The sequence below is a fragment of the Hemiscyllium ocellatum genome, chromosome 6, assembly GCF_020745735.1.
Source record: "Hemiscyllium ocellatum isolate sHemOce1 chromosome 6, sHemOce1.pat.X.cur, whole genome shotgun sequence".
NCBI lineage: Eukaryota > Metazoa > Chordata > Chondrichthyes > Orectolobiformes > Hemiscylliidae > Hemiscyllium > Hemiscyllium ocellatum.
This window is the reverse complement of record NC_083406.1, coordinates 13,605,249-13,749,427: the sequence shown is the minus strand read 5'-3', so window position 1 is coordinate 13,749,427 and position 144,179 is coordinate 13,605,249. Positions and strand designations below refer to the sequence as shown.

General features: G+C 40.5%; 1 protein-coding gene across 1 annotated transcript; it reads right to left on the bottom strand.

The window, feature by feature from the left end:
* Positions 1–27,146: 27,146 nt before the first annotated feature.
* Positions 27,147–132,861, bottom strand: si:ch1073-15f19.2 (T-cell surface protein tactile). The gene is made up of 12 exons (XM_060826468.1): positions 132,690–132,861; positions 90,067–90,417; positions 71,798–71,916; positions 63,192–63,405; positions 60,465–60,529; positions 59,542–59,629; positions 58,612–58,788; positions 52,218–52,333; positions 44,686–44,824; positions 31,284–31,676; positions 29,408–29,519; positions 27,147–27,447 (listed from the first exon to the last, which is right to left on the bottom strand). The coding sequence occupies exons 1-12, from the start codon at positions 132,763–132,765 to the stop codon at positions 27,360–27,362; spliced, it is 1,938 nt and encodes a 645-aa protein (XP_060682451.1). The 5' UTR covers positions 132,766–132,861; the 3' UTR covers positions 27,147–27,359.
* Between the last annotated feature and the right edge of the window lie 11,318 nt (positions 132,862–144,179).

Genomic DNA, 144,179 nt, shown 5'->3' with positions numbered 1-144,179 from the left:
TGACTGGTTAGCCAATGACGGGTAAGATCCCTCGGGCGAGGGACAACCTAAGACAGGCACAGTTGCGCATTGACATCGGAACGCGTGGCCTCCGTTCGTCTCCATTTGATGAGATTTCTGCCTACTTGCATCCGTGTCGGACGGTTGAACAGCACTGCTGCTCTCTAGAGCATACTGATCTACGGGACCACCGGGGCACAGTACAGTTTCACACTGGGTTTCAGATCTCTGGCGGGTACCTAACTGCTGGTACCAGGCTGTTCCTACTCCCTTTTCCAAACTTACAACGCCTATTTACATTTGCCGGCTCTTTGGACTACAGACTTGCGTTTAATGAATGGCTTACTCATTCTAACGCACTCGCGTACATATCGCCAGCTCTGAATGACTTATTGCAATGCTTGTCTAATCCTGTGCTTTTCGTTATTCCTGCAGACACTGCCTCAATTACTTCAACTATTAGTTTAGCTTTGACTATCTATTGCTTAATTGTGTAGCGGCGCGTTTTTTCAGGGCACCCTTCATCCCCACATGACTGTCTCCCTAGAACCGGTGAGTCTGGGCGATACAACACCGGACACCGGTCGCCTCGTGGGATTGCGTTCCTTACGGGATAAGGGGGTGTGGCCTCTTTCGAGGCCAAGGGAGGGAATGTTGGGGAGAATCTGCTATCGGGGTACCTACATTGGGGCTAGGGAGGGGAGCACCATTATTAAAGCAGACACTGTCAGATACCAGCTAAAACACAGCCATGTAAAGTAAACCCAGCCACTGCAGGACTGTCTGCCTGGGGCCACATTCCTGGGGGATTAGAACATGTCCGTCAGTTTCAGATCATCCTATTACACCCTCATTGTTAATAAAGGAAACCGGTAACTATCGGATAGTGTAAATCGCACCGATACCACACTTGATTGATAAAGTACTTGCTAATGCCTCCGCTGACGTCAAACTCATTCGGGACCTATGTTAAATGATAATATCTGTATATTCAACTATGGAGAACTATTGTGAACGCCCAGACAGCCAGACGCATGGCAATGAGGAAACCCTTCCAACAATGAACTTTTAATTTACAAGATCGGAAACTGCCGAACCCAGGATGTCTACCCATTGTTCGGCACAGCAGGAGTGGGACAGGTATCTCGGGGCAGCCAATAGAGACACTAATCCCTTCACAGACAGGTGAACCGACCAATGAAAGAGCCGAACAAGGGGAACCTGACCGGGAACTCGAGGAAGCGCGAAGTATAACTGCACCAGATCCGAAGGGAGAGGGAGAACGCCTTCTCCAACGAATTTGCATGCTTTTGAATTCGTTGTATAGTTTGCCAGTCTTGATTCTGTAATAAACGGTGTTTTTGCTCCAAACTCTAGCCGGTTTGTTCTCTCCTTCCAACGAACACGTAGAGACGAGACCATTCGGTTTCCGTCTCAACACTTTGCCTACCACAGAAGTAAGACTAACTGGCCTGTAATTCCCGGGGTTATCCCTATTCCCTTTTTTGAACAGGAGCACAACATTCGCTACTCTCCAGTCCCCTGGTACCACCCCCGTTGACAGTGAAGACGAAAAGATCATTGCCAACGGTACTGCAATTTCCTCTCTTGCTTCCCACATAATCCTAGGATATATCCCGTCAGGCCCGGAGGACTTGTCTATCCTCAAGTTGTTCAAAATGTCCAACACATCTTCCTTCCTAACAAGTATCTCTTCTAGCTTACCAGTCCGTTTCACACTCTCCTCTTCAACAATACGGTCCCTCTCATTCATAAATACTGAAGAAAAGCACTCATTCAAGACCTCTCCTATCTCTTCCGACTCAATACACAATTTCCCACTACTACCCTTGATCGGACCTACCCTCATTCTCGTCATTCTCATGTTTCTCACATACGCATAAAATGCATTGGGGTTATCCTTGATCCTATCTGCCAAGGATTTTTCATGCCCTCTCTTAGCTCTCCTAATCCCTTTCTTCAGGTCCCTACTGACTATCCTGTATCCCTCCACTGCTCTGTCTGAACCCTGTTTCCTCAACCTTATGTAAGCCGCCTCCTTCCTCTTTACTAGACATTCAACCTCCCTCGTCAACCAAGGCTCCCTCACACGACCATTTCTTTCCTGCCTGATAGGTACATACATATCAAGGACACGTCGTATCTGCTCCTTGAAAAAGTTCCACATTTCCACCACATCCTTCCCTGACAGCCTATGCTCCCAACTTATGCTCCTCAAATCCTGTCTTACAGCATCGTAATTTCCCTTCCCCCAATTGTAAAATCTACCCTGTTGTGCGCACCTATCTCTCTCCATAACCAAGGTGAAAGTCACAGAATTGTGGTCACCATCACCAAAATGTTCACCCACTAACAAGCCCATCACTTGTCCCGGTTCATTACCGAGTACCAAATCCAATATGGCCTCCCCTCTGGTTGGACAATCTACATACTGAGTTAGAAAAGCTTCCTGGACACACTGCACAAACACCGCCCCATCCAATCTACTTGATCTAAAGAGCTTCCAATCAATATTTGGGAAGTTGAAGTCGCCTATGACTAGGACCCTGTGGCTTCTGCACCTTTCCAAAATCTGTTTCCCAATCTGTTTCTCCACATCTCTGCTGCTATTGGGGGGCCTATAGTAAACACCCAACAAAGTGACTGCACCTTTCCTATTTCTGACTTCAGCCCATACTACCTCCAAAGGCAGATCACCCTCAAACTTCCTTTCTGCAGCCGTTATACCATTTCTAATTAGCAATGCCACCCCCCCCTCCTTTTTTACCACCCTCCCTAATCTTACTGAAACATCTGTAACCAGGAACCTCCAACAACCATTCCTGTCCCTCATCTATCCATGTTTCCGTGATGGCCACAACATCATAGTCCCAGGTACCGATCCACGCCTTATGTTCACCCACCTTATTTCTGATACTCCTTGCGTTGAAGTATACGCACTTGAGCCCATCTCTGTGTCCGCAAATATTCCCTGTCAGTGCTACCTTCTCCACAGCCTCCCTACATTCTTGGACATCCTGACAAACAGCTAGCTTACTTACTGGACTACAAGTCCGGATCCCATCCCCCTGCCAAATTAGTTTAAACCCCCCCGAAGAGTGCTAGCAAACCTACCCCCCAGGATATTGGTGCCCTTCTAGTTCAGGTGCAACCCGTCCTGTTTGTACAGGTCCCACCTTCCCCAGAATGCAGTCCAATTGTCCAAATACGGTGACACAGTGATTAGCACTGCTGCCTCACAAGCGCCAGAGACCCAGGTTCATTTCCCGACTCAGGCGACTGACTGTGTGGAGTTTGCACGTTCTCCCCGTGTTTGCGTGGGTTTCCTCTGGGTGCTCCGGTTTCCTCCCACAGTCCAAAGATGTGCAGGTCAGGTGAATTGGCCATGCTAAATTGCCCATAGTGTTAGGTAAGGGGTAAATGTAGGGGTATGGGTGGGTTTCGCTTCGGCGGGTCGGTGTGGACTTGTTGGGCTGAAGGGCCTGTTTCCACACTGTAAGTCTAATCTGTAAGTCTAATCTAATCTAATACCTGAAGCCCTCCCTCCTACACCATCCTTGCAGCCACGTGTTCAACTGCACTCTCTCCCTATTCCTTGCCTCACTGTCACGTGGCACCGGCAACAACCCAGAGATGACGACTCTGTCTGTCCTAGCTTTTAGCTTCCAGCCTAACTCCCTGAGCTCTTGAATGACCGCCCCACCCCTCTTCCTACCTATGTCGTTGGTGCCAATGTGTACCACGACTTCTGGCTGCACACCCTCCCCCTTAAGGATTCTGAAGACACGGTCCGAGACGTCTCGGACCCTGGCACCCGGGAGGCAACAAACCATCCGAGAGTCTCGCCCATGTCCACAGAACCGCCTGTCCGTCCCTCTAACTAGAGAGTCTCCTATAACTAGCGCTCTCCTCCTCTCCCCCTTTCCCTTCTGAGTCTCAGAGTCAGACCTCACGCCACAGACCCCGTCACTGCAGCTTACACCTGCAAGGCTGTCCCCCCCAACAGTTTCCAAAGCTGTATACTTATTGTTTAGGGGAACGACCACAGGGGAATCCTGCACTGCCTGCTTCTTCCCCTTCCCACCTCTAACTGTTACCCAGCTACCTCAGTTCTCCGGCGTAACTATGTCCCTGTAGCTTCTATCAATCACCCTCTCAGCCTCTCGAATAATCCTCAGTTCATCCAACTCCAGTTCCAGTTCCCTAACTCGTTCGGTGAGGAGCAGGATCTGACTGCATTTCCTGCAGATGAAGTCAGCAGGAGTATCGATGGTCACCCCTACCTCAAACATCCTGCAGGAGGAACATTCCACTGCCTGCGCTGCCGTGACTGTACACTTTGTCTCCAAAACAAGAACACTGAGTCAATAACACTGAGTCGCTTACCTGTGGACTTTAAAGTTAGGTTAGAGGAGGAGGATGGGAGGGAGGCCCTACAAAGTAGGGCCTGAGGTCTAGAACACACCCACTCAAATACTAATCACTTACCTTCCCGCCCAGCTCTGCGCTCCAACCTCACTTCCGCCCAGCTCGCGCCGCTCTCTGCGGTGAAAAGACCGTTGGCTTCGAGGTAAGTTCTTTAAATACCAATCACTCACCTTCCCGATGGATGGTTCGGCTCTCATCCATCAGCGGAAACATGTTTCCTGCCTCCAGAGTGTCCAATGCTTTAATAATCTTACATGTCTCAATCAGATCCCCTGTTAGTCTTCTAAACTCAAGGGTATACAAGCCCAGTCACTCCATTCTTTCAGCATAAGGTAGCCCCGCCATTCCAGGAATTGACCTCGTGAACCTACGCTGCACTCCCTCAATAGCCAGAATGTCTTTCCTCAAATTTGGAGACCAGAACTGTACACAATACTCCAGGTGTGGTCTCACCAGGGCCCTGTACAGCTGCAGAAGAACCTCTTTGCTTCTATTCTCAATCCCTCTGGATATGAAGGCCAGCATGCTATTAGCCTTCTTCACTACCTGCTGTACCTGCATGCTTACCTTCATTGACTGATGTACGAAAACACCCAGATCTCTTTGTACTGCGCCTTTACCTAAATTGAGTCCATTTAGGTAGTAATCTGCCTTCCTGTTCTTGCCACCAAAGTGGATAACCATACATTTATCCACATTAAACTGCATTTGCCATACATCTACCCACTCACCTAACCTGTCTAGGTCACCCTGTAATCTCCTAACATCCTCCTCACATTTCACCCTGCCACCCAGCTTAGTATCATCAGCAAATTTGCTAATGTTATTACTGATACCATCTTCTATATCATTAATATATATTGTAAGAAGCTGCGGTCCTAGCACTGATCCCTGCGGTACCCCACTGGTCACTGCCTGCCATTCTGAAATGGGGCCGTTTATCACTACTCTTTGTTTCCTATCAGCCAACCAACTTTCAATCCAAGTTAGTACTTTGCCCCCAATACCATGCGCCCTAATTGTGCTCACTAACCTCCTATGTGGGATTTTATCAAAAGCTTTCTGAAAGTCCAGGTGCACTACATCTACTGGATCTCCCTCGTCCATCTTCAGAGTTACATCCTCAAAAAATTCCAGAAGATAAGTCAAGCATGATTTCCCCTTCATAAATTCATGCTGACTCTGACCTATCCTGTTACTACTATCCAGATGTGTCATAATTTCATCCTTTATAATAGACTCCAGCATCTTTCCCACCACTGAGGTCAGACTAACTGGTCTATAATTTCCTGCTTTCTCTCTCCCACGTTTCTTAAAAAGTGGTCTAACATTAGCCACCCTCCAATCTGCAGGAACTGATCCCGAATCTATTGAACTCTGGAAAATAATCACCAACGCATCCATGATTTCTCGAGCCACCTCCTTCAGTACCTTGGGATGTAAACCATCAGGCCCTGGGGACTTATCAACCTTCAGACCTAACAGTCTCTCCAACACCAATTCCTAGCAAATATAAAGTCCCTTAAGTTCAGGTCCTTCAGCCACTGTTACCTCAGAGAGGTTGCTTGTGTCTTCCCCAGTGAACACAGATCTGAAGTACCAATTCAATTCTTCAGTCATTTCTTTGTTCCCCGTAATATATTCTCCTGTTTCTGTCTTCAAGGGCCCAATTTTAGTCTTACTTCGAGATGAAGCAAAAGGAGAAAGAGATATGTTACTTTAAAAAATTAATCCTTGACTTGACAGAGGGAAAAAATGACTTAGTTTCAATTCTATTTTCCAATGGCCCTATTGTTTAGAAAGTGCTCTTCCAAAATTAGAAGGAAAGGAAACAAGTGCAGGGAGATTTCCCAAGGGTAGAGTACAAGGAAACTCATAGATAATTGCCAACAAATAACAAAAGACTAAAGGAACTGTTGGAGGTATTAGATCAGCAGCCATATGTGTAATTGCCAATAATGGTAAATTGAAAGTTAATCTAAACTAAAGCCAGAAAGACTGTTAATTGACTGAGTAATTACTTATTCTGTGTCAAAATGCAGCATGTTTTATTCTGATTTTAAAGGTTTTATCTGCTCAAGCATCCTTTTCTCTTAAGAATTCTTAATAATAGAGCAAATGAATGAGAAAAGGAAATCTTTACCTTATTTCTACATAGAAACAAGAAGTAGCATGAATTTCAAAACACACTGAGGGTTAGTAAAAGATGCATTTACAGAATTATAGACAAAGCACAGAGTGCCACAAGTCAGAATTATTGAAAGTGGGGTAAATGCTAAGAAATCAGCATTCTAATCTTGTGGGCAGATGTAGCTTAAAGTAACCAAATCGCAGAAATATTTTTTATATGTACTGTTAGATAAACATTTCCTGGCCCACACAAAACAAAATTGCATTGATCCTGAAAGCCAGGTAGGACTATTTGCATATCATCGTAAGTTAATATCATAGAACAGTTATATAAAATATGCTACATGCTATTCATTAATGTGAAATATTGTAATTAGAATAATTACACATTTGTAAATCACAGAACTAACAAGGCATTATATTGCCAGAGCCTCATTGTGTCTTAGTGGAACTGTTTCAGTACTGAAATTACATAACACTATTACTGACAATTTCACTCTGGATGGCTAATAAGGAGAATGGAAAGAATCGAATTCTTTTTAAGTTGGGGCAGAATGGATAGTGATTTACCAACTGCCTTTGAAATGACCTGGGTTAGTGCTGATGCTTGGCAGCCAAAAAGGAAAGTGTTACATTTCCTAGCTCTGGGGTAATTTATTGTAACCATCACAAGCTTAACATGGAAAATGTAAGTAAAGAGGTTCGCTTAAAGTCATACGTTTATTTTCCATGTCTTTTTTTCAGTAAATTTGCTGCAGATATGTACGATCCAGTTTGGGAAAACAGAAGTCAAAACTCAGGAGAAACTTGCATGAAAATGGTCAAACAATTCTTAGTTCCATTGAAGGATTATTTTAAAAGTTACCTTTAAGATCACATGCACGATTACTTTTATGGTTGGCTGATTTTGCTTGTAAAATCACATTTCAACTTGTTTCACACTGTGTGTACCTTTGCAGAATATATTTCTTGATCAGCATCATTCAGGATTGAATGTTTAACGTACATAGACTGGAATTCTGTGTTTGTTTCTTTGTGTAGAATTCAATCCTTTTGGAGTGGTCAGATTAATATCTGGATTAATAAAGCACACAGAGAAATAGTGGATTAAGGGTTCATCCCAAACTTTGCTGTTCAGAAGATGGACCACAATTTTATAAGACTGTCATTCAAAATAGCTATAAAGTATTGATAATTTTACTTTATTGGAATGTTCTTGTAGAACAAAGGCTCCATTGTGCCATACATTTTTGTTCTTGTTGATTGAGCACATTTTTATTTTACTTAACTTTTTAAAACTTTTCTTGTTTGTTGCATGTCAACCTTACACATAAATATCAGTAAATTTATAATAGTACAGAGTTGATTCTTTTCCAGCCAAAGTGAATGGGCTAAAGTTTCCATTGGAGACACAATTCACCCAAAATTGGTGAAATCAGTGCAAGTGCTGAAGGAATTCCAAATGGCTCATATGACCAATGCAGATGATGTTTTTCAAATGGTTTAAAAAGGGACCCTGCCCAGCCCAGCCCAGAAGTCTGGCTGCACTCTTAATCACAATGACAACCTTCTTTTAACTGCTCTTGTTTGAAACTCTACAACTCTAAACTTACAGTCACTAATAGACAACTTTTAAGTTTTAAATATTAAAAATATTGGACTTAACATGGAACCGAATACTGAACATAAAAGTAAATAATGGTTCTGTACAGCTAAAGTTACTTATAGTTGGGCAAAATTGTGCTGCAAATAGTGAACTACAAACATTAAAATTGTGATTAAACACATTTTAGCTGTATTAATAAAACTGCACTTTTAATGCACAGATATGAGCAATTGCTTTCTGAAGTTGAACTGTCTGATTTTAATGTTCATTTGAGTTTTTATGTATGAGATTGTGCAAATAGGTTTGAGCAAAAACTTGAAATTCAACTACGCTTTGAAAATTAAGCATTTCTGAGCACAATTTGTGTCTGAATTACTGGTTATGCCCCAAATAGACACTAATGTATAAATTAACTGCAAATTCATCAATGACCTTAACTCCATCATAAAGTCAGATGAGGGAATATTCACTTATGAATACCTAATTGTCAGCACAATTTACAACCACTAAAATACTGAAATAGCCCATATCCTCACACAGCAAGACTTGGACAATATCCAGGTTCAGCTGATAAGGGACAAGTTATTTTGTGTCACACAAGTGCCTGGCAATGAGTATCTGCACCAACAGGGAATCGAACTTCTCCACTTGGTGCTGAATGACATAGCCATCACTGAATTGCTCACCAATACCCTGGGTGTATGTCATTGATTGGAAAATATAATTAACCACTCTTAAAAATACTGCAGCTGCAAAAGCAGATCAGAAGCTTGCAGTTTTGCGCTAATTAACTCACCTCTGATTCTCCAGTTCCTATCTGTCTATAAGGCACAGGTCAGGATTGTTGTGGAATACTATTCACTTGCTTTGATGAATGCAGCTCCAAGACTCAATCCTAGAGAAGGCAAAGATTGATGGGTGCTCAACCCACCACCTTCAACATTCACTCTCTTCATCACTGTCTAACAGTGTGCAGTATCTGCAAGGTGAACTGCAATAACTCACTGAGACTCCTTTCACCTTCCAAGCCCATGATCTCTACCATCTTAGAAGGACAAGGATGAACAGGAACACTATCACCTGCAAGTGCCTGCCAATGTCACACACCTTCCCTGACTTGGAACAATATTGCTGTTCCTTCACCGTTGCTGGGTCAAAATCCTGGAACTCATTTCTTTACGGCACTATGGCTGCCTCTATATCTCAAGGACTGCAGCAGTTCAAGAAGGAAGCTCACCAGCACCTTCTCAATGTGATTAAGTATGGACAACAAATGCTGTCCTGCTAATGACATCCACAGACAATGAATATATAGAAATTGAAGTGGGATTAACTACAGTTCCACTGTGGTGATCGTACCTTGGAAGACTACACATATGCCAACCATCCAATTGGATGGCAGCTCTACATATCAGAGCATTCTTCTGCAATCGGGACGGGGGTCTTGCTTTAAAGGAATTTATGTTTTCAGTATTTAATTGTTGCAGGGCAGCCATCTGGATCATGGTTGGGCCATCCCTAATCTTTCACCAGAAGGTTTGGACTCACAGCACCCTATAAAAACTGGCCAGTAAATTCCATATCAGCTTCCAGCAAACTATTAGCTTGCTGAAGATGGGATACAGTTCCAGCAGACTGGAATTTAACACATACAACACTGCTACTCCAGAAAGGTGAGAGAGAACAATCAGGGATCTAAGGCCATTCAGCCTGATTTCAACCATTAGTTGGAAGCTATTGTTTTGGAAGACTTACCAATGTACTTGGAAGACGATAGCATGATCAGATAATTCGAGATAGGAAAAAAACATTGTTTGACAAATCTCTTGTTTTGAGGATGTCTAATTTTATTGCTAGGCGATTGGAATGCAGAAATAAAGAAATTTTGCTGCAAGACTTTGGTGAAACAATGCCTTAAAAAGGTCATCGAGAAAGGATATATTTGCATTAGAGGCAAATCGGCAGGGATTTTAGTTGATTGATTTGAGGAATGAGAAGGTTGACCTGAGATAACAGGGTTTTTGTTGAGTCTTTCATGGGATATGGGCATCACTAGCTAAACTATTATTTGTTGTCAATCCTAACATTCCCCTTAGAAGCTGGTGATGAACTGCTTTATTGCCCTGTGGTAGTCAGTCTCACGCAGTTACGTTCATAATGTGACTGGCATGGAATTTCATGACAGAAAACAACAAATGCTAGACATCACAGTGATGCAGAGAAAGCAAGCTAATGTTTTGAGTCGACATGACTCAGTCAGCTCTGATAAAGAGTCAGCTAGACCCAAAACATTAGCTTGCTTTCTGTCCACGGATGCTGTCTGACTCGCTGTGATCTCCAGCATTTGTTGCTTTCAGCATAGATTCCAGCATCTGCAGTAATTTGTTCCTGTAGGGAGTTTCATGTGTTTGATTCCGTAACAGTGAAGGAGCAGTGATATACTTTATTGTTAGGATTGAGAGTCTGTTTAATATGACAGGGATCTTAACCGCAGTGGCTTAATAATTTTACAGTTCAAAACGAAATTAAGCAGAGGCAATGAAATAACTGCAGAGCTTTATAATCACATTGATTTACGAGTGGTTGACCTGGAAAGCTGAAGTTAAATGCCATAAACACGAAGGTTTTATCTGTTTATTTATTAAAACCAATTGAATGAAATATAGGTGCTGGAAGTCTAGAGGCTTGCTTTAAATGGTGATATGGTTCTGTTTTTTAAAATACAGACCAAGCAAAAGATAAGACAGGAGGTTACTTTTCTTAATTTACACTGATGATATGAAAAGAGTGATGGAGGCATTTGAACTTGAAATTTTAAAGTTATTCATTTAAACAGCATTAGAGGGAAAGCATTCGGAATATTAAGTGCACACTTGCAATGCAGAATTTCTTCTGTGTACATAAATTACACTTTGCTAATAATTAGCATTGACTTTTTGCACTTAGTTCCATCACTGTTACTGTTGGTTTGACAGGCATGCCTTATGGTAAGGGTTTGGGATAATTGGTCAAGCACTTTCATGGTCAGTGAATTGAACAGCGTAGTCCATCAATGTTCCTTGCATTTAGAACCAACTGTACTCAGTCAATCTGGAGTGGAAACTGGCAAACGTACTTGGAAACTACAGAAAAGGGAAGGAAATGTTTGATATTTCCTGTACATCAGAGCTATGCACAAATGACATTGGTTTCTATGGTTTTCCTCAGTCCAGAAAAAAGTTTACTCCGTGATTCTAGAAATTACTTCCAACAACTTTCATAATTTCTTATTTTCCTGTGATTCCACTTCAGCATGAATTAATTAATCACAATGAGTAGCGTTAATAAACAGAATGACTTGATCAAATGTGGATCAATAGAACAATTGAATCTATCAGGAGTGGTAGCCAGTGCGGGATGGGGATAATATTAAGCAACACTTAAGCACATTTAAAGAAATGTGATGTGCAGGATGCCTGAATTAGGTGGAATGCAAAAGTCTAAATGTCCAACTGTGCATTGATGAAAAACATGAAGTCAGCAGAGTATCAGCCACATCAACCCTCATGTCTGCTGATGATAGACTTCTGCTTATAATACATTTGCATCCATGAATACTCATTAGACTAAAATCTCTTTGAAAAATTAAAATCATGTAAAAGTAAATTCAATAGACAAGACGTTCAGGGCAATGAAAACAAAAATTGTTGGAGAAACTCAGCCAGGCCTGGCAGCTTCAGTGGAGAGAAAACAGAGTTAACATTTCAGTGATCCTTCTTTGTATTTTCACAGTGTCCAGTTCAACTGCACCTATCAATGTTGTCTAGATACCAGCCAGATCAGCTTCATTCACCCATACTGTACGACAGAGGGAAACAAGAGACTGAAAGTGAGCAAGCAGCAAGGATGAATCAATATGGTGATGGAGTGTGGTGAGAAATGGGTCCAGATATTAAGGAAGTATAGCAGGATCCAAGGGAGGACAAAGGATCAAGTTCAGAACATGGAGAAGTGAACTGGAAAGCATCTTGTCTCCTGCATCTGGTGGTAGTGGTGGAGATGGTGTTTGGAACTGTCAGTCAAGGGAAGAGAATGGTGTCAGAGCTATCCCTATGTGGTTTCAGCTCAGGGTACTTCCAGGACTTTGTGTTCACCCACAGTACTCCTGTTACTGGTTTTGAGCAATCTTGGACAATGTCTTTGTAATCCATAGAAGGGAGGACCACTGGCCTTCATCAGTCAGAGCATTCGCTGGCCTTCATCATTCAGAGCATTGGGTATAGAAGTTGGAAAGTTATGTTGCAGTTATACAGAATGTTGGTGAGGCTGCACTTGGAGTATTGTGTTCAGTTTTAGTCACCTTGCTATAGGAAGGATGTCATTAAACTGGGAAGAGTGCAGAAGAAATTTACAAGGATGTTGCCAGGACTTAAGGTTCTGAGTTATAGGAGGAGGTTGGACAAGCTGGAACTTTTTGTCTTTAGAGCGTAGGAGACTGAGGGGAGATCTTATAAATGTATATAAGATTATGAGAGGTTAGAGAGGAAAGAATAAAAGGGACCCTGAGGGGCAATGTTTTTACACAGATAGTGGTACGCATTTGAATGAGCTGCCAGCAGAAGGGGTAGAGGCAGGTACATTAACAACATTTAAAAGGTATTTGGATAATTACATGGATAGGAAAGGTTTAGAAGAATATGGGCCAAGGGCAGGGCAATGGGGTTAGTGTGAAATGACATTTTGGTTGGCATGGACCAGTTTTGACTGAAGGGCCTGTCTCTGTGCTGTAGGACTCTATGGCTCTGTGACTCTATGAGCAGCTGAGCCTGCATGTTCTAAAGAGCAGTGAGTATGACCACATTCATCAATAAATATGTTCAATGAAGAGTAAATGAAAGCACAATGTTATTTCTTCTACAACAAAGGAAATATCCCTAAATCCCAGTATCCATCAATGCATGCCAGCTGTAAGGCATGTCAGTACATTAAGCTCTCTTACCAAGTCATTCTCAAACAAATAATGATTCGCACATGAATAAAGTGAAACTAGTGTACATTATTTACAAGTAAAATTTATTTTTGGAAAACCATTCCCACCTTTGTCCTCCTAGGTCTTATTTTAATGCCAATGGTGTTGGGCAGGAACGTTTTGAACATAATTCAGAATGTTCCTAGTTCACCAGTCAGCTCTTTTATAGTCTCTTGCAGTGGTTACATTGTCACTAGGCAGCAGATTTGCCAGTGAAAATGTTCCCACAATGGAATTACACATGATTTTAATGCACACCACCAACAGTTTACATTTTCATTGTAATCACATGGCTCATAGGAAAGGCAAGACAATGGAAATGGCACACAATTCCAGTTCCACCACAGAGTTTAATTGAAAATATTATCTTTATTAATTCAAGGGAAAGAGGCCAAGAACTATTTAAAGTAAAAATTAACAACTTTACTTCTTAATTATAACAGAGAATAATTAACTAACAATTATTTACAACTCCATCCTCTAACCTATCTTTATCTTCCCTTCTACAATACTAGTCAGGCAAAACTCTTCAATTAAGATTTGCCAAAAATTCAAATTTTCAAACCAGCCAGTGGTTAAATCCTCTTCTTATATCTTCCTCGTTCTTCTCTTCCTCTTTTTAGGGATTTCGGTTTCACAGCTTACTGATCAATACAGGTAACTTTAAGAGAACTCTTTTTTTCAGGCAGTCTGTACATACTGGTGGCATGGCAGCTCTCCTTAATTATCCAATTTTCCCCAGTCTTATACCCCACTAAGCATCAGATTGTGTCATTGGCTTTTAATATTGTCAACATACTAATTTCAAACTTGATTGGAGTTTGGTATTTTTCAGGGTATAATTTAAACTGATTGGCCTAATTCAAATTTGGTTTTGTTTCCAGGTAACCAGCTACCCTAGCTGCTGGACCACATGTTACATTGTATCTTATTCAGAACACTTGATGCTGCCAGATAGTGATCTTTCCAGGACTTACTAATGATCCAAATAGACTGCGCAGTTTGTTAATCCAGTCACAACTCTGTTCATGAGTCTTTGGAATGTGTCGGGTGTGTTCTTCATTCCAAAGGACACCACTTTAAACAGATATAGCCCATTTGGAGTTACAAATGCAGAAATTTCTTTCACCGTCTCTGATAAAGGTGCCCGCCAGTTACCATGCATTAAGTCCAACTTGGTGATGTAACTAGCTTTTTCGACTTTCTCGATACAATCCTCCAATCTAGGAATTGGATATGAGTCTGATTTGTAACGGCGCTGACCTTCCGATAATCCATGCAGAATCGTTGAGTCCCGTCCGGTTTGGACACTAAGATGATCAGCGAACTCCACTCACTCTGGCTTGGTTTGATAATGTCCTTGTCGAGCATGGCCTCCACCTCCATCTGGACCTGTCTGGCTTTGAAAGGATTAAGCTGATAGGGATGTGGTTTTATCAGAGCAGTATTTCCTATGTCTACTTCATGTACAGTAGCATTAGTCCTCCCCATCTGAATCTTACATATGTCCTGGTACTGCAGTAACAAATCTTTCAACTGTGTTCTATGCTCCTGAGACAGATAGCTTACCAACCCATCCCATTCCTCAAGGACTTCTTCATTTTTTAATCTATTTTGAGACATATCAAAATCCACATCATCTGGATTTGACTCCTCACTCTGAAGGGGCAGTAACCAGCACCTGTTTCTCCAGTTCTTTCTCTCTAATATAATACGGTTTGAACATGTTCACATGACATGCCCGACACCACTTTTCTTGATCTGGCATTTTTACCAGATAGTTTACCTGACTCAACTTCTTCTCAATTTGATCGGGACCACTAAACCTAGCTTTGAAGGGATCTCCTATCACGGTAATAGCACTAACACATTATCCCTTCAGGAAAATATCTGTGTCTCAGAGATGTTATTTGCCACCTACTTTATTCTACGCTGTGTCCTCTTCAGATGCTGTTTAGCTAACTCACCTACTCGATTTAATCTCTCCCTCACCTCTGAAACATAATCTAAGTGTGAGACCTCCAATTTTAGTCCTGTAAATATTTCTTTAATTAATTTCAAAGGGCCTCTCACTTCATGATCAAATATTAACTCAAAGGGAGTAAACTGAATAGATTCATTTGGGGCATCTGTAATGGCAAACAATATGAATGGGATACCTTTATCCCAATCATTCGGGTAATCCTGGCAGAATGCTCTCAATGTAGTCTTCAAAGTCTGATGCCACCTTTCTAAGGCTCCCTGGGATTCAGGATGATACGCACTGGATTTAAAGTGCTGTATACCTAAGCTATCCATAACCTCCTTAAACAGCCTAGCAGTAAAATTTGACCCTTGGACCGACTGAATCTCTCTGGGTAGCCCATTCTGTGTGAAGAAAGCTGCAACCTCCTCGACCACCTTTTTGCCTTGATGGTCTGTAATAGAATTGCCTCTGGAAATCTGGGAGACACACCCATTCTGGTTAACAAGTACTGGTTCCTATGTTTAGTTGTCAGGAAAGCACTTACACAGTGAAGTATAACCCGTGTGAAAGGCTCTTCAAATGTGGGAACTGGCAACAAAGGGGCTGGTTTTATTACCACCTGTGGCTTACCTACCATTTGGCATGTATGACATGTACGGCAAAAGGTAACCACATCCTTGTGCATTCCAGGCCAATAAAATTTTTTTTGTACCTTAGCCTGAGTCTTTCATAGCCCTAGGTGACCTCCTACAGGTAGTTCGTGTGCTACCCATAACATCTCCTGTCTATGTGCTTCTGGCAACACAATCTTCTTCATAATCTCTTGACACCTCATCTGAGAGCGCAACAAACTCCTCACTAGCTCTGCCTACCAGCTTAGTCTGAACTAACATTACCCATAAATCCTTGGACCACTCCATCTGTCAAGCCAATTTTTCAAATGAAATAAAGGCTCCAACATGTTCCGAATCAAAATGTGACAGAGTTTTGACATATTTGTATATGTCGCTACCTTCTCTTTTAATCTCCTTGACTTGACTTTGCTGACTAAGTCACAACTTCTCAAGTTCAAATTCTCTCTCTTTTTGCTCAGCTAAATACCTTCTCTCTCTTTTTTCCTCTATCTCTTTCTCTCTCCATTTCTTCACTGTCTCTTTGCTCAGCCAAGAACATTCTCTCTCTCTTTTTCCTCTGTCTCTCTTTCTTCTCTCTCTCTTTCTCACTCCCTTTGTTTATCTTCTAACTCTATTTTCCTCAATTGTAATTTAAGCATTTCTACTTCTATTGCACTTGTCTGTTTCTCTGACATACCTATGTGTTTGAGTAATTCCCTTAGCATTTAAGCTTTGCTTTTGAGCTTGGTTAAACCCAAGCCCAACTTATTTGCTAATTCTAAAAGTATGGCCTTTTTCTTTCCTTCTAAACCTTCTTGGCAAATTTGAGAACCATCTACAAATCCTAAAACCTCTTTAGTAATTTTAAGAGCTATTTTTCTCACTTTTAATTTAATCAACCACAAGTCATTTAAAGTAAAAAATTTGCCTCACCTATGTTTTAGTTAAAGATCTAGGACTCTAACCTGCAGCTGTTTAAATCTGCTGGGAAATTTTCGTACCCTTAAATCTATTCAAATCTGCCTTAACCAGGTCAAATCACGTACCTGAGGCCCCAAACTGTTATGACAGAGGGTAAACCCTCCTGCTTAATTTAAACCAGCAACACAGAAAAGATTTATCCCTTGTAGTAAGTTATGAAAATTTGAGAGACCAAGAGGTATTTAAAGTAAAAAAAATTAACCACTTTATTTCTTAAAGTATAACAGTGAATAATTAACAAACAACTATTTATAACTCCTTCCTCTAACCTATCTTTTACCTTCCTTTCTACGATACTCGTCCAATAAACCCACCCCCCCCCCAATTAAGACTTAACAAAAATTCAAAACCAGCCAGCAGTTGAATCCTCTTCTTATATCTTCCTTAGTCTTCTTTTCCTTTTCTTAGGGATATCTATTTCACAGGTTACAGATTGATAAAGGTATCTTTCAGAAAGCTATTTTTCAGGCAATCTCTGCATGCTGGTAGCTTGGCAGGTCTCCTCCAACTGTTCAATTTTTCCCGGTCTTATATTCTTAAAGCATCAGAGTGTGTCATTGGCTTTTAAGATTGTCAATATACTAACTTCAAACTTGATTGGAGTTTGATACTTTTCGGGGTATGATTTAAACTGATTGGCCTAATTCAATTGTTTTTGTCTCCAGGCAACCAGCTACCCTAGCTGCTGGACCACACTTTACATTGTATCTCATTCAGAACAGTTGGTGCTGTCAGGTAGTTCTGCTAACTTTTAACCCTCTTAAAGGTACAGTAAACTCTGACATACCTATGTGTTTGAGTAATTCCCTTAGCATTTAAACTTTACTTTTGAGCTTGGTTAAACCCAAGTCCAACTTATTTGCTAACAGTACTCAAGTACAGAAGTACAAGAGTACAGTGGAAAGTTTTACAATGTTGCCTCTTAGGTGCTAGTACCCAGGTAGAAATCTTAGAAACAAAAAAAAAAGAAAAGTTGTTGCATTACTTTACAGAAATAAGACATAGTTTAGGGCAGCACGGATCCTCACAACACCAGGGACCTGGGTTCAATTCCCACCTCAGGCACTGTCTGTGTGGAGTTTGCACATTTTCCCCGTGTCTGCGTGGGTTTCCTCTAGGTGCTCTGGTTTCCTCCCACAATCCAATGATGTGCAGGTTAGGTGAATTGGCCATGCTAAATTGCCCATAGTGTTAGGTGCATTAGTCAGAGGGAATTGGGCCTGGGTGGGGTACTCTTCGGAGGGTCGGTGTGGATTGTTGGGCTGAAGGGCCTGTTTCCACACTGTAGGGAATCTAACCTAATCTAATCTAATCACAGTTAAAAGGATAATCATTACAACCATATAAACAAATTACAAATAAATATTACATTGCAGTAGTGGAGTGCAGGGCCTTCCAAATGTGGTCTGACCACTTGCGACAGACCACAGTCCAACAAGCATCTTCATTCTGCTCCAAGCCTCTAATCCGCTTTGCACCAACTCTTGGCTGCTCCAAGGTCTGTTACCCCTCACAGACCTCCATCCAGGGTGTGTTTCCCCTCACTGACCTCCACCCGGGGTCTGTTTCCCCTCACTGACCGCTGCACAGGGTCCGTTTCCCCTCGCTGACCACTGCCCAGGGTCTGTTTCCCCTCACTGACCTCCGCCTAGAGTCTGTTTCCCCTCACTGACCTCTGCCCAGGGTCTGTTTCCCCTCGCTGACCACTGCCCAGGGTCTGTTTCCCCTCACTGACCTCCGCCTAGGGTCTGTTTCCCCTCACTGACCTCTGCCCAGGGTCTGTTTCCCCTCGCTGACCACTGCCCAGGGTCTGTTTCCCCTCACTGACCTCCGCCTAGGGTCTGTTTCCCCTCACTGACCTCTGCCCAGGGTCTGTTTCCCCTTACTGACCTCCACCCAGGGTCTGTTGCCCCTTACTGACCTCTGACCAGGATCTGTTTCCCCTCGCTGACCTCCACCCAGGGTCTGTTTCCCCTCGCTGACCTGTGCCCAAGGTCTCTTTCCCCTCGCTGACCTCTGCCCAGGATCTGTTTACCCTCACTGACCTCCACCTAGGGTCTGATTCCCCTTGCTGACCTCTGTCCAGGGGCTGTTTCCCCTTGCTGACCTCCACCCAGGGACTGTTTCCCCCTCAGTCCCCTCCACCCACTGTCCCCTTCACTTCAGTTTTAATGCTAATCTCTTATATGGGACCTTATCAACAGCCATCTGAAAGTCCAAGAGAACCACATCCACTGACTCCTCCTCATCAACTCTACCATCTACATTCTCAAAAAATACCAGTAGATTTGTCAAGCATGGTTCTCCTTTTGCGAATTCACTCTGACACTGTCTGATTTTGTCATTGTTTTCCTCATGTTTAACTCTTGGATTTTTTTACAATGGGTTATAGCATTTTCAAGATACTACAATATGAGATGCAGTCCTACATTAACTAGTTGTACTGATGAAGATGATCTGACCATCTGTAAATTCGTAGAGGTCAATGACCAGGTGATGTGTGAACAATGTAGTCAGATTTTGGTGATTAGAGAAGAGATTGAGCATCCTACCATAGAAATATATATGTTAATGTACACAAGTATAGACGCAAACCTGTGCATCCTGCTCTCCAGCAGACTATTTTTATTCATTCTCCAATAATAGAATAATGCGTAAGTGATTGATCGTTTATTTCCTTCTGTGAAAGTACAGCTCCAGGCCCATTTCCTCTTCATCTGCTCTGACACACGTTTCCGCATATGGGTTGAAATGCTCAAGGACTGATGGATTGATTTGCCATATTCAGCTTTCCCATATCAGCATTGTTTACTGTCAGTTTGTTCATTCCCACTGTGTATCTTTGCACTGGAGCCTTCAAAGAGCCTCCTGTCATTTCTGTTCACTGAGATGTGAATTTGTGAGAAATAATAGTAGAACAGAGGAACTCTCTCACATTAAACAGGGTCAAAAGTGCGTGAATACCTTCAACATTGTTGTGAGTAGGCTTTACTGCTGCTGCTGTCACTCTGAACGCCAGGAAATCCATCCTGGCTGCTATAAATGTGCATTTATCCTGCAGTGCAGCAAATTTTATGGTTCAAGTTGAGTGAGCTCCACTGACAACCAGTGATCATGTTCGACGTTTTCTGTTCCCATGTGTTGAGTAGTTTGAGTGTCCTTCACATGTGACAAGATTTGGGAATGATCTTCTGACTGGATGTTGTGTACTTAGTGAATGGGGCACTCTGCAGAATATGAGTAACAAAATTAGCTTTGCTCTGTTAGTGATATATGGACGTACACATCATACCTGCCACATCTCAAGCTTTTTGATTACTTTGCAGTCATGAAATCGTGCTGATAGCTTTTGGATTTTAGAAAGTGAATACTTCTCTGCAACTCTTCTGGGTTTTATGTCGTTATGATAGTTTTATTGAGCACCCTAAGGCTAGCAAAGTGTTCACCATTTTTATGTCATGTGATATCTTGGGTCAATATCCACAGCAAAAGGATAATTTGCTCAATGACACTCTCTGCTTCAAGTTCTTTCAGTCCGTGGTGACACATGGGCACAGATTGTAAATGACAGCTGTCCTAAATTGAGTGAAACTGGCAGAATTTATGTTTCACCCTGAAACACCTGACCATGTCACTCAATCTCCCAAAATCCATGTCTAGTTTGCATTCTCTGTCATATATGTTTCACATTGGTGTACTACTGTGAGTCTCTGAATCGAAGCCTACTGAAAACGTTAACTTGCATAAGACTTCTGTTTTTATCTACATAAAACATGAACCTGTTTAAGGTGGCTTTTTGTGGTCCCCTTGAATTGTGATTGGTCACAAAATCAGAACAATTAGTTCACAGGTTGAGGAGTGTCATGGAATGAGAGAAGGTTTCAAAAAAATGCCCATCACTCAATATAGATAGCACTGACTCCAGAAGAAGCCATCTTGAAATGGATAGGATTACAACTAAGCATTCCTTTAAATGCCCTGCCACTTTATAAACTGTAATGGCATATACTTATTGTTGATTAATTTCACAAAGTGACTACCCCATGTGTCAAGCTGATGAAGTCCTCTCTGATGATTTGTAAAATTATTCCACTTCAAACATGAGGTACACATTTTCCCTTGAGCTGGCTTTGGTGTTGGAAATTGATGAGCATTTCCACAGTTTAGGCATTGTGTTGGAAGTGTCTGAACATGATGAGTTATGTGTTGATGAGTCTACTGAGGTCTTCTTTCTATAACATTCTCACTTCAACTAGTTTGGTATGTGTAGCTACAATCCTGAGTGTCAATTTCTGTAGAGTCTGTTTGAATCAAACATGGCAAATTTGACTTGCCTCATCATATTGTTGGCAGCTTTGAAGGAATGTATATTATTTGACCATCACATTTTTTTTTGGCCTGAAGGAGGTTTTAAGAACACATCACCACATCAAACATAGATGTAAGTTGTTCAAATACTCATTGGCTTTCTGCACTGAGATAGTATATGAAGATCATCTTCTTGCCCATTATTGCTCCATCCAAAATGTTCAATTGTATGAGAGGAACAAATAAGTTAAGAAGGTCAAATTCCAACAATCCAGGAAGATCCTGGGGTTCCAATCCTATCAACATGCGGATGCACCAACACTTAATGGAATGCAACAGTTGACGTCAGCAGTTCACCACCACCTTCTCGAGGGCAATTTGGGATTGGCAATAAATGCCGAAATCCCCTGAATTAAGAGTGAAAAAGAATCCCACAGCATAAGTAGATCTCCCAGTGAGGAAACGAAATGAATTGAATAACTAAGGCTGTAGAGAGAGCAATACATTAATTAGAGAGTGAAAGTATTTGTGAGAGCGAAAACATAAGCTTACAAAGCTAAAGGATATGGTAGCATTACTTAGCAGCTATTTGGATGATACCCAGAGTGGGATAGGAAGGGACAGAGTTTATAAACATAGAATAGGAGCACGTAAAAGTGAGGACTGCAGATGCTGGAAAACAGAGTCTAGATTAGAGTGGTGCTGGAAAAACACAGCAGGTCAGGCAGCATCCAAGGAGCAGGAAAAGTGACGTTTCAGGCAAATGTTCATTCCTGATGAAGGGCTTTTGCCCGAAACATCGATTTTCCTGCTCCTCAGATGCTGCCTGATCTACTGTGCTTTTCCAGCACCACTCTTATCTATAGAAAAGGAGCAGTAAATGGGATCTAATGTTGAAAAAGATGGGAAAATCGGAAAAATAATGGCTATTTACTTCAAGACATGTACAATTTGGAGCAAAATAAATTAATTAACAGCACAAATATGGGTAAGCAGTATGTTCTTATCACCATTACAAAAACGTGGATACAAGGAGATCAAAGTTGAGAACATTCTGGGAATTGTGACTTTTCAAAAGAACAGGCAGAACAGAAGTGAAGTAGCTTTGTTAGTATGAGTCCAATAGCAAGAAATGATCTCAGATCAGATGATAGAGATCCATACAGGTGGAGGTGAGAAAGAAAAAGGAAAACATAAGTAGGATTAGTCTATGGGCCCCCTGACAGTAGCTATATGGTGCGACAGAGCATAAAGTAAGAGAAAATGAGAGCATGTAACAACGGCAGTGAATCATGGGTGAATTAAATATTCATATGAGTTAGGACAGTCACATTGGTAGAGGGCCTCATGGGGAAGAATTAATATAGTATATTCAGGAACTTTTCTAGAATAATATGTTTTGGATCCAACAAGGGATCAGGCTGTTTGAAGCTGGTGATGAAACAGGCTTAATAAATGATGTTAGAGTAAAAGATCCACTAAGAAACAGTGACCATAACATGCTAGAGTTTAGCATTCAGTTCTAGAGGGAGAAACTTGGGTCAGAAACAAGTGAGGACAGAGCAGGGTGGACTGGGAAAGGAACTTAGCAGCAAAAATGGTGGAGGAATAATGGCAGATATTGAAGAAAATAGTTCATGGCCCACAGCAAAGACTTGTTCCAGTGTGGAAGAAGGATTCGAGGAACGAAATATGCTAATCATAGTTAACCAGGGAGGTTAAGGACGGATTGATTAAAAACAATGTGGCAAAGATGAGTGGCAAGCCAGAGGATTCAGAAACTTTTAATAACCAACAAAAAGGGTGACCCAAAAATAATAAAGAGGGAGAAAATAAAGTTTGATGGTCAACTTGCAAGTAATATCAAACTGGACAGCAAGAACTCATTTAAATATATCAAAAGGAAGAGGTAAGTCAATTTGAACATAGGCCCCCTACAAAATAATAATGTGGAACAAGAAATGACAGAAGAGTTGTGCAAATACTTTGCATTAGTTTTCACAATAGAAGACAATATAGCATTCCGACATTACTAAATATTCAAGAGGCAAAAGGGAAAATGAGATCATTAGAGAAAATGTGTTAGGCAAACTAATGGGGCTAGAGACCAATAAATTGTCTAGAGCTGATAGAATACATCCTCTGATAATAACTGAGATAGATGCAGAGTTGGTGAATGTACTAGAAGTATTCTTCCAGGAATCCTTAGATTCTGGAAAAGTTCCAGAGAATTGGAAAACTACTAAATAACGCAGCTATTTAAAAAGAGGAACCAAAACAAAAGCAGTTAACAATAGGCCAGTTACCTTAAAATGTGATATAAAGTTATAGAGTCATACAGATGTACAGCACGGAAACAGACCCTTCGGTCTAACTCATCCATGCTGACCAGATATCCTCAATTAATCTAGTCCCATTTGCCAGCCCTTGGCCCATATCTGTCTAAACCCTTCCTATTCATGTACCCATCCAGAAGCCTTTTAAATATTGTAATTGTATCAGCCTCCACCACTTCCACTGAGCTCAATCCATATACACACTACCCTCTGCGTGAAATAGTTGTCCCTTAGGTCCCTTTTATATCTTTTCCCTCCCATCCTAAACCTTTGCCCTCTAGTTCTGGACTCCCCCACCCCAGGGAAAAGACCTTGTCTATTTATCCCATCCATGCTCCTCATGATTTTATTAACCTCTATAAAGTCAACCCGTAGCCTCCGAAGCTCCAGGGAAAGCAACCCAAGCCTATTCAGCCTCTCCCTATAGCTCAAATTCTCCAACCCTGACAACAATCTTGTAAATCTTTTCTGAACTCTTTCAAGTTTCACAACATCCTTCCGATAGGAAGGATTGCACACAATATTCCAAAAATAACCAAACCAACATCCTGTACAGCTGCAACATGACCTCCCAACTCCTATACTCAATGCTCTGACCAATAAAGGATACTAAAGCCTTGCCAAACATTTTCATCACTATTCTATCTACTTGTAACTCCACTTTCAAGGAGCTATGAACGTGCACTTCAAGGTCTGTTTTTCACAACCCTCCCCAGAACCTTACCATTAAATGTATAAGTCCTGCCCTGATTTGCCCTTCCAAAATGTAGCACCTCACATTTATCTACATTAAACTCCATCTGCCACTACTCTGCCCATTGGCCCATCTAATCAAGATCCTGTTGTAATCTGAGGCAACCTTTTTCTGTTGCTTATATCTCCAGTATTGGTGTCATCTGCAAACTTACTAACTATACCTCCTTTGTTCACAGCCAAATCATTTATATGTGAATGAAAAGTGGTAGGACAAACAATATTGGGAAAATGCTAGTCTATTACAAAAGATGTAATAACAGAGGATTAAGGGATACATAACATGATCAAACAAAGTCATCTTAGCTTCTTCAAGGAGAAAGCATGCCAGACAAATTTACTAGACTGTTTTGAGGTGGTAACAATCAAGATATATAAAGGGGAAGTGGTGGATGTAGTATATTTGGATTTTCAGGAGAGGTGAGATAAGGTGCCATACATTACGATGCTTAAGAAGGTAAGATCCCATAGTGTTGGAGATAGCATACTGGCAAGGACAGACAATGAAATACAAAATGCTAAATTCCATGTTCAATTGTAATAGGGAAGGCAAATGGAATGTTGGCCTTTATTTCAAACAGAATAGAGTATAAAAGTAAGGAGATTTCACTCGATCTATACAAGACCCTAAACAGACCATAATTTGAATACTATGAATAGTTTTGGGCTCTTTATCCAAGGAACAACATGCTAGCATTGAAGGCAATCCAGAGAAGGTTCACTAGCCTAGTAGTAGGTATGGAAGGACTGTCTTGTGAGGAGATGTTGCATTGGTTGGGCCTGTACTCATTGGAATGAGAAAGAAGAATATTGAAGCATATAAGGTTCTTACGGGACATGACAGGGTAGATACGGAAAGATTGTTTCCCCATATTGGAGAGTCTAGGAACCAAAGGCATCAACTTTGAATAAGAGCTCATACATTTAAATCAGAGATAAGGAGGAATTTCTTCTCTCTGAGGGTAGTAATTTTTTTTACCACAAAGGGCTGTTGAGGCTGTGTTATTCAGTACATCCAAGGCTGAGATTGACAGATTTTTACTTAGTAAGGAATTCAAGAGTTATGGGAAGAGGCAGGTAGGTTAAGAATGATCAGGTCAGCCATAGTCTCATTGTCAGGTAAAGCAGACTTGATTAGCTGAATGGTCTACTGCGGTCCTTGCATCTTATGGTTTTAGGAGTCAGTAAATTTAGTTTGCTCCATCATTCTCATTTCTGCTTTACTACAGATATGAACTATAAAAATGATCCCTAAGAGTATAGTATATCATACGGGAGTGACTCTAGGTTAAATGACAGCTTCTATTCACAGTGCTTTAAAATAGCTTCTAGCATTTTCTGCAGTTTCTTTACATTTCCCTGAGTCCATACGCAGGCTTAACTAATCAAATGTTTTGTGCATCAATCATAGATGGACTCAATCAAATGCAGAACAACTCAAGAAAGAAGGGGAGAAAGGAATGAAGGAGCAATGGAAGGGAGAAAGAAAGCAAGGAAGGAAAAAAGAGGGAAGGAGGAGAAAATGAAAGGGAGGCAGGGACAGATGGAAGAGGAAAAGAGGAAAGGTGGAAGAGAGGGAGGGAAGAATAGAGGGAATGATGAATGGAGAAAATGTGGGCGCAAGGGAAGGAAGATAGGAAGGAAGAAAGGAAGAATGAGTGGAAGACAGATACTGGGGTAGCTATTTTACTATCCATTGGAACAGGCATTTCGGGACTTGGTTTTATCTTAGGGGGTTAATTTTATGCTCCTATATTTTATTAAGTCTCAATAATTTGTGTGAAGAACACAAGTGACAAAAGGTTGTAACAAGATGATAAAGTTTCCAGATAATTTATGAGCTGATGTTATGTGCACTGCACTTACCATGCCAGCAATACACTGTGAAAACTAAGACATCTAATCAATATGATTCGATCCCTACACTGTAACAATCCAATCTCAGAGCCTGTTTTGTACTCCAGATTATAAAAGAGTCATATGAAGATGTATAGGAGATTAATTTTGATGGAGTGGACATACCAGATATTTAGCTGTGGTATGTAGCGCTTACCAGAACTACCCCATATATAAGACCTTTGTACTCTTACAATGATTGTTGATAGACCACCACAATTTTCAATTCAATAATCTAATAGACTTAATGTTAACCAGTGATAAAGAGAAACTGATGTAAGGTGACAAAAATCCCAGTTTTGGAGACCATCATTTGCAGGCCAAGATACCCCAAAAATATCCAAATCTTGAATGGATCAATGAGATGTTTGAATGCCTGTTTTAAGATGGCTCATACAGTATTGAATCTTCTTTGGACAGACTTTCTAGGTGTGTATACAATGGCTTCTGAACATTATTTTTGGAATTCCTGTAGAGTCAGGACAAACATTTCCATCCACTTTGATAACTGGTACTAAACATGCTTGCATGCTTCTAGCCCTTCCTGATGAAGGGCTTTTGCCCGAAATGTTGATTTTCCTGCTCCTCGGATGCTGCTTGACCTGCTGTGCTTTTCCAGCAATTCTCTAGTTATGCTCCCCACTCACCCAACTCTCCCCCCACACATACACATCCTGGCACTTAACTTGCAGGATGCTGTCAGACAACAAGCCCAAAATGCATTAATCCAGAACTATCATGGTCGTGATTCCAAGACACTCGATCCTTGAAACTACTGCCATGAAACCATTCAAATGTTTGGTTTTATGGTGCAGCAATAGAAGTGTCTTATAAAGCACAGCACAAGATGATTTTCATTCCAAGTTTAGGCTTTGGTTTTGGGTTATGTAAGATTGGCTAATTTGAGATTTCATCCTCTCATTTTTTTTTTGCAATTTTGGTCTGAAGTATGCAATACTGGCATGAAAGACTTTAATGCCTGTAAGAATAAAATCGATTAATGTATATTGAAGAAACAAGTGTAGAATAAAAGTTAATTTGTTTATAAAAACTTTTTCATACTACAAAAAATTTAATAATCTCCATTGAATTCAGAAAAAGAAATTGACAGTAAACTTTAATATGTAATAAAAATTGTGTAAGTCTGTACTCTGTACAGATGTTTTAGGATGTAGATGCATTAATTGAATCACTGAATATTAATAATATGTACTTGTAGTTCTAAAAGCATAAAATTGATCACATATATTGCACATTAAAAACTACAATATAAAACTATATGCTGCTGTCAATCCAAGTATCAACACCATCTTCACTGGTTGACTTCACCCTGTGGAGATACCTGAATAGCTGTGTACTTTATTGGTGGAGGTGGAGGTTTAAATGGAGGCGGTCCATTCCTGTTAGGAATCAAAACCACAATGTTATTCATTCATAACATTAACTGATTTTTTTGGCTCCAAATATTTTGTTCTGAATTTCATATGATTCCCAGGCCAGCATGCACTGGAGAAGGTTTTCATTCTCCTGTTCCTGGGATGTATTCCAGTCTCAAAGCAAAACCAATATTTAAAAAAAGCAATCTACCCACACTATCTATGCCCGAGAGGTTCTACTTGCTACTGTAAAGACTTTTTTTTAAAATAAGGGAGAATGAAGATAATGCATAATGGAAGCGCAGTTGTGAAACTGCCTAAACAGTGCGTAGGACAAAAATCACAATCATGTATTCTACCCAGTGAAGAAGGTTACCTCTAGAACTATCCAAAGAGTACAGTGAGCCTAAATCCTCTAAAATCACTAGATTGCATGGAGAAAAATTGAGGAGGAAAAGAAGCCAAACCGAAAATCCAATTATGCACAAAACACACTCAAAAATAAGCTTGAACAAAGAATGCGTGAAAGACTATCAGGACTACAATCAACACACTAACGACATTCAAGCTTCTAGAACATTGGGTTCAGAATACCCAAAAGTGAGGTTTCCATCACACTGGAAGGCTACATCAGTACACAATTCAGAAAGACTATTATTTGGAAGGAGTAAATAATTTTGTGACTACCTGATTGTAAACTTGCTTTCACTCTTACTGTATGTAATTTTATTTTGGAAAATATCAGATATATTATTGTTTTAAGAGTTGTACTGTCTTAAGAGCTGGATATGCTAATGAGGCAAGGACCATGATGAAACCACCTGATCAACTGTAACATGCAATCCAGCAGAATCAAATTAGAAAGAAGATGCATACACAATTATCCATAACTGAAAATTGTAATTTGAGCTGTTAAATTAATCTGTGTGAAATCTCAAGGAAACTGGTCCATGTTTCTAAATCTCTGTTACTTACCATATATTTTCTATTCCTCCCTCAGTTTCCTCCATGATTTCATCTTTTTGTACAGAAATGGTCTACTTCCCATTCTTGTCTCGTGCTGAAGGATTGAATTAATTTTACTCCTAACCCTAGCCCACCTTGTGCAAATGCTGCTCCTTTGACAAGGTTTTATTGTCCTTGGTTTTTATTTTCAGAGGGGTCATAAAGGCAGAGAGTCCAATATGTCTTGAAATATCTACTTGAAAAGGCCTTTAAGCTTATTTCTTTCAAACACTTGTACAATGAAAGGGGAATGGCCTGTTCTCCCAGTTCAGGATTTTATTTCTGGTTTGGATTTAGCAAACAGTCTGCTTGAGGCTGCTGATCAAAGAAACAGCTCCACACTGGTCTTCTCTTTCTGAAATAACTCCTGAAAGAACTTGTGTTTGGTTTTACCTTCTTTTGCCAAAGGGTTGTTTGTGGGGATATTGCAAGTATTTGGGACAGCATCATTAAGTTGCGATATAGTCGATTGAGTTTTCAGATAGGTTACGTTATTCTAAATTTAGTTCTTTTTTGTTTGAGTTTCAGTCAGTAGTCTGTAAATAAATTCTGTTTTGTTTAAAACTGAGGGGTTTGATCATCTCCTGGAATAACCATTCTACACCTGCTTCAAACATCTACAAAAACTAGGGTCTGGGCTACCTTCTTGAAATGTTTTGAGAGGGTCTGGCCTGGTTCCTAACAACCCTTACTTTCACATGTTCCATCCAAACCTGACAGTTCCCTTCCCCAACTTGCCTGGTCTTGAAGTTGACTTTACGTGGAATGTCTATGAGAACCCCATCAGACAGAGCTCAGAGGTTCTCATGAAAAAGCATGAAGTCTGAAATGTTAGCATGTTTCATTGCTGTTTCCAGATTTTCTGTTTTCATTTCAGATTTACAACATGTGTACTATGGTGGATTTTGAAAACAATTTGTGAGCATTTTGATCAAACCGAAAATAGCATCAATATGAAAATTAACAAAATAATACATACAGTTTTTTCCTGACTTGCCAGTATCTGATGAGATAAGGTAATATAGCAGTACAGATCACCAAGATCAGAATTACCATTATCACCACTGCCACTGACACAGTACCTTCAGTGTCTGCAAAAGATACAATAACATATTGGTAATTTTAAATAGCGCTTAGTTTTTATTCCGAAATGCTGAATAAAGCTTCATGGAGTGTCGGAAAGAATTGGAAATATGAATGGGTAATAGGGAGACTTAAAGAGCTATTTCTTCGTAATAAACCTAACAGTGCTAAATTTCTGTGTCACATGTAGGTAATTGGGTGAACCAGATGGAAATTTAGGAACAACATGTTTTAGGAACTAGAAATAGGGAAGTTATGGGTTTAGGGGAAAATATATTACTCCAACTTAGGTTTATATAGCTTTTTTTACCATGTATCGATAGGGTGAATTTCATAAATTTGTGCTCCCAAACTAGATATTCACATGGCTGGAGTGCATTTTAGACATTCAGACAAACGAATTGCAGTATTTCAAAGAAAAGACCTACCAACTTGTTCAGGTCAGTACATATAGACCATAAATGCAAGACTGTTAGGATTACTTATAATCTCCAAGCAATTTCTTTTAGTAGATTTGTGCAAATTTCACTGCAGGGGTACATCTATAACAGGAACTCCTGTGGTTCAAGGTAATGGCTCAACATCACCTCTCAAGGGCAATTGGAGATGAGCAACAAATATTGACACCATGGCAGAAAATCAGCATTAACACTGTTCCTCAGCATTATCAAACACCGGCAATAATGGGCGATGAGTGAAACTAGGCTTAAAAATTAATAATCACAAGCAACTGAGAATTGAAGTGAAATTGGTCTTTAGTGGTGGGGACAACAAGCAATCGTGAATGAAAGTTGTCTTTGGTGACACATAAAGCAACCTTTTTATTTCTCTGTGGAGATTGCTTTTCATTGAGGTTGAAACTAAAGGAAATTGGGCAGACTGTTCAAATATCTGCTTGTGGACAATCACTCGTTTAATACTACTGGCAAAGTCCAATTTCTCCCCATGTCCCATGAGTGAATAAAAAAAGGAAAAAGATTAGGAATTTGTATCTGATACACGAATGGATCTTCATGCACTTGATATAATTAATATACCTATATTAATTGAAAAATATGCACAATTAAAATGATCCTTCTTGCTCAGTAGGAAACTCCTGTTTTCCACTGACTCTAGGTCAATGAGCGTTATGGGATAATTTAAATAGTACGAAAAGGTAAAAGTATCTGCCATGTGGAAATAATTTATCAGTATCAAGATATCTCAGATATATATCATCAAGGAATGACTGTTAAATATTTCTGTTTGGAATAACACTTTAAAATATGTTTTATTTCCCTAGCAGATGCAAATCATAAACTGTACAAAATAAAGGTATCTCTGCTTTTCTCAGGCTGATTTCACCTTCATTGAGTTACTAGATTTGAATACGTGGACAATAAACAATTGTGTTTTATTATTAAAGGATGCTCCACCTAAAGAAAATCTATGTTTCACCAAAAACCACTGGTCTGAATTTGTTAGCCAAAGGATAATGTGACTGTACCCTCTTGTTTTACGACCATAGATGTCACTGCACAAGTTGACTTCTTAAGTCGTAAAAAAATGTCCCTCCAAACACAGGATTGAACTTAAATGCTGAGTATAAATTTTAAATACCAACATGGATGGTCACCATCTTTGTTGCTCACCACTTAGAGATGGCTGGTTGATCCTTTGCACAGCTATAAAGCACCACAAGTAAATCATCCACTTTTTGCATGAAACATTTATATGTTAAACTCACAAAGACAAAAAAAAAACTTTACCCACATTTATAAAGTAATATTTACCTTTGTTACCCATGTTAATGAGGTTTGTCCCATTGTCATAATTCACTGTCGAGTATAATGTGGTGTCATTGAATGGTAGTTCGGTATTTTCCAGAGATGATTCAGTATCGTTGGTTAATCCAAAGCTAATTAATGACTGAATGGTGGTAAACTGTTTCTCACTAGTGGATAACCCAATTGTGGTTGATGGTCCATGGCTGCTGGATGATGCAATGGCAACGCTGGTAGATGATCCAAATGCAGTCGATGTTTGAGAAGATTGAATGGTGGTGGACAATCCAGCACTAGTCAATAGTACAGTACTGGTAGCATTTTCTGAGATGGTGGCTGAACCAGTGGTAATTGATAGCTGCATCATAGTAGTTGACCCGCTTCTGGTATAGGGTTCATTGCCTAAAGAAGATATTTTCCTACATTAATTAGTGATATGTATAGTAGAGTAGGAAGCTACATAGCAAGAAGCACAATTTAAAGTAAATCAAGAATTAACTATATTTATGAAATTAAGATGACCAGGCTTCATTGAGGAGTCTACCTTCAGTTTACTAAGTGAAAACCAATGCAAAAGCAAGCAATAGTGTACTGAACACCAACAGATTCATCAGTGACCCTTAAGAATGAAGTTGTTGCCAAATTTGTTCTGAAGCCTGTGGTGACAGTAGCTCACTGATTAATTACTTGAGTGTTTGGGATATTTCACCCTAAAAGAATCTTTGTGCAACATTTCAAATGAGCTACAGAACACATAACAGGTGATAGAATAGATGGATTTATGTTATATAGAAATGGAGGAGGAATCAGAAAAGTAGACCCCTAACTATATTTTTGTATTGTTCTACTGAAATGCTGTCAGAACTTTGACTAGGTGTAGAGTGATTAAATCACTCCAGCTGTTGAATTGTTATAACTCATTTTAATAAATACATGAACAGATCAAAACATTTACTTTCAGAGGGTAAAAATGGAAAAATGAGATTTATATCTTCTTCTGCTGTCTTGTGATTAATTTGGAAGCAACACAGTGAGCAGTGTAGATGCTGCATATAGATCTCACAAAAGAACAAATAACCTAAATCATTAAATTAAAGCAGTTCCTATTAAAATCATGTAGGAAATAGTTACAAACACTTGTGCCACAGTTATAAGTTTGAACTTATTTCAGCTCCTTTTTTCCTTGTGTCAATTACAAATCTTCACTTCCATATGGAAACTCACACTGCCTATGAAACAAAACATAAATGTAAGTTCTAGGAAATCTAGGATAGCATGCACAAGGTGAACAGTGAACCATTGTATTGTGATTAAATAGTTCATGGGAATTCCATTACAGGTTACACCTGAATGGGAGAACGCACTGGCAATCAATTCCCATTATTCTTAGAGTTGTTACAAAAGTTAAAGTTTTAAAAGAAACATGCAAAACCTCCAAACTACCTAATTTTTATACCCTAGTTGACAGAAATCACGGATCAGGTTTCTGTACTTAACAAGAAATCAGTATTTGTTAGAGGCCATTTAATTCTATCTAGAGGTAAACAATTAAACTGAATTAAGGGCACTCAGAAATTAAAACTCTAAACCCTTAACTGACTGAGACACACATACACACACAGGCAAAAAAAAATCACATGGTGGAAGGGCAACTGGAAACACAGTTAGCCCATCTTTATTCACACGACCTGTCGGGTTGGTTCTTATGATCCAAAGTTTCCCTCATCGTTCTTTTACAAGGTTTACAAGAGGCACAAAGTGGTTGGTTCATGTATAAAACTTTGACTTATCCAATTCAAGATCAGAGATTGCATTAATTGCTGTAGGAAGTATAGGGCCATCTTTTTTTAGGTTTACAAGAGTTTACTGCAGACAACTGAAAAAAAGAGTTTTTGGCTGCAGTGGATCTGCAGGGTTCTCTTCTGGTTCAAATAGTTTCTCTCTGTCTTATTCCCAGCCCAAGCTGTTCAGCCACTTGACAACCAATCACATGGTAGTTGACAGCAGGAGGACCGTTGTCATTAATGACTGGTCCCCAACTCCACAAACCAATCAGCTTCACTTATAAACAATCCCTCAGCTCCAGTTCGTCTGCACGTTGCTGGAACCGACAGCTGTATAAACAGGGTTCATACAGGTATCAAATTCCTTGCTTTCAAAGTAGCATACTCCCACGTAAATCCCAGTTCCTTCTTATTTCAATCCACAGTATTAAAAATTACAGAAAATAGAAGACACAATCTTTATGAACACCAGAGAGTGACAGCTTTATAGACAATCTTCATAAACAACTAAACATATTCTTTCATAAGTAGAATTTCTTGCAGTAGCTGGTGGTGAAATGAAATGCATTATATTGTCCATGCTATATTTTATTTTCAATGTTTATTTCACGAATTTGAGGATTAAACTAGATTTACTTGAAAAAATTACTCAGCCTAGCTTGGAGCTTCACGTCCAATATCTTAGCTTGAATGCAATTTCATATTTTAATACTGGTTAATTCCAAAGCAACAGAATACTTCAGGTAGTTTTCATTACAACTTTGTACTGTGATTGACATATTAAAGCAAAAGCAAATGTAACTTGAGTAACTAATACATGTATATGTAATTTGTTAGAAACAATTGAAGCCGAGTGGTCTGTGGAATGGTAGACTTTCTTGGTTACCTAAAGATTCCACATGACTTCTTTCCACTAATCACCATAATTCTAGCTTTGATAGAGAAAATGACTATGGAGAAATAGTTCACTTGACCAAATCATTGACTTACAACTAGCAGTATGGTGGATTAACGGCAGAGACAGTTGCAATCACCTTTCTACGACCCGTATCCAACCTTTCAAAATTCTGCCTCGGTGTTTTTGACTATATGCAACAGAGCATTAGAGTAATGTAGCAATAGTCTCAGCCAGGAAAGGCATTCAGTCTCTTTAACCCATTTACCTGCTGTATTCCTGTATAAATAATGCATGATTGGCAGCTTTAATTTATTTTAATAGCTTTAATTTTGATTTCCCTTGATTTTGCGACAAATTTCAAAAGGGACTGTGTGTTTGATGGACCAGTTAAGTTAGATGGTTAGCATATGATTCGGATTAATATCAACAGCACCCGTTCAATTTATGTTTGAGCTGAGATTGACTGGAGAGCTTCCTCTTTGCACTGCCTCGAGAGTGGAAGGCAATGACAAACCATCACTGATACAGACTGCCAAGAAAACTGTAAGAAGCTCAAAGCAGACAATGAATCAAGGGCCTGCCTTTGGGAAGGATGCACATAAATGCTGAATGATTGAACAAACATACCATGTGTATATCTAGTGGCTGTATTTCTAGTATATTAGTTCTTATCAGGCCATCAAGAAAAAGATAGGAACTCCCATAGAAACTGATATCATAAGCTTTATAAACCAATGTTGTTAGCGTACAGGTCAAATATTATTAAAGAGGCCGGTAAAGAATCAGATTGGTCATTGAACATTTTCTGTGTTCAGAATGAACAAATACGCTTTATTAATTGTGATAATTTGTTGTTCAGTTTTTCGTTAGGTGTACTGCTTTTATTTTAAGGAAACCTGATCTATGGTTTATTCCTCTGTGCTCCAGTCTGAATTAGTTTTTATCCTTTTACTTCTAGAAGAGTATAGAATCATAGAACTGTGACAACACAAAAGGAAGATATTCAGCCCTTTTTGTTCATGTTGTCTCTGTACAAGAGAAACTTTGCCCATTCTATTCACCTCCCCCTGCCCACCCCACGTAACCCTGCTTATTTTTCCTTCTCAGATGATCATCCAATTCCCTTTCATAGGCCACATTGAATCTTCCACCATCACACTCCAGGATAATACATCCAGTATATGAACCACAGACTGAGCAAAAATGATTTGCCTTTGGTTTTTTCACCTTGAATTATTGCCTTCTGATAATTGTTGCCCTTTGGTTTGCAACTCACCACACTAAAAGAAACAGTTCTATTCTATCTCTACTATCCAGAGCCCTCAGGATATTGAATAACTCTATCAAGTATCCTCTCGGAGATTCAAAGATTCATACAGTCATACAACATGGCAAAAGACCCTTCGGTGCAACTCATCCATGTTCAAGTTTCTTCATCTAAGCTCATCCCATTTGCTTGCATTTGGCTCTCATCCGTCTTAACCTTTCCTATTTTTGGACCTGTCCAAATCTTTTTTAAATATCGTAACTGTATTTGTATCTCGGGCAATTCATTCCACACGTGACTGAAAAAAACTGCCCCAGAGAAGGAGTACAAATTCTTTCACAGCCATTTGTCAATTTAAATTCAAATTTCAATTTGAAATGTACAGAAGTAAAAAAGGAACTTTTAAAAATCTGAAAGATGGTTATTGAGAATTCTAATCTCATTCAGGTCTGATCCATGCATTACTTTTATTCTTCACAATATGATTGCCTCTGAAAGAATCCAATGAGCCACTAAAAAGGGCATAGAAGATAAAATGAAGCCAAAGGAAAACTCAGTTGTAGTGATTGGAACCAGGTGAATCCCATTGACCATAAGATTCTTGACTATGTTTGAGGCAGTTCAATATAGTAAGAGGTCAGTACAATGCTGTTTGGTTTGCACTGTTGCTGAAGATTAATTCTGACCATTACAGCAATCAGAAAAGCCTTGCCTGATCAATATAAATAAGGGGTTCATAATCTCCTCAGTTCAGGGACTGACTCTGAGCTAACTGATCACAGCCAGTGTACTGTGAAGGGAGTTTCTGATGGACGGAGATTTTGTTTCAAGATTGTATACTACTATACTAGGCTTCGGCACCAGCACCAACCGTAACAATATCAGCAGCAGTCACACCATTCCACAGGTATGGCTCTGGGCAGAGCCTAGGGAGTAGCACCAAAATCAGCGGCAGCAGTCAAAATCAACAGATAGGGCCCAGCAGCAGCAGAACCAAGAGGAACAGCAGTAACAGTAGTAGCAATAGTACACAGTCTTTCTCAACTTACTCTTTTTTTAATGGAAAACAGCCTCAATTTCTAAAATGCATCCTGCTAATTGAAGTGCCTCATTCCTGGAACTATCTTTCTAAATCTTTACTGCTCCCTTTCTAATTCTTTCACATCCTCTCTAAAATGTGAGACAGGTCCCTTTCTCTGAAGGGCAGAAGTGAACTGGTTAAACATTAAACTGGTTCAACACACAATCATCCATTTTACACCTGAAAAGACAGGTCACCACCAGTTGAAATGTAGATTGAGAGGGGATATCTTAGCCACCTCCCTGATATCTAACATTCACCTAATAGAATTTCCAGGAGCACTGATAAATGGAAGACCAGTGCATCCCACATGAACCATGCCCAAAGTTACCTAAATATGCAGGTTGGCAGTCACCAAGCAGTTGTGTTCAGCGGTCATCAGCAATTGTAGAGTTTAAGGCAAGGTGGAACAGTCGGGATTAATCTTCTGCAGTAGTGCAAACCAATCAGCATTGTACTCACCTCCTATTATATTGAACTGCTTCATACTTATCTCCTTTAATCAAAAAGAGAGGGAGACAGAAAACAGGAAGTTAAAGACAAGTTAGCCTAACACTTATCATGCGGATGTTAGAATATGATGTGATAGGACATGTAGATACATTCAAGGTCATTGGTAGAGACAGCATGATGGGAAACATGTTTAATTCAATTACTAGAGTTCTTTAAGAAGATTCCTGAAGAAGGGCTCATGCCCGAAACATCGACTCTCCTGCTCCTTGGATGCTGCCTGACCTGCTGCGCTTTTCCAGCAACACATTTTCAGCTTCTTTAAAGAAGTAACATGTATTGTGGATAAAGGGTGACTGGTAAATGTACTGAACTTAACTCTCCAGGAGGCAATTGATAAGGTGTCACAACAAAGGTTATTGTAGAAAATAAAAGGACTATATTATAGGAGTAACATATTGGCATGGATGGAAGATTGGCAAGCTAACGTGAAATAAAGAGTAACATAATTGTTTCATTTTCTGGCTTGCAAGATGAAATGAGTGTGGAATCAGTGCAGGGGCCTCAACTGTTTATAATTTACCTGGATATTTAGATGGATGAAAGTTTTGGTTATTAAATTTTCTGATGGCACAAAGACAGAAAAGTAGTTTGAAGAGAAAGCTACAAGACATAAGCTAAGTGAAAAAGCTAAGATCTGGGAAATGGAGTATCATGTTGGAAGATGTCCATATTGGAAGGAAGGATAATAAAAAAGACATTATCTAAGTGAAAGGTTGCAGATCTGTAAGCAGTGTGGTTTGGCTGTTTCAGCATATGAATCATAAAACATTAGTATGTAGATGCAGCAAGTAATTAGGAAAGCTAGTGGAATGTTATTGATTATTACAATTGAACACCAAAAATAGGAAGGTTATGCTTTGATTATACAGAACGCTGGTGATCTCTGGGAGTACAATGTACAGTATTAGTTTCCTTTTTTAAAGAAGGATGCAAAAGCATTGGAAGTGTTTCAGAGAAAATTTACCGGAATAATACCTGGAATAGGCAGATTATCTTATGTGGAAATGTTGGACAGGCTAAGCTTGTATCCTCTTGAATTCCGAAGAGTAAAAGGTGATATAACTGAAACATAAAATGGAATCTGAAAAATCTTGATTGGGGGAATGCGGAAGGGATGTTTCCCATTGTAGAACGAGGGATCGGTGTTTAAAAATGAGAGGTTAACAATTTAAGACAGAGATCAGGAAAATGTGTTCTCACAAAGGGTCATAAGTCTGTAAATTGGTCTTCCACAAAATGTAGGGGAAGAAGAGTCTGTGAATATTTTTTAAGGCAGAGGTAGATACATTCTTGACAACTAAGAAAGTGGAAGGTTATCAGTTACAGGCAGGAATATTGAATAAGAAGATCAGTCATGATCTTGTTGAAAGGTAAAGCAGATTTGAGAGGTCAAATGGTATACTCCTGCACCTAATTGATATGTTCAAATTTCTATGATACCAAATATTGGGCAGGCATATTGCTGACAGCAAACGGATTAGTTTCTACTGTATGATGTAGATCGCTGGTCAGACCAGTGGAGCTTAAGTTGACCCTGCAGCTTCATAATTTATTGGTACTGATAGATCTAAATTTGGAATGTCACAGGGAGAATACATATTGGAGAATTAGATTCAAGGGATAGCATAACCTTGAGTCGGTCACATCCTAGTCCAGTTTCTTGTCAGCCTGTATAACTAAACTCTGCACTTGACAATCAAAAATGTACATTCAAATGCTCAGGGATGGGGAGAACAAAACATAAATTTCCACTAATTTCCAAATCTCCACGACATCCAAACATAATTGCGACATTTTAAAAGAGACGGCATACAAGTGAAATGATGATTGATTCAATGGATAAAGGAGATGACCCTATGTAAGCCCATGAGGAACATTTTAAATATAGAGAGAAAAAGGTTAATGATAACTTGATTGAGATTTCAAAGCATTACTGCTTTTATCCTGGTTTTGTTTCTCATAAAGGGATCTCAAGGAGAACCTACAAAATATAAAACCTAAATCAGACAGAGGAGGTGAAGGGAGGTTTCATGAACATCAATTTAAATGAGCAGAACATAATTTTAAATTAGATTCTTAAAGAATGTTCTTTCCTCAAAGGATTCGAAATGTTAGAAATGCCTGTAAATCAGTAATGTTCAATATATTTCAACACAATAAAATGCATTTGGTTGCTAGGCTGGGTGAGATTTAATATTGGAGAGGTGAATGCTATTGGGTTTGAAAGACCTTTCCTTCACCTTGACTGAACTTATTCTCTTATGAAAGTAATTATAATGTTTTGTGTAATAGGTATTCTGGGAAAAAGCCTCAAGTCTGAAAATGTTATCCAGTGCAATCTGACCTTCGAGTGACCTGTGATAAACCTGACAAAGTAAAGCTCAAAAAAGTATCCTTCTGATGAGGAGTTTGAATGAACGAATGAATTACTTGGCGAACAAAAAGAGAACTGCATCCATTGAAGATTCGAACCATCAGCCCCCAAGGACAAGCTGCCAGATGTAGCAAAAATTCTAACAAAATGTCATAAACCTGAACCATCAGGCTGGATCTTCAAATACTGACAGCAACTAATGAGACTTTTGCTTTTGCTGCATTCTGTGACCTCTCAGAAGTCCTGCCCCTGTACACTTGCAGTAATTTAATTTTGCAATTGGCATTTTCTATTGCCAAGGTAAATCTGAAAACATCTACAGTACTGATATAAGCTTCAGAGACTTGGGCCCTAATGCATGACACTTACCTGGTAATACTTACTATAGTATTGTCCTGATGTTTATTTCTGGCATCAATCAGTGACTAACAACAATGATGAGCGGCCAACCCACCCACCCATGCCTCAGGACTTGCTCAACTGCCCCCAGTGCAACAACCTCTTTCCCCAAATACCTACCAGCCTGACCTCACTATCTGCCCTGAGTTTTTCCATGTAACGCACACCCCTGATACATTCACACCCCAAGACCTCTCACTCTGTTCCCCACTCACATATCCGCTCACAGTGTGTTAAAAAAGGGATGTGTCATACAAGCATACTAACGTATAACAGAATTAGGAGAAGGAGTAGACTATCTGACCCTTCGAGCGTGCTCCTCAACTTGATAAAGTCTGATGTCTTTGGTTGAACATCACTGCCAGCATGTGATCTCAGTTTTTGAAGAAACAGATATCTTGAAGTTCATGAATAACACTAATTACTTATGTTGCTGTAAGATCACAGATGTGTATATAGTCAGAGTTCTGTGCTTATAGAATATTACTCTTATATTATGTAACTAAAACTGATTGACTGAACACACTATAGTGACTCAATCCAATTGAAAATGAGGACCAGTATGTAAATTTAGCACAACTAATTGAGAATCTAAGAAAATCATGTTACATTTAATGTTCATGAATTTTAATGCACGAACGGCGCATTCTGTGAAATCATTCAACTGATGGTAGTGACGAGAGGATGGACCATTATCAGACGCATTGAACATACTCAATATGGCAGTCAGTGTATCAACAACCAATTCACCAACTATATTTTTAAAAAGTTATACAAAAGGGAATCTGGTGAACTAATCAGCCTGCAGAATGTAATCATGTCCTTGGAAATAGAAAATGTCAGCAGCAATCTTGCATCGCAGTTCAGAATGCATCTTGTGTAAAATGAGAGGGTGTCTCAATTATTTATATTGACATAGAAATCTGTTATTAAAGTTTGGAATCTTTAGCTCTTGAGTTTGTGACCTCATTGATCATAGAAATATTGGAATCTATGCATGCATGTGGACCAGTAATGGCTGGACCAACTGCCACACTACATGAAAGAATTCAGCAGTTTGTCTTGTGGATCCATATTGACTTTGAAGATAAATAATGCTAATGCAAGGAATGCCAGTACCATTGTATGTAGCAAGATTATCATATGTGAATTGCACTGCATTGTGCAGGTTTATCGAAGTACATGATGAACAGATGTGTATAGAAATGATATTCAGACTTACACCAGTTTTTATCTTGCCATTTCATGCAAGTTGTCCAATTCTTTTTGGGTATATCACTTGGATGGATGTAAAGGCTTCAGCTCTATCGATGCCATCCATGGGATGTGTCATGTTAAGCACATACACTGTCTTGCATCTGTAAGCAGTGATATTCCAGATACCTCTTTGATTTCGCTGATGTCCTTGCTTTATTTTTCATTCCCTCTTCTTCATGTATAGCAATACAGCATTGAGTTTCACTTTAACTCTCCCTGGACAAATGTCCTCCTCTAGAAAGCATAGCTTGCCTTTATCAAAAAATGCTGAACGCTGTCTTGGTGGGTGAGACTGGACACATTGCATTGACTAGACCTGATGATGGTTGCAATAATTGCCTTAGAGTCAAGAACCTGAAGATGTCGCTGATCAGTTACAGTTGCTGCAAACAAGCATCTGTTTTCTAACAATGGGTTAGTGGTATATTGTTTGGGTTCATTTAGAAATGTCTTCCTGAATTACTTAATGGTTATGGAGACAAAGACCAGTTCCGTCTTTAAAATAAGTTTGTTTTGGTGAAATCACATCCAGTACTTTTTAAAATTCATTTATGGGACTTGAGTATTGCTAGCTGGCCAGTATTGATAGCCAATCCCTATTTGCCCTTGAGAAGGTGGTGGTGGGCTGCCTTCTTGAATTGCTGCAGTCCACTTGGTATGGGTTGACCCACAATGCTAGTAGGGTGGGAATTCCAGGATTTTGACCCAATGAGTGTGAAGGAACAGCAGTATATTTCCAAGTCAGGGCGGTGTGTGGCTTGGAAGGGAACTTGTAGGTGGAGCCAATCAAGCGGATTGCTTGGTCCTGGATGGTGTCAATCTTCTTGAATGTTGTTGGAGATGCACCCATCCAGGCAAGTGAGGAGTATTCCATCACACTCCTAACTTGAGCCTTGTAGATAGTGGATAGACTTTGGGGTGTCAGGAGGTGAGTTACTCACCAGAATGTCTGACCTGGTCTTGTAGCCACTGTGTTTATCTGGTGAATCTAGTTGAGTTTCTGCTCAATGGTAGCCCCCAAGCATGTTGACACTGGGGAATTCAGTGATGGTAGTACCACTGAATATCAAGGGGCAGTGGTTAGAGTGCCTCTTATTGGTGATGTCTGGCATTTGTGTGGTGTGAATGTTACTCATCACTTGTCGGCCCAAGCCTGGATATTGTCCAGATTTTGTTGCATTTGAGCGTGGACTATGAATGGTGCTGAACACTGTGCAATTATTGGTGAACATCCCCACTTCTGACCTTATGACAAGGGAAAGGTCATTGATGCAGCAGCTGAAGATTGTTGGACCTTGGACACTACCCTGAGGGACTCCTGCAGAGATGTCCTGGAGCTGAGATGACTGACCCTCCACAACCACAACCATTTTCCTTTGTGCCAGACGTGACTGTAACCAGCAGAGTGTTTGCCACCGATACCCATTGAATCCAGTTTTGCCAGGGATCCTGATGCCATACACGGTCAAATACGACCTTGGTGCCAAGAGCTGTCACTCTCACCTCACCTCTGGAATTCAGCTCTTTTGCCCATGTTTGAACCAAGGCTGTAATGAGCTCAGGAGCTGAGTGATCCTGGCAAAATCTAAACTGGGCGTCACTGAGCAGGTAGTTGCTGAGCAGGTGCTGCTTGATAGCACTGTTGAGGACCCCTTCCATCACTTTACTGCTTGGTGGAGAGTAGACTGACTGGGCAGTAATTGGCTGGGTTGTATTTGTTCTGCTTTTTGTGTACAGGACATACCTGGGCAAATTTATACATTGTTGGGTAGTTGCCAATGTTGTAACTGTACTGGAAGAGCTTGGCTAGGGGAATGGCAGGTTCTGGAGCACACGTCTTCAGTACTGTTGCTGGAATGTTTTCAGGGCCCATTGCCTTTGCGGTATCCAGTGCCTCCAGCCATTTCTTGACATCATGTGGAGTGAATCAAATTGGCTGGAGACCAGTATCTATGACGCTGGGGACTAATGGAGGAGCCCGAGATGGATCATCCACTCGGGCACCTTGGACTTAAGATTGTTGCAAACGCATCAGCCTTATCTTTTGTAAAGATGTGCTGGGCTTGTCCAACATTGAGGATGGAGCCTCCTCCTCCCATGAGTTGTTTAATTGTCCAGCGCCATTCATGACTTTATGTGGAAGGACCGCAGAGCTAAGATCTGATCTGTTGGTTGTGGGTTGGCTTAACTCTGTCTATCACTTGCTGTTTATACCGTTTGGCATGCAAAGAGTCCAGTTTGGTAGCTTCATCAGTTTGGCACCTCATTTTTAGGTATGCCTGAGACTGCTCCTGGCATGCTATCCTGCACTCTTCATTGAACCAGGGTCTTACGTCAACACTTGCAGTGAATTGGTCAATTTTTTGACTTAGGTGCTGTTGGTGCGACATCAACTCAAAAATGTGAAGTTACTTGAAGCTTCAGTTGTTCTTCTAAATTCAAAATGTGTTGTCAGGATCTTTGTTTGATCCTGAGTGCAAAGTGTCCTAGCTGCAGCATTACAATGAGAGTTGCCAGTGCAACCCGAGATGTAGCATTGAGATGCAGTTTAAAGGATTTGGAGATGTGCTATAATGGTTCTTAGAGGCTGGCACATGTCAGATTCCATTGTTCATGTCAGTGGCTAGATGTGTGCTGACCACCTACCAGCCCCAGTCATTGCTGACCAGCTCATTCACACCAGAACTTCTGGACGCAGAGTCCAGAGAAAGGATAAAGTTGTTTTAAGATGAGGACCAATAGCCCCTCTAACCGTCAACACCCATCCTCAAGGTCGACCTTGCCCACCCAAGTCAAAACACCCACTGGCTGCTATCTGGTGGAACTATTTATAGTACTCGTAATGAACACCCCTGGATGTGGCACTGTAGAGATAACAGAGCTGCTGACTAATCAGATTTTCCAGGAGATCTCTGAGTGACTGATGGCGGTCTCAGCTCCAGTTAATTAATTCTCTTTAACGCATTAAATGGCAATGAGGCAGCTGATGTTGTGAAGGATGTATTTCCTGCTATCACTCTGGTCACTTGGGTGGATCATCCATTCCGTTCTGATCCATGTGCCTTACCCTGTTCCCAATGCCTTTCCCTGTTCCCAATGCCTTACCTTGTTCCCAATACAATTTTACGTCAGTCAAATCTTTTGATAAAATACCCTTAGGAAAAATGATATCTTCACCATAACTTTATTTTGTGTCATTTGTTTCATGATTTTTGATTTCCCACAGACACACAGAATATTCAGAAATCAGGCAGGTAATGTGTACAGGCAATCTGTTGCTTTTTCAGTTCTCTCAGTGAAAACTGAATCTCACGGGCAACTTGTTGACTGGAGGTTTGGGAAAAGTGGAATTTGGCAAAGCCTTCTGGAATCTCCATAGAAGGTTCAGGTTAAAGTGAAGAGGAGGTTACGATAGGAGGCAATGCAAAGGGGTTGATTGCGGATTAGAGGATCCTTGTGGGACTAAGAGAAGACACCATAAAAATGTTATCAAGAATTAAACCTCTTTATGGACTTCTGGCACTAGATAGCTAGGACCTACATTCAATTGTGTTAAAAGTTAAAAATCACACAACACCAGATGAAGGAGCAGCGCTCTGAAAGCTAGTGCTTCCAATTAAATCTGTTGGACTATAACCTGGTGTTGTGTAATTTTTAACTTTGCTCATCCCCGTCCAACACCGGCACCTCCAAATCAAGACCTCAATTGTGTTGTCATCATATCAACATCACAGAACCAAGTTTAATTTTGCAATGAATCCTCTTTAGCTCTCTGCATAAGATACTTCTCTTAAAGTTTCTCCTCATCTAAAACTGACATTTAACACCTTCATCTTACTTTTGATGGTGACATTAATGTAAGAACTGTGATGTAGATTAGTTCCTGGAATATTAACATCGCAGACGTAAATTCCTGCGGTCTCTTCCGTTATATTCTTCAAGATCAATGGATTGGAACTTGATACTGTCCCATTAACCTTCAGGGAAAAAAAACACAAGAATTTATAGAGAGGCATAATTTTCAGTTAAAATGGGGCTTAATATTTAAAAACTGTTGAATAGGCTGCACAACTGACCAAAATGAAATACTTGAGATGTTTGAATATGTTGTGGCCTGTTACTTCATCAGATTCAAGCAAGGTGAATGTGATATTGAGTCAAAGCATTGATCTGGGCTGACTCAGTTCTTAAAGTAATTCATCCCAGCTAGAAAAGCTTAATATGCCACAACAAGTCTTAAATAATAAAAATAATTCTGACCGCAAATTTATTTCTTCTGACCTGACATAAAGTTCAATGAAGCCAGGTAAGGCTGAGAACCAAAATAGTTCTGATACGGGAAATCAGAAATATAATCAAAATATGTTGGATATACTCAGCAGATCTGGCAGCTTTTATGAAAAGAGAAACGGGTGAATATTCCAGCTGAAAGCAACTAGAAAATTCACCCTATCTCTCGACGGCACCTCCGAACTACTCACACCCAGTTGTCACTTTAGAACACTCCAGGCTTCCTAGTCATCTTTTTCAGCTGTGCCATCCCCGACAAATACAAAATATGAGGCAACCATTCTAAAAAAAATCACAAAGACTATGTTTTTCCATGTCAGTGTCACACAATCTTTCTTCCCAAGGATAATCCCAGTGTAGCAAGCTGTTAAAGAAATTAATTAATGGTCCATGACTTGAAATTTTCTTTAGATTATTTCTATTTATGTGTTTTTCATTATCATGCCTACCATATCAGGAGGATTAGCTGTCATTAAGCATATAAATATTGGTGGAATCCAAATTAGTCTGAAATACTGACAGAGCCAAGGCAGAAGCAGGTGCATGGTAGAGTATTAAAAGATAGGCACACCCAGCCTGCAATTACTAACTACTGCAAATTTGTCTTTTTACATTTTATTTCTGTTTTTCTTTTGCTTTTGATGTAACCTGCATTATGTAACAGTATCCCCTTGTAGCAATTTGTATACGTTTATACTCGAATAAGCCTTTTTAGTAAATTTTACATACACTGCCTATTGTTTTAGTCTATCCTGCAAAAAGACTACTTTTGACAATATGGTGGGACTGTAAATGCCTGAGTTGATCACAATGAGTATGCTTCCAGCCAACACGAGTGGACTGTATCAATCAGTATTACTTGGAACCGGAGGGGGGGGGAGATGGGATTTCTGATCACAACTGAGATTCTTTCGATGCCTTTGTGGGTAGCTCACTGCTGATAATAGCTTGATGTTCACAATAATCCTGCTGTTCATCAGGCAGTAGGTGGAAGGAAAAGGGTGACGTTTCGGACTGGAGCAGGCCCGGAGAATTTCCATATTGTTGTTAAACCAGAACACGATACCATTGTCAGATATTGCGTTTAAACTGGACTGCAATCTGAAACCATTCATAATTGCACAAGGCTATTGTCTTGGGCCAAGGGATCAGTTACCAGTGAGAATGCTGCAGAGTGTATTGTGACCTTGAAAGAAGCTGTGAATCCAATGTATTTTTGCAGCATTTCAAGGGAAAGTTTTACAGGCCGGTTTATGTAACTTAAAAAAGTGAGGAGATTTGGAGTAAGTCACGCACATTGCTAAAAGTAGCCTGCAACATAACATGGTAAAAACAATGAATGCAAATGCTGGAAACCAGATTCTGGGGTAGAGTGGTGCTGGAAAAGCACAGATGTTCAGGCAGCATCCGAGGAGCAGGAAAATCGACGTTTCGGGCAAAAGCCTTTTATCAGGAAAACGGGCAGAGTGCCTGAAGGGTGGAGAGATAAATGAGAGGAGGGTGGGGGTGGGGAGAAAGTAGCATAGAGTACAATAGGTGAGTGGGGTTGGGAATGAAGGTGATAGGTCAGGGAGGAGGGTGGGGGAAGGTAGCAAAGAGTACAATGGGTGGATGGGGGTGGGATGAAGGTGATAGGTAAAAGCAGAGGGTGGAGTGGATAGGTGGAAAAGAAGATAGGCAGGTAGTATAAGTCGTGGGGATGTTCCCTAAAGCGCTCTGCTAGGAGGCGTCCAGTCTCCCCAATGTAGAGGAGACCACATCGGAGAAATGGATACAATAAATGATATTAGTGGATGTGCAGGTAAAACTTTGATGGATGTGGAAGGCTCCTTTAGGGCTTTGGATTGAGGTGAGGGAGGAGGTATGGGTGCAGGTTTTGCAGTTCCTGCGGTGGCAGGGGAAGGTGCCAGGATGGGAGGATGGGTTGTTGGGGGCGTGGACCTGACCAGGTGGTCACGGAGGGAATGATCTTTGCGGAAGGTGGGAAGGGAAATATATCCCTGGTGGTGGGGTCCGTTTGGAGGTGGCGGAAATGTTGGTGGATGATTTGGTTTATGCGAAGGTTTGTAGAGTGAAAGGTGAGCACCAGGGGGTTCTGTCCTTGTCACGGTTGGAGGAGTGGGGTCTGAGACAGAGGTGCAGGATGTGGACGAGATGTGTTGGAGGGCATCTTTAAACACGTGCGAAGGGAAATTGCGGTCTCTAAAGAAGGAGGCTATCTGGTGTGTTCTGTTGTGGAACTGGTCTTCCTGGGAGCAGATACTGCGGAAACGGAAGAATTGGGAATATAGGATGGCTTTCTTGCAGGAGGTAGGGTGGGAAGAGGTGTAATCCAGGGAGCTGGAGTCGGTGGGTTTGTAAAAAATGTCGGTGTCAAGTCGGTCGTCATTAATGGAGATGGAGAGGTCCAGGAAGAAGGGAGGTGTCAGAGATGGTCCAGGTAAATTTAAGGTCAGGGTGGAACACCCCAAACAGAATTGTCCATGGACATGGCACAATGTGACTCAAGAGAAGCCATAGTTAACAATTGTCAGGTCTCTGTTAAAAGTCAAGTCAGCCAAAGGTTCAAACAAAGATAGTTACTAAGTCCAATTGTTAATGCTCAGGCCAATTTTGGACATCAAAATGTCCATGTATGAACATACAGTGCCATAGCTCAAGAAAAGGGTCAGCTCTTCAAGGTATATTAGAAGGAGATACATAGAGAAATGGTGGAAGAAACAGCAGCAAGTTGATGAAAGCTCAGTTGAGATCCATATAATAATATAATGATATCCAATGAAAATTCAGAGCCTAAGTAACATTGGATAGAGTCACAGGGGACCCAAAGGTTGACATGGAGGCATCAGTCAATGTGATTCCTGAAACACTCAAACATTGAGTCAGCTTCAGTTAGAGAAATCACACATAGAATTAAGAAGTTATACAGGAGAGAGAATCCTAATTATGGGAAAGAGAGCTATAACTAAGAAAAAAACAAAAGGCAAAATTGGTCATTATTGTAGTGAAGGATTAAAATCCGTCTTTGCTCAGAAGGAACCGGTCATAAACACTGAAGTTAAACTGGAGCGAGATTTTGTGCATAGAAACAAGACTCATAACACAAGGTGTCATAATCACCAATTATCTCTGAGTGTTTAATGAAACTGACCATCTGATTCGAGGATATAATACTAAAGTATTCAAGGGTCTTATGGGATCTCTGAGTCAGAAAGTCTAGGTTTCTGTCCCACCAGCGCTTGAGATAGTTCATATCATATCTGAACAGGCTGCTATAAAATAATTATAATGCTAATGTATGGGTTCAAAGAAATGCCAGAACATTTCACTGCAGACCCTGGGCACTTTCCCCAGCTGTAAGGAGAAAAATAGAGCAACATCTGAAAAGACGGCTAACAGAGTACTGCATACATCGAATGGAGTAATTGGCGCATACCAATAGTGATAGCAGCAAAGGTAAATGGTAGTGTAAGAGTATGGTAGGCTTATAAAGTAACTGTAAATCAGGTACTAGATCTTAACCAGAGTCGAGAATGTGATGCTGGAAAAGCACAGCAGGTCAGGCAGCATCCGAGGAGCAGGAGAATCAACATTTCGGGCATAAACCCTTCATCAGGAATGTGGCTTGTGGGACAGGGGACTGAGAGATAAATGGGAGGGGGGTGGAGCTAGGGGGAAGGTAGCTGAGAGTGTGATAGGTAGATGAAGGTGGGGGAAAGGTGAAAGGTCAGAGAGGATGGTGGAGCAGATAGATAAAAAAATGATGGACAGATCAAGAGAACAATGCCAAGTTAAAGGTTTAGGACTGGGTTATGGTTGGGAGGAGGAGAGCTTATGTTTGAAATGTTGATTCTCCTCCTCTTCGGATGCTGCCTGATCTGTTGTGCTTTTCCAACACCACATTCTCGACTCTGATCTCCAGCATCTGCAGTCCTTCCTTTCTCCTATGAGATCTTAACCAGCCAATAATTTGCCAGATGTCAAGGATGCTCACTATCTTGTCAGGAGGCCAGATTTTTTATAAAAGTAGATCTGAAAATCTCCAACTTGAACTAGGTGAGGAGCTCAAGTCATCTTTGACTCTTAATAACCACATGAGATCATTTCAGTTCCATAGGTTGCCATTTGGAATTTCTACAGACGCCCCCTCACCGCTCCCCCCCCCCCCCCCCCCCCCCCCCACCAGAATATTTCAAAGTGTAATGAACCAGTTCATACAAGGAATTTCAGGAGTAGTTATTACTCCTTAAGTGGTTATTATCTGAAGATTATATATATTGCAACTCTGAATAGGCAGATCATGATGATAGAGTGATGTAAGTTCTCCAAATTTTGGAAAAGCATCGAATTCAGATGAAGGCAGTCAAATGTGAGACGTTTGAAAGTTCTGCCATGTATTTGTGTCATAGTGTAGACAAAAATGGGTCATCCTACCCAGAATAAGATTTAAGTAGTGAGAAATGGGCCTCATTCTGAGGACATTTTCTTTTGGGTCCAATGAATGATTGTGGTAAATCCATATCAAATTTGGCAATCTTATTCCATCCATTCATCAAATTCTTGAGGAAGAGTCTTCTGTGGTTTAGGAACAAGGATTGTTACAAAACGTTCAAGTCATGTATACGTAAATTGGAAGGTGGCACAATGCTTGTGCACCACAATGTAAAGGATTCAGCTAGCCTGTCATTTCCCTCCATACATATTATGCACTGTCATCCTTCATGTGTTGAATAATGATGAGGAAAGACCAATCGTACTTGAGTGCCAGTGAGTGACATTATGTTCAAATAGAGTTTGAAATGCTGTCTTTGGTTGTTTTGGAGTAACAAGTTTGTGTTTGGCCACATGACGTTAAGTACAGATGACCAGAAGTTAATAAAGACACTGTTATGTGGGAGCCAGAAATGTAATTCCAGTTTTTAATGTGATTTCCACGATCAATACTTAAAAATAAATTTGACTAAGAACCTAGCGAGAGGTTCTCTTAGGGAACCAGGGTTAGATAAGGACATAGACGCAGTGAAAAAGTGTAGATTATGCCAAGCTGTAAAGAAGAAGCTGCCATTCAATTGTGGAAATAGTTAGTTAAAGTGAGGTAGAGGCTACACATTGATCTTGCAAAATGTGAAGGGTAACAGTTATTCCTGGTGATAGTCATCCCAAGTGGGTGGAGATGTTTCTGATGAATCAAATAACAACTAGAAAAACCTTTAGAGACTTTGTATAGTTTGCTTGCTGCTTATGGATTCCCAAAGGAACTTATAATCTAACAAATTAATCTCATTTTACTTTTTGTTTTCAGAAGTGCTTTCACCATATCATTACATTCCATGACATCATTCTGCTTCAAATGGAGCAGCAGAGCACACAATTCAAATTGTTAAGCACTCTTGTCCAATAGATCGTATATCCTAGAAGTACCAGATTGGCTCATAAACTAGTGAATTGTTTTGCTTACTTACTGTAACACAGCACATTATTGCCTGAAATTGGCTACCTGTGTCTTGTATCTCATCAGGTATACTAGAAGCTGGTTTTCTGCCTGTTGGCAGATTTAGCACAGTCAGTATAAAACTAATGATCCACACAGAAAGGCAGTCACGATATGGGTAGAGCTAGAGAAAGAAATCTGAAGTTGAACCAAACCAAAAGACAAACCAAAACCCCCAGACCACACCAGGAACTTTCCTTGCTGGCTATATTCACGAGTAATGTTCACATCTGTTATTCTGACTGAACCATTGTATTTCCTTAGATTTGCTGCTAACATATTCTATAGTTTTAAAAGGCTGAACTGCTTTTAACCATATTGATCCCAATGTTCCTTGAATTACAAGCAAGAACAATGCATAGCCTGGCACTTGAGGTGGTCAACTTTGGTGTGCAGTCAGAAGATGGAAAAGATTGACTAATAAGATAACCTAACCAACGGCAAATGACCGACACAGAAGGATGCGTGAACAGCTTGAATTCTATGAAACTGTGAAAGCCGCAAACCTTACAGAGTTTGTGCGAAAAAGACTCACGGTTGTCAGACTCTTATTTTGGGGCAAGTCTGAATGACCCCTTCAGTAGGTTGGAATGGGGTCAGAAATTGGACTAAAAATGACACAATTGTGAGGGTCTGGTGCTGCAGATGGAGCAGTCTGGTCAACTCACAGAGGAAGCAACATTTACACAGAAACTGACTGACAAGTACATCTCTACAGAAGGTTACTTGGAGTCTTAGAGAAAAGAGAAAATTTTATGGGGATTCTTGTGAACAGACCAGTTTGGAATTGATGCATCTCTTTTGGGAAGTTGGCTTGAGCAGTCAATGTGGATTTTTAAAAAATGTTTTTCTGCAAACATAAACACACAATTTTTTTTCCTTCTTTCTTTATCATAGTTATCTATGTAAAATCCTTGTATTTTATCAATCATAATTGTTTGATAAAATTGTTGTTGTTATAATGCGTCATTCTTATTACATTCAGTGTGTAGCTCTGAGCCCAGGTAAGACCCTGCAGGGACTCTCACTCCCTTCAGGAGCAACTCTTCAGAAATGGATGCATTGCTATATTTTGGTAAAAAGAAGTTTCATTTCCATTATGTTGCAGTTACAAAGTAAACGTAGCCTGAATGTGGAGTAAGAGTTGAAGCTAATACTAGTGAAGACAGGAGAAAATTTTATTTGGGTTTTCATCAAATCAGTTCAAGTCAAAATGTTCCACAACTTTCACATTACTGTGAACTAGTTCGGTATTGTATCAATAAATGTGGTGTGAATAAACTATAATTTTAAAACACTAATACAGAGGAATAAATGCAATACATCACTCATTAGGTTCAAGGATGAGTTCGATTTTATAGAATGCAATGAAGAAATGTTAGATTATTCCAACAGTTTTGTAGTTTCTTGTAAATAACACATGTATTTACTTACGGAAGCTACAGTTTTGGAAATTTACTTCACATTAATCCGTATCTGTTCACCCTAGCCAAAAAGCAATGATAACCAATGGTATCCCCACTTTGTAAAAGCAAATCAATCATATTTTAATAAGTTTTCTCTTTTTCACATATGAATCAGACCACTACCTTTGTCCATTTGTAATGTGGAGTCACTGAGCTGTTGACATGGCATGAAATATTCAGAGTATCTTCAAGAAATACATCGTAGGGCCCTTCAGGAGTAAATTCAATTTGGCTCAGATCTGAAAACAATAGTTAGGATACCCATTAAAGAAATTCAGTTAAAGCAGTGTAGGCAACACAACAAAGGTGCATTCACTTCAGAAAGTGGAGACTTGTCCTTGCTGCCTGTTGGTAGCATGTAGAGAAAAGTGTAGCTGGAGAGTTACAATCTCTAAACCTGATTTCCTCCCATCAAATTATTCCATTACTAGTGTGTAATTATCACCACTCCATTCTTCTCTTGAACTTGCATTCTGTACTAAAATCCACTCCATTCCCATTGTATTAGAAAACTTTCCCATATTTTATTCATGCAAGTTATTGTAACGCTGTGTTCTCTTAAAGCCATTTATTATTTATCACTTTATCATTTAGAGACAGTTCAAGGCAAGCACATTTGCTGTGGTACATTTTCTCTCCCTGTTGAGAGAGCAGCCCTTGATCCTCTGGGATTACAACAACTTTACCTTTTTGGATCACAAATCTTAGTGAGGCAGTGATACTACTCTGATACTTGTGATAAGTATGTATCTCCCTGACATAATGCATGTCACCGTTTTGTTGGCAAACAGTAAACACGAGTGAAAACAGATATTTATTAACATGTCAGGCTGCGGTTTGTTTAATTCAGTGGTAAGGGCAATGAGCAGGATAATGCATTTGTGACCAATAAAGGTTGATAATAAATCTGTCCACTGTTACTGATTTAGACAAGGTTCATTGACTGAAATAAACTGCAGTGACAATGGAACCTTGCTTTGTATAAAGTTTCACAAATCATTACGATGTAAAAAAGAAATCCCAATCTTTCTCTTTAAAATTGTACAGTAAACATTATGGATTTCTCAACTGTTTCAACAGCATTAATGTTCAAATGCATTCGACCATGCCCGACAAATGAGATAATGACCAGATAATCTTTTTTTAGTGATTATCTCAAGTTGGATATATTGACTAGGATACTGTAAGAACTCCCTGCATTTCTCTGTTGTTGTCTTGGATATTTTACATTCACCTAGAAGTCAGTCAAACCTCAATCTAACATCCCACTTGAAAGATTACCTTAAAACCCCCTGAAATGTTGATCTAGATTATTTGCTGATGCCTCTAGATTGATGTTTTAGCTGGCGGCTTTCTATAACTCAGAAGTAATTTACTTTCTGTGGAGTGTTTTCAGATTTCCTGAGATCACAACAAGCACTTTATAAATTTAATTACCTTTTTCTTTACTGGATTATTTGAAGGAGGAAAACACACATCATAAACTGATTGACAGCTTGCTGAGGTTAACTTTAACCTGATGATCGCAGACGAATAGTACAAACAACATTTCAGCTGGCCATGCAGTTACTTAATTGAAGAGCTTTTGTAGGTACAGCACTAAGTGATGAAAAGCTCACAGCAGCATAAACTACATCCATTACATTATTGTTAGTTAAAGGTCTTCTTTCTAAATCCCTGGAGTTATTCAGTAACAACTTGCATTTTAAATTACCACCATTAACCAGAATGCATCATAGTGATAGAGGGAGAGAGAACATCAGGAGCATATTCAATAACAAGGTGAGGCACAAATTATTATTTGATTTTCTTTTTGCGCAACTCTTTCTTTTGAGCATGCATCAGAATTATATTAAAAAGCTATAACCACTAAGTTGCAATTAGTTTTTAAAAATTTTTCCAGTGCATTGCTCCACATTAATCCTTAGTCAATGTTAACACTGTGTAGCTATATTAATATTGACTCCAATGTTGCTAGAAAGCAAAGAAGCATTTTTATTAAGTTGGCATTCCTGTCAGAAAGTTCCTGATAAATTGGCAAAGTGTATGTATATTAAGTGGCAAAACATAAAGGAGAGGTTCATTATTATGTAGAAAAACAGTCTCAAGCTCTTCTCTGAGCTGTGTGCGGAAATAGGATGCTAACACAAACAAAAGGCAGTGATTTAAAAACTGCTTGGTTCAAAATTCAGTTTTAAGAATGGTTCTCAAGGTGCATAGAAACATGCAGCAGCAGAAGGTTTACAGGCAAATAAAACTTAATTCACCTGTGGGGACCTGGTTGGTCAGAAAATCATAGGCAATTTGGGATTAGCCGACACGTTGTGAAATGTTCAGCGGAGTGTAAGGCTCCTGGAACAAGTAAACTCAACCAGGGTTAGGGATGTTATAGTTCTCAGGAGAGATCTGGAGTCAAAGCCTCTGAAAGTCCACCAGTGCAGAACTAGGTGGTTGGTTTGGGGTGGGGGTGAGTTGGGAGTTGGTAACAGAGTAGGAGGGCAGGTATAGTTTTCCACAGGATTCTTGGGCAGGGATGTAATTTAAATATAAAATTTAGATGAGAAAGTCAGAAATGGGAGGTCAAAAACCAAGGGTACTAAATAAGAGGCCCGTGGGTTGATTGATTCAACATCTGGTGATTTTGGTTTTGGAGGCGTCAGGGCAGCAGTGGAATTGTGTTAGAATTGAAGCTTCAGAGAAATTATAGTTTGATGGTGGCCCAGTCTCAGCTAGACACCTGGATTCAGGGAGGGGGTGTAAAGGCACTCACCTCCTGGATATCACAAGTCCTCACTTCAACCAATTTTCTGATGTTTTGTGCTCTGGAAATCCTACTGATGGAGTTTTGTTTTCAAAAGTGGAATAAAACTGAGATTTCTCATTGATTCTACTGGTACTAAGGCAGTATTCCTGTGGTATTCCAATCAGTGCCCACTAAAAACATTGTGCTCAGTCCTCAACCAGTTTTAAATACACTTTAACCTGGAGTAATAGTAGGTAACCAAGATATTTATGCCATAAAGAATTGCAATGTAAAACTTTTAGCTTTTCTCTTTATTTCTCCATTTTTGTACTTAATCAATTTTAGTATCTAAGATTTGTACCTAATATGGCACTGTGAGTAGCGTCATTGTACACTTTTCACTGTACTCCTTTACTTTGTCCTTGAGTACACAAGACAATAAACCTAATTCTAATTCTAATGCTAATTATATTTGTGTCTCAGATCTGACAATATTCCCTTGAATGTCAACATAAAGTTTATCAATGGGTCATAAACAGAATTCTTTGCTCATAGATCAGTAGGAGACAGCATGAGGCCTAGTTTTGGGCTGCAGTTTAAGTGATTGTCTCTGTTCAATCTTCTTTTCTGACTGAGAAATTAAGAGACTCACACAACCATTTTTAAGTTAATTAAAGATATAAGCTCATGTAACACTGTGAATTACTACTATTGATTCCACCTGTACAAATCAAGTTAAAATATATTTGTCTAGTAAATGTTTTGTGAGAAAGTTGCAGTCCTCTCTCACGACATACAGCATCCACCATTGCTTGAGGGGATATATTTGAAGTTTCCAGGGTCAGCTTAAAAAGTGTCTTTTGGTTTTCCTTGTATTCAGCCAGAAGTGAAAACAGCAGTAGATTATTTCTAGATTGTCTCAGATTGATACAAAACCATTATCATTCCCTGATTGAGTATTGAAAACCTTGTACATTGCTTGTGTCCTGTGATATCAGGAGAGGTTGGCAATTAAACTTCTTACAAGAAATTCCACTGTATATACTCAAGTGTTGGTGTACAACATTCCCATGATATAAAGTTATTTCTCTTAAAATGGCATTTTCATATTCATGCTGGCATTAAAGAGTTATGTGCAGAATGCAATTTGGAGTTAGTTTGTTGCCATGACAAAAAAAAAGCTTTTATGATTACTCCAAGGTGTCAACTGTCTTTTCAATATGTGCATTATTGAAAGGTACTACTTCTAGGAAGTCAGATTTGGTTCTTAAGTATTCTAGTCTTATTGTTGCAACAATTGATTTGAGTTGCAGATTATCTCAGTTACATTATCAAGAAAGATAACTACAATGTAAAAGGGGCACTATTGCTTCATTGCAGTGTATAAACAAACACAGAAGTTTGAATCTTCGCATCCTGATGAATAACCAAATCATGTACTGGGTAGGATTTAAAAATCGACAGCAGGACCCAATTGTGGGATTCCTGTCCCACCCTTATTGCCGGCAGGTTTAATTAACACAGGAAAATGAGCAGCTTTTGAGGCCATACCCACCTTTCCCAGCATTGTCAGTTTCAGTACAGAAAATGGATATTTCATACCCACTGTAATTTTCCTGGACCTGGCTCAGTTTCGTAAGGCAACATATTTCACACCAGCTCAGACATGTCATGAGCCAAGACGGAACCATGGTTTAGAGTCAAAAACTGTATGAAAGATAAGTTCTAAAAATATTGCCATCTTTACATATCATTATCAAATCCTATATCGTAGGTTATATGAGCTTTCAATAAAATGGTAACCCTTTGTTTTACAAAGAGTAACTGGCCACCAAATTGAACAGCACTATGGAGTTGAAAAATGGGCAATTTTGGATTACCCTACACACTCCTGAGTACATTATCCAATGATTAAAGTGCTATTCTGCATTCCAAATTAGTGAAGTTCTGATTTGACTGTGTGAACCATCATTTCTCCTTTATGCTTTCCTCGAGTTCAGCTGAACCTTCTGTTTGGCTGTTTCAAAGCTTTGGTGGAATGACCAAATTTCTGACTGCCTCCAAGGCAATAATATATTCATCTTATGATGTTTTGTGGACACACTTATTCAACGGAATCTCATTGCAAAGGTTTTGCTAAATTCAAAACCAGTTATTGATTTAGCATACCAGGGGTATTTATAGTCATTCTGTCAAGGCTCTGTATGAATGCAACTCTGAGTTCAAAACCCACAAAATAGAACTCTGAGGAAGGGTCACTGGGCTGGGCTAGTTAGGTTAGAGCTGACTCCAGGGTAGTAACATTTACTGAAACACCAAGGAGATGCATGGTCAGTGTTGCGGGGGGCAGGCTGGGTGATGGTACTGAGGGAAGGTGATGCATGCAGGGCATGTGCCCTGGCAGCACAGAGATGGTCACTGCCCTGCTTGCCTTACCACTGTTCATCAACACCATGGGGTTGACTCTCAACTAACTAATAGGGCCTCCCGTACTGGTGCTCTGGGAACAGGATGCTTCTCCTGTGAACCACCCCACTCCATCCGACTTCAGCTCCCTATGGGAGAATCACAGTGCCTTATTCCCCTTCTCCGAAATGTTCAGTCTCTCTCCTTGACTGAGTAGAGAGTCTCGGAATGCCAGTGCTCGATCAAGTGTGCAACAGACTTTTAAAGATAACACAGGTACAAAAGATGCCAGGGTTTCAACAGATGCCTGCTGAGTGACGAACTGTTGTGGGAAAGATGGATAATAAGATTTGGCAGAAATCAGTCATGACAGATCACAGAGGGGCAGCTTAGGTAATTAATGAGACAATTTTGGTAAGATAGAGTAAGAAATCTTACAAGGTCTCGTGCCAAAAAAACCTTCAAATATCAGGTGCAACTTGAGATTTAATCAAAAAATAGTAAAATGCAGCCCTGTTTGTTTGTCATGACAGATTTTGAGGTTTGTCAAAGACTTTCCAATGTTACGGTAGGTGTTGTAAGTTCTATTTATAGTGAATACTGAGTGGGTTGAGGAGAAAGTGAGGTCTGCAGATGTTGGAGGTCAGAGTTGAAAAGTGTGGTGCTGGAAAAGCACAGCAGGTCAGGCAGCATTGGAGGGGCTGGCGAATCAACATTTTTGAGCATTCCTGATGAAGGGCCCAAATTGTCGACTCTCCTGCTCCTTGGATGCTGCCTGACCTGCTGTGCTTTTCTAGCACCACACATTTCGACTGTGAATGGGTTGAGAGGAGTGTGATTTATAAGGGATTAGGAAAGTGAGAGGAGATAGGGATGAGGGTGTACGGAGAGTATGGGGGCAAAAGGAGGCATTGGTGCGAGGTTGTTACAAGAGGTAAAGGTGAGGGAAAGGGTAGTGATTGAAGCTACAGGAGGATCCACATTCACCTTCGGAAGTGGAGAACTGCATTAATGAGCAGAGGCTGGCCTTGGAACATCATAGCCTCAGCCTCGTTTCATTCATTTCCACCTTTAGCTTTCAGTTTCTGAAGACATGCCTGACTCAAGCTTGTCCCTGACACTCCACCAGGAAAATAATATGGCAGGCACTGCCAATCAAAAGGCAGGAACACAATGTCAAAAAATCCTGTAAATCTCTGATTCTCAGTTTCAAGATAAAAATCAAGCCCGGCATAGAAATAACAGGGATGTAGAAATCAGAGATACTGAGAATATTATATTTTACTGAAACTTAGTTTAACACTAAGAGGATTGTGTGGTTTAATGGTCACTAACAGTCTGAATCATTTTGTTGCAATCAATACTCACAGTTATTGAGAGGTATCATTTTGGATTGCATCATTCTGCTCTCATTTCCAGGCAGTACGAACACAGCTTCACACCATAAAAACTTCCAATGATTTGTTTCAGTCTCTAAGGACAATCTTTGCTTCACCTCATACAAGCCGCTTGAGTCTAGGAGGATTTCTGATTCTATTACAACATCTGAAAGAATATGTCAGTCCAATTTCAATGTTTTTCTTATGCAACACCAACAACACACAAATATGACATATAAGATAGAGAAGGAAAGGAACGTTCAATTGAATATCTTAGGATATTCCAAAGCATTTTATAAGCAAGGGCACTGCTGTAATACAGGAAACAATGCAGCAAAGTTGCATCTAGTAAGAGTCTTCAAACAGCAGTAAGAAGATAGCCAGAGAACCTGTGTTATTTTTAAAATTAGCTGGTTGAGAGACTGCCCTCTGAAATGACCCAGAAACTATTCAGATCAAGGGCAATTAAAGATGGGCAAAAATGCTGGCCTGGTATAACATGAAAAACTAAAACAAAAGAGGAGACAGGATGAACAGTATGATAATTTTGCACCAACAGAGGTGTTGGGAGAAATGGTGCTGAAGTAGTACTGAGCTTGATTATAGTTTTAATGAAATGCAATGGGCAGTATGCAAATGAAGGGTCAATGATAAATTCGTACGGGACCACAGTTATTACTGAGGGAATGGGAAAACAGCCAAGTGAAATTCCAGCAAAGATAGATAAGAATGCAACCAGATGAATGCAGTGGAGAGTTCTTAAGTGGTCACCCAGGTCAAAGATGAAGAAGGATGAGTTTCATCTTCATTGCCTGCCTGACAATTCTGGATTCATCATCTTGCTTTTCAGTGAGTGACTGAGTGACACTTACATAATCACCAATAACTACGGTTTTAGTAAAATGTAAAGTTTTTGTACCATTATCCCCATCTTGAAGAGGAAGTCCATCAAAGTAGAATGTGATATTTGGCTCTGGATATGCTCTTTGTGAGATGCAGGTAACATTCTGAATCAAAATAAAACATCGTATTATTCACAATCTTAAGGAAAACATTCAAGGATAATGAATGGCATGTTTGATAATGCTTTTGTTTGTTCACATTTTAAGATGTATGAGAGATTTTTAAAATTCCAGTAGATTAATTTGATGTGACATTTCATTCCCTGGCTACCTAAGAAGTCTAGTGCTGGAAGTAAAATTTCAGTTGGCTTTAGATTCTGTCAGTGCTAGGTAACATCTAGGTAAATTTATATGATAAAAATGTAGTTAAACTAATAAACTTCGAACATTAAATAAATTATCAAATTTTTCAAAAAAAAACATGAGTTAGCAAAGGCCAATGTACCTTGACAAATGATTTAACACTAAAATATTGAATCTGATGAACCATCCACATCAGCACTATTTTACATCAATCATCACCTTATTAAGTTGTTTTCAATGTAGGAGGGCTAACATTAAAGTGTCAGATATAATATGACATTCTGTATACAAGACCGTGTTTAGTAGTCAAGGCAGAGGGCAGTAAAACTGCATTAGCTTTGATGAAAAAGATTGAGAGTTTAAGAAGAAAGTAACTTTCCATTTAAACCAATCATTATTTCCCTTAATCATTTCACTTTCAAAAGCACTTATCCTAGCATCAGGAAGATGGGGTCCCACTGAGAGTTGCACTCATCTACTCCCCTTTCACCATCTCCATATCGTTACCCCCTTTTTAAATTATACTGTTATTATGCATTAACTTCAGCAAAAGATGATTACAACATCAAGACAAACTGCAAAGGAATCTTAAGGGTGAAAGCAGAACAATATTAGTGGAGGAGATTACAATATTTACCAAGTGTAGCTTGGTCAAAGGAAAATAGTTCAGTTCCTTGTGAATTTCTGGAGATGTCGGTTCAGCTGAAATGTAGAGATTCCAAACTTTATGCGTTTGAAAAGATTTGTCCTTACCTCAAATGTGATAGAAATAACCTATAAACGTACATATTAAACATAAACAGTACAATAGGAAAAGTCAAATGTCAAGCATCACTTAAGCACTTCTTAATCCCTGGAAATGCGTACAAATATACAACTTGAGATAAGTTGTGAGTTTGAGACATTAGGTAGAAACTTTTAAAAACAAAATCTTTCAGTGGTACCCTTCTTAGTTTGACTCAGTAATGAAACTTCTGACTCTAAAGCAGTTTAACATTTATGCCACACTCCATGGTTTAAGCATATTACCAAAACAATACAGGCAAGAATGTCAAGAATGCCATTTTTTGGAAGCAACTTTAAATTGAGGTCTTATTTTCCTGCTCAGTTAGATGTGCAAGATCACATTATACAATACAAGGAAATTGCCCAATACCATGGCCAATGTTTCTCCCTCAGGTAACTCCAAAGCTATTATCAACATCTTAATTTAAAGATTTATTCCCATTCACAATCAGAGCTAGATCTTCATCTTCATCGCCTGCCTGATAATTAGGTTGAGCAGATTCTCTGCCCCTTATAAAATCCTTCCAATTTTGATTCCATTCACATAAATGTAATGGAAATGTATGTTACTGTAATGATGGATAATCTGTTCTGCTTAATTATTGCCCGGATGTCCACAGGCAAGTTTTCCAGCAAAACCTGCCAGATAGCAATCAAAATTAGCTTTTCCTCTTTGCCGTACAATAAGGTTACTTGTAATGCCCTTTACTTTTCACTTTCCTCCAGCTGTGATCAGTTAACCACCAGAAAACAGAAATTGAAACTGGAGTTGTATTCTCCATGTATCTTAGCTGCACAATAGGCAGTGAATCTCTATTACAACCAGGTGAAGAGGGCTAAATCTATTGGCCTCTTTTAAACCCTTGTGGTTAGTCAAAACAAATACTTTTATTAGCACAAAGATAATATACTTAAATTAGTCATAATCAAAATTACGGCTCCAATTACAAGGGTTATTTATTGAAGAGGAAAGGTATTATTTACTAGTGCTGAAAATAATAATAAAATGTCACTCCAGATGCCCTCAGAAATACGGCTCTAAAGTATAATTTAATCTGATCCAGAGAAGAAGAATAATGTTATGTAGTTACAAATCCTTGGTATCCTGGAGGAATTAAATTTAACATGAGAGCAAAGTTGTTTAATGGATCACTGGTGATCTCAGCATCAGTGAAATTTGTAGATACCCTTAAGAATTTGGTAAATGATTCTACCTTCAATTTGCTTTTTCACTAGGTACTGTTTTTGAGATGAGGAGGAAACAGAGAGAGATAGAGAGAGAGAGAGTATCTTACATTCTTTGCTACTATAAATCTATACATTACTTTTTCTCCTTATTATTGCTTGAAATCAGTTGCTGAAATAAGTTTCATTTGCATATTTGAAGTATGGCTCTCCAACTAGATACACTCTGGCAATCATCCATGTTCAATATATGCCATTTAATAGGCACATGCTAATTTAAACAAAATATACTTTATTTTTGACTTCTCTTTCAGTAACCGGTTTCAGTGCCTTCAGGTAAAATGGTAATTTCAGTTCAGACAGCTTTGTTTATCTGAATTGGTTTCCTGAACTTGCCTCGATCTATTGCCGGGTGATTTTTGCAGTCCTTTTAGGTCAACATTTGTCCGTTTATAACCAAAATAGTCCATAAAAGTTCATAAGCATTTAAATCAGATGGTGGAAGTTGCAAATTGACATTCTGTATCTTGCTACTATTATGACAATTCATTAACCCAACAGTTGAGTAGTGTGTTTTTAAATGCATTGGTACACCCAAGTGTCTGAGCACAAACATCACAATGAGATCCTTTCTAAAAAAAAAGTGAATTTATTTTCTTAAGATTTAGTTATCCTTTCAGGTATGGCATTTATTGTTCATCCCCTGGTTTGATATAAATGAAGGATCTGCTGAATTATTTGAAAGCACAATTAATACTGAACCACACTGGTGTGGAACTGGAGTCATGCGTAGGTCTGATTAACTTGATTTATTTATTGTCACAGACTGGATTTATTCCATTTTTTAAACTTATTAAGGAACCAGGCACTGTTTTTATTTGGATGTCACAATCTGACAGCATCATAGTAACATTTACAAATAACAGATTTTTAGATCCAGATTTCTTAAAATCAATTAAAAACATCAAAGCAAAAGATGAATTTTTATTCTCTAGATTATGATTTCAGTAACATGACTGTAACAGTACTCTTTGTTATTGGTTTTAAATCTTACTCATTGAGAAAGAGGAACTATGCAAGAAGGTCCATGCATCTGATTTGCAGTGCTTTCAAATTTCTAGTTATTCTTGGAACATTGGCAACACGATGAATTATACATTCTGACCACCCTATCCCACTCCAAACCAATTCCATGATTTGCATTGTTATCATGCATATGAAAACAGCAGAGCAGAGAAAAATTCATTGGAGGGCTACATAATACCAAGCATGCCCACAAAGTGCATGGCCAGTACAAATATGTCTTCTAATTCACTTTCAAACTTAATAATGGATTGCTTACCATTACAATAACTTTAAAACAATTAAACGTTTTATTTTTCAATGGGCTTACCAAATACATTGACTTTAGTTGTGATGTTAGTCCTTTGATCACCTGATGTCTCCACCTGACAGATGAATTCCCCATCATCCACTGCCAGAACAGGATTGATCTCCAAACTATAGTTTGTCCCTAATTGGATTCTGTCTCGGTATTGGCTGGAAATATTAATTTCAGATCCAAGACTATTTGGCAGATTAAGTTTTTCAACATATCCATTGCTTTTCTATTAAAATAAAACAAATTAGAAAGAAGAGTTAGCTTAAAAGTCACATCTTAACTATCAGACAAATGTTCAACCATCACAGAGGAGTCTATAATTGTTATCCATAAATGTATCGATTATGTGGCCCTGTCCACAATATTAATGCACACTATCCTCCACACAACATTTCATTCTCGAGTCAAACAACAAATAAATTACTCCTCTTGATATGTTGTAGTTATACCATTATTTGAGTAAAACTCATGACATCCAAGTTTTAAAAGGACTGGAGCCTGTAATCTTTCCTTTTGCACAATGTAAGATGCTTTCACATCACTTCAATTAATACACCGTTATATCAGGCAATCTTCAGAGTCAGCACTAAAAAGATGATAGTGGGATCAGTCTTTATTAAAGAAATCATTTACCAGAGCGTCAATCATGTGAGAATACAATCATCTGAAGTTTCCTCAAGGGAATCCCGATCTTTCATTGTTACTGCTTCAATATCCTAGAATTCCCTAACTAAGACCATCTTAGGAGAATCATTACCACATGATTTCAAGTGGAATGCATTTCTCAGAACTAAAAGGGTAAGTTTTCTTAAAAATGTTTTTAATCATTTGTTAACTCCAGTATCTGCAACACAAGGCAATATAAAATTTACAACCACCTCAACGTCCATTGTCACCTCAATGTCAGCAAACCAATCTAAGCGATGTACTGAAAATTAGGGTTGCTTTGCAGTATTATAAGAAATCTTTTATGCAATGATTGTCTCACTGTGAAGACATTTGCTTTCAGAATTAATTGTCTCAGAAAAGGCAAGAGCGAGCCATGATCTTGGAGCACTGCTTTCCATCTGGTGTGGATACATTCACAGTATCATCAGGGTTGAAGGGGTGCACTGTTCCTTCAGTCTTGCAACACTATGGGCCATCACATAAATTAAAATAGTTTTTGCAGTTGCCGAAAATGGTCGATTAAATATGTTATTTAAGCCATGCTTAAAATGAAAGAGGTGTCAAACAGGTTTCTTAGTAAACACAATTATTGGCTCATCAAAATAAAACATATTTGATAAAATTGCATGAAATGGTTTACATACCCAATAATGTACAAGAATTAGTGGGCGGCACGGTGGCACAGTGGTTAGCACTGCTGCCTCACAGCGCCTGAGACCCGGGTTCAATTCCCGACTCAGGCGACTGACTGTGTGGAGTTTGCACGTTCTCCCCGTGTCTGCGTGGGTTTCCTCCGGGTGCTCCGGTTTCCTCCCACAATCCAAAGATGTGCAGGTCAGGTGAATTGGCCATGCTAAATTGCCCGTAGTGTTAGGTAAGGGGTAAATGTAGGGGTATGGGTGGGTTGCGCTTCGGCGGGTCAGTGTGGACTTGTTGGGCCGAAGGGCCTGTTTCCACACTGTAAGTAATCTAAAAATCTAATCTAATGCTTTGCTCACTAAATATCAGCAAAACACACACACCCTTCAGAAAAAGAGTGAAAAAAGACAATAACTTAAAAAAGAATCCACACTTTTGTAGAATCTCCACAGTGTGGAAGCAGGCCATTCAATTCATGGAATCCACACCAACCTCCTGAAGCACATCTCACCTAGCCACGATCTGTTCTATTGAAGATAATTGTAACATAACAACTTTACTTTCAATGTAACATAATCTTCAAATCCACTGAGAGATAAAATGGAAATTCAAACAAATCTTTCAATGAGATTGTCCTCATATACTGTCTTGAGATTGACATGTTGTCTCAGTCTTTCTTGTAGAAGAAGACCTTGCAGATCTCAACTCTATACAGAGTCATAGAGATGCACAGCACCGAAACAGACCCTTTCATCCAACTCGTCCATGCCGACCAGATATCCTAACCTAATCTTGTCCAATGTGCCAGCACTTGGCTCATATGTCTCTCAACCCTTCCTGTTCATTAACCCATCCAGATGCCTTTTAAATGTTGTAATTGTACCAGCCTCCACCACTTCCTCTGGTAGCTCTTCCATATACACACCACCCTCTGCGTGAAAACGTTGCCCCTTACGTCCCTTCTAAATCTTTCCCCTCTCACCCTCAACCTGCTCCCTCTAGTTTTGGACTCCCCAACCTCAAAGAAAAGACTTTGTCTAATTACCCTATCTATGCCCCTCATGATTTAACAACCTCTACAAGGTGACCCCTCAGCGTCTGACGCTGTAGGGAATACAGCCCTAGCCTATTGAACCTCTCCGTATAGCTCAAATCCTCCAACCCTGGCAACATCCTCATAAATCATTTTTGAGCCCTTTCAAGTTTCACAATATTCTTCCTAGAGGACGGAGACCAGAATTGCACGCAATATTCCAAAAGTAGCCTAACCAATGTCCTGTATATCTATATGCTTCAACAAATGGCTGTTGTGGTCTTTGTGTATCCTGATTTATAAGGCTATTAGATATAGGAACACAATTAGATCATTCAGCCCAATTGGGTCTGCTCCAATGTTCGATTATGGCTGTTATGTTTTGCAAGTCCATTCATCTATCTTCCCCCTGTCGCCTTTATTCCTCCTAATAATCAAGAACATATCTATCTCTGTCTTAAGTTCACTCAATGATTTAGCCTCCACAATCTTTTGTGGCCATGAGTTCCATAGATTCACCATCGTCTGGCTGAAGAAAGTTTTCCTCATCTCAGTTCTAAAGGGCTGTCACTTCACTCTGAGGCTGTGTACTTGGGTCCTGGTCTCTCATATTACTGGAAGTATCTTCTCCATGTCCACTCCATCCAGATCTCTCTGTATTCTCTAAGTTTCTGCGCCCCCATCCCCCATTATCTGTCTAAGCTCCACTGAGCACAGACCCAGAGTCCTCAACTGCTCCTCATATGACAAGCCCGTCACTCCCAGAATCATTCTTGCAAACATCCTCTGGACTCCCTCCGATGCCAGTACATCCTTCATAAAATATGAGGTCTAAAACTGCTCTCAATATTCCAAATGCAGTCTGACCAGAGCCTTATATAGTCTCAGCAGTATGCCCCGTAATTTAACTCTTTTGAAATAAATACTAACATTGCATTTGCCTTCTTAATCACCAACTGAATCTAGGACTCCCAATCCTTTTGTGCTTCAGATTTCTGAAACCTTCCCCAGTTAGAAAATTGTCTATGCCTCTATTCTTCCTACTAAAGTGCATTAAGAAAGTGTCATTGATTCTGTAGCTCAGAGCAAACAGGCGGTTACTATTTTATCTTGTGATGGCCCTTAATGAGTTGCAAAACCAAGTCAAGTCCTTATGAACCTTGTCCCATCTATCCATCGTGCTTTGTGCTGAATTTATGAAGCTCAACTGATTCCCCTATCTACAATTCATGGCGTTTGGTAGTCAGCCACCAGACATCTTTTTAAGGTTTTCACAAAACCCTCTGTGCTTATTGTACGTGTGGTTCCCAGCTGTTTGGTAATAATTCAAATTTGAACTTTTAGCTTTATGAACTGAATTGCATATTACACCAAGTACAATTACTTCATGAAATGGGTTAATTCTTTAAATATTCTCAATCAAGGAGAAGAATCCTGTCTTCCCTGGGGTATCAGCATAAGCCATAAGTCCTTCGTCTCTGGAACTATTTTTGTAAATCTTTCCTGCCCTCCTTAATGCCTTGACATTCTTCCTAAAGTGTGATTCTCAGCTCTGGACACAATACTCCAACTGAGGTCAAAGCAGTGGTTTATTAAGTTTCATGATGCCTTCCTTCCTTCTCCACTCTCCCTTTTTAGTGAAATTCTGATATATCTGATTTGAATAGCTTGAAACTCCCATTGGGATGATGTTGTCAGCCATTCCTGCCAGCACAATAGGAAATTCAATGAAACAATATTCCTGATAAACTTTGGATTAGTTGAAATTGGCGCACATGTTTGAAACGTCAACCAATCAGACCAAAGCTAGGTCATGTGAGATCGGGAGATTTCACCATCAGATTTGTCAACCGTGCTGAAGCACAAGGTTAACATTTTGTGATAAGTCAAGTATCAAAGAAGGGCACACATCTCCATCGCCCCTTCCCCAAGTCCCTCCTCCCTACCTTTTATCTTAGCCTGCTTGGCACACTCTCCTCATTCCTGATGAAGGACTTATGCCCGAAACGTCGAATTTCCTATTCCTTGGATGCTGCCTAACCTGCTGTGCTTTAACCAGCAACACATTTTCACCTGTGATCTCCAGCATCAGCAGACCTCATTTTTTACCTGAACAGATCAACCACACATCCATTGATATGTTTCCAATGTGAGGACTGACATGTGAAAACATCAAACTAAGAAAAGCCTCCATTTCCAGCAATGTCTCCTATCCCACACCCCCTTTATGTGGATACCCTGATAGAGTCCTAAAGGCCAAAGGTAACCTTGTGCATCCAAATACTTGATGTGTTTGTCGTTACATTGGTGGATTCCTGTTTAATAAAAAAACTTGTTCACAAGAATCAATAGATTGTTAGCTTAGAGTGTGTTCCACAGTGAGGACCATGATGTGGAGATGCCGGTGTTGGTCTGGGGTGGACAAGGTCAAAAGTCCCATGATATCAGGTTATAGTCTGACAGGTTTATTTTGAAATCACAAAGCTTACAAAGTGCTGCCCCATTATCAGGCGAAGTCACTTCATCTGATGAAGGGGCAGTCAAAGAGTCATATAGATGTACAGCATGGAAACAGACCCTTTGGTCCAACCCGTCCATGTCGACCAGATATCCCAACCCAATCTAGCCCCACCTTCCAGCATCCAGCCCATATCTCTCCAAACCCTTCCTATTCATATACCCATCCAAATGCCTTTTAAATGACGCAATTGTACCAGCCTCCACCACTTTCTCTGGCAGCTCATTCCATACAGGTACCACCCTCTGCGTGAAAACATTGCCCCTTAGGTCCCTTTTATATCTTTCCCCTCTCACCCTAAACCTATGCCCTCTAGTTCTGGACTCCCCCACCCCTGGGAAAAGACTTTGTCTATTTATCCTATCCATGCCCCTCATAATTTTGTAAACCTCTACACGGTCGAGATTTCAAATAAGCCTGTTGGACTATAACCTCATGTCCTGTGACCTTTGAGATAATGATGACAGCATAGAATACATGTTTGTGGGACAAATGTTTCTGTTGCTGCGCCGTACTATTTAGCCACCTAAGCTAAGGGTAATCAGGGAAACTACCTTAGAACATGTGTACATTATTAATAGAACCTGCTTAACTTCTGTTCAATCTGCAATTCCTATTTGATTCTTCCTTCTTTACCATAACCACAGGAATACACGCTGAAAAATCTGCTGCTATCTCTGACAATATCTATTAAATAAGGCTGTGTGTTTTTAAAAGTCAATTTGATTGATATATGAACCTTTACTCACTTTTCTGAGGTTTCCAAAATATTTTGACCAATAGATTGGTTGCTAGTTAAGTTAAAGGCTTTTCTTACCAAAGATCATTAACCTATTACCAACGTGCTATTTTCATTTTAAGTTACCTGCACACAGGATTTTAAACATTCAATTCGTGCTGCTTGTGAGAAGGGTTTCAAAAATGTTAATCTATAAAGCTTTAGGATAAATGATCTGAGTGAGCCATCAGTTTGAACAGAAAGTATTATATATTCTGTGATTTCAATGGAACCACTTCACAGCACTGTTCAGATTCCAGTTTTTGGGTCCCAGTTTTGCAAATATGAAGAACATAGGTTGTGCTTTCCAGAGGACAAAGTTGTAGCAATAGCTGCTAGACCATTGGAATAGAGGATAGCACTAAAATCAACAAGTATAACAGTTGAGAAATATTTGCTTTTCTGGAGAGATGGCCGCCTAGTGGTATTATCACTGAGCTGTTAATCCCAGAGACCCAGCTCTCATGCTGGGTATGCAGGTGCAAATCCTGCCATAGCAGGTACTGGAATTGGAATTCAAGAAAAATTCTGGAATTAAGAGTCCATGATGTCCATGAATCCATTGTCAGGAAAACTCCATCTGGTTCACTGCTGTCTTTTAGGGAAGGAAACTGTCATCCTTATCTGGACTGACCTAAAGGGAACTCCAGACCCACAGCAATATGGTTGACTCTTAATTGTGCTCTGGGCAACAAATGCTGGCCTAGTCAGTAACACTCTCAAACTGTGAATGAATAAAGAAAAAGATGTGGTGCAGCTAGTATCTGAAGGAAATCACTAAGCGTAGCAGCCCAGAGATGATCATAACATTCAGTTGATCATTTTATCGTCTTTTCTGTGGTGCATGGAACATAATTTTATGAAATGAAATAGGAATGGCAGAGTAATGGACCGCAATCACAGAGCATCTATAGTAATTGGGTTAAACAGCATTAGTGATTCAATGTAGCACCTGATTTGAATAATTATGAATTAAAATTTGCATTAATGATGTTGAATGTACTCTTGGGTTTGCAAGGCCACCTATTCATCAAACATGAATTACTTAATTTCCACACTTAGACAAGTGTATCAATTTCATGTGAACTAATGGTGAATGGTTCAATGTTTTATGTCATGAATGAGCTCCCAACAGAAACTGAGTTCAGATAAGCCATAGTGATATAGTAAACTGGGTTGGAATACGTTGAGCAGCTAAGTCCCCCACAGAATAAAATTCAGAGATACTCAAGAAATAAGACTTTAGTTTAGATCAATGCAGCATGTTTAAATCAATCTTTTATTTCTGGAGGCTAGATATTTTTGAGAATAATTTTATCCCTCCCACCCTATCTGCTGCGTTGAGTGTTAAATCTGTAAAGATGTGAAACCTGATGTACTGGGAACACATTGACTTCCAATTTAATTGCTGCATGTTTGGGAGTGCCTGAGCAATATGTTCTGGAGAGACAGATCTGTGGCTATAAGATTAAATAGGGCACTCTTCATCAGATTTTGACAGTCAGTTAAATTTAAAGCTGGACCATTGGGTTTTCAAAGGCTGGAGAATTCTAGCAGCTAGTAGGAGATTAAATCTCCTGGCTACAGCAGTTAAATGCTTTTTAAAGCATGATCTTCTAATAACATCACTATCTTCCCGTATTACTCAAAGTTTTTCTCTCTCCACTTTCTTCCTTACTTCAGAGTTCTGAGCCGCCCAATCTTTTCTTCCAAACTGAAAGATGCTCAGTGGGAAAGCGAGTGATAAGTTGCTATTGTAGTCCTGCCATTAGGTTGGGCAGGTTCTCTGCAATCTGAAGACTTTTCATTGGCACACATCGCTCCTTCACCAGCACCTTGGCCCCGACACAAAATAATTAGGGCCTTTGCATCACAAGAAATGCTGACTGCTCTTTTCTGTAGAATAAGTCAGATGAATATTTTTTGACCGGTGCAGACTCAATGGGCCGAAGGGCCTTTAACTCTGCTGTAGACCCCTCTGACTCTATGATGACCGTTCATGTCAGGTTAGAAGCAACCAGTTTGCCTGATACAGCGTGAAAATGTGTCCACACTCCTCTCCTTTAAGTCCACATAATAGAAGTATCAATCAATTTCAGAGAAAATGTTTCTACTGATGACCTATTTAGACACTCAAATATGTTTATCGCACACAGGTTGTTCTGGTATAACGTGCATTTCATTAACACAAATTAACTATAACACAATTGATCAATTGTGGTCACTGTTTGGATAATGCAAATGTTATACTGAATGTGTACAGAGATTTTCTATAGCGATCTTGTACAACAAGGTCTTCTACAGCAGTTTTCCCTAGCGCAAGGTTGCACAGGAACACAACTCTCGCATCATAGCAGAACAACCTGTATAAAGAATATTTAATTGTATATTCCTGATATAGAACTGTGCTTAATGGAATCACAGAGTGGGGGACAGTGAGAGGAGATTGTACACAGCGTGACCAATATTTCTTGCACATTAACAATGAAACCACAGATTAGATGCAGACTACACAAGCAAGCCCCTGGCGAGATGCTTAAGAAAGCATCAGAAAATTGATCATCTTCACATGCAATGTTCTATGTTCAATGTTCTTTCATTGAAGGGGTGTTAAATTGGCTTGCCTGGCCTGGTGTCAGCTTTTACGGAACAGCAACACAAAAAAATTCCAAATGTTTGAATAGAAAACACTTGTTCCACCTTTAAAGGCTGTCTATTCCCAATGCTTGTACTAGATCTGAATCAACAACCTTTAGGATACCTAAAGGCCACATTGGGTCCAGATACCCTTCTTTTATCATGTGTACTTTAATGGCAGCCAGTGACATGTCAAACTATGTTACAGTGACCAACTTATAGGTGGTCATTGCTACATAGTTTGGCATGTAGCAGTGATTAAATTACATTAGTAAATACAATGCAGAGCCTCAAGATTTGAAACTTTTCTGTTTGGTAGAGGATTGTTAAATGCAGGTACATACTCGAAACCACACCAGGCTAATATTTTGCCGAGCAGGCATGTTGAAACCACAAGGGAGTAGCACCGTGCTGTTCACCATTACTTCAAACATGACCGGTGACACATCGTCCTGTGAATTAACTGCAGAGAAAAGATCACAATTAATAAGCATGAAGAAATGAGTATAAAACAAAGCTGAGAGTGGTGAGAATGTGAATTGACTCAGCTTATTAAATAATTAATCCAAAACCTAAAAGTCAAAGGGAGTGATTCTCTCCAAACACTTCAGTCTCTAGTGAGACTATGATGTGCTTTTCTTAAGCTGCAGGGACTGTTTAACTCCTGTTCAGTGCAGAAGTCACCACCTTGGTTAAAAAAAAACTTCAAGTGGTTGCTGGGAATGGCCACCTCAAGGAATGACGGAGATCTGATTGGCAGTAAATTGTCACTTGGTAAACTGGCTGTACAGTATTTTGTTAACTAGTGTTTCAATTAAAAATAGCTCTGAATAGCAATCAGCTGACCGGACGAGATCAGGTATGAGGCCACAACTAAAGCGAGATTCAGTTTTCATTTTCATTTCTTGCTGGGAGCTCAAAATTGCTTTTTGAGATGCTTTGTTAGGACTTCACCAACATGTCATCAAATATACATGACAATCATTCTTTGAGGATGCACAACAATCGACAGACAGAATTGCTGGGGAACACTTCAGCAGTCCAGGACATTTGACCTTGGACTTTCGGGTGACTATCCTTCAAGGTGGACTTCGGGACAGGCAGCAGTGAAAAGTGGCTGAGCAGAGGCTGATAGCTAAGTTCCATACCTATAGGGAGGACCTCAACTGGGACCTTGGGTTCATGTGACACTACAGGTGACCAATATTGCACTATACACACACACAGACATTCCTACACACACACACACACACACACACACACAAACACAGACACAAACACATACACAGACACACATACACAGACACACACACACACACACACTCTCTTACAGACACACACACTCCTACACTCACACATGCACCCTCTCACAGATTTAGACCCCTTTACACTCACACATGCACAGACGCATACAGTCTCTCTCACAGGCACTCACAACTCCACACCCCAGACACACATACACACACGCATATACATATACATTTGTGGGGTGAATTTGTACTTGCAGAGTTACATTGTACTTTGCTCAAAAACTGCATGAATCCATGTAAGACTCTGTTAACTCACTTTTTAGATTAGAATCAGTCTAAACATCTAATCAGAACACAGGGGACTAACACCTTCAACATCTTATCTAGCTGACACCCACTTGTTACAGTTAACCTGAGAATGTAACTTTTCAAAAAGGTTTTGTGATTTACATATGAAAGAAGTGAAACTATCATGGTCATTCTAACAGATGAGAGACTTAACAAACAATCAAGGTATTTTTCAATGTATAATTTCAGTTACATCACACTGTCAACTTTTGCTATAAATTCTGTGTGTTACAATTGTGTCCTCCACAACCACCTGATGAAGGAGCTGTGCTCCGGAAGCTACTGCTTCCAATTAAACCTATTAGACTATAACCTGGTGTTGTGTGATTTTTAACTTTATTCTTTGAGGACTTCACCTGAATAGAGTGCAGTGCCCCTCTTATCTTTCAGGAGAAGGTGGTCGTCGCCATCTTGCGAGAAGATCTCTTCAGTCTGCAGAGGAATGGGAAGGATGTAAGGCAAGATAGCGCAGCTCCAGTTGCTGTAGAAGAAAGGATAAGACAAGGTGGTGTCCTGCCCCCGGTGAGTACAAGGGAATGTTCTGCTCTGGATCTCCTCCTCCAGCACCTCCAGTGCCATGTCTGTGCTTCTATGTACATTCTCCCTCAATTCCCGATCTATTCAGAGATTTCTGTGTGTCTCAGCCACTGCTCTGCATGAAGGCGGCGTCTCCAAATCTTATTCTTGTTCTTCAGATATAAAGGGCCCCATAGCAGCTTATAAGAACAACTAAAAGCATCACGAAAGGAAACTTCAAAATTAACAACAAGAAACTTTATCATTACATAAAGGAAAAGAGGGTGGCCAGGAGCAATGCTGGCCCACTAAAGACTGAAAGAGGGGATATTGTCAATGACGATGGGGAAATGGCAGCCATGTTGAATAATTACTTTGCATCAGTATTTACAGTTGAAAAAGAGGTTAGCTTGCCAGAAGTCTGGAGGAAATTAATAATGGATCAAGAATAGGGACTGAATAAAATTAATGTAAGTAAAACATCAATAATGAGATAATTAACAGAATTAAAGAGTCACAAATCCCCAGGATCTGACTGTTTCCACCTGAGGGTGTTTAAGGAAACAGTGGTCCACAGTGTAGTTGCCTTAATCAAATCTTTTAAAGTTCTCTAGGCACTAGAGTCATCCCCCTGAATTAGAAAATTGGACATGTTACTCTGCTGTGTAAAGAAGCACAAAAGAAGAAACCAATGGAATTAAAGAGCAGTTTAGCCTAACTTTGATGGTGGGGAAATTGTTGGAGTCTATAATCAAGGTCACGGTAACTGAACAGCTCGAAATTGTTCAGTCAATTAGAAAGAGCCAGCATGTATTAATAGTTATTCCTGACAAACCTTATTGAATTTGTCGAAGAAGTGACTAAGCTAGCGGACAGGGGAATGTCTATGGATGTTGCCATTAAGGACTTCTGGAAAGGATTTGATAAAAAAGTCCCACTCCAGAGAATGATAACCCAGGTAGAATCCCATGGATGAAGGGCTTATGCTCGAAACGTCGAATTCTCTATTCCTGAGATGCTGCCTGGCCTGCTGTGCTTTGACCAGCAACACATTTTCAGCTGTGATCTCCAGCATCTGCAGACCTCATTTTTTACTAGAATTCCATGGAATTGAGGATCAACTACTGGTGAAGCTAAGAAGTTGGTTGTATGGAAGGTGACAGAAAATAAGTAGAAAATGGGTAGGTGCATAAATTGGCAGAACGTGACAAGTGGTATCTCACAAGCATCTATGGTTGGGGCCGCAATTATTCACATTGTTTGTTAGTGTCTTGAGTAATTGTGTAGAAATTCATATCCAGATTTGCTGATGACACAAAGTTAGGTGGCATTATAAACAATGTAGATGATAGCTTTACATTAAAAGAGGTATTGACAGGCTAAGTGTGTGGACAAAACTGGGGCAAATGGAGTTGAATACAAACAAGTATGAGGTTATCCATTTTGGGCCAAAAAGGAATAGCACAGGGGACCTTCGAGATGCTATGAAGTTAAATACAGTGGATGTCCAAAAAGACTTAGGTGTATAGATCTTTAAAATGCCACAAACATATGCAGAAAATAATCAAGTAGGCCTAGCCCATTGGTGTGTAGCATGGCATAGTGAAAACGTCACTGGATAAGCAGTTGAGAATCCCTTTTTGTTTGGGTGGCATGGTGGCTCAGTGGTCAGCACTGCGGCCTCACAGCGCCAGGGACCCAGATTTGATTCCCGCCTTTTTCGACAGTCTGTGTGGAGTTTGCACATCCTCCCTGTGTCTGTGTGGGCTTCCTCCCACAATCCAAAAGATGTGCAGGTCAGGTGAATTGGCCATGCTAAATTGCCCATAGCGTTAGTTGCATTAGTGAGGGGTAAATGTGGGGGGGGGGGGGGGGGGTTACTCTTTGGAGGGGCAGTGTGGACTTGTTGGGCCGAAGGGCCGGTTTCCATACTGTAGGGAATCTAACCTAATCTTAACGAAGAAAGCTAATGGAATGCACTCCTCCTAGGGGAGTGGAGTACCAGGATGCAGAAGTTATGCTGCAGTTATCCAAAACCCTGGATAGAACAGAACAGCAACAGAATGAAATAAAATAGAATAGAAAGTAAATTTATTGTCAAATATACTTTTCCATGAAAAATACAGTGAAAAGTTTTATAATTAGTCCCACCACAATGCCTACATCTGTGGCAGAAGCCATGTATAATAATTTTTAAAAAGTAAAAGGTAAGACAAAGTTCATCACAGTTCAGTTAATGGCTCCTGAGCTTGGGGAAAGCTGATGGAGAAATGGTGGAATACCCTGAAGAAGCAGCTGCGACAGGACCGACACGCCGGGTTGCTGGAACACTGGGCTGGAAGCTTCCACTGAAGAAGACCGCCATTCTGGACTGAGACCTCCATTCCTGGACAAGGCCACAGGAATATATGGGCACTGAAGACGAAGAAGAGTTCCATGTGGGGATAAGACCGCCACACCGGGAAACTGTCACGTTGGGTCGACATTGCGTTTCTCCTCTTTTAAGCAGCAGAGCCTCGGTGCGGAGCTGGAACCTCGGCCTAGCTTGCTGGTCTAGGCCAGGAGGTCAGTCCGCGACCTGCACCTTAGTTGCCTGGTCATCCTGGGCTGGGGTGGAGCTTTGTCTACCATTGGAGGCCTCTTCCTTCACCCTCCACTGTCCAGGCTTAAATGGAAAGAAAACTAAGGGAAACAGAAAAAGAAAGAAAAAGAGGAAAGGTGAAAATAAGAGAAAGAAAGAGAAAGAAAGCTGATGGGAGTGCAGGAACCCCGGGCTCAACCCCTACTCTGCTGAGTGAACAGATCTTGGTCCCACACCTTAAGAAGGGTATATTAGCCTTCAACGGCACACAATGGACTTTTGCAAGAATGTTACCTGGACTTCAGAGGTTAACGGCTCAGGAGAGATTATATATTAGGCGTGTTTAGAATTTAGTCAAGAGTGTGGCACTGGAAAGGCATAGCAGGTCAGGCAGCATTCAAGGAGCAGGAGACTTGATGTTTCAGGCATAAGCCCTTCATCAGGAATAGGCTTGGAGGCCACTTCTAATGAAGGGCTTATGCCCAAAACATCGATTCTCCTGCTCCTCAGATGCTGCCTGACTTGCTGTGCTTTTCCAGCGCCACACTCTCGACTCTGATCTCCAGCATCTGCAGTCCTCACTTTCCCCTCCATATTTGGAACTTAGAAGGTAAAGGGGTGATCTGATCAATGCCTTCAAGATATTAACAGGAAAAGATAGGGTAGGTAAAGACAATCTATTTTCACAGGTGAGAGATTGTGGAGCTAGGGGGCATGAGAATTAGGGCCAGACCATTCAGGTGAGTTGTTATTGAAGTGTATGTGATCATGAGAGGCATGGATAGGGTGAATGCACTCAATGTTTTCCCCAGGGTTGGGGAATCGAGGACTGGAGGGCATCAGGTTAAGGTTAGAGGGGAAAGAATAAAAGGGAACCTGAGGAGCAACTTTTTTTTTTACACAGAGGGTGGTACACATATGGAATGAGCTGCCAGCAGAAGTTGTTGTGGCAGGTACATTAACAACATTTAAAAGACATTTGGACAAATACATGGATAGGAAAGGACGAGAAGGATATGGGTCAAGTGCAGGGAAATAGGGTTAGTGTAGACCACCATTTTGGTCAGTATGGACTAGTTTGGGTCAAAGGGCCTGTCTCCGTGCTGTAGAACTGTATGCCTCTATGACACTGACCCAGAATCCCTTCCACTTCCTGCCTGCTGCTGCCGTACGTTGAAAGGATTTCCAAGCTGATGCAACCAGTGTGGTTGTGTTATGAGCGCACTTTTCTTGGCCATCATGTCCTGCAGTGAGAATGGAACACAGAGCCTCTGCGTCAGAGGCAGGGACACTGCACACTGCGTCACAAAACCTAGAGGCTGCCTGTACAGCTCTACAAAAAGTTTCTGAGTGGCACTTAAGTGGTAAACTTGCCACTTTGCAATGCGCGGTTCATTGACAATATGTCAAGTTTTCCTACCTTTTCTCAAGAATCAACACTGGACCTCTTCCTTTCCAATTCCATTTTGAATTATTTTATATCTTTTCCTAATCACTTTTGTACGTGACCACTGTGAATTATTGTTCTTTCAGTATTGTGTATATGCACCCATGGTGAACTGATTGGATTTTGCCCCAACTAGGTCTTTTTTATCATATCAACCCATATTCAAACCCAGCCGCTCACTTGCACAGAAACATCTTTGATTGCAGGCAATGGGCTAAATGAATATTTTTGTGCAGGTTAACTCCACACATTATTTTGTAACATGAAACAACTTTCTGTCACATCTGTCACATTGTCCCTCTAAGTATAACAACATTTTACAATTATTTTACTTCCTTGTTTTGTACACACTAGTAAACTCTTTGTGGCATTTGTTATGATCAGACAAGTCAGAGCCCAAAATGAAACATGGATTCATAGACTTCACTTCTTTATTAAGTTTAATTAATTAATATAGTGGTTAGCCACTAAGATATTTATACAGGAGTGCAGACTTTAATTGACAACAAACAGAAATTTATGAGAAAAAAGAAATTTTAAAAAGAGCAAGATGCAGAAAACAACTTGATTGATCTTACAGCATACAGCAAACAAATTGTGAGTCTACTTCTCAATGCCAAATCACAGAATTGTTAGAGTGTAGATGAGAGCCATTCATTCCACTATGCCTGTACTGTGTCTATTATCTTTGAGCAATCTTTGTGTTTCCCCCTTATCCCTGCACAAATAACCATTCAATGCTGTCTTGAAAGCCTCAGTTGAAACTACCTGTATTCTATGATCCTATCAACAAAAGTAAGGATATTGTGTTCTTTATTAACTGCTGTCCATCTGTCCCGCCACCTTCAATGATATGTGCACATATGCAGCCAGTTCACATTGCACTCACACTCCCTTTAGAATTGTCTCCCTTATTTTACATTGTTTTTCAATGTTCTTCTGACCAAAGTGCAACACTCTTCACTGCATTGAATCTCATTTGGAACCTATCTGCTCACTCCACCGACTTGTCAATCCCCTTTCAGAATTTCATACTATTCTCCTTCACATTTTTCAATTCTTCCAAGTTTACAAACTTGGAAATTGTCTCCTGCACACCAAAGTCCAGATTATTAATATATATTATGAAAAGCGAGGATCCCAACACTGAAACCTGGGCTAACACAAGATATACGGCAAAAATTAGTGAAATCCCCTTCGACAGTATTTTCTAAATCTGTGACCCCCTATTGCTGAGGACAAGGGCAGCAGCTGCCATGACGTAGCCTCACGTTAAAGTTTCCCTCCAAGTCACATACTATCCTGACTTGAAAATATGTCACCATCCTTTTATTTGTTGGTTTCTCAAAATCCCACTACTCTCTCCCTATGAACATTTATGGGAATACCTCTACAAAATGAATTGTAGTGTTTTATAAAAGATTATAATGCTGTTAATAAAGTTTGTTAAAACTTTCTCTAGCCTAAAAACTATCCAATGACCATTTTTTTTTAATCACTTAGTCAATTTCGTATCCATGTTTCCACTTTGCTTATAACATGACCTATAATTTTCCTCACAACTTTGTTCCTCTCAATCTGCCCGTGACAGAGAAGTTATATCCCATCTCAACTTTTTAGGATTCTACTGAACTAGCACATTACAAGTTCTTTGCCATTGACTAAGGAAATAATTCAATGAGTCCTTTTTAAACCTGGTTAAGTGAACTTTTCCATATATTAGAGAAACTAAACCTTCTCAATTCTAATAATGTGCTAATTTCTAACCAAACTCTCCTGGTTTGGAAGATTCACAAACTAATCCCTTCAGCTGAGTTGACAGATTCCCTAAGTTGCCCTAAAGTCTAACTTAGCTGAGAATATATACTTGCTTCCGAACACAACTTCTGAATCAAACTTAATAACACATGTTCAGTTCTACTCAGTTGTCTCAACTGAGAACAAGTTTAAAGACAGAAAGGACTGTGAATGCTATAAATCAGAAACAGAATCAGAAGTTGCTGGAAAAGCTCAGCAGGTCTGGCAGCATCTGTGGAGAGAAATCAGAGTTAATGTTTTGGGTCCTCAAAACGATGGAAGGGTCACTCGACTTAAAGCATTTACCCTGATTTCTCTCCACAGATGCTGCCAAACCTTTGAGCTTTTCCAACAATTTCTTACCAAAGTTGCTGTGTTGTAAATCCAACTGTATAAACATCTTTCCATTAACACCACAGGAGTGTGCAATCATCTACTGTATGCTAAATGTTGTTTTTAAGAAATACTTCCTAACCCTGTTCTCTTACCTTATGAAAAGCACCTCATTGAAGATCCCAACACCCATCTTTCTCTATTTTTAAATCTAACTCCAAAAACACTATATCTTTCATCACATATTGTTCACTGTCATTTGATGAATATAATGTTGTTCTTACATACATGGCAAGAATGGGAATGGGACAATAAACTCACAATGGAGAGAGCTGAAAGCTCAATTATTATTAACAACTGTTCACAAATGAAATCTCTATTCTAAACATTAATATTTAAACTTTCTATAATAATTATTGCTTTCTTTACTCTCTCAACAGAAACTATAAGTGAACGAGACTATTTCAACAAATTGAGTAATCTATCTATCAGAATTTAAAGTTGATCATTTTCTTCTGTGATCCAGTTTTCACCAACTGAATTTGGACATATTTGTAATATTTGGATAAAATAAGAGGTGAGGGACATCACACACGTGCAGCAGCTGACTTTTTGTATATTTGAATTAATGGACAGAAAATCAGGTTAATCCCATTGTGAATTTCATCAAGTTCCTGACTTCTTACTTCTGACTTTGTTGCTGTCTTGTACATTTCATTCCAAAATGAAAAGCTGATATTCACGGCACATTTTACTCGCTATAGAACCAAGTTAATATTGTCGGACAATATGTTCACGTTGGCTAATTCTTTCATGGAAAATGGTAACTAATTACAGTTGCAGCTTTATTATAAAATGACAGTTTTTTTAAAAAAAAGATGTTCTTGCAGCATCAGCATTATGAACAAAGGCGAGCAATTATTACCCACCTCTAATTGACCTCATGAATGTGAAGGTGATTGGCCTTTACAAATCACTGCAATTGCAGAAGTATTCCTACAAATGCTCATTGGGAGAGTTGCGGGACTTTGAGTCAACAACAAATAAAGGGATGGTGACATATTTCCAAGTGAGGATAATATGTGACTAGGAGGGAAACTGGCAAGTGGGACTATCCTCATGCAACTGCTGTCCTTGCCTTAGATAGTAGGGGGTGACAGGCTAAGAAAGTACTGTGATTAGGGGTTTCACTAATTGTTGCAATGCATGTTGTATTGCTACTATTATATACCAGTTGACAGGCTTTGGCAAGTCAAGAGATGTGTTACTTGCCCCAGAATTTCAGGCCACTGCCCTGTCTTGCATTCAAAAGGAATAGAGCTGATCAGAAATCAGAGAGGCCAAATAAAATGTCAAGAGCATATTAAGCATACAATTCTAACATAGTTGCTGTGGTTCTTCTGTGTGAACCCTTTCAAGCTGAAGTGATCTGATGTGAATTAAAGTAACACCTTTCTGGTCCAACTCAAAAGAGTGTTCTTGAGTAATTAATATGAAGTTTATTGATTTCAAGAACTACTCATAGGTTACATGAATATGACCTATGTTAGTAAAGAGTCAGTAAAGTTCATATTAGTCTCTGGTCAGTCTCCTACAACAGCCTTCTTTACTCTGATCAATTCTCCATGATATTATCACAATGGGGTGATAATATCACAGGCTTTAATCTAGTGTTGTTTATAATCTTATGCAACATCTTCCGCCAAGTGTTTTTCCCTTATTACTTTATTGTTATACATTTGCATACATCTTTACATTTACCTCTACACTATCTAATCAAATTTTTGACTATACAAATTCAAACAACCTGGCATTTTCACTATTCTCCTCAAACATGTACTTTTTGGAATTGGTTGAATGATAGTTTGTGAGGGAGAAGGGAGTTTGTGAGGGAGAAGGGAGTTTTTGAGGGAGAAGGGAGTTTGTGAGGGAAAAGTGAGTTTGTGAGGGAGAAGAGGGTTTGTGAGGGAGAAGGGGACTTGTGAGGGAAAAGGGGAGTTTGTGAGGGAGAAGGGGAATTTGTGAGGAGTAGGGGGTTTGTGAGGGAGAAGGTAGTTGGTGAGGGAAAAGGGAGTTTGTGAGGGTGAAGGGAGTTTGTGAGGGAGAAGGGGGTTTGTGAGGGACAAGGGGTTTGTGAGGAAGAAGGGAGTTTGTGAGGGAGAAGGGGGTTTGTGAGGAAGAAGGGTGTTTGTGAGGGAGAAGGGGGATTGTGAGGGAGAAGGGAGTTTGTGAGGGAGAAGGGAGGTTGTGAGGGAGAACGGAGTTTGTGAGGGAGAAGGGGGATTGTGAGGGAGAAGGTAGTTTGTGAGGGAGAAGGTAGTTAACATGGATTGTTTTCCTAAAGGTCTGAAGTCTGTGACCCTCCTCTAAAACTTGAGAGCCATTAATCTCACATTCATAGAATCACAGAATTGTCATTCTGCAGATGGAGGATATTAAGTCTATTCTGTCGGCACCAACAACCTGCTTGATCAACACTTCATCCAATACCTTAATCATTCATCTCTTGTATTTCAGGTACACAGAACTTTGACCATGTGTGCTTATTCTTTTCAGGTCTTGGTGTGACCCCTGCTATAGTCAACAATGTTTTCTTTTGAGGACCTTGGATATTCACATGTTGTTTGTTTCTTCTTAATGGTTTCTTCCATGGAGTGTTTTGCACTACGTTGTCAATTTATGTCAATGGAATTTGGTTCTTATTCCACCTGTTGGTTTGTGTGTCATAAGTAGACTTCCTACTTCACCTTCTTGCCTATTTTGGCCTCTGTTATTCCCCTCACTGATTCAGTTATTGGCGAAACACATTTGCTGACTTCCTCAACCTGGACATTCATTCTTGCTTGATGTGATAGCCTTCATTGCCATTGATGGTTATTTATTGTAAGATGAAGATATCAGATATTTTGGTTGAACTGAACACTTCTCCGTTACCTCAGCAATTCATATTTGACTTGAATCATCATAAGCAATCGCTCATTGCACTTAGATGCAAATATCTCAGTATAGTTGCAGATGCATCTATTTTCTGTCTATTACCATATATCCTTTCATGTGTTGTAGTCAGTCTAGTTATGCCTCTTAGATTGGGCTTTATTTTGAACTTGGTTACCATTTGGAATTTGAAGTCTCTTCAGTTTGATTGCAGTGGAAAATATTTCGGCCATACTGCTGTAGTTACCTTTTTGATGGTATGAACATTTTTTTTCACTTAACGAAAGTGCCTTTAGGTGATTCTACTTTTTGCTTTGGTTCTGACATGAGCTTATGGAGCCTGGCAAAATTTTCTTCAAACTTTTCCTTGTTACTTATCTGTTTAATCTCTTCCACCTTTTGAATAAGATTGAGGTCAATATAAGTTCTCCCACTCAGCAGTGAAAATTCTTTGTTGTGAAGTATTTACAGAGTTTCTCGTAATTGGTGTCTCCATGTTGGACAGTTGCTTGTAGCACACTTTGACATTAAGTGTAATACCCCTTAGACCATGTAGTTGCATTTCTGTTTGCTAGTAAAAGCATTTTTTCAACAGAGACTTGTTGTCCAGTAAAGTTGTGACACTTGCTCAGATTTCTAACTTGACGCTCTTGCATCTAACAAATTTGAATAAATATTTCGGAGAGCTATGTAAATGAGAGGAGTGCAGTTGATTTGGTCTGTATGAACATCAGCCAGGTTTTTGACAAGATCTTGCATGGCAGACTGATTAAGAAGCCAAGAGGCCATGACATCCACAGCAGTTTGGGCAATTTTATTCAACATTTTCAGGAAGCACAAGGTGATAATTGAAGGATGTTTTTGTGACCAGAAGTCTGTGTCCAGTGATGTACTGCAGGTTCAGTGCTGCTAAACAATGCTAAATGGAATTTCGCCCTGAAAACTGACGGGATGCAATTTGGGAGGACTAACGAGGCAAGGGAGTACACACTGTACAGTAAAACTCGAGGAAGTACAAAGGATTGGTGGGACAGTTGGATAAGCGTTAAAAAGGTAAATGGGATACTTGTCTTTATTAGTCAAGGTTTCGAGCGTAAGCCCTTCATCAGTCCAAATGAAGGGCTTATGTTCAAAATGTTGATTCTCCTGCTCCTCGGATGCTGCCTGACCTACTGTGCTTTTCCAGTGCCACACTCTTCGACTCTGATCTCCAGCATCTGCAGCCCTCATTTTCTCCTCCTTTATTCATCAATGCCTTATATACACGAGCAAGGTGGTCACAATGGGGCTTTGTGTAACAGTTGTTATGCCCAGCGTGGCACAGTGGATCAATGGTTAGCACTGCTGCCTCACTGTACCAGGGACTCTGGTTCAATTCCCACCTTGGTCGACTGTCTGTGTGGTTTCCTCCCACAATCCAAAAGGTGTGCATGTCAGGTGAATTGGCCAGGGGTAAATATTGGGTTGGGGAATGGGTCTGGGTGGGTTACACTTTGGAGGGTCGGTGTGGACGTGTTGGGCTGAAGGGCCTGTTTCCACACTGCAGGGAATCTAATCTCAGCTTAAGCATGTGTGGAGTTTTGGTTGCTTTACTAATGGATACCAGTAGAGAGGGTGTGGGGATATTCACTGGGAAGTTGTCTGGGCTGGGGCTATTCAGCTATGAAGGGAGACTAGATAGGCTGCAGTTGCTTTCTTTCGAGCAGAAAAGGTTGAAACAGGATCTGATTGAGGCATATAAAGTTATGAAGAGCATTGATAGCATAGATAGGGAGAAACTTGCCCCTTAGTGGAGGGTTAAGTAACTAGGGGCGCTATTTTAATGCAGAGAGCAGGAGATTTGGAGGGGATTTGAGGGTGGTGGATAGCTGGAACTTACTTCCTACAACGCTGGTAGAGGTAGGAACCCTCAAGACATTTAAGAGCTATTTAGATAGGCATTTGAAACATCATGGGGTTAAAATTGATAGACACTTGATGACCAGCATGGAAATGATGGGCCAAAGAACCTTTTCCTGTGTTGTTTAGACTGTCTGATTGTGACATTTGTGACAGGCACATTGACGCACATTGTATGCTGAAATGATTGATCTGGGTCAATGATTTCCATTCAGGAAACTGAGGGTTTACCTTCTAGTGAAGATGTTTTGTGATTGTGTGAGTAGTTTTTTGGACTTTTGTTTTTCTGTGGTTGTGTCGTTCTTTGGCACACATTCTGAAAACGACCTAATTTCTTACAAGAGCCACACTCAGTTTTAAAAAATGGGCACCATTCCTACTTATGAGGAGAAAAAATTCATCATTATCTCCAAAACGCCTATTCAGCTTTCAGCCAAATAAGGAAATCAGAACCACGATCTCAAACAAAATGATTTACAAGACAGAAGTGATCCACTCACTGCTATAGCCTTCAGAGACTTGGACAAGACACAGCAAATACCTCAAAGGACTTCCCATGGTAATGTGATAACAAAAAAGGTGTTCAAATGTCAACATCTCCAAATTGTTGTATATTTCCTATTCAATATGAAGAGCCGCAAGTGTAATTGCAGGCTTTTTTTCACTAGGTGGTTCAGTGAAGTAATTTTCGAGTTTTCGAATTTTCTAATTGTTTTGTCTTTGTTATCTTGTCCTTATGAGAAAACCTAATTCACCAACAAAAATAGAAACCAACTCTTCAAATGACTTCGGTTTTTGTTCTGGCCATTTTTGTTCTCTCTCAGGTAGACAGTAGAAACCTTTCAGGGATGTCCTCAAAGCATCCATGAAGATACGAAACATCCTGTCAGCTTGTTGAAGCCCCAGTTTTATCTTACCAGAATGGAAGGAGCCATTCAAGAAGCTATCAAACACATTTGGGAACACGCAGAGGTGAAGCAGAGGCACAAAAGAGACCTCAAAAACCTCCAAACATCACATCAGCCTGAGTCATGACACACCACCTTCCCCAGAGGTGGAGACATGCTGATCATACACTGGAATGATCTGCCATTTCATGGGATGGAAGCAAGTCATTCCTGATCTCAAAAGGACTGCCTGAAAAGTAGAAGCTTCTTTCCACGAAAGCAGATTATTTGTTACTTGGGAGAATGTGCTGTGCAAAAACTGGATATCACATTTAGACAGGAAATGTACGCTATGGAATTTTAATGAGATGAGACTGCATTACATTTCACATGATTATTTGCCTATTTTATCTCCAAATGAAATAAACACCAAATGTCATTATAGAAACAGATTTAGTGCACAAAACTGGCCAGAACAGACGTGCTGAATTCATTTAATCTCTTTTTTTTGGTGGTTAAGTTTTCTGAGAAGGATAAGATAACAAAGATAAAACAATGCTAGGAAATTACTCCACTGAACCACCTAGTGACAAGAGCCTGCAATTACACTTGATATTAAACAGGGAACATACAACAATTTTTAAGAGTGATGTTTGACAGAACAGCAGAAGCAAAAATTACAATTAAAGAAAGTGACTCTTTTGCAAGTCTCTGAAGCCTGCAGGAGTGAGTGGATCACTTCTGTCCTGTAAATCATGAACCTAGTCTTTTGTTTGAGATCATTTGCCAATGTCTCTGCTAAATACAAGTGTGTCTAGTTGCAGCAGCCTGGAAAGTACCACCAGGGCCACGCTTCATGTTGAACACTGCAGCACAGCAACTTTACAAAAAGATCTAAATGCTATGTGGATTGAAAAACTGGCCAGACACAAAAAAACTTAAAAGCAACACAGTACCCTAATGCAAGAGTATTTCCATCATAAAGTTTCACACAAACCAAAAAGCTGAGTCACACACGAAGTTGCAATGTGGAGTGTCAAAGGTTTAACTTTTACGGTAACTTTAAAATGCAGGTTACTGGCAAACACAACACGTTGAATGATTTTCCACTGACCTGCATTTTAAGAGATACTACACATCTAACTAAAGAGAAATGTCAACTCATCATGTTACATATTTCCTCATAAATATAGGCTATTGTCATGCCTAGCATTGTATTCCTTATTTAACACATTATAGGAAACAGAGTGGATGACTTTTGATCTCAAATGATACCTATACACATTTAAAGTATAATATTTGACCCAGTTTATGAGCAACCCAGTGGGTAAAGGGTTTTATTTTCCTGACTGAATTTGATTGGACACTTGTTGCAGCTCAGAGAGAAAGTTGATGATAAGGGCTGTAGATAGGGCTTTAAACTAAATAGTTGGGGTGAGGACCAGGGGTTCAGTTGCACTGAAAATTAGACAATAAAAGGTAAAAGAGAGGGTTTGACTGCAGGTAAGTGATAGGGCTGATTGTTACCAGAAAATAAAAGGAAGGGGCAGATTGTGTGAATAGAGAAAACGCAGGAAGATGGAATGGAGGAATGTTGGATCAGCCACGATCCTGCTGAACAGCAGAGTGGACTAGAAGGTTTGAGCTGCCTGCTCCTGTTCCTATTGCTGATGGTCTTAAGTAGACAGTGGAAAGAGAACTGCCAGATTAATCAGACAGCAACTGTCTGAGATTTGCCAGGATCTGACAGGGTTCCTTCATGTGTAATAACTGGCAGTTCCCAGCTGTTACTCCAGTCAAACAATCTGCAGGAGCACTCAGTGAGAGGAATACCTTAGAGCAGACCAGGAAACACACTGGTCACAAATGGGTGGCCTGCTCCCATGTCCATCAGAACGTGATCCTTCAGGGATTTCTGGCTCTTGTTAACCATAGCAAACTTTAACATGTCCACCTTCACGACTGATGCCAATGAACATTGCATCTATTATCCTGCAATTCTCTCCCTCCCCTGCTGCTCAATTTTCCAACCATTGGTTCTCCAACTGACACATTTAAGAGGGAGAGACAGTTTGATTTTAGGAAGAGGCAGGGTGACAGTATACACAGTGTTTGTAACTTGCTGCTGGACCTTCTCCTATTTACTGATTTAGTCAGTGGAGCAAAAGAAGAGGAAGCAGCATTGGACCTCTTTCAGTGCAGGATAAAATCAGACCAATGAACTCCAAACATCAAAATTTGCAAATCACACACACCATGCCAAAAATACACATTTTTAGTTCAAGTTATTTCTTTATTGCTTCTTTTAGGTTCTCATATCCAAGGACGATTCTGGAATGATCTCCACTGTCAGCAAAATGTAGCATTTTTGTACAATGCGACCAATAAGCACAGGATCAGGAACACAGAATGGCCACAATTACCCAACTTACAGCATTCTGAACAGGAATATCAAGAAAGATCAGAGAGTGGGAAAAATTGGGTAATAGACTGGGGGGATGTCAGGGGGGAATCTCTCCACTGATTAGAGTACATAGGAGGATGGATTTGGTTGCGAGATGACAGTCATCTCAACACCAAGACATCTCTGCAGAAGCATCTCAGGGTAGTGTGGTAGTCTCAACAACCTTCAGCTACTTCATCAATGACTTTCCCTCCATCACAAGGTCAGAAGTGAGGATGTTCACTGATGTTTGCACATTGTTCAGCATCATCACAACTCCTCAAAAACTGAAACAATCCATATTCAATTGCAACAAGATCTGAACAAAATCGAGGGTTTGGGCTGACAAATAGCAAGTAACTTTCATGCCACACAAATGCCAGGCAATGACCATCTCTAATAAGAGACAATCTAACTGCAGCTCCTTGACACTCAATGGTGTTACCATCATTGAATCCTCCATGTTCAACATCCTTGAGGTTACTATTGACCAGTAAGTCAACTGGACTCGCAGCATCAACACAGTGGCTACAAGTGAAGTTGAGAGGCTAGGAATACTGCCACAAATAACTCACCTTCTAACTCTCCAAAGCCTGTTCACAAGGCACAAATCAGGACTGCTATGGAATACTCCCAACTTGCCTGGATGGATGCAGCTCTAACAACATTCAAGAAGCTTGACACCATCCCGGACGTAGCAGCCCCCCAGATTGGCATCACATCCAGAAGCATTCACTTCCTCCTCCACTGACGGTCAGTAGAAGCAATGTGTATTAACTACAAGGTGCACTGCAGAAATTCACCAAAGATCCTCAGACAGCACTCATGCCTGCTTCCATCGAGAAGGACAAGGGCAGCAGATACATGGAACCACATGCAAATTTCCCATCAAGCCACTCACTATCCTGACTTGAAAATATATTCGAGACTGTGGTGCTGGAAAAGCACAGCAGGTCAGGCAGCATCCGAAGAACAGGAAAATCAATGTTTCAGGCAAAAGCCCTTTATCACGAATGAGGGAATGAGGCTGGGAGCCAGAGGTGGTGAGATAAATAAGAGGTGGGGGGGAACTGGGGGAAGGGAGCTGAGAGTGCAAGAGGTGAATGGAGGTAGGGGTAAAGGTGATAGGTTCGGAGGGGAAGGAGGAGCGGATAGGTGGGAAGGAAGATGGACAGGTGGGATAGGTCATGAGGGTGGTGCTGAGCTGGAAGATGGGAACTGAGATAAGGTAGGGGAAGAGGAAAGGAGGAAACTGGTGAAATTCACAAATGCTTTTTCTACACCATATCAGACATCAAAAACTGTAAGTACAACAAACTTTCAAGTACCCACCTCAATAATCGGCATTCCTTGAATAAATAGTGGACTTTACCAGTTTTCTCATTTCGTCTCCCTCCACCTTATACCAGTTCCAACCTTCCAGTGATAACCTGTCCCACCTGTCCATCTTCCTTCTCACCTATCCGCTCTGTTCTCCTCTCCGACCTATCACCATTACCCACACAGCCATCTACCCATCGCACTTTCAGCTACCTCCTACCTCCTCCCCAGACCCACCCTCCTCCCATTTATCTCTCCACTCCAATGCTCCCAGCCTCATTCCTGATGAAGGGCTTTTGCCTAAAACGTCGCTTTTTCTGCTCCTCGGATGCTGCCTGACCGGCTGTGCTTTTCCAGCACCACACTCTCGACTCTGATCTCCAGCATCTTCAGTCCTCACTTTCACCTTGGAAATATATTGCCATTCTTTCACTGTCGCTCGCTGGGTCAAAATCCTGGAGTTCTCTGGAATTTCTGGGCACTGTGTGTCAATGCACAGCACATGGACTGCAGAGGTTCATGAAGGCAGCTCACCACCAATTTCTCAAGGGCAACAAGGGATGAGCAATAAATGCTTACCAGCCAGCAATGCCCACATTCCACAAATGAATAAAAAAATCAGAGCTAACACAGATATAGTGGGCTGATTGCTGACCTTTTGCACCGTGGCATTCTCTGATTTTGTGGAAAAAAAGCATCAAAGAAAGTCCACCAAACCTTCCATTCTCTCATCTTATCAAATATTACCCCTTATTCTTGAGCGAAAGAAAGTAATTCACATTAATATATGGAACAATCCTTGCTAGAATATAAAAGTCTGTACCAAGCAACAGCAGTTATATAAGCTGAATGCCTTACCTTCTTCAAGAACAGTGAGAGTGGTCGACGCCTTTAGGCTTCCAGTTGGGAAAGTGATAAACGTACATGTATATGTTCCTGAAGAAGACACTTGTACGTTTGTGAAATGAATGTTCCCTGTTCCATTGGTTGGTGATTTTGATTCAAACTTTACAGATTCCATGGTGCGATAACTACCATATCGATGATTAGCAACTAAAAACGCACCGGAGTCATGATTGCTTTCGTTACTCCACTGTACCTGCACAATTCTAGTATAATTTCCTCCATTCAGGATGCATTTTAATGTGATATTCTCACCAGGTGAAGCAGTAACAGCTTGGTCATACTCAATGCTAATTCCTTGCAGACCTGAAAAATACAAGAAGATAACAACTTAGGTACAGAATCGTAATAGACAAAACTGTCAGAGAAGAGATTTATTTTTTGATGGCATTGCACAAAAATACCAAGAGTTACTTAAATGGATCCTGACTGACAATACTACAAAGATATTATCACATCAAACTGCATGCACGGCTTTAACGTGAAACACAAATGGCCTGAATTGTGGAATTAAGGCAAAAAATATCTGAAGCTTACATGCTGGTTAATTCATAAATAGGGGATTTTAGCTTGTTTTATGTCTGGAAATTAGCAGTCAGACATAAAAATGAAAGTTTTAGACTTTCTGCACACATTATGCCCCATGGAATTTTCTATTCCCCTGTTTCACTGGATGCATTCTAACTAAGGCCAAGTCAAGGTCTTGTATAAAGCTAAAAAGACATATTTTGTTTCCTGCTGAGGTGTCCTGTGAATACAACTTGGAACCTGGTTTGCTTTATTAATCCACAACAGTGACAGAAAACCCTTAAAGAGTCATGCACTACAATATACAGATTGTTTTTCTCTATCACAACCAGCTTCAGTTCTGTACTTTATAAAGTGTATGTATATTATGCTTTAGTCCTGCCCATGATGATAACATAACAATTTTTGAAGTTAAGTATTATTTACCAAACCAGGTCCATTTTCCCAACACAGCAAATTCTGATCGTAGTTGTTAAGAAGAGAATCATTTCTGAGGCAACAAGGGAAGTTAAATTGTGAGATGTCCTGCTGTGGGAGGCACTGCATTGAGTGTAGCATAATGTTAATGGTTATTCTTAACTTTTAATTCATAACTCACCATATAGATAAGTTAATTGGTCAGTAAATGAAGGTACATGGCTTTATTAACTTTGTGAAAAGATTCAATAAATGTGTCACCCAAATGGTAGCTGCTCATTGACAGTAAAGTTGATGTCTGTGAGTTTCTGCTGAAGAGTATAATTTCTTCAGCACTGGATCTTAGCAGTTGTTCTCCTGCCTGTAGATCTTGCACTCAGGGCTTTTTCTCTAAAAGATTCCTCATTCCAAATCTTGTCCCTGCTGATACAAAGGGTTCCTTCCTTTTTGTAAAGGGTGCAGTCTCACAACTTCATCAATCTCGATTCCCAAGGGAGATTCACCCATTTGAAGCTTCACCCTTCTTGATGCTTAGAAAGGTTCCATGCAGATTTAGGTCAGTGATTTAATATCCACGCAATGCCAGATAAGTGAAAACACTCTGAAACTGGAAAATTCTTTCTTCTGGATTCACCTGTGTCCTTTGATATGCTGCTGCATCTATGACTTGTCATTGCTATATACTAACAGGTGGCGTGGTGGCTCAGTGGTTAGCACTGCTGCCTCACTGCGCAAGGGACCCAGGTTAGATTCCAGCTCGGGTGACCATCTGTGTGGAGTTTGCACGTTCTCCCTGTGCCTGTGTGGGTTTCATCCAGGTGCTCCGGTTTCCTTCCACAATCCAAAGATGTGCTGGTTAGGTGAATTGGCCATGCTAAATTGCCCATTGTGTTCAGATATATGTGGGTTAGGTGCATTAATCAGGGGGTAAATGTAAAGTAATCAGATAGGGGAATAGATTTGGGTGGGTTACTGTTTGGAGGGTCGGTGTGGATGTGTTGGGCAAACTGTTTCCACACTATAGGGATTCTTTGATTCTAAGCATCTGTGATTCATGCACTAGGACACCAGATCCCACTCTGTAATCTCACATCATTAGATAATATGCTTCTTTGTTATTCCCTTTGCCAAAGTAGGCAATTTTATATTTCCCCTTATTATATTCCATTTGCCAAATATTTGCCAACTCACTTATCTACATCCTCCTGTATCCTCCTTATGACTTCTTCATAATTTATCTTTGTTTTCAGCTTTAGTCATTTATCTTTAACTTCTTCATCAAAGCCATTTACATAAATTTTAAAAGGTTGAAATGCTGATACTGATCCTTGTGGCAGACTGCTTGTTGCATTTTACCAACACTTTGAAAGACATTTAAAAAGTATTTTGTTTCCTAAATTATCTGTGGAAAATCTATCAAATTTAAGAACTAATCTGCTTATCATTAAGAGGCACTATTGTCTGACATCTGAAAAAAATATTCTGTTAATGTGTGTTTTTTTAAGGGGGCATGTGAGATGGGCATGATAGAAATTTACAATTGCCAACAAAATAATAGCATGCCCTTTTGAATCAGTAGGTAATCTGACACCTACTGATAGCTGAATAGAGTCATGTTGAGGAAGTTCCAATTTTCTAAATTAATTCCAAATCCAATGAGTATTCAGATTTCTCCAAACATGCCCCAGAGAATAGAACTTAACCTGAACTAAGTGGGATTGGTGAGCTAGAGTAGATCTCAGTGTTCTCTATTTAGGATGTTAATCCCCATATTAGAGAATGGCATTTACCATTTTCAAACTCTGACAACTACTGAACATTGTGGTGGCATCAGCTGGAGTAGTTGTGAGCATAGTTTGTAATTCAATAACTTCTCTCTGGTGCCATCAGCAGTTAATGTTGAGCATGTTTGGTGGGGGGAGGGGAGCGGGAGTGGTGTGCATTTAATCGACAAGTGGGATCCTGCCACTTTCCCACCTCCATCCCAATTACTTCCCTATTAATGGCTTCCTCAGAGCTTTATTCATCAAATTTCCTCCATTCCCAGGTCCCTCTTCAATCTGAGCCAATAGGTGGGTGCAGTATCGGCAGTTGCCACCATCTCCCAGTGGTGCTGCTGAATATAGAAGAGCTATCAGCCTTGAACATGCAACAATGGCCTTTTGGATTTCACCACTCTCAGTAACACTCTCTCTTAACAGTCACACTAAATGTGTATACTGTAGCAGGGAGGATCCCATGGCAGCAAAATTTAAAGCAGTATTCAACTTGTGAAAGTGTTGCTGATTACTTTCTACTGTATCTACTGGTATTGTTGGAAGTGTTTGTTGTAAGCCAATGCATTATTTACTCTTGTGTTGCATTCATCACTTTGTATAAATTAACAGTACTTTTAGTTGTTGGAGTTAGTTTATAGTTGGCACAGTCTGCAACTGGAAGGTGTCAATTTTGATTTCACAGATTTTGATTACACCTTTGCCTCTGGGGTACAGATGTCATAACATAAAATCTGCAGCATGATTGGGATACAATGCTGAGGCTGTGCATTTGGCAGCTATCCTAAAATGAGGAAGCAAGCAGGAATAGGAAGAAAGAGGAGACAACTGGCACATCTGTGCCCCAAATGGGTCGAATCTGATTGCAAAAGTCGACACTGGCTTCGACGGGGTTACAATCCTGGCTCATTGCTCTATAACAGTCACTCAATTATGAGCCATCACATTGTCCGATAGACCACAACCCTATAGTAAAAGCCATCGCAAAATAACATTGCCACACAAACATCAGCCAGCAAAACATCCAGTATTCCATTTAATAGCCAGCAGGTCACCTTTGGTGCATTTCCTTTGTCACTGTCTTGAGAGTGTCGGTAACTGGTCTAGCGCTCTAATGCAATGTTATGTGAATGTGAAAAGCTGCTGACTGTCAGTGAGGGAGATTGCACATTGTCACACAGGATGCAATGAGCAGCTCTTGGTCTAGCAAGTCCAACTTGCAGGCAAGAACAAGGACACTGGCAGAGTGGCAATCATGAGAGCAGGAGTCCTACCACTCTAAGAGTGGAGAGCAGTTCTGTCTCCATAGAGCTACAACTCTCCTGAGGGTGGCAGCTCAAGAATCCTAATAAACTGTCAGATCACAGATTGATAGACGCCTCGGAAATTTTCAAGTCTTGTTGAGTAATTGTTTCTGCAGGTCTAGTGGCAACAGTCTGAGCTCACATTGCAGAAGACTGTGGGTTGCATAGTAACAAGTTGAGGTTTCAAGACCTGTGTCTGGTCTTCCACTGCAACCCTAGGTATTGGCGTGGTTTCAGTTCATGATGTTATGAAATCTGAGACATCGGTTTTCAGACACCGCAAGTCGGGTCTACAAGTGCTCTCATGACGTTGACCACAATGGAAAGGAGATGGTTCCAAGATCTGCACAAGCATCTGTAACAATTTGTTGCAGATGCTTGTGCAGGTTAGCCAGGGGATCAAACTTTCCCACTCTGACTCTCCAGCAGTTGCAGTCCTCACTTTCTCTCATTTCTCCTTGCATGCCAATCAGCATATTTCCTAGACAATATCTGAGTAACTGCAGCAAAGCAGGTGTACAACCTCAGGACAATATTGCATTTTCCACTTTTGGGACCCTGCAGTCTTCGGGACTCAACGTCAAGTTCAGTAGTTTTAGGGCTTGAACACTTTCTTCCATGTCCTTTCCCATTCTCCACACACCCTAGAACTTGTCATCGCAAATGTTGTTTTCATCACAGCCAATCCCCTTTCACCTAGTTATGGTCCCAATTAGCAGCTTCCCTGGTTTAACGTTATCCATCCCTTTGTTTGCCTAATTTCTTTCTCTCCCTCTGGACTCCTTTAACAACCTCCTCCTCACACCAACACCTCCCCCATCAACCACCCCATCCCCTCAAGACTGTCTTCAACATATGCATCCAGATTTTCCTAGCGACCAACAATTCTTGTAAAGAGTTACCGGACCTGAAATATTAACTCTGCTTCTCTGTTGACATAAAAACTGAAGCAATTGCAGACATTGTAAATCAGATATTGCTGTTTCAGAAACAGAACTGGACCTGCAATGTTAACTCTGATTTCTCTTCACAGATGCTGCTGAGCTTTCCCAGCAGTTTCTCTTTTCTCTCTCCACATAGCTTCTGGACCTGCTGAGTTTTTTTTGGCAATTTCTGATTTTGTTTCAGATTTCCAGTATCTGCAAGTTCTTCTCTTCAACTTAGTGTACAACCTCAGCATCTTTGTATGATTCTTACCCCCTCCCTGGCTTCAGTCTATTTGTGCCCAGTGATTCACCACATTCACATCCTGCCTCCATGTTTTCCACTGAAGGTTATGCAGTTCTAATATCTTAATTGCAAGATTTTGTTCAATTGTCTCATCAGTATCCTCTTGCACTGGGACTTGACCTTCCCACACTCATGGACTGGAAATTGCATAACTCCTCAAGGTGTTTTCTTCAGTGGGAGCAACGCATGTAACACAGGGTGGGTGTTTAGCCCAGCACATTTTCACATTAACATGCCCGTAATGCTGAGGCTGGGCAGACATCAAATTCAGCAGCCTGTCCACCACATGTAAATAAGTAATTAAAGGTTACTCCAGCTTGATTAAATAGTTCCAGTGCAACATCTACAAACCTTGGAAAAAGTTCTGTGTCAAGAGTGTGCTGTCTGCAATAGTGATTGTACTGTCCCCATGACCTGTTCTACCTGCCTATCTTCTTTTCCACCTATCCACTCCACCCACCCCCCGCCCCCAACCTATCACCTTCATCCTCTCCCCCACTCACCTACTGTACTCTATGCTACTTTCTCCCCACCCCACTGTCCTCTCATTTATCTCTCCACCCTTCAGACTCTCTGCCTGTATACCTGATGAAGGGCTTTTGCCCGAAACGGCGATTTTACTGCTCCTCAGATGCTGCCTGAACTGGTGTACTTTTCCAGCACCACTCTTTGGTGATTTCACAACAGGAGCGTAAGTTGAAAAATCATCCCAGTGTCTCTTGTGATTGTCACAAAGGCCATCCTCAATTGGTCACAAAACAGCTGACATTAGTATTATACAATTATACAAATGGGGTGTTTTTTTTTGCCTTGTATTTTTATCTCTGGCATTGTCTGTTCCACAAAGACCAGTGAGAGCTGAACTATTTCTCTGTACCAGGATACTCCTGGTAGTTTCCACATGTGGTGAATTGCCTTGTGTGGGCATTACTTGGCCACTTAAAGATTGGTTTAAACATGGGAGAATCATCCACCGCCAGAAGTAAAATGCCACCTCATTCCATCTACACTTCTAGCTGCCTTGGCAGGTCAGTGACATAATCAAAGACCCCTCCCACCCAGGTTATAATCTCTTCTGACCTCTTCTGTCAGGCAGAAGATACAACAGCTTAAACACATTATCAACAGGTTCAAGAACAACTTCTCCTCTGTTAACAAACTTCTGAATGGACCTCTCAAATTTTAAGTTTAAATATTGATTTTGCTCTTTGTGCACCTTCTCTGCAGTCATAACATTGCATTCCTCGCTTCGTTCTATTACCCTTGTGCACTTTGGTAATGATCTGCCTGTACTGCACACAAAACAAAACTTTTCATTGTAACTGGGTACATGTGATAATAATAAATCCAAACCAGTTTTAGACCTTAACCCCTATCCCAACAGGCTCCCTCACACCCATAAAAGTCCCACCTCCAGTGTAAAAAAAATCTGTTGTTTTATTTTTAGTATCATTCATTCACATAACTGCAACATCAATTCACTCATAGTTACTTATTAATTTCTTCATTCGCTTCTTGGTATCAATTAGATTAAAGGAAACCCCAGGGGTTATATTGGCAGTTTAATCCTGTAGCTTGCCCAATCATAAACTATACAGGTGAAACTGAAATAAGGTAAACCTATTGAAGCTGGACCAGTAATGTGATTTCTTCCCCAGGCAGCTGCTAGCATTAATAATGAATGCAAATTTCTCTCTCTTCACTCCAAGAGACATGTTCTGGAAATAATTGTCTACATGTATAAATAGGGTCTGTACCAAACATTGACAGCAGTTATGAGAAAATGAAAGGAGCTGGAAGGTACCATAATGTTAATACTATTCATTTATTCAGGTATATTCACTGAGTTCAGTGACCACACTCCAAGTCAAAGTGGGTTGTCGGCTATGAGTTAACCTTAGAGACACTTCTACAAATTAGAGCTTCTAAGTTGAAAGCAATGTTCACACAGAGATAATCACATGAGATCTCAAGGCTAAGGTAATGTAATGGAAAGCACCACAATGTGTTATCACTGCTGCTGCCCTGGCCATTTGTTATCAGGTTCCTGTACTGAGAAATTATGGCAGGTTAATCAAAAATGACTTGTGGATGTTGACTGAAAAATACTAATGGATAGTATACACAGGGGTCAGGTACAAACAGGGAACTGATACAAAATGAACACCAGTACACATAGGTGGTGAGGGGCAGGCACACACTGTAGACTGGTAATTTCTGACAATGCCAAAGTCAATGTTAGAGGCTGCCATTGACTTACCGTGGCGGGATCCCATCACATAGAACATCGAACACAGAACATTACAGGATAGGAACAGGCCCTTTGGCCTACTATGTCTCAGCCAACTACAATGCTATTCTAAACTAGCCCTATCCTGCACATGTTCATAACCCTCTAATCTCTGCCCATTCACATGACTGTCTAAACGTCACTTAATTTTTTTTTAGATTAGATTCCCTACAGTGTGGAAACAGGCCCTTCGACCCAACAAGTCCACACCGACCCTCCAAAGAGCAACCCACCCAGACCCATTTCCCTCTGACCAATGCACCTAACGCTATGGGCAATTTCCCATGGCCAATTCACCTGACCTGCACATCTTTGGATTGTGGGAGGAAACCAGAGGAAACCTACACAGACACAGGAAGAATGTGAAAACTCCACACAGACAGTCACCCAAGGCTGGAATTGAACCTGGGACCCTGGTGCTGTGAGGCAGCAGTGCTAACCACTGAGTCACTATGTCACCCCACTGTTGTGTCTCTGCTACCAACTTGCCTACCAGGCTTCTACCACCCACTATATAATAAACTTACCTCACTCATCTCCTTTAAACATGTTGTCTCTCACTTCAAACCTATGCCTCCCTAGTAGTTGAGATCTCCATCGTGAGAATAAAAATTCTGACTATCCATGCTATCCATGCCTCTCATAATTTTATATACTTCTACCAGATCGCCCATCAGCCTCTGATGCTCTCGTAAAAACAATTCAAGTTTGGCCAATGTCTCCTTGTAGCTAAGAGAATCCAATCTATGCACCATCTTGGTAAATCTCTTTTGCACCCTCTGCAGAGCCTCAGCATCCTTCCTGTAGTGTGGCAAGCAGAACTGCACACAATGCTCCAAAGCTTTTATACAGCTGCAACATAACTTGCTAACTTTTGTACTCAATACCTGAACTGATGAAGTGTGCCATATGCCTCTTTACCACATATCCACTTGCATTGCCACTTTCAGGGAGCAGTGCTCTTGTATCCCAAGATCCCTCTGTATATCAATGCTCTTAAGGATCCAGCCTTTAAGTTATACTTCCCTCTTGCATTTGACCTCCCAAACTTCATCACCTCACACTTGTCCTGATTAAACTCCAACTGTCATTCTCTCTGCTTAAATTTCCAATCAATCCATATCCTGCTGTATTCTTTGACAACCTTCCTCAATATCCACAACTCCACCAACCTTCAGGTCATCTTCAAACTTATTAATCAGGCTACAGTTACAACATGGGGTAAACTCTCCTGCTGAATTTAAATCAGCAATACAGAAAAGATGTATCCGATGCAGTAATCTGTGAAAATTTGAGAGGCCAAGAACTTTTAAAGTAAAAATTGACAACTTTATTCCTTAAATATAACAGAGAATAATTAACTAACAACTATTTACAACTCCTTCCTCTAACCTACCTTTTACCTTCCCTTCTACAATAGTAGTCCGATCAAACTCCTGAATATGATTTAGAAAACAAAACTTCTTATCTCAATACCAGGCAGCTTTCAGTTCTTCTCTGTATTTCGATCTTCTTTTCTACTTCTTGGGGATTCTGTTTCACAGATTACTGATTGATAAAGTTACCTTTAAGAGAGCTATTTTTCAGACAGTCTTTTTACATGCTGGTGGATTGGCAGTTCTCCTCTTAACTGTTCAATTTACCCCGGCCTTATACATCCAAAGCATCGGATTGTGTCATTGGCTTTTTAGATTGTCAATGTACTAAATTCAAACTGGAATGGAGTTTGGTATTTTTCAGGGTATAAGTTAAACTGATTGGCCTAATTCAAATGTTTTTTGTCGTTTCTAGGCAATCAGCTAATCAAGTAAAAAATGAGGTCTGCAGATGCTGGAGATCACAGCTGCAAATGTGTTGCTGGTCAAAGCACAGCAGGCCAGGCAGCATCTCAGGAATAGAGAATTCGACGTTTCGAGCATAAGCCCTTCATCAATCAGCTAATCAAGTTGCTCGACCAAATGTTACATTTATTCAGAGCACTTTGTTCTGTCAGCCAATTCTATTTCTACAAAATAGTCTCATATTCTTGTTTTTAAAGCATTCTCAGAATATAAGTGGATTGTGGTCAGTGAACACAAAAGTCCATGACACATTGTTTGTAACATACACATTGTAATGTTGTAAGGCCAGTACCAAACTCAACAGTTCCTTTTCAATTGTGGAGTATTTCCTCTGGTGGATGTTGGTCTTCTTCGAAAAGTAACCAATAGGCAGTTCAGTCCCATCCTCATCTTCCTGTAGGAGTACGGCTCCAACTCCTATGTCACTAGCATCAATGGTGACTTTGAAATGTTTTGAACAGTTTGGTGTAGCTAGAAGTTGTTTGGTGGTTAATATTGATTTCAAATGGTCGAATGCCTCCTGGCACGGTTCTGTCTGCCGAAACTTTGTGTTCTTCTTCAGCAAATCGGTTAACGGTGCCACTACCCTGTTGATGCTTGGGGCAAATGTCCGATAGAATCCACTGACTCCTAAAAGTTGAAGCACCTATTTCTTTGTGGTTGTTTGTGGAAATTCATCGGTGGCCTTTGTCTTTGCGTTCCGTGGGGTCAACCTTCCATGACCGATGTTATGTCCCAAGAACATCACCTCTGCTTTCGTGAATTCTGTTTTATTTAAGTTTATCATCGGTTTTGCTTCCTGTAGTTGTTCAAAGAGCTCTGTCAACCTACTATGTGATTTTTTTCCAGGACTTGCTAAAGATCACTACATCATCCAAATAGTTTGTTAACCCAGCCACAACACTGTTCATGAGTCTTTGGAATGTGGTGGGTGCATTCTTCATTCCAAAAGGTATCACTTTAAACTGATAAAGCCTATTTGGGGTTACAAAAGTGGAAACTTCTTTTGCCATTAAGTCCAACTTGATGATATATCCAGCTTTTCCGACTTTCTCCATACAGTCCTCCAATCTAGAAATTGGATATGAGTCCAATTTTGTAACGGCGTTGACCTTCTGATAATCCATGAAGAATCGTTGAGTCCCGTCTGGTTTGTGATCGGCGAACTCCACTCACTCTGGCTTGGTTTGATAATGTCCTTATTGAGTATGGCCTCCACCTCCATCTGGACCTGTCTGGCTTTGAAAGGATTAAGCCGATAGGGGTGGTGTTTTATTGGAGCAGTATTCCCTATGTCTACTTCATGTACAATAGCATTAGTCCTCCCCATCTGATTCTTACATATGTCCTTATACTGCAGTAAGAAATCATTCAACTGTGTTCTATGCTCCTGAAACAGATACTTTACTAACCCCTCCCCACTCCTCAAGGATTCTTTAATCTATTCTGAGGGACATCAACATCCATATCATCTGGATTTGATTCCTGACTCTCAGGGCAGTAACTAACACCTGTTTCTCCAGTCCTTTCTCTCTAGTGTAATACAGTTTCAGCGTGTTCACATGACATACTCTGTCTATCTGACATCTTTACCAGATGGTTCACCTGACTCAGCTTCTTCTCAATTTGATAGGGACCAGTAAACCTGGCTTTGAAGGGATATCCTATCATTGTTAACAGTACTGACATGTCATCCCCTTGGGAAAACATCCAAACCTCAGAGCTTTTATCTGCCACCTGCTTCATTCTATACTGTGCCCTCTTTAGGTTCTGTTTAGCTAATCGATTTAGATTAGATTAGATTACTTACAGTATGGAAGCAGGCCCTTTGGCCCAACAAGTCCACACAGACCCTCCAAAGAGCAACCCACCCAGACCCATTCCCCTACATTTATCCCTTCACCTAACACTACGGGCAATTTAGCACAGCCAATTCACCTGACCTGCACATCATTGGACTGTGGGAGGAAACTGGGGCACTTGGAGGAAACCCACACAGACATGGGGAGAATGTGCAAACTCCACACAGACAGTTGCCTCAGGTGGGAATTGAACCCAGGTATCTGGTGCTGTGAGGCAACAGTGCTAACCACTGTGCCATCATGCTGCCCACTAGATTTAGTCTCTCCCTCAACCCCAATACATAATCTATGTGTGAGATCTCCGACTTTGGTCCAATCTATTTTTCTTTAATTAATTTCAAGGGGCTGCTCACTTTTTGACCAAACACTAACTCAAAGGGAGTGAACTGAGTAGATTTTGTTTGGGGCATCTCTAATGGCAAACAATATGAATGGGATACCTTTATCCCAATCATTCGGGTAATCCTGACAGTATGCTCTCAACGTGGTCTTCAAGGTCTGATGCCACCTTTCTAAAGCTCCCTGGGATTCAGGATGATACACACTGGATTTAAAGTGCTGTATACCTAAGCTATCCATAACCTCCTTAAACAGCCTAGCAGTAAAATTTGACCCTTGGACCGACTGAATCTCTCTGGGTAACCCATACTCTGAGAAGAAAGCTGCGACCTCCTCGACCATCTTTTTTGCCTTGATACTTCGAAATGGAATTGCCTCTGGAAATCTGGGAGACACACCCATTATGGTTAACAAGTATTGGTTCCTACGTTTAGTTCTCGGGAGGCCACCTACACGGTGAAGTATAATCCGTGTGAAAGGTTCTTCAAATGTGGGACCTGGCAACAAAGGGGCTGGTTTATTACCACCTGTGGCTTACCTACCATTTGGCATATATGACACGTACAGCAAATGGTAACCACATCTCTATGCATTCCAGGCCAATAAAAATGTTTTTGTACCTTAGCCTGAGTCTTTTATACCCCTGGATGACCTCCTACAGGTAGTTCATATGCTACACGTGGCACCTCCTGTCTGTATGCTACCGGCAACACGATCTGGTTCACTTTGGACCATTTCTCCTCTGCACTAACCTGCCGTGGTCTCCATTTCCATTTTTGGATTCTATCTTTCAGATAATAACCCTTCAGAATATTCTCTGCCTCTTTTTTCGGAGTATGCATCTACGTATATATGTTTTATTATCTTGCCTTGCTGTTGCAAGTCTCTGAGCCTTTCAGGAGTAAACACGTCTGTCTGACCCTCTGCTTGTTCAGGTTTTCCCAGCACCATTACAATTAACAAGGTTTCCGCTAACTGAACCTTAACCCTTTCATCTTCCTGTTTACTTTTTGCTTTGTGCTGTGACTTATGATAGTGGGATCCAATTACCACACAGTCTGGGAAAATACCAGGTTATTTTTGTTTTAATTCCTCAGTTTCTTGGTCTTCCTTGGATGTCACTCCCACCTTGGATTCTGTCAAATCATTCCCAAGAACAAACTGAATTCTTGGCCTCATTTCTGATGAAGGGCTTTTGCCCAAAACTTTGATTTTCCTGCTGCCTAACCTGCTGTGCTTTTCCAGCAAAACTCTAATCTTGACTTTAATTTCCTGGATTATCTCTGTTGCCCTTCTTAAACAAAATATCAATGTTGGCTAATCTCCAGTCTTCTGGGACCTCACCCAGAGATTAGGATATAAAGATCTCTGCCAAGGCCCCAGCATTTTCGTCCCTTGCCTCCCTTAGTGTCCTGGGCTAGATCCCATCAGTCCCTGGAGAGTTATCCATCATAATGTTGTTCAAGACACCCAACATCTCCTCCTTCTTAATATTGACTTCCCCTAAAATATCAACATATCCCTCTGTAACTTTACCATCATTCACTTCCTTCTCGTTTGGGAATCCCAATGAGAAGTACACATTTAAGGACCTCACCCACTTCCTCTGGCTCCACACATAATTTCCTTCCTTTGTCATTGCATGGACCTACCCTTTCCCTAGCTACCCTCTTGCTCTTGATATATGTACAAAATGCTTGGGTTTCTCCTTAATCCTACTTGCCAAGGACATTTCATGACCTGATTTTGCCTTCCTAATTCCTTGTTTAATTTCTGTCCTGCTTCATTTATATTCTCAAGCCCTTGGCTGATTTCAGTTTCCCCAACCTTACATATGCATCCTTTACCTCTGAAGACAGAAGGGTGTTGCTTTGAACTTGGCTGAGGACTATTGCCCTTAGGCTTTGTGATAAGGCCTTTGCTTGAAAAAACATGCCATACGTTTGGTACATATGTGGTTGGAACATGGTATAATGTTGAAATTGCACAGTGATATACAGCAACATGCTCACTCCCTTAACTGCTCACTGTTGATGACCATGGCCAGTTGTGTGGCTTCGTATCAGTGCTCATAGGCAAGGCAAGGCGGAAATACCGAAGGTCTGTTTGAAAGGGCAATGTACTAATAGGAAAAGCAAGGCAGGGATGCTATGAGCACCCAGAAAATGGGTGAGCCTTCAGAAAGCAAAGTAGGAACCCTGAGTTGCAACTTGGTCCAATCTATGAGATGATTGCTCACTCCTGTGTGCAAATGTTCGAGCAACAGCATTGTAATGAAAGGTGCCAGTGCCCTCCAATGTGCAGCATTGAAGTGCAGAACCACACTGTAAGTTGATTCGAGATATGCCATCAGGATGTATCGAGGCTGGTAAGGTTTCAGATTCCAAAATTGATGGGCAGGGGGCACATATGGTCATGGTCTAATAGAGCGTGTCTTGAGATGTTGGTGTCCAATAAAGGGCTCAGAAGAGAAAATGGTGAGCTAGAGTCACACAGGCACTCCCTTTGACTTTCACATTGGGAAGTCTCAGTGTCAGGTTTCTATCTAGTGGGTGGAAGAATTGGAAACCATAGATTAATGAAACAAGATTAAATAATAATGAGGCTACTCATGAGTTATAAGCCACGAATCTTCATGTATATGAAGCATTTTTTTTCCTTGATGTCAAGAAGCTCCTCATTGGATATCTCACTTGATTTTCCAAAAGTTTTCAACATGGCCCAAGTCATTCAGGGCAAGTCATTCCACCTGTTAAGAAAATTTGACAATGAACTACATGACAGAACCAAATCTTTATTTGAAAAGGTAAGTTTTCAGAAGCATCCAAAGGATTGATTAGTAAGAACTGAAGTAACCAAGAGAGGATTTTCCACAGTTTAGGGCCCAGATGGCTGGAGGAATACTCACCAAAGGCAGAACAAAGAAAATAGGGAAAGTGCAAAATTCTAAAATTCTGAGATCTTGAAGGTTTGTGAGACCTGTGTAATTCCAGAGATAGAATGAGCTGAGGCCATGGTTTGCTTTGTCAACAATGGTGACAGTATAGAAATTGAAGCATTGCTAGTCTAGTAATTAACATAGATCAGTAAACAAGGGGGATAATGTCTGAACAAGATTACTGATGGGAGCTAGGATTTAGACAGCAGATGAAATGAAATTAAGAATAGCCAAAGTTAGAGGTCACTGATGGCTGGTACAGAATGGTGGCTGATACACGTTGACAACTGATACAAAGAGTGTGTTTAAGATCTCATTATAGCCACAATCTGACAAAACATTTCCAGACACAGCTGCAATTTTGTTTTAAATAGTGAGCAGTGGGGAACTGCCAAAGCTTCCTGAGAAATCATTTTTTGCCTTTGCTTACATTCTGTATTTATAGACCTGTAGCCTTGCACTTATTAGTTTACTTATTGAACCATTGCAAGAATTGATGCTTGAAATAATGCATTTCTTACAAAATAGAATGCAAATTATAGCAAAGTATTCTCTTTCTGGACTATACCAACAATGAGCTAGTCACCTCAGCTTCCTGTTAAACATTTGAGATTACTGATGCTGATAATGCTTGTTCCATGTATTAAGGATATCGGTGTCTTGACCACATCCTGAATCAGATTGTGATACAAAACATAGATGCAGCAGTTTAATGGAAAGAATGAGACTGCGGCTCAGAGTGACAGATTATTGCCTGTGATTAGAAATACATCTATCGTATCAAACTAAAACGTTCTCAGTTATCAGTAAAATGACATAATTGCAAAACTCCATTTGAAAACATAGTTTACATGGCTACTCAACTCTGTAACTCCTCAGAATTACAACTTTAAACTTTCACTTTAATAATTCCATATTGTTCAAACAAATCTGAATCAATGGTGGAGATGAACAATATTTCCAGAGGTACTTATTTTGTAAAGAAATGCCCTAATATAGTGAATGATATATCATTAACTTCTGTCTATTTTCCATTTCACAAGCTTGGATTAATTTAGTTAGTAAGATTTAATAGAATTTGAAGCCCCACATTGGTTATATTATAGTTACGTGCGTCTGGGGCAGGTGTTTCACCATCAGCAAGTGCATGAGAAGGTGCTGTGGGGAGGTGTGGGAATGAAGGACATGTGGATCAGAGGCTGCTGGAGGAAACTGGAACTGTGGAATGCTCACAAAGGAGGGAAGGGCAAAATGTGTCTGGTTGTGGCATCTGAGGGAGATGTCAGCTTACAATCCTTTGGATGTGAAGGCTAATGGGGTGGTAAATGAGGGCTGGGGGAACCTACATTGTTGTAGGAGAGAAGGGAAGGAGTGAGGGCAGAGTGCAGGAGATGGCTAAGGACCCTGTCAACCATAGTGGAGAGGAATCCTTGGTTGAGGACAAAGGTTTTATGAACTATGCACAGTTTTGGTCTCCATACCTGAGAAAGGATGTACTTGCTTTCAATGAACTGCAGCAAAGTGTTTATAAGATGGATTGCTACAGTACGAGCTGTCTGGCCCTTGAGGAGAGTTTAACTAGAGTGGCCTTATATACATTCCTGATGAAGTGCCTTTGCCTGAAATATCGATTCTCCTGTTCCTCAAATGCTGCCTGACCTGCTGTGCTTTTCCAGCACCACGCTCTCAATTCTAATCTCCAGTATCTGCAGTCCTCACTTTTGCCTGGCTTTATATATACAGGGATGGGAAAGAATGGGATGTGGGGAAATCCCATTGAAACACAGAAAATTCTGAAAGATTTTAACAGCTCTCCAGTCATCCAAAAAAATCATAGAATTGTTACGGTGCAGAAGATGGCCAGATGGCCCATCATGTCTGCAGTGGGTCTCTCAGTATTCTTGCTTAGTGATGGACTCCAGCCTTTCCCTGAACGTCTGCACAATGTGGTTATTTAAATAATCATCCCAAGACCTCATTGAACCTACCTGTACCACATTTCCTGACAGTGCAAATCTGGGCCTTTGGCTGCCAGAAAAAGTTTTTGAAAGATAATTGTGAGTGCCTGTGCAATTTCCACTTTCACTTCCTTCAATATCCTTGGATGCATCTCATCTGCCCTAATGCCTTATCAACATCTTGACTACTATCAGCTCTACCTTAGCAACTTTAAAATCGTTTCTTCCTCTGTCACCGTGGTCAGGGCATTACCTGCCTTGTAGGTAAACACAATGGCAAAGTATTCATTTAACAGCTCAGCCATGCCCGTTGCTTCCATGCATTAAATTCCTTTTCTTTTACCACCCTGTTACTGTACGTACAGCAGACTTTGCCATTTTTCTGGTATCGAGACTGGCTCTAATGCAACAAGGGGTACGTTGGGTTCCACGAGATCAATTGTGTTAGGGGATTGTCTAGCCTGAGGTACAGGCAGACGTTTCTGAGGCCAGCAGAGAAAAAGCAGAATGGTGTGTTGTTTCCCTGGTGCCAGGATCAAGAATGTCTCAGAGAGGGTGCAGAATGTTCTCACGGGGGAGAGGGGCCAGCAAGAGGTCATTGTCCACATTGGAACCAATGACATAGGAAGGGAAAAGGTTGAGATTCTGAAGGGTGATTACAGACAGTTAGGCAGGAATTTAAACAGGAGGTCCTTGAGAATAGTAATATCAGGATTATCCCCGGTGCTACGAGCTAGTGGGGGCAGGAATAGGAAGATAGAGCAGATGAATGCATGGCTGAGGAGCTGTTGTATGGGAGAAAGATTCACATTTTTGGATCATTGGAATCTCTTTTGGGGTAGAAGTGACCTGCACAAGTAGGACAGATTGCACCTAAATTGGAAGGGGACTAATTTACTGGTAGGGAGATTTGCTAGAGCTGCTCAGGGGGATTTAAACTAGTAAGGTGGGGGGGCAATCAAGGGAGATAGTGAGGAAAGAGATCAATCTAAGACTGGTACAGTTGAGAACAGAGAAAATCAAACAGTCAGGGCAGGCAGGGTCAAGGTAGGACTAATAAATTTCAATGTAAGAGGCCTAACAGGGAAGGCAGATGAACTCAGGGCGTGGTTAGGAACATGGGACTGGGCTATCATAGCAGTTACAGAAACATGGCTCAGGGATGAGCAGGACTGGCAGCTTAATGTTCCAGGATACAAATGCAACAGGAAGGACAGAAAGGGAGACAAGAGAGGAGGGGGAGTGGTATTTTTGATAAGGGATAGCATTACAGCTGTGCTGAGGGAGGATATTCCTGGAAATACATCCAGGGAAGTTATTCGGGTGGAACTGAGAAATAAGTAAGGGATGATCACCTTATTGGGATTGTATTATAGAGCCCCTAATAGTCAGAGGGAAATTGAGAAACAAACTTGTAAGGAGATCTCAGCTATCTGTAAGAATAATAGGGTGGTTATGGTTGGGGATTTTAACTTTCCAAACATAGACTGGAACTGCCATAGTGTTAAGAGATTGGATGGAAAGGAATTTGTTAAGTGTGTACAAGAACATTTTCTGATTCAGTATGTGGCTGTATCTACTCGAGAGTTGCAAAACTTGACCTACTGTTGGGAAATAAGGCAAGGCAGGTAACTGAGGTGTAAGTGGGGGAGTACTTTGAGGCCAGTGACCATAATTCTATTAGATTTAAAATAGTGATGGAAAAGGATAGACAAGATTAGTTTAGATTACTTACAGTGTGGAAACAGGCCCCTTGGCCCAACAAGTCCACACTGACCCGCCGAAGCGCAACCCACCCATACCCCTAACCTAACACTACGGGCAATTTAGTACGGCCAATTCACCTGACCCGCACATCTTTGGATTGTGGGAGGAAACCGGAGCACCCGGAGGAAACCCACGCAGACACGGGGAGAACGTGCAAACTCCACACAGTCAGTCGCCTGAATCGGGAATTGAACCCGGGTCTCTGGCGCTGTGAGGCAGCAGTGCTAACCACTGTGCCACCGTGCCGCCAAGTTCTAAATTGGAGAAAGACTAATTTTGACGGTATGAGGCAAGAACTTTCAAAAGCTGATTGGAGGCAGGTGTTTGCAGGACTAAGAAGTGGCAGATGGAGTTTAATTCAGATAAATGCGAGGTGCTTCATTTTGGGAAAATAAATCTTAGCAGGACTTATACATTTAATGGTACGGTCCTGAGGAGTCTTGCTGAACAAAGAGAACTTGGAATGCAGGTTCATAACTCCTTGAAAGTGGAGTTGCAGGTAGGTAGGATAGTGAAAAAGGCATTTGTTATGCTTTCTTTTATTGGTCAGAGTATTGAGTACAGGAGTTGGGTGGTCCTATTGCGGCCGTACAGGACATTGGTTAGGCCACTGCTGGAATATTGCGTGCAGTTCTGGTCTCCTACCTATCGGAAAGATGTTGTGAAACTTGAAAGGGTTCGGAAAAGATTTACAAGGATGTTGCCAGGGTTGGAGGATTTGATCTATAGGGAGAGGCTGAACAGGCTGGGGCTGTTTTCCCTGGAGCATTGGAGGTTGAGGGGTGACCTTATAGAGGTTTACAAAATTATGAGGGGCATGCATAGGGTAAATAGACAAGTCTTTTCCCTGGGGTCAGGAAGTTCAGATCTAGAGGGCATAGTTTTAGGGAGAGAGGGGACAGATATTAAAGAGATCTAAAGGGCAACTTTTTCATGTAGAGGATGGTACGTGTATGGAATGAGCTGTCAGAGGAAGTGGTGGAGGCTGGTACAATTGCAACATTTAAAAGGCATTTGGATGGGTATATGAATAGGAAGGGTTTGGAGGGATATGGGCAGGGTGCTGGCAGGTGGGACTAGATTGGGTTGGGATATCTGGTTGACATGGGTGGGTTGGACCGCAGGGTCTGTTTCCATGCTGTACATCTCTATGACTTTGACATTTCGCTTTATGTTACCTGACAGTCTTTTTCCACACTCCCTCTTTGCTCCTCTTACTCGGTTTTTCACCTCCCTTCTGAACTTTTGTATTCATCTTAGCTTTCCATTGCACTTGCTATCTGATACTTGTTGTTAATAATGTTCAGTCTAAACCCCAAGGCTGGGTTGCCAGGCAGCTGCTTGAACGGTTCACATACACCGATTGATAAGATGGTTATAGAGGTAAAAACAATGGCTGCAGATGCTGGAAGCCAGATTCTGGAGTAGAGCGGTGCTGGAAGAGCACAGCAGTTCAGGCAGCATCCGAGGAGCAGGAAAACCGATGTTTCAGGCAAAAGCCCTTCATCAGGAATACAGGCAGAGTGCCTGAAGGGTGGAGAGATAAATGAGAGGAGGGTAGGGGTGGGGAGAAAATAGCATAGAGTACAATAGGTGTGTGGGGGAGGGGATGAATGTGATAGGTCAGGGCGAGTCTGTTTCAGGACTTGGTTGAAGAGCTTCAGGGCAGAAGAAATGGCCAAGATGGTTATAGATTAAAGCTGCAAATGTGTTGCTGGTCAAAGCACAGCAGGTTAGGCAGCATCTCAGGAATAGAGAATTCGACGTTTCGAGCATAAGCCCTTCATAGATTAAAATAAACTTTATAAGAAAATACAGAGAAACATAGAAACTATGACCTTTGAACCTGCACCACCATTCAATGTGATCATGGCTGATCCTGCAATCTCAGTATCCTGCTCCTTCTTTCTCCCCATACCCCTTGATCTCTTCAGCTGCAAGGGTCACGTCCAGCTCCCTCTTGAATTAATCCCATGAACTGGCCCCAATAGCTTCCAATAGAAGAGACTTCCACAGATTCCCAACTCTCTGAGTGCGGAAATTCTTCCTCATCTCAGTCCTGACTGGCTTACTCCTTATTCTTAGACTGCGAAAGAGCAGAGAAATGGAATTTCAATGACCAGCTGGAATCAAGTATTTAACGCCAATATAGTTACAACAGTTCAAACAACCCTTATTAATTCTGAACTCCTCAACATTGTTTGATGTATTGCAATAGACATGAGAAAAAAATCAAACAATAGACTTGTGAAGTCAAATCTTTGAGAAAACGTAGCAATCAGGACTTTGGTAACTGAGGTATCTAAGAGCAAAAATAAAGACTCAACCACAGGTCTCTTCAGCCTGAGAAATTCAGCACAGCTAACAGAAAGAGGTTTCACAATCTGGTTTAAAAGCGAAGCAAAATTAATTCATTTCTGGGACATGGCTTAAAACCATAGAATGTAGAAGCGAGATAGCAGTTTGTGCACAATGATGTGGTTACACCACATACAAAGGGACTAAAAGAAGATGAGAGAAATAAAAACATACAAAAACATGAGAGAGTAAGGAATGTGAAATATACAACAGGGCAGCATGGAAAAGTAGGGCTGAAAACGTGTTGCTGGAAAAGCGCAGCAGGTCAGGCAGCATCCAAGGAGCAGGAGAGTCGACGTTTCGGGCATGAGCCCTTCTTCAGGAATTAAAGAAGGGCTCATGCCCAAAATGTCAACTCTCCTGCTCCTTGGATGCTGCCTGACCTGCTGCGCTTTTCCAGCAACACATTTTCAGCCCTGATCTCCAGCATCTGCAGTCCTCACTTTCTACTAGCATGGAAAAGTAATTTAGTTACAATGAACACAAAAGACAACAAAAACAATAAAGAGTGCAGCAGCTGTCTTTGGAACGAAGAGGCAAGTAGCTACATTAAAAAGGTCAAGAGCAGACTCAGTGAGATGAAGTCTAGGATAATAGAAGGGCTCATTAAAGGATTAGCCTGCTCAGCACGCTCAGTGGGTTACACTCATACGGTGTTGACTGGAGTTTGTGGATGTGCAAAGCAGCACACTATCGATTCTGTAGATGATAATTGCATTTCTGTCATTTTGGGTTTAGTTCATTTCGCTGTCTCACAACTTTATCAACACTGAAACTATTGTGTCATCATGTAGTCACCCTTCATAACAGGAGTGAGATGCCATGCTGGGAAAATGAGTGAGAACAGTCTCCTTTAGCAAGAAGAAACTTGTCTGCCTGATGAATCCACTCAACAATCTTGTAGCATTTCAGCACCAAGACCTTTATTAAGATACTGCTGGAATGCAGTCACATATAAAACTTATGATTGTTACAGAAAGGTTTATTTTTGTGTAGTGCACTAAATTCATTTTACTTTTACTGTGTTAATTCACTAATATGCTTTACCTCAACGAACATGTAACATTCATCTCCAGACTCTTTTGTGTTATTGTAATTGCCCAGCCTAAATTTTGGGTTTTACCACCCTTACCTGTGGGATCTACACTATAGGTTAGAGTGTTGCTGGAAAAGCACAGCAGGTCAGGCAGCATCAATGGAGCAGGATCTACACTATAGAGTGTTCAAATCAGGGGAGGCAATGGCCAAGTGGCATTATTGCTGCACTGTTAACCCAGAGGCTCAGGTAACATTCTTGGCACCTGGGTTTGAATCCCACCAGAGCAGATAGTGTAATTTGAATTAAATTTTTAAAAATCTGGAATTAAGTGTCAAATGATGTTGATTATCAGGAAAAGCCCATCTGGTTCACTAATGTACTTTAGGGAAGGAAACTGCTATCTTTTCTTGGTCTGGCCTGCATGTGATTGACTCTTAACTGCCCTCTGGGCAATTAAGGATGGGGAATAAATGCTGCCTGGCCAGTGATGCTATTGTCCTTTGAATGAATAATGTAACAAAAATTAAACACTCACTTTTTCCATATCAAGGTATGACATGCATCTGGAATACTCAGGCCAAACTCACCTAATTTATTCTTTCGAACAATGCATCAGATCTTTATTAATTTTCCCTGTACCTTCAACAAAATGCATCACCCCATTCTTCCCCATTTTAAATTCCATCTGCCGCCTGCCTGTCCATTCTACTCGTCTATGTTCTGTTGCAGACAATTTGTACCATCAAATTGCCATACCTCTAAATTCGATATCATCAGCAAATCTTGAAATTTTAATTAATACTCATATTCAAGTTGCTTAAGATACCAAAAAAGGCAATGATCCTCACAATGACCCTTTACAAATACCACAATCGAAAATACAATTTATCACACCTTAGTTTTTTTTGTTCTTAAGCTAATATCTTATTCAAGCTGACAGTGACTCACCTATTTGATCACAGAATCACAGAACTGTTCCAGGAGGCCAGATAACTGAAGTGTCTCATGTCTGAAAGCATTCTCGTCAATCTCTTGGAGTCATAGAGTCATATGGCATCGACCTTCCCCAATACATTTGCATCCTTTCTATAGTGTGGTGCCCAGAACTGTACACAACAATCCAGCTCAAGTCTAACTGATCTAAGGTCATTGTAACCTCTGCCCTGTATTCCAAACCACTATCTATGAATCCCATGTATACTTTATTAATAGCTTTATCTGCCTATCTATCCTTTAATGACTTATCCACAGACACACCCAGGCCTCTCTACTACTTCGGACTATTTAGAATAGTATAATTGATTTTATACTACCTCTCAATGGTCTTCTAACCAAAGTATATCTCCTCACATTTTCTCCATCTGCCACCAATCCACAAATTCCATCAATATGGCAATGTCCTTTTGAAGTTCTAAGCCATCCTCCAAACCAACTCTCCCAAGTTTTTGTATCATCTGCATAGTTTGAAACTGTTGCCTGACTCCAAGATCTAGGTTACTTACATATATGGAAAAGCAAGAGTCCCAATACCAACACCTGGGAACTCCATTAAAAACTTTCTACCAGCCCAAAAAGTACCCTAACTGTTACACTCTGCTTCCTCCCTTGCAAACTGTTTGATTACTTATTGCCACAATTTCTTTTATTCCGTGACCTATAACTTTCCTCACAGGTTTGTTAAGTGCCACCGCATTGCATGCTCTTTAGAAGTTCGCATGCACCATATTATTGGCCTCCATCATATCAACTCTCAAAACACTCCAGCACATGAGTCTTGTCTCACTCATAAGCAACATCCACAAATTCCCACATGCCACAGGACAGGCATTCTGCTTTCCTAAGCTGTCTGAGCTTGCCTTTATTAAAAGTCTTAATCTTGTAGTGAACATTAATTACTTTTACTGTCTTTTGAATATAGACTGGAGATTAATAGACAGTAGAAATTCTTTCCCCTTACTTCATAGTGGTTCCTTCTCCTGTGTCCATAAATTTTTACTTCCTTGCATGTATTAGAAATGTTCATTTTTCAATTTTGATAAGTCTTAATTTTAGTCATAGAGATAGAAACAGACTCTTCAGTCCAACTCATCCATGCTGACCAGATATCTCTACCTTCCATTTGTCAGCACTTGGCCCACATCCCTCTAAACCCTTCCTATTCACATACCCATCCAGATGCCTTTTAAACAATGGAATTGCACCAGCTTCTACCACTTTCTCTGGTGGCTCATTCCATACATGCACCACCTTCTATATGAAAAAGTTGCCCCTTAGGTACCTTTCATATCTTCCCCCCATCACCCAAATTCTATGCCTTCTATTTCTGGACTTCCCCACCCAGAGAAACGAATTTGTCTATTTATCCTATCCATGCCCCTCATGATTTTGTAAACCTCTATGAGGTCAACCTTCAGCCTTCGACGCTCCAGGGAAGACAGCCTCAACCTCTTCAGCATCTCCCCATAGCTCAAATCCTCCAACCCTGGCAACATCCTTGAAAATCTTTTCTGAATACTTTCAGGTTTCACAACATCCTTCTGATAGGAAGGACACCAAACTTACATACAATAGTCCAAAAGTGTCCTAACCAACATCCTGTACAGTCATAACATGACCTTCCAACTTCTCTACTCAATGCTCTGACCATTAAAGGAAAACATACCAAACGCCTTCTTCACTATCCTATCTACATGCAAATCCACTTTCAAGGAGCTATGAACTTACACTCCAAGGTCTTTTTATTCAGCGACACTCCCTAGGACCTTATTATTAAGTGTATAAGGCCTGCTCTGATTTGCTTTCCCAACTGCAGTACCTTGCATTTATCTAAATTAAACTCCATCTGCCACTCCTCAGCCTTTTGGCCCATCTGATTAAGATCCCATTGTAATCTGAGGTAACCTTCTTCGCTGTCCGTGACACCTCCAATTTTTGATGTTATCTGCAAACTTACTAACTATGCCTCCTATGTTCCTATCCAAATCATTTACGTAAATGCCGAAAAGTAGCGGACCTAGCACCAATCCTTGTGGCACTCCACTGGTCATAGGCCTCCAGTCTGAAAAACAAGCCTCCACCCCCATTCTCTGTCTTCTACCTTGGAGCCAGTTCTATATCCAAATGGGTAGTTCTCCCTGTATTCCATGACATCTAACCTTGCTAACCAGTCTCCCTTGGGGAATCTTGTCGAACACCTTACTGAAGTCCATATTGATCATGCCAACCACTCTGCCCTCATCTATCCTCTTTGTTACTTTTTTAAAAAACTCAATCAAGTCCATGAGGCATTATTTCCCATGCATAAAGCCATGCTGACTACCCCTAAATATGTGTAAATCCTGTACCTCAGGTTTCACTCCAACAACTGGCTCACCAATGACATCAGGCTCACCAGTCTATAGTTCCCTGGCTTGTCCTTACCACCCTTCTTAAATAATGGTACTACGTGAGCCAACCTCCACTCTTTTGCCACTTCACCTGTGACTATCAATAACATTTTTATCTGTGCAACTTCATGAAATAATATAAGGCCAGAGCAGTGAGATTCAGAAATCACTGGACAAGCACAAGAGATGAAGATACAAATTGATACAAAGAGTTGGCTATTCAGCCCCTTTAGCCTGCCCCACTACTTGATAAGATCATGCCTTTGATTCCCTTATCAGTCAAAAATCTATTCAATTCAGGATTGAAAATGCTCAATGACCCTGTTTCCATAGGATAATGATCCTCAGAGGAAAAAAAGTTCTCATCTCCATTTTAAATGGAAGACTCATCATTCTTAAAATGTGTCCCCTAGTTCCAGTCTCTCCCACAAGAGGAAATATCCTCTCGATATTTACTCTGTCAATTCTATTCAGAAGTTTGTATGTTTCAATAAGATCATCTCTCAGTCTTCTAAACACAATGGATATAAGTCCAACTGGAACAAGCTTGCCTCTTAAAACAAACTCTTCATCCTAGGAATCAGTCAAGTGAATCTTTGCAATGCTTCCAATGAAATAATATCCTTTCTGGAATACAGACACCATAATGTGCACAGTTCTTCAGATGTGGTCTCATTAAAACTATATCCAGTATCTTTCATTGTTTTACTTCATTATTTTGCAATAAGCAACATTTTGTTTCATTTGCCTTCCTTGCTGCATTGTAACCTTTTGCTCGTCATGCAACAAGACATTCAAATCCCTCAGTATAGAGTTCTGCAAACTCACTCAGTTTAAATAACATGCTTTTCTTTTGTTCCTGTCTTGCTTTTCTTCCTGCTGAATCCAAAAAATGATTACTTTGATACATTATGCACCATCTGTCATAGTTTTGCCCACTCAATTCATCTACATACCTTTGCAGACTCCTTATTTCCTCGTGACAACTCACTCTCCTAATTATCTTTGGCCATCAGCAAATTTAGTAACAATGCATCCAGTCCTTTCATCCAAGTCATTGTTATAGATAATAAATGATTAAGGTGCCAAAACTGAGGTCAATGGCATTCCACTCGTTAGATCTTGCCAACCTGAATTGACTTATTAATCCTTACTTTGTTTCCTGTTAGCTAACCAAACCTCTATCCATGCTAATATGTCACCCACTCTACCATAAGCTCTCAGGTTGTCTCGCAACTTTTGATGTGGTACCTTATCAAATGCCTTCAAAGAATCCAGTACCCTGCACCTTCTGCACCTTTATCCATGTGATGGTCCACATAAAGATCTCACGCTTTGGGAAGATTTTGTTTAAGATGTTACAATCTTATCCAGAGCTGCACTTCCAGTTAGAACCCAGAATGATTGGGACACAGAACAACAATATCTTTCTAATGAGAAAGAAGTAATCTTAGATTTCTTCCTCATGTAGAGAGTAACATGGTTAGTTACTAGCTATACTGCCTGACTGGAGGGAAAGCAAACTATTCCAGGGAAGCTGGTAATGATCCAGGGTAATTTAGTGACTTTTTTAATGCAAAACAGGAAGAATGCAGTTGTTTATCTGATTAGGATGCAAAAGCTCTTTAGGATCTGTCAGACGGCTCTGCTATATCCATCAGAAAATCTTGTAAACATAAATGGTATAGGTGAAACAAAGGTATCAGTGTGGGTGCATCATCACAAATTCCATGCAACCCATGGACTTTTGAGATCTTGAGTTGTTCTGGTGCATGGTCTTCATGAGTTACCTGTAATGTTCTTTCATGAAAGACTTCCTTGGAGGTCTAAACAGGACAACTGTTTGATGTTGATTCACACTAGATGAACTACCATGGGGACTTTTAATTCTCACAATCCAGTACAATGTGAGGGGATTAAAATCTTCCTGTGGGTGATTCAGGTTAATCATTTGGAGTTGATCTTGATTTGAAATCAGATTGTTGGAATGCACCGATGGGCGGCATTGCAGCAGTCAGTTTCATTGGGTTTTGCCAGCTCTACTAACTGACCTGAAGACAGGGAACAGTCGAGCTGTTTTTCATATTTGTGCCTAGTAACGAAGGATGGAAGGATATGGTCTGCATACATTCTGAGAGGGGAGGTAGACATCCAGAGAAATCTCCCTTAAATTAAAGCAATTAGCTGAAAAAATAAACAATCAGCCTGCTAACAGAGACAGTGGAAAGTAGTTAACAGAGTATGATTTGTTCTGTGTGGAATTAAGTTGAAATATGCGAAGAGTTGCAGTAAGTGTTACTCTGTACATTTGTTTACAGGCCCTAAACAAAATAGCTTGCCAAAATGCGTCTGGCTTTGCCTCTCAAGGGATTAATCAGTGTGACTTAGCAAAGTACCACATGCTTTTCAAGTATTAAAGCATAGATAACATAATCTCATTTAAGAAAATAGGAAGTGAGAAAATGAGATAATTAGACTAACATCAGTAGTTAACAAGTTCCCACAGTCTATGATCAGGACTTCCAAATAGATAGTAATATGTAGTTATGGAGAGCCAAGATAGATTACTGAAAGTGAAATTGGGTTCAACAAATTTATTAGAATTTATTGAGAATGATAACTAGAGAAACGGATTTGGGTGTCCTTGCATATGAATCACAAAGAGACTGAATTCAGGTTTTTAACAAGGAAACACGGCATTTCAGAACAGCATGTTTCTCCTCTTACCCTGGTGATAGTGCCACACAAGACAATGTCAAGTGAGGTCAGACTTTGAACCCACAAAAATAGTGCCGTGGTCATTCTGAGCACATCTCTCATGGACAGATGGATATGGGACAAGTAGATTGGACGAGGATAATACCAAATAGATTATACATTTGCCTTGGTTCTGTCAATTATCCGCCACTTGCAAATGCAGTCTGGCAGCCACGTTTGTTAGGATTCAATTAGTTCAGGCACTAGACAATACAGGAAGAATGTTGGGTTATAAAAGCATGAGTAGGTCTTTGAGGCCCTTGCATTTCTTCTGCCATTTAATTAGATCATTGCTAATCTAAATATTAACTTAACCAGTCTGCCTTGGTTTCAAAACCCTTAGCTAACAAAACGTTACCAATATCACTTTGAAATTTGTATTTGACCAGGCAATAGCTGATTGGAAGAGGACGTTATAGATTCCAAGCAGTCTGTGTCTGGTGAAGTGCTTCATGTCACCCTGAACTGCCAAATGGAATTTTATCCCTTTTTTCAAGATTCGATCACCTGAGGAACTAATTCCTTCCTAATTTATTAATGCAATTAACTCATTCCTTTTAGATTCTAGATTCCCTACAGTATGGAATCAGGCCCTTTGGCCCAGCAAGTCCACACTGACTTTCCGAAGAGTACCCCACCCAGACCCATTCCCCTACCCTATAACAAGTTAGCATGGCCAATTCACCTGACCTGCACATCTTTGGATTGTGAGAGGAAACCGGAGCACCCAGAGGAAACCCACGCAGACACGAGGAGAATGTACAAATGCCACACAGGCAGTCACCCAAGGCTGGAATTGAACCCGGTCCCTGGTGCTGTGAGGCAGCAGTGCTAACCACTGAGCCACCCTATAGCTTCAAGAGCTCAGTGAAATTATCCTTAATGTCCCTCTGGCAATTAAATAGTCTATGCAATCTGTCCTCATCAATTACCTCTTTCAACCCAATGTCACTCTGTGTACATATGTTACCACGAGTGTAGCACTGAATAAATTTCCTAAAACGCAGTGTCCAGAATCATGCACAGTCCTCTCGATGTGTTTTAATCAGAACTACATATTATTTGGAAGATATTCATGATATTGATGGTTGTGATGGCAGATGAAGTCTGCAGCGGTAGGGAGATCCCCAGTTGTCGAGGTTTCCTTGCCGTGGGAACTGTATCTACCTTGTGTCACAAAACATGTGGCAGCTGATGTATAACAGCATCCCCATCCTAAAAGATATCCTACACAAAGTGTCAACCTCGAAAAGCATTGCTCATGGAAATTCAATGTCATCTTCTCTCTCGGAGCAGACCCTTCAAGCCTTGCTTAACAACTTCATGGAAGGATAATGAAGAATTTGTCTCAACCTCAAGAAACATCAAATAGCTACACCAGCCTGTCCCAGGCCAAGTTCCAGTCTATCTCTCCATTAAGATCAATGTTGATTATGTCCCCTACCTAGGGCGTCACCTCTCATTTAAGGCTGTAACCAAAGCTGAGAATCAATGTCATATCCAATTTACAAGTACTGCCTTTGGATGCCTAAGGATGAGAGTCTTTGATGATCATGGCATTTGTAATGATACCAAGATCCTTGTGTGTAGGGTAGTCATCCTTCCAACACTTCGACATGGCTCTAAAACTTGTATTATGTATGGACGCCACGATCAGTTGCTGGAGAAGACCCTCAATGCTGTTTGAGATGGAGCCTCTGCATCAGTTGGGATGACATTTGTACTAACCTCAGCTTCTTTGAAGGAGCCAGTAGCAGCAGCATCAATGCCAAAATCTTTCAATCATAAACTTCACTGGGCAAGCAACATGTATGGGATGCCTCAATTCCCACTGCCAAAACAAATCTTCTTCACACAGCTCATGGAAGACACTTGAATGAGGGGATGACAAAAGGAGCACTTCAAGGACTCCCTGAAGGTTTACCTCATGAATTGCAACATCAACATCAATGCACAGGAGAACTTCACTCAGAAGAAACTGACTTGGAGATGCCACCTACATGAAGGGTTGCAGTTCTTCAAGAATACCGGTCAAAGAGAGAAAGTACAGAAAAGGAACCAAATTTAAGGAATACCAGTGATCTTGAGGCCACCTTCTGGTAAATCCTGCCAAATCTGTAATCAGAGACAGCTCTAGAATAAGACTCATGGATCACGTAACGACTTATAACGCCATGACTAGTGACATGGAATATCCTCATTAGTGAGTAATTGCAGTTGATAACTTGGCAATAAATCTTTCTATTCCACTATTATTTTCTCTCCATTTAGGAATTGATCTGGTTTATTATTCCTAGGTTCAAATTCTGTAATTATAATTTAAAATGAAGACTATAAACAGATACAGGAAAAGAGCAGGGTAATAAGATTACAGTTGTACAATTGAGTTCATTTTTCAATAATTAATTTATAGTTAATTTTGTGTGATAATTGAGTAATCAAATTATATTAATCATTTTGTCAAAGTGTTTCACCTTATGCTCTTCCTGATGACTGCAAGAGAAAGGCTTCAAATAAATGCGAATTTTTTTCGGCAATGCACAAGTTCTGTGCTACCAAATAACTATTAGTAAATGAATTAATTAACCTAATGCTATATTCTGCTCCACTGTAATCAATGTGGGATGTTATTGCAACCTTTCTGGCCCTTTTTCTGTAGTTGCCTCTATACCTGACATGTGAAATATGTCACGTGGCCACGGGCAGATGCAAAGCTACAGTTTTACGAGTTAATTGCATAGTAAATGCTGCGAAGCCTGTCAAGGTTGAATAAGCGAAGCTGTGGGACCTGGATTCCCTGCAATTAACATTTCCCAATTTGTATTCCCTTGAGACTCAAAAGCCTATTAAGTGAAGAAACCAACTGTGAGATTTCGAGCCTTCAGCTCTATGACCTAAATTAGCTCAGGTTATTAACTTATGGTGTCTTAAAGGAATACAGTCACTTTCTTTCTCGTTATATAACAGACCTGTCTATTACTTCAGTTATAGAGCCAGAGCCATAGAGATGTACAGCATGGAAACTGGCCCTTCAGTCCAACTCATCCATGCCAACTAGATATGCTGACCTAATCTAATCCCATTTGACAGGACTTTGCCCATATCCCTTGAAACCCTTTCTATTCATATACCCATCCAGATGCCTTTTAAATGCTGTAACTATACCAGTCTCCAACACTTTCTCCGGCAGCTCATTCCATACATGCACTACCCTCTGTGTGAAAAAGCTGCCCCTTAGGTCCCTTTTACATCTTTCCCCTCTAGTTCTGGAATCCCCCAACCCAGGGAATAAGCTTTGTCTATTTATAATATTCATGCCCTTCATGATGTTATAAACCTCTATAAGGTCACCCCTCAGCCTTCGACACTCCAGGGAAAACAGCACTAGCCTATTCAGCCACCCCCTGTAGCTCAAACCCTCCAACCTTGTCAACATCCTTTAAATCCTTTCTGAACTCTTTCAAGTTTCACAACATCCTTCTGCAAGGAAGGAGACCGAAATTGCACGCAACATTCCAAGAGTGGCTGAACCAACGTCTTGTGCAGCTGCAACATGACCTCCCAACTCCTGTACTCTCTACTCTGGCCAATAAAGGAAAGCATACCAAAAGCCTTCTCCACTATTCTACCGACCTACGACTCTACTTTCAAGAAATTATGAACTTGCATTCCACGGTCTCTTTATTCTTTCTAAGAAGTAAGTTCTATAATCGATTTTGAGACTATGTGAACCTATGATTCTTCTCATCTATGGACACGTATTACTTTGAATGTATCATAAGACCATAAGACATAGGAAGTAAGGCCATTCGGCCCATCGAGTCCACTCCACCATTCAATCATGGCTGATGGGCATTTCAACTCCACTTACCAGCGTTCTCCCCGTAGCCCTTAATTCCTCGAGACAACAAGAATCTATCAATCTCTGCCTTGAAGACATTTAGCGTCCCGGCCTCCACTGCACCCTGTGGCAATGAATTCCACAGGCCCACCACTCTCTGGCTGAAGAAATGTCTCCGCATTTCTGTTCTGAATTGACCCCCTCTAATTCCAAGGCTGTGTCCTAGTCTCCTCACCTATATCATGTTGTAATCTTCCACTTCCTTGCCTTTAATATACTGATTATCTTCAAGTACTAACTTTAAACACACTTCGTATAGATTTTATGTATTAAGCAACTTTGACATTTATGTATTAGGGTTAAGATTTGGTAAGATTTTCTTATTCGTTTGGTATATTTCATTAACTTGTACCAAACACCAACAGTCACTATAGAACTCCACAGCAGTAAGGCATTCTCTCAACCTAAAGGCTCCTACCTTAATGAAAGTTCTACACAACATTCAATATTAATTCCTATACATCAATTGAGTAGGTGGAATAATGAATCCAAAAGTTAATAATTAGTGCTTGATATTATGCATTTTTCAATCTCAAAAAGCGGACACATGAACTGCCTTATTATCTCAGGACAAAGTAATAAACTTAATGAAATAATATAAAAATTAGAAGAGGACTCCCACCTTTAGGAGCAAGCCATGAGAAAAAAAGCAGAGAACAAAGTCAGGAGATGACCATCACCCTTAAAAGACCAATCAGAACTTGATCAGATGGCATCAAAATCAATCAGAGAATAATCAAACACTGCCAGAAATAAACGAGGAGGTTCAGAAATGTCAACGATTTTTCACATAGCCTGTGATTCCCAAAGGATTAATAAGCACCAACTTTCAGCAGCATATCCACACCGAAAAGAGCAGAATATAAGAAAGATTATGATCGTCAGAGTACAGCCAGAGACAGCGCTGCAATTAACTGGAAAATCACAAGCTGGTGTTCCAGAATATACTGTTTTTTTTTACAATTGCTTTAATTAAACATTATATCTTACATGGGCCATAGATCAATTAATCAATCCAAAGTGTTCGTAAGGTACTTGTACCTGGAGTGGTCCGTGGTTATCCCAAATCAAATATCCCATGGGATTTCTTATGTAGTAGAAGGGTCCAGTCTAAAAGCAAACACCAACAAAGATACTACACAGGTACACAATGAGTCTTCATTGGTGTTGGACTCTTCACAACTGTTTGACTTCTTACAATAAACATAAGAAAAAAACTCAAGTCAGTGCTTTGAGAAACAGCAGCAATTAAGAAACTGATAACTGCGGGATCTAATAATAACAAAAAACTACATTCATTATTAGATTTCATCTGAAGATTTCAGATAGCTAACTGACAAGAGGTTTACGTGGCTAGGGACAAGTGAAACTGACTGGGTTCCTGTCAGGGCCGCAGTTTGAAACTGTAGCAAGCAAAACTGTGAGGAAAGTGTGGGGAGCAAAGACCCGAGCACAAAAATTGCCATGTGAATGAAAGATGACGAGACAAGAAATTGCAAAAGCGAGTGGAAAATGTAAAACTGCAAGCTGTAAAAAAATAGGAGAAAATGAAGACTGCAGATGCTGGAGATCAGAGTCGAGAATGTGGCGCTGGAAAAGCACAGCCGGTCAGGCAGCATCCGAGGAGCGGGAGAATCGACGTTTCGGGCATAAACCCTTCATCAGGAATCCTCATGAATGGCTTCTGCTGGAAACGTTGATTCTCCTGCTCTTTGGATGCTCCCTGACTTGCTGTGCTTTTCCAGCACCACACTCTCGAAGCTGTAAAAATAATTATGATTTTTTAAAATTATTATTAATTATTAATGAACTCAGAAGATAGAAAAATAGTCATCAGTGTGGCAACTCACTATGGAGAAAAAAAAGGAAGTAGCCGGATTTGATAGGCCAATACCAACTGAATAGATGAAGTCTGGGATGATAGATGGTTCATTAAAGAGTTGATATGTTCAGTGGGCTACATTCCTCATGGTGTCAACTGAAGCTTATGTTTGTGCACTCCAAAGCAACACGGAATAACATCTGGATTTGATCTTGCATTACTGCTATTTCTTGTTCAGTTCATTTTGATTTTATCAACTTTGAGCTTGCTGAGTCATAATTTAGTCACCTTTCATAGCAGGAATAAGGCATCATGCTGCCAACATGAATGAGCATACTCTCTTCTAGTAAGAAGACATAGCCCTGAGGAAACACCACAACAACCTCAAACTTCAGCAGCAAGATTTTTAGTAAGTTATGGTCTCAATGATGGATCAGCACTCCAGAGTGACATTAAAATTATAAACTCCAAAATGTGAATTTTAAAAGAAGCCTGCTCCAGTCAGAAAACAATGAATATGGTGTAAATTCAGATGCCATCTAGCAAAGTCCTGGGTGATACCAATGGAAAGTCACATCTATTGATATTCAAGAAAACCTTAAACAGACAGAGAGAAATGTAGCTGAAAGAAATAACTAGGGAGCTGAGTCTCTCAGCTTCTTTCAGTAGAAAGCCACCACTTGTAGATTTATTGAGTTTTAGCTTCCCGGGAACATACAGTCGGTTCTGCTATAATGCGGTAGCTCCATTCTCATGCAATCCCATGTTATAAGAAAGTTGCTTAATAGCAGCACCATTTAAACCAATGGGGCTGGAATGTGTTATAATCAATACATATTTTAAAAGTTTGCTCTTTAGAAACCGTGTCCCCAATTCATCAATTGCATTATAGCAAATTTGCGTTAACAAAATACATGTTATAGCAGAACGATCTGTACTTAGAAAAGGTTAAAACTTGACCATTAGTCTGTGAGTGTTACAGACCTGATATCATTGTGAATGGGCGGGAGTGCTATAAGGTCACAGCACTGAGAACAGCTGTTTAAACACACCTGCACTACAGGTAAAGAAAAAGGATAACTGAGGGCCATCATTTACTCTCTGTCAAAAGGAATCAAGACAAAAGAGCATAATCGACCTACAAAGCCAAGAGTCTCAAGCATTATTGTTTGACATATTCCATCCAGAAGTATAACAAATTTGGGAACTTCACCTGAGAAACCTGGCCATAACAGGACTGGTATGTAATATTGCTGGAATTCAATCACATATTAAATTTGTAATTGCCTCAACCAGTGGAGAGTAATCCCCACCACACTGCTGCATCACCCCCACCCCAAACAAATGCCCATTGGCTCCAGATTTGCGCATGTTTCTTGATGGCTTCCTCAGTCAAATGCTGCCTTGTTGTCAAGGGCTGTCAGCCCCACCTTCTTTCTGGAGTTTAGCTCTTTTGTCTATGCTTGTGCTCAGACTGTAATGAGGTCAGAAACTGAATGGTCCTGACAGAGCTCAAAATGAGCATTAGTGGACAGGTTACTGCTGACCAACTGTTGCTTGACAGCACGATCAACATCTTTCCATTACTTTGCTTTGAAGGGTCAGAGGGCACAAGCTATTTCTGAGCATAGGAGAAGTGTATGCTTTGTCTGCTTACTGACCACACCATCTGATGCACCCCTACCAAAGCTCATTAACAGGATTAATTGGCCCCCATTCCAAATCCACAGATTTTTGAGCCCACCTTCTCCCATCCAGAGAATAATTGCCGGAAGCAGAGACAGAAGACTCGAGCCATCGTCACCAGATTTCACACCCAATCCATCTCTGTAACTTACAAGAATGGACTTTGCTATATTTGTATTAATATTCAACAGTTATTCTTATGCTTATTGCCACAAATGATCATTTACCTTTACCAGCACGCAGTGATTACATATAGATACTTTACTGCTCAATCATATTTAGATATATTTCTAGCTTAAGAATTGGTTCTGATGCACTTAAGATGTGCCAGGAGATGTGAATATTCAATCCAATTAAAAATGTTCGAAGTATCCAGCCAATGCGATTAGATTGATTATATTCCTCAATTTCCCTTGATTGGATTGAAAAATCAAACAAAGCTGATTCTACTCATCCTGCTTGAAATTCTAAGGTAGCAACAGCTAAATCCTTACTACTGTTGCTTCCTGCATATATTGAGGAAACCAATGGCATATGTGGCTGGGGAAATTTGCAGCTTGTTTGATCTTACAGTTAAGATTCAGTGCATCTACCCCAAGTGTTTTCTGCAAGCTTTCAATTAAGCTTTTTTTTAGTTATTTCTACTCCTCCCGGAGCACCTTTGGGAGCCTTTTTTCATTTCTGAGCAGTACGTTGTTTTGATACAAGGAGGCAGTAAAGGAAAGCTTTGAATTTTAAAATTCCCCAGTCACTGCTTACAGGGTTTCACAAGGGATGCATTTTTCTAAACAGAGGGAATACAAGGCAACAAAATTTCTGTTCATAAATACAATCGTTCTGACATCTTTGACAATCTATCTCTGAGAATCTATTGCTTTGTGTTGCACCTGTCTTTTAGATGTAATATGAGTGCACCAATGGTAAATTTAGCAGTAGGAAGACTTGTGCTCAATTTGTAATGGTATTTGAGTCACTGCTAAATTCAGCATGAAAGTTTTCCATTCATCCTGGGTGACCAACTTCTGTAAAATAAAAATTCATTTATGCAGCACCTTCCATGTAATGAGCTTTATGAAACATAACTGGGCACCATGCCAAGCAAGGAATTATTTGACCCAGTGACCAAAGGCTGAGTCAAAGCGTCCAGTTTTAAAGGCGTTTTGAAGTGGGGAAAGGTGGTGAAGAAATACAGGGAGGAAATGCAGAGGTGACCATCTCTGCAGCTGAAGGGATAGTTAATCAATGGTGGTGTGAGATTAAAATATGGAAAGAACCTGAGGCTGAAATTTGTCAAACTCAAGGATCTAGTGGGAGTAGGACTGAAGGAGATTATTGTGAGAGCTATAGGCCTGCAGAGGCATTTACACATGGACAGCAATTTGATTTCGGTCTTTTTGTTAAAATTGATAAGCAGCCAAAGAGCCATGGCTGCTTGAAATATTTTAAGTTAAAAATCACACAACACCAGGTTTTAGCCCAACAGGTTTATTTGGAAGTACTAGCTTTCAGAGCCCTGCTCCTTCATAACTTACCTGATGAACCTGTTGCACTATAATATGGTGTTGTATGATTTATAACTTTATCCACTCCAGTCCTACGCTGCATGATGAAATATTCTAGCAATCCCTGTAGCCATAAATTAAGGGTAACTAACTTTGATTTAAAAGCAAAAGGAACTATTTCTTTGGAACCAGGAGGAGAAGTACAAAGAAGTTCGTGCCTAATTAGCACATGACAGACACCCACACTTTGTCCAAGAATATAAAGGGCTATCCAGGTATTGAGTTTTGTTTGAAACCTTTGGGTCAGGGATGGCATGCTGTTGTTTAAAAACCTGAAAATTACCCACAAATTTCTTGCCTCTTTTGCTGTCATCACTCAGTGGGATGGTCCTGTCAATTATTATACATATGTGCAACAACAATGAGTGATTATCCATTTTAACACTCAAAGAGCAGTTCAAAGGAGAAAGCAAGGACAGCAGATGCTGGAGATCAGAGTCGAGAGTGTGGTGCTGGAAAAGCACAGAAGGTCAGGCAGCATCCGAGGAACAGGAGAGTCGACGTTTCGGGCATAAGCCCTTCATCAGGTTTTCCTGAAACATCAATTCTTTTGCTCTTCGGATGCTGCCTGACCTGCTGTGCTTTTCCAGCACCACACTCTCAACAAAGAGCAGTTCGGAGCCAAACCTTCAAACATGACAACCCAGTTATCCGATCCACTCTTCCACTCGCTAGACTGAAGTGATGAGTTAATACTCAGACAGTTTTATATACATAAGATGTTATGCAATGGTTTTCTAAGCAAAAGAAATCATTAGTAATTTACTTATATCCAAATACTGAACCAATGCAATACTGACTAATGTCAAATACAATCATTTACCAATGGAAATTTCAAATCTATCATATTTTCCATTACTCTGATGTTAGCTAAAGAGCAAATAGACTTTTAGATGGTTTCTGCCTATTGCAGACAAGTTGTTTTACATTTTAGGTTTAAAATGATGCTTTTTCTTTGCATCATGCTTCAAATTCTTACAGGACAATGAAAGAGAAATAATAGAAATGGTAGCAATATATATCCCAAAATTTCCTGAGAGGAAGCATCAGTTCAGTTACTGGGAACAATTTTTGTTTGAAATGCTGCACAGACAAGCTCAGAATTAACCTCTTCACATTTACTACACATCGAAGGCTTTGAATTGACAAAACAAAATATGTTGTGTCATGTGATACCACAGCTTATCAAACAGTTTAGTCAATTTTAGTTTCATCATGAAGGCATTATTTTAGTTCGTGTTACAATGTTTCCCACTCTACCACTGCTGCACTTTGGTCTTGAGCATCAGAAGGACATGTACATTGTGAGTGCTAATGTTACCATCTTCACTCATCGGGTCCTGAGTGGGATCACACACAGCTTCTATGTGTTAGTAATTATACTTTCATACCATGTTTACCAGAGAAGGACAAGGAGAGAATCTCCCTCCAAATCTCTGATTATGATTTTAACCAAGGTGACTGAACACCCAAGAGAAACAATGGATAAGGTTGATGTGAGCTGACGACATCTTGGAATTTCACTGACACTGAGGCACATGTTACAGCAGCAAATCCGAAAAGCCATTGCAAACATATTAACTGAATGCATGAATGAAGCAATGGCTTAGTGGTATTATCACACAACTATTAATCCAGCGACACAGGTAATGTTGTGGGGACCCCTTGGTTTGAATCCCTCTGTGGAGGAGAAAGTGAGGACTGCAGATGCTGGAGATCAGAGCTGAAAATGTGTTGCTGGAAAAGCGCAGCAGGTCAGTCAGCATCCAAGGAACAGGAGATTCGATGTTTCGGGCATAAGCCCTTCTTCAGCCATTCCTGAAGAAGGGCTTATGCCCGAAACGTCGAATCTCCTGTTCCTTGGATGCTGCCTGACCTGCTGTGCTTTTCCAGCAACACATTTTCAGCTTGAATCTCTCTGTGGCAGACTAATTCAATATTTTAAAAAATATTTTCAATTATAGCTTAATGATGACCATGAAGCTGTTGCCAATTGTTGGAAGGAGTTATCTGGTTCACTAATGTCAAAATTTTAGGAAAGCTTTTTTCAGGGAAATAAGCTGTAATTTTTGACTGGCCGATATGTGATATCAGATCCATAGCAATGTATATAGAACACAGAACGATACAGCGCAGAACAGGCCCTTCGGCCCTCAATGTTGTGCCGACCTGTGAACTATTCTCAGCTTGTCCCCCTACACTATCCCATCATCATCCATGTGCTTATCCAGGGATTGTTTAAATCTCCCTAATGTGGCTGAGTTGACTACATTAGTTGGTAGGGCATTCCATGCCCTTACCACTCTCTGCGTAAAGAACCTGCCTCTGATGTCTTTCTTAAATCTATCACCCCTCAATTTGTAATTATGCCCCCTCATACAAGCTGACATCATCATCCTTGGAAAAATACTTTCAATGTCTACCCTATCTAATCCTCTGATCATCTTGTATGTCTCTATCAAACCCCCTCTTAGCCTTCTTCTTTCCAATGAGAACAAACCCAAGTCTCTCAGCCTTTCCTCATAAGACCATCCCTCCAGACCAGGCAACATCCTAGTAAATCTCCTCTGCACCTTTTCCAATGCTTTCACATCCTTCCTGAAATATGGCGACCAGAACTGCATACAATATTCCGAGTGTGGCCGCACTAGCGTTTTGTATAGTTGCAGCATGATATTGCCGGTCTGGAACTCAATCCCTCTACAAATGAAACCTAACACACCATATGCCTTCTTAACAGCACTATTAACCTGGGTGGCAACTTTCAGGGATCTCTGTACATGGACTCCAAGATCTTTCTGCACATCCACACTACCAAGAATCTTTCCATTGACCCAGTACTCTGCCTTCCTGTTATTCTTTCCAAAGTGCATCACCTCACATTTAGCTGCATTGAACTCCAAAATTGATTCTTAACTGTCATGTGGACAATAAATGGGACTCTCATATCTGTGAATAAATAGGAAAAAAAAGTTTTATTTTTCACTAATGCAAGCAACTAGCATGTAAATTTTTGCAGTTGGTAAATAAGTTGATTCTAAACCAATGGATTGTTAAACAGTGCCAAATTATTCCTGAAAGCCAAGTGGTCCTTGAAAAAAATAACATTGTATTTTGAAAAAAGTTGCAGCATGTTTCATTATACAGGTATGATATGGTTAATAGGCACTGACCTGCAAACAGTAGACGATCCCCTATGGATATGATACTAAAGTGAGGCCTTGTTTCAGTGGATGTTAAAAAATCCCTATACAAAATAATGCAGGGAGGTTTGCCCACTATCCTGACTGGCAATTATTCCTGCACCATTAACATGAAAATAAATTAACTGGTTAATCATTTCACTGTTATTGATGGGATTTGAGTATCAATTGGTCTGAAAGTCTATAAATTCACTTTGAATACTTTAGGTTTGGAATCAGTTTAAATGAAATATTTAAAGGAATTAAGTCATATCTATCATGATTATTGGTGAAGTATTGTCTTCTTCATCCAACTTGACCTTGGAATTAGAGGACAATATTTCTCTCAGTTGTATCAAAATCTTAATAAGATACAATACATCTGTAACAATATAGCATTGTACAATACAGGGCCTCTTGTGTCAGTGTCCTTTCGGTTCGGTGAGAAGTCTGGGGTTCAAGTCCCACCTGCTCCAGATGTATGTCATACATATCTGCGCAAGTTGATTAAAAATATTTGCAATATTTTCTCTTTGAAGAATAAATTCTAGTCATACAAAGTTGACATTCTAGCGTTTGGAGTAGACTTTTCACTTTCATACTGCTAGTATGCAGCATCATGCACTAAATCCATTCATCAGAAACTCTGTCGCATTCAGCATTCCCATGAACTGACATCAACATGACAGAGATTCTTAATGTTTTTCCTCTCTTAGGGCTTCTATGTTAGGGCCACTGAAGACAGTTTCTCAACTGCGACCAGCTTAATGTTCTGACATTAACAAAAGAAATATTTATTGTATTTTTTGGGGTTGCCCAGCATTTATTGCCTACATTAAGTTACCCATGAAAGTTAGCTTCTTTCTTGATCTGCTGCAGCTCATGTGGTGTAGGTACACCCAAAGAGCTGTTAGAGAGGGAGTTCCAGATTTTTTACTCAATTACAGATAAGGAACAGCTATATACTTCCAATTAAGGATGATATATGAATTGGAAAGGAATTTGCAAGTGGTTGTATGTTCATGTGTCTGCTGCCTTTGTTCTTCTACGTGATAAAGGTTACAGACTTGGAACATGGTGATAAAGGATCCTTGGAGAGTCATTGCAGTACATCATGAATCTGATATACACAGCGGGCTCTGTGCATCTGTGATATGAGTAAATGTTTAGGTGACATATGGAGTGCTGATAAGATGGATTGCTTTGTCCTGGATATTGACAAAGTGAGGCTGAAACTGCACTCATCCAGGCAAATAGAAAATATTCCATCAAATTCCTTTGGAAAGTCAGAAGATGAATTCCCAGCCTTGGATCTGCTCTTATAGAGCAAAATAACTTCTCTCCCTGTGACCAAAGCACAATACAGAGCTAACAGCATAAGCAACTACTCCCAAATGTATATATGTATATGTGAGACAGATCATGACAACATTTATATCGTTAGATGTTTTTCTAAGGCTTTTTTTTTAGCCTGGGCAACATTGATAGCACATAATTTAAATTCGTCATATAACTTATGACGAATGGTTTCATGCTGATTTTTAAATTCTTCCTGGGTTACACTGGCCATCTTATGCCAGGCTAGCTGTATGCAAATGTTTTTGTCATTATAAACATATGTAAAAATTTTTTGTAGTTTTAGTTTTGTTTTTGTTCTTTGAAACTGCTAAGAGCTCGCCCTGTCCTCATTTGACAACTTCTTTCATGATCGGCTTGATGATCACAGAGCCAAAAGGAAGCATCTCTCTTCCTGTCTTACCCTGCCTTCCCTTCCCTGTGCTTGAGGCAATATGTTAACATCATTGACGGCAGCTACACCACAGGGCATACATTACCAGTAGAAAAATTAGTGCAACACCATACCACACCGCACCACATACAGAATGATTTGGAGATGCCGGTGTTGGACTGGGGTGTACAAAGTTAAAAATCTCACAACACCGGGTTATAGTCCAACAGGTTTAATTGGAAGCACACTAGCTTTCGGAGCGTCACTCCTTCATCAGGTGGTAGGGGAGGGCTCAATCCTAACACACAGAATTTATAGCAAAAATTTACATTGTGATGCAACTGAAATTATACATTGAAAAATACTTTGATTGTCCGTTAAGCCTTTCATCTGTTAGAATACAGTGATAGTTTCACTTCTTTCATGTGTAAATCACAAAAACTTTTTTTTTAAAGTTGCATTCTCAGGTTAGCTGTAACAATGGGTGATAGCTAGACAATAAGTTTTGTGACTTACACATGAAAGAAGTGAAACTATCATGGTATTCAAACAGATGAAAGACTCAACAGACAACCAAGGTATTTTTCAATGTATAATTTCAGTAACATCACACTAAATTTTTGCTATAAATTCTGTGTTTTAGGATTGAGCCTTCCACTACCACCTGATGAAGGAGTGACGCTCCGAAAGCTAGTGCGCTTCCAATTAAACATGTTGGACTATAACCTGGTGTTGTGTGATTTTTAACCACATACAGAATGTTAGTGTCACATACATGTCACTGCCAACCTTAACATTGTACGACATACAAGACGTTGATCGTAACTCCCTCAGAGGAAATGCCACAAATGTCCGCATTTCTTTGACTACATGAGGCAAGAGTTTGTAGGAAGATGACAGCACTTACCCTGGATAAGATTTATCAGTACTAAGAGACAAAGTAGAGGATGGCCGTTCTTTACTTGTGCAGCCATCGTTTTCATGTCAGCTCATCACAGCTTGTTCAGCAATCGTTGTTCACCAGAATCGCTATAACACAGGAAGTTGAGCTGAACAGCTAACAGCGAAACACAGTAAATGTTTGCTCAACCTTTGCTTCATTTCAGCATTCAGCCACATCCGTTCAACAGCTACACCTGCGACAGTCAACAGTAATCCATAGGTAAGACGACCAGTTATGCAAATATACTTGATCAGACAGAACCTCCACTAAGAATCATTTGCTTTTCTCACCTCGCCTGGAAGTTGTCAGCAATATTTCACATCCCAGCAAAACTCTTACCTCAACCTTCCTCACAGAAGATAGATAGATTACCTGATTGTTCAACGGGTATTTTTCACTTAAAGAACAACTTTAATGTATAAAGTACCTAAAGGCACAAGCGAAGAATTGTATGGAAACGAGATTGCAAAAGCAGGCCCTCAGCCGAACCAATCAATGTCGTTTATCCTTCACACATCCAATAGGCCAAATCCCACACCTCAGCCCATTCCCATGTCCCTTTATTCCCATTTTCTTCACCCACTTCTCTAACCTACTTGTAAATGCTGACATGGTCACTGCATATCAATACAGTTGTTTGCGTAAAAGATTTAATCTCATCTCTCTCACTTGATCTTATATCTTCGTTCTATACAAATTCACTGTTGTAAACATCCTGTTTTAACTATTGTATGCTATATTATCTTGTAATTTTAAAAACATTATCAAATTGGTCTTCAATCCCTTCTGGTCTAATTAAAAGAAGCTCAATTTTTCAAGTATTCATACCATTATGAAAGAATTTAAATCACACTAATTAATGTCCCTGATCATTTTCTCTTTTTGGCTCCCAGAGTTCAAAAAGGCACATAGAGGACTGGAAGTTCCTCATTTCTGGAACAACTGAGAGATCTATAGTCAGCCAGAGAGTTGGTCTTGGGCCTGGTTAACATAATTGGAAGAGCTTCATATGCATTTAACTAGGATTTATTTATCTCCCCTTAACATCCAATGGTATCATTATTGCTGAATCCTCCACTTTCAATATCGCAAACAGAAACTCAACTGACCCAGACATATAAATACTATGGCTGCAAGAGCAGGTCAGAGGTGAGGAATCCTGCAGCGAGTAACTCACTTCCTGACTCGCCAAAGCCTGTTCACCATCCACAAGTCAGGAGTGCAATGGAGTACCTCCTGTTTGCCAAAATGAATGCAACTCCAACAACAGACAAGAACCTTGACACTATCCAGAACAAGGTGGAAGTGAGGATTGCAGATGCTGAAGATTAGAGTCGGGAGTGTGGTGCTGGAAAAGCACAGCAGATCAGGCAGCATCCCAGGAGTAGGAAAATCGACATTTAGGGCAAAAGCTTTGCATTTCCAGCACCACACTCTCGACACTATCCAGAACAAAGCAGCCCACTCGAGTGATACCACATTCACAAGCATCCATTCCCTGCACCACCAATTTCCAGTACCATCAATGTGTGACATCTACAAAATGCATTGTAAAAGTTCACCAGGTCTCCTTAGGTGGTAATTTCCAAACCCATGACCACTACCATCTTGAAGGATGAGGACAGCAGAAACATGTAAACACCACCAATTGCAAGTTCCCCTCCAAGCCACTGACCATCCTGATTTGGAAGTATATCACCGTTCCTTCAGAGTCACTGAGTCAAAATTCTGGAACTCCCTACTTTAGGGCATTGTTGATATCTATACACCAAATAGGCTGCAGCAGCTGGAGGTGGCAGCTCACCACCATCTTAGGGATTGAAAGTAAATGTTGACAAAGAACAAAGAACAATACAGCACAGGAACAGGCCCTTCAGCCCTCAAGCCTGTACCCTCACATTTTGACCCAACAGGAATCCCCATGAATGAATAAAAGTAGAGCAGCTATTGTAAGATATCAAATCCCCAGGTCTGGATTTGAAGTGGCTTTCAGGATCCTGATAAAAGCAAAATACTGTGGTTTTGAAAGTCTGAAATAAAAACTGAAAATTCCACAAAAACTCTTCATTCTGAAGAAGGGTCAGATTAGAATGTCTGGTCGGTGCAGATGTGTTGGACCAAAGGGTCTAATTCTGTGCTGCATCACGAGAACATTAACTCTCTACAGATGCTGCCCGACCATCACTATTTTATATTTTAGGATTCGAATAATCTACATCATTATCATTGACTACTTGGATGTGCAGTTGTAGGTGATGCAGAATAACGTGTTTAAATAAGGCTTCAGGTGTAGGCCTTGTCTCCCAAGATCGATCCACATGGTAAACACTTAGAATCATAGAAATCCTACAGCGTGGAAGTAGGGCACTCAGCCTATCAAATTCACACTGACCCTCCAAATAGTATTCCACCGAGATCCAATCCCCTACCCTATCCCTGTAACTAATCCACCCAATTTTCACATCTCTGGACACAATGGGCAATTTAGCATGGTCAATCCACCTAACCTGCACATCTTTGAACTGTGGGAGGAAACTGGACTACCCAGAGGAAATCTACACAGACCCAGGAAGAATGAACAAACACCAAATAGACAACTGCCTGAGCGTGGAATTGAACCTGGGTGCCTAGTGCTGTGAGGAAGCAGTGCTAATCATTGACCCTTTGTCAAAAGTCATACAATCTAGTCAGAGCGGTCAACTGCCACACATTGTCAGATGCTAACCTCATAAATGGTGGCCAATGGATATGATACCCATGAGTTCTGGATAGAATGTTTCTGAAATATTAAGTTGCCTTTTTCATGGCCCTTGCTGGAATGACACATTTGCACTCATTCCCAATTCTTCATGGTCCCCCCATTCCATAAATCCTTGATGCAGGTAAATACAGTAGATTACACAATCTAATGTCCCCAAGTGCTGATTCTCACAAATAAGTAAGGAAGTAGACCAGAACGTCTCACATTACTATTAGGGAAATTATTGGAGAATATTCTTAGGGATAGGATTTGCTTGCATTTGGAGAAGAATGAGCTTAGAAGGATCATCAACATGGCTTTGTGCGGGGGAGTTATTGTCCTACAAATTTGACTCAGGGATATGAACCATGTGTAAACAGGTGGGATTAGTTTAGAATGGCATCATGGTTGGCACAGGCATTGTGGGCCGCAGGACTGCTCCTGCTCTGTGTTCCATTTCTCTTCACACTCTATGAGCTCTGTGTTGCTGCAGATGCTACTGAAGACTGTAAATGATACTATTCCAAGTCTTCTCATGCAGTGCTTGTTATGCTGGAGCTGTGTTAAGCTCATGTCAATGGATGGGCAAACACGAGCCAAGCCTGTGAGAACCAGGATCAGTGTTAATAGGAATGGTGCATGGGAGATACAACTGAGAGAAACAACCATCAGCACTGCGTAAAGTTGAACTCAGTCAAATTGCTGGTGAAATGGTTTAGTTTTTCTCGAAATTAATTTGTACTGCTGTATGTTCCACATGTGGTAGTTGAATCTCATGGTGTAAAAATGAACTCCCTGCTAGTGACCTCAACCAGAATGCTGTTTTGACATGTGCTTCTTCAGTTCAGGTCATGGTAACCTCAGTCATTTGATGAGGAAGCATTCAGTTGAAAATATTGTCATGCCTGATTCCACAATCCAATAAATGCACTGAATGGTAATTCTAATTAGTTTCACGTTGTTTAATCAATACTTCATTCCTCCATATACTTATATGAAGTTCAGCCACAATTCTACAACTTGCCTTGCTTGTTGTAAAATAGATAGTTCATCTGAATGTTGTCCCTAGCTCACAATATGACATCTAGCCTTTATTTGCAACTTTGTTTTTTTTTGGTGTCTACATTTTTTCATTCTCATTTCACAAATGTGCATAATTACCTTTTGTAAGCACAATGGATGAATGGCATTTTTTCTGATTACACAAGCCATTAACTTATTCATCTGGGTAATTCCTTTTACCACATGTTAGCTTCAGGAGCCCTGCATTAAAATGTGACAGGAAGCTTGAAAAGAATGCTGTCACTCGAAGGCTTATTAGGACATAGATTATTTCACAACAGAGACTCCTGAGGGGGAGACAAAAATGCTGTTTCTTTTATTATAGGTGCTTGCAATAAGAGAAACTGCAACATCTCCAGCACTTTCTAACTTGCTCCTCAGTTTATTTGAATAGCTATTGACACAAGATACTTTTTGATGCTATGGCAGTGAAATAATTTTGATAGAACTCCTTCTACTAACCTTCTGCATAATCACATAGCACAAGAGAAATGAAAATATTTTTATTTGACTTCAGCAATATTGTAGCATTACTAGGAATGAATATATGTTCAACTAGATACAGATGAAAAGTCAAAGAATATAAAAAGTTGCCTTTTTGATAATTGTACCACTAATGGCATCAATAATATTTGCACTCAATAGTTAGCCCCCATGTCTTCTAAGTTCACAAACTACAAGGGTAGGTATAAAAGTATTGAAGTGGGTTATACCGGAGCTAATTTAGATCATGAGCATTTCCCCGATAGCTTCTGTAATAATCCCACAATCGCTTAGATTTATGTTTGTAGAATTACTATAACTAATCCATGGGAAGTATATTACCTTCCGTAAACAGCCTCTTAATTTTATTAAGCCCTAGTCTGCTATAAATGACTCAGATATTTAAAGTTACTGGGATCTCTATCTTCAGAATACATGCTTTCCCACTTTTGGAGTAATGAGAGAGAATTAGGTCTCATTTTGGTTGTAGTAGAAATCTTAAATATGACGACTTATTATTTCTAAAATGTTATTGCTAGAAATTCACAAGTAGTTCATTTAAGTGAATACCTAAATTGCTATGACAAAAATAAGACCAAAGAACCAGAAGACGTAGGAGCAGTAATTAGGCCATTAAGCCCATCAAATCTGCTCTGTAATTCGATCATGACTGTTAAGTTTCTCATCCCCATTCTGCTGTTTTCTCCCTGTAACCCTAGATCTCCTTGACAATCAAGAACTTATCTATCTCAGTCTTAAATATATTCAATAACCTGGCCTCCACAGCCCTCTGTGGCAGAGAATTCCATAGATTCCCCACTCTCTGGCTGAAGAAGGTTCTCCTTATCTCCTTTCTAAATGGTCTTCCCTTTATCTAAGGTTGTGCCATTGGGTCCAAGTCTCTCCAATCAATGGAAACATCTTCCCAGGGTCCACTCTGTCCAGGTCTTACACTATTCTGTAAGTTTCAATTAGGTCCCCTCCCGCATCCTTCTAAACTCCATCGAGTATAGACTCCAAGTCGTCAAACTTTCCTCATATGTTAAGCTTTTCATTCCTGGGACCTTTCTCATGAACCTTCTCTAAACACGGTCCGGGGCCAGTACATCCTTCCAGAGATATGGTGCCCAAAACTGCACACAATACTCCAAATGTGGTCTGACCAGAGCCTTATAGAGGCTCAGAAGTACATGCCTGCTTTTATGTTCAAGTCCTCTCAAAATAAATGGCATCATTGCATTTGATTTCCTAACTACCGACTCAGCCTGCAGGTTTACCTTGAGATAATACTGGACTAGAACTCACAAGTCTCTTGCACTTCAAACTTCTGAATTTTCTTCCATTTTAGAAAATAGTCTATGCCTCTATTCTTCCTACCAAAGTGTATGACATTGCACTTTCCCACTTCCCAGATGGTACTCCATCTAACACTTTTCTGCCCATTCTCCTAACCTGTCCAAGTCCTTCTGCGGTCTCCCCACTGCCTCAATGCTACCTGTCTCTCTGTGCATCATCTGCAAGCTTAATCAGAATGCCCTCAATTCCTTCATTTAGATCATTAATATATAAAGTGAAAACTTGTGATCCCAACACTGAGCCCTGTGGAACACCACTTGTCACCGGCTGCCATCCTGAGAAGGACCCTTCTATCCCCACTCTCTGCTTTCTGCCAGATAGCCATGCTTCTATCCATGCTAGCACCTTGCCTCTGACACCATGGGCCCTTATCTTACTCAATGGCCTCCTGTATGGCACATTATCAAAAGCCTTCTTGAAATCCAGATAGATAACATCCATTAGTTCTCCTTTATCTAACCTGCCCATTACTTCCTCGAAGAATTCGAGCAGATTTGTCAGGCATGACCTGTGTTTGATGTTGATTTTGGCCTATTTTACAACGTGCTTCCAAGTATTCAGAAATCTCACCCTTACTCATAACCCAGGTTAGGCTAATTGGTCTGTAATTTTCCATTTTTTGTCTTACTCCATTTGTAAACAGGGGTGTCACGTTTACAATTTTCCAGTCCTCTGGGACCCTCCTTGACTCCCATCTCCCTTAGAACTCTGGGGTGTAGTCTGTCTGGTCCAAGTAATTTATCCTTCAGGCCATTCAATTTTTCTAGCACTTTCTCCTTGGTGATGGCCACTATGCTGAGCTCTGTACCCTCACTCTCTTGAATTTTTGGCTATTACTCGTGTCTTCCACTATGAAGACAGATGCGAATTAATTATTCAGTTCCTCAGCCTTTTCCTTGTTCCCCACGAATATTTTGCCAGCATCATTTTCCAACAGAGCAATGTTCACCTTTGCTTCTCTTTTGCCCTTTATATATCTAAAGAAACTCTTACAGTCTTCCTTTATATTACTGGCTAGCTTACCTTCATATTTAATTTTCACCCTCTTTATTTCTTTTTTTGTTGTTGTCCTCTGTTGGTCTTTGTAAGCTTCCCAATTCTCTGGTTTCCCATTGCCCTGTCCTACGTTATATGCTTTCTCTTTTGCTTTTATGCTATCTCTGACTTCCCTTGTCAGCCATGATTGCCTCATCCTCCCTGTACCATGCTTCTTTTTCCTCAGCATAAATCTCTGCTGTGTCTCCTGAATTACTCCCAGAAACCCCTGCCATTGCTGTTCCACTGTCTTTCCTCTTAGGCTCCTTTCCCAGTCAATTCTCTCCAGCTCCTCCCTCATGCCTCTGTAGTTGCCTTTTTCAGTTGTAATACCATTACCTCTGATTCTATCTTCTCCCTCTCAAAATGCAGAATAAATTCAATCATATTATGGCCACTGCCTCCTAAGGGTCCCTCATCAAAAGATGTGACACCAAGTTTGATGTTATTTATAACTGTCCAAAAATAACTATTTAAAGTAAAGTTTTTCTTTATCTTTTGATAAATTCCAGGATCTTTTCTGCAGTTAACATCTCACGTCTGTGTGATGGAGACATGGCTCCTTCCAGAGACATTTTAGTATGGTGAAACTTGAAACAACACCACAGAGGTCAGTATACTGTCACCAGGTCACCCTTTATTTGCACTTGGAGAGTATTTGAAACTTACTCAGCTCCCTTAGTGTCAAAGACTGAGGTGCTGGAAAAACACAGCCAGTCAGGCAGCATCCGAGGAGCAAGAGAGTCGACATTTCGAGCATAAGCTTTTCATCAGGAATGAGAGGGTGGCCCAATGGGGCTGAGAGATAAATGGGATGGGGTAGGCCTGGGGGGAAGGTAGCTGGGAATGTGATAGGTAGATGAAGGTGGGGGAGAAGGTGATAGGTCGGAGAGGAGGGTGGAGCGGATAGGTGGAGAGGAAGATGAACAAGTAAAACAGGTCATGAGGGCAGTGCCAAGTTTTTATGCTGGATTTAGAATAAGATGGGGGGAGGGGAAGTGAGGAAACTGAAACCACATTGATTCCAGGTGCTTGAAAGGTCCCCAGGCAGAAAATGAGGCATTTTTCCTCCAGGCGTCGGGTGGCTAGAGATTAGCAGTGGAGGTAGCCCAGGACTTGCATGTCTTTGTCGGAGTGGGAGGAGAAGTTACAGTGTTTGGCCACAGGGTGGTGAGGCCGGTTGGTGCTTGTGTCCCAGAGATATTTTCTGAAACTTTCTGCAAGTGGGCGTCCTGTCTCCCCAATGTAGAGGACACCACATCGAGAGGAATGGACATGGTAGATGGTGCATGTGGAAGTACAGATAAATCCCTTTTGGATGTGGATGGGTCCTTTGGGGCCTTGGATGGATGTGAATGGGGAGGTGTGGGGGCAGGTTTTGCACTTCTTACGGTGGCAGGAGAAGGTTCCAGGAGTGAAGGGTGGATTGGTGGGGGTGTGTGGACCTAGCAATGGAGTTGCGAAGGGAATACTCTCTCTGGAACGCAGAAATGGGTGGGGGGTGGTGGGGGATGGTGGGGGAATATATTCCTGGTAGTGGAAACGGCGGAGGATGATGCAATGTTTCTGGAAGTTGATGGGGTAGAAGGTGAGGACCAGAGTGTGGGTGGTGTCGGGGGCGAGGTGGGGGGAAAGTTTCTGTCCCTCCTCAGAGCCAGCTCTCGAAGTGAACAGAACCTCTGACACTCTTGTTCAATGTTTTTGTGGCCGGACAGCTTGGAATCTGTTTTTATAGATTTAATTTTAAGTTTTCTTTACAGCAGTTGTGCTTATCCTCCCCCCAAAGCACTCATCTTTTATGTGTATAAGTGCAGGGACTCAGTGAAAACAGCGTTGTGCAAAATAATTTTATTCAATATTTCCACCACCAGGAACAAAGTACCCCTGTGGCCATCTTTGCAGTGGCTCTGTTTATGTAAATATTCCTGTTCTTTTTTTTCTTTCTAGTGAGATTGGACAGACCGTTTTCCTTGGAGCAGCAGATGCTAAGATGGACATGATTGAGAGGTATAAGATGATAAGAGGCATAAACAGCAAGAAACCTTTCCCTTTTGTGCAGGGATCTATGGCCAGGATGCATAGGTTTAAGGTAAGGGACAGCATATTCAGAGGGGATGTGAGGGATGTGAGAGAACGTCTTCACCAGAAGATGGTGGGAATCTGGAACTCACTGCTTTGAGATAGAAACCCTCGTAACATTTAAGAAGCATTTCAATGTACATTTGCGATGCCAAGGAATACAAGACAATGAGCCAGGTGCACAAAAATGAGATCAGCCATCGTCTGGGCAGTCAAGGGCATTTTCAAGTTGGCAAGCAGTGACTAGTGAACACTATCAGATTCCACAACCAGGAACATGAGCGTGAATGTAAATCTGTTTTATTATGTGTGGTCAGTGATGAAATAATTCCACAGAGGTCAGTATCCCATCACCAAGTCTCCCTTTATTAACATGGGGAGGGTCCCCGACACTGATGATATCCCTGTTCTTTTCTGTCAGACGGTGCAGCCCGATTGGATCAGATTAACCGCCCCAATCAGGGAACTCATATTCTATAACGTCCACCTAGCTGACCTTGCTACAATCACTGTAAAATATTGTTAATGCCTGCTGTGCTCAGCATTAATTCATTAATTAAATTAGTAGTTCTAATTATGTAGACTTATTTGTTTATCAAAAATACAATCCTAACCAAATGTTATTACAGGTCATATGTGTTTTCTGACCCATCAACTGAGATAATTTGGTTTGATAACTCAAGCTATAGAAGAACATTCTGGATATGCTGGAACACAATGCAGATTTCAGCCATCAGGGCCACTATGACTTTAATATACACAATCTAAATATTTTATTAAAAGAATGTGGCCATAATTATTCCATTAAAAGTGCACAAATGTTGAAGGTAGCTCTATAATACACACTTCTGGAGCAGCACTGTGTTTGCAAAGAGTGCACTTTGGGAAATTCTGGGCAAACATTCCATGGTCTCCAAAGATAGAGTCTTCAAACAGCATTCCCTGTTGCTGGCTGTGTATGGATGTCATCATTGCTACTCAATGCATCAGTATCTAACTAAGCCAGCGAGAATTTAGGTCATTTCTTCCCTCGAGTCATTCTGATTTATTTGGAGTCTCAATCAGCTGCTGCATGTCTTTTGCTTGCTCTTTTAGCAATTGCTTTCATAATTCAATATCTGCACTCTCATATTTATGGGGCGGTGTGAGAAGGGGAGGCCATTAGGTACTGAAGAATCTGACAAGTTCACAGACAAAGATGCCATTTTCATTTTAATGACATGACCTCATTTTTCGTCCCATTCCTGCAATCTACATTGACTGGGAGCTAAACAAAACAGCCCCCTGCTGAGTGACTGACTAGGTAAAGGAAATTAGAGGACAAATTGGAGACATGGAACGTGCGATGATTTAGGGGGACCTCCTGAACATTAACTTTTCGAATCTCAGAATAAAGAACTGGGTGGGTCATAATGAGGTTTGTTTTTAACTTGTTGCCACTTTTAGATATTTCATAATCATCATTGTCATCACCGTCGGTCCCTCACAGGTGAGGATGCTTCTCTCCTACTGTCAGGGTGTGTCGATACGTGGCTGTACAGACCAATGTGGATTCCGCAAGCTGTGTCATACTCGGCAGAACGTGGTCTCAGGAAGGGATGGGGGGTGGGTGGGAGGTTGGGGCAGGTTGCACTCCTTCCTCTGCGCTCCCCTTCCTCTGTTTCCCCCAGCTTCCACGTTGTCCTGACACCAAATCTTGAGGTCCTCGATGCCTTCCAGGATGGTCCTGCTCCACTTTGGATGGTCTTGAGCAAGTGATTCTGTGGGAATGCTGTACTTCATCGGTCAGGCCTTGAGGGTATCCTTGAAGCACTTCCTTTGTCCACCTGAAGCTGAACTGTCATTTCAGAGCTGGAAATAGAGCACCTGCTTGAGGATTCTCATGTTGGTCATGTGGATGATATATTCAGCCCATTGCATCTGGTCTAGGGAGGTCAGTGCCCCGATGCCGGGAATGTTGGCCTGATCAGTGCTATTGGTGCATCTGTCTTCCCAGCGGATTTGCAGGATCTTATAATCAATCTGCTTAGGGATGTTATTGTACAACTGTGGAGGGGATGAGACATGAATCCAGGCGTCTTGTTCCAGAGGTAAGGACACAACCATTGAGCCACAAGAGTTGGGAGGTCATGTTGCGGCTGTACAGGACATTGTTTAGGCCACTGTTGGAATATTATATGCAATTCTGGTCTCCTTCCTATCGGAAAGATGTTGTGAAACTTGAAAGGTTTCAGAAAAGATTTACAAGGATGCTGTCAGGGTTGGAGGATTTGAGCTATAGGGAGAGGCCGAACAGGCTGGGGCTGTTTTCCCTGGAGCGTCAGAGGTTGAGGGGTTACCTTATAGAGGTTTACAAAATTATGAGGGGCGTGGATCGGGTAAATAGGCAAAGTCTTTTCACTGGGGTCAGGGAGTCTAGAACTAGAGGGCATAGGTTTAGGGTAAAAGGGGAAAGATATAAAAGAGACCTAAGGGGCTACTTTTTCACGCAGAGGGTGGTACGTGCATGGAATGAGCTGCCAGAGGAAGTGGTGGAGGCTGGTACAATTGCAATATTTAAGAGGCATTTGGATGGGTATATGAATAGGAAGGGTTTGGAGGGATATGGGCTGGCTGCTGGCAGGTGGGACTAGATTGGGTTGGGATATCTGGTCGGCATGGACGGGTTGGACCGAAGGGTCTGTTTCCATGCTGTACAT

Excerpts from the sequence above, each read along its gene's own strand:
- si:ch1073-15f19.2 (XM_060826468.1), bottom strand. The coding sequence starts at position 132,765 with ATGAAAACGATGGCTGCACAAGTAAAGAACGGCCATCCTCTACTTTGT. Across the intron at positions 52,334-58,611 it reads AATGATACCTCTCAATAACT|ATCTGAGCCAAATTGAATTT; the intron begins GTGAGTATTGAT and ends TATTGTTTTCAG. Across the intron at positions 27,448-29,407 it reads TGGCAAGTCAGGAAAAAACT|GAATGGACCGCCTCCATTTA; the intron begins GTATGTATTATT and ends GATTCCTAACAG.